General features: G+C 55.0%; 5 protein-coding genes and 1 long non-coding RNA gene across 25 annotated transcripts; 3 read left to right on the forward strand and 3 right to left on the reverse strand.

The window, feature by feature from the left end:
• Nucleotides 1–324: 324 nt before the first annotated feature.
• On the reverse strand, nt 325–53,383 carry PRPF6 (pre-mRNA processing factor 6). Of its 3 annotated transcripts, XR_002524584.2 has the most exons (22): nt 53,143–53,383; nt 51,242–51,410; nt 49,609–49,727; nt 39,355–39,433; nt 37,770–37,946; nt 37,075–37,230; nt 34,498–34,592; nt 33,884–34,040; nt 32,480–32,642; nt 23,819–23,937; nt 21,669–21,887; nt 17,203–17,325; nt 11,607–11,728; nt 9,122–9,260; nt 7,717–7,836; nt 6,570–6,746; nt 6,012–6,145; nt 5,233–5,324; nt 4,084–4,198; nt 3,630–3,730; nt 1,384–1,510; nt 325–598 (listed from the first exon to the last, which is right to left on the reverse strand). XR_002524584.2 is itself a non-coding variant. In XM_003904465.3 (21 exons), exons 1-21 carry the CDS (start codon nt 53,211–53,213, stop codon nt 446–448), a joined length of 2,826 nt encoding a protein of 941 aa, XP_003904514.1. In that variant the 5' UTR covers nt 53,214–53,383; the 3' UTR covers nt 325–445. The 3 variants fall into 3 exon arrangements, 2 of the variants coding, with proteins under 2 accessions (XP_003904514.1, XP_021799888.1); XM_003904465.3 differs by lacking the exon at nt 3,630–3,730; XM_021944196.2 differs by lacking the exons at nt 325–598; nt 1,384–1,510 and adding an exon at nt 1,962–3,515.
• A 1,753-nt stretch (nt 53,384–55,136) lies between these two features.
• SAMD10 (sterile alpha motif domain containing 10) lies at nt 55,137–60,836 on the forward strand. The gene is made up of 5 exons (XM_003904468.4): nt 55,137–55,664; nt 57,611–57,792; nt 57,875–58,046; nt 59,105–59,245; nt 59,407–60,836. Exons 1-5 carry the CDS (start codon nt 55,574–55,576, stop codon nt 59,427–59,429), a joined length of 609 nt encoding a protein of 202 aa, XP_003904517.1. The 5' UTR covers nt 55,137–55,573; the 3' UTR covers nt 59,430–60,836.
• A 5,102-nt stretch (nt 60,837–65,938) lies between these two features.
• On the forward strand, nt 65,939–76,418 carry ZNF512B (zinc finger protein 512B). 3 transcript variants are annotated; one of them, XM_021921753.2, is made up of 17 exons: nt 65,940–66,347; nt 67,327–67,449; nt 67,758–67,900; nt 68,262–68,390; nt 68,484–69,142; nt 69,246–69,472; nt 69,569–69,640; nt 69,743–69,886; nt 70,044–70,168; nt 70,247–70,339; nt 70,517–70,615; nt 70,691–70,861; nt 71,189–71,383; nt 71,594–71,695; nt 71,963–72,025; nt 72,558–72,656; nt 73,020–76,418. In XM_021921753.2, exons 2-17 carry the CDS (start codon nt 67,329–67,331, stop codon nt 73,269–73,271), a joined length of 2,694 nt encoding a protein of 897 aa, XP_021777445.1. In that variant the 5' UTR covers nt 65,940–66,347; nt 67,327–67,328; the 3' UTR covers nt 73,272–76,418. The 3 variants fall into 3 exon arrangements, with proteins under 3 accessions (XP_021777449.1, XP_021777445.1, XP_021777448.1); XM_021921756.2 differs by having other exon boundaries at nt 65,940–66,200; XM_021921757.2 differs by lacking the exon at nt 70,691–70,861 and having other exon boundaries at nt 65,939–67,449; nt 73,020–74,762.
• LOC103887862 lies at nt 76,382–79,047 on the reverse strand. Its single transcript, XR_004179147.1, has 2 exons — nt 79,010–79,047; nt 76,382–78,738 (listed from the first exon to the last, which is right to left on the reverse strand). It is a non-coding gene; the product is annotated as an uncharacterized LOC103887862 (long non-coding RNA).
• UCKL1 (uridine-cytidine kinase 1 like 1) lies at nt 76,590–93,260 on the forward strand. Of its 15 annotated transcripts, XM_021921763.2 has the most exons (16): nt 76,618–76,774; nt 85,084–85,170; nt 86,829–87,016; nt 87,206–87,312; nt 87,500–87,670; nt 87,796–87,867; nt 88,693–88,882; nt 88,967–89,028; nt 89,766–89,782; nt 91,918–92,016; nt 92,096–92,189; nt 92,264–92,326; nt 92,404–92,526; nt 92,610–92,717; nt 92,788–92,944; nt 93,033–93,260. In XM_021921763.2, the coding sequence occupies exons 1-16, from the start codon at nt 76,662–76,664 to the stop codon at nt 93,110–93,112; spliced, it is 1,731 nt and encodes a 576-aa protein (XP_021777455.1). In that variant the 5' UTR covers nt 76,618–76,661; the 3' UTR covers nt 93,113–93,260. The 15 variants fall into 15 exon arrangements, with proteins under 15 accessions (XP_021777460.1, XP_031512790.1, XP_031512794.1 ...); XM_031656934.1 differs by lacking the exon at nt 85,084–85,170 and having other exon boundaries at nt 76,615–76,774; nt 87,487–87,670; XM_021921760.2 differs by having other exon boundaries at nt 76,617–76,774; nt 92,788–93,260.
• A 3,876-nt stretch (nt 93,261–97,136) lies between these two features.
• Nucleotides 97,137–103,581, reverse strand: DNAJC5 (DnaJ heat shock protein family (Hsp40) member C5). Of its 2 annotated transcripts, XR_004179148.1 has the most exons (4): nt 103,254–103,581; nt 102,020–102,191; nt 101,850–101,923; nt 97,137–101,566 (listed from the first exon to the last, which is right to left on the reverse strand). XR_004179148.1 is itself a non-coding variant. In XM_031656935.1 (3 exons), the coding sequence occupies exons 1-3, from the start codon at nt 103,482–103,484 to the stop codon at nt 101,463–101,465; spliced, it is 507 nt and encodes a 168-aa protein (XP_031512795.1). In that variant the 5' UTR covers nt 103,485–103,572; the 3' UTR covers nt 97,137–101,462. The 2 variants fall into 2 exon arrangements, 1 of the variants encoding a protein (XP_031512795.1); XM_031656935.1 differs by lacking the exon at nt 101,850–101,923 and having other exon boundaries at nt 103,254–103,572.
• Between the last annotated feature and the right edge of the window lie 18,533 nt (nt 103,582–122,114).

A 122,114-nucleotide genomic window follows, 5' to 3' on the forward strand; every position in this document is an offset into this window, starting at 1 on the left:
AAGACCCTTGCAGGCGGCTGCCAGGCTCCTGCGAGCACCTTGGTCCTGCAGGCAGCTCGGTCCCCACTATCTCCAGCTGTCCCCACACAGGGCTTTCGGCCAGAACATCTGCACTCCCACCACCTTCTCTACAGTCTGGGGGAACCCGGGCACCTCCACAGTGCCTCCTCTGTGAGACACTGGCTATCTGCAAGAGGCTTCTGCCCAGGCAAGGGTGATCACAGCCACGCCAGGACAGTGTGGGATAGGCCAGGACAGGCCAGACTGGGGCGGCAGAAGCAGGAGCCAGGGAAGGGCCCCAGAGAAAACCAGCAGGCTGCCTGCTCTGACACGAGACATAAAAACTTTTAATGAAGGAGGACACGGCTCAGGGCCCTTCCACAGGCCCTCCCACGTGCGGCCCAGCCCTGCCCCACGGAGACCGGCCACAGCGAGCGACCGTCGGTCAGAAGGCGTTCCTGATGCGGCCGGCCACCAGCCTAAGGATGTCGCCGATCTTCTTCTGCCAGTTGGCGATGTCCTTGGACACGGCGCACCACAGCTCCCCGTGCCGCGGCTCTGCGCTCTCGCAGCGCTTCCGCACCTCCTCCTGCTGCTCCTGGGGGACCACAGGGCACTTCAGGCAGGGGTCCTTCCACGCTACTCCCCAGACCTCGCCTGCTTCTCGCCTGCCCCCATGCAGACCTGGCTCTGGCAGGACCAACCCCAACTGGCGGGCGAGGGGCGCAGGCCCTGCACCAGAAGGCAAGGTCTTTCAGGCGTGTTCCTCAAAGGAGCCTGAGGAGCACGGACCCCCCGGCCTCAGCGCACAGATGAGGAGCTGAGCCAGGCTCCCCATGTCTGTGCCTCACACAAGTGCTCACATCTGCCTTCTCCAAACAAGGAGTTAGGGTTCCTGTGGGCTGGCAACACTTTCCAGGGAAGACCAGGACAGCCTGACCGCCTCCAGCACAGCTCTGACAACGCTTGGCTCTGGGGGGCAGGTGGGAGCAGAGGGGCTGCTGTCCAGGCTCTCCTAGAAAGCCATACCCAGGCTCAGGCCCAAGAAAAAGGCCAACTCCATTCCCATTCCTCAAGTGAGCCCAGGCCCCAGCCAGCAAGTAACTCATTAAAATACGCCAGCAGACAGGCCACTCTGAGGGACAGGGCACCTCAATTCCAGGGTGTGGAGCTGTGAGGCTATAAGCAGAAAACGGATGTGGAGGCAGAGACTGCCTTGTGGGGGGGGCGTCGAGGATGCTGTGCCCCACCCACCCGGTCCATCCTCCCAACACTGGAGAGAGTCATGTGGGCCGTGGCCACCTCCTAGAGCCCCCGGGGCTGGCGGAACTCCCCACCACAGTCCCGGAAGGCACTGAGTGGCGGTCTGCTGAGGGGCCTCACCTCAGTGCCATGCTGCAGCTCAAACTTGTAGAAGAAGGCCCAGGCATCCCCCAGGTCCGAGTCAATCTTCACAGTGCGGTGGAACCACTCCCTGGCCTTGGTGATCTTCCGCTGACTCCAAAACAGCCTGTTCCGGAAGAAGGACGGGAACCAGAGTGAGTGGCTGCAGGACAGTGTTCTGGGGCAGGGGAAGGGCTCCAGGGCCATCAGCTTCATCCCTGACCCGCAGCCCTGGAGCTCCCCGCAAGAAGGCCCAAGGAGCAGGGCCTGGGCTGATCTGGAAATTACCCCAGATCATTAACTTGAAGTCGTCCTTCACAGGTCTAACCAAATCGTTTTTTTTTTTTTTGAGACGCAGTCTTGCTCTGTCGCCCAGGCTAGCGTGCAGTGGTGCGCTCTCTGCTCACCGCAACCTCTGCCTCCTGGGTTCAAGTGATTCTCCTGCCTCAGCCTCCTGAGTAGCTGGGATTACAGGTGTGCGCCACCATGCCCGGCTAATTTTTGTATTTTTAGTAGAGATGGGGTTTCACTGTGTTGGTCAGGCTGGTCTCAAACTCCTGACCTCGTGATCCACCTGCCTCAGCCTCCCAGTGCTGGGATTATAGGCGTGAGCCACCGTGCCTGGCCCAAATTGTTTCTTTAAAAATTCACACGCAGGGAAAGACCTTCCAACTCCATAAAATTAGGGTCAAATACAAGGAGATGAAACTAAACCTGACACAAAATTAAACTACAACTTTGATGAGGAAAAGTTACACAGTTTCAGCTCCTCACTGAGACACCTGATCGCAGCAACCCCAGTGAACACTGAGAAGATGGACTTCGGGCAGCACCAGGGCCTGGGCCTGCGGCCCACAGCCCTCAGGCCACAGGATTGATACCACCGTGCCTGCCAGACACATGGACACCTGAAACCAGGTCTGAAGAGGTCCACGCTGGACTATCAGAGGCCAGGTTGGGGGTGTGCATGGCACCCCCCCAAACTGCTGGAGAAAGGATGGCGGGCACTGCTGCTGGGCACGCCGGCAGGCCTGGGACTCTGCGTTGCTGCCACCCTTCCCACCCTCTCCTCGGGGTCACCTCCCCCTAGAGCCAGAGGCACTGCAGTCAAGAGACACCACGAGGAACCCCTCCACTCCAGGCAGCTGTTTGGGTTCGTCTCAGTTGCCAAACGGAATAATTTCACACTCTGATAACCTGATTGTTTTTTAAGCCTTGTGGTATTCTTAATTGCCCAGTGTTAGATAAACTGTGATTTAAGGAGCACAAACCCAGATAGCAGGCACACAAAACACTGGCTTGGGAATAGCAAGGAGTGACTTATTTACTTTAGCAAAGCCTTTTATAAGGTTTTATGGCTGCACTATCAGAGTGTCACCCAGAAGTCACTCTGGGAGGTGGACGCACAGGGCAGGACCAAGGGAGCACCAGGCAGACACAAGCCTCCCTGTGAGGAGCCTCTCTCATCGGTCGGGGGCCCACGGGCAGGGGAGAGGAGGTGCCCCTACAGGCAGGCCTACGAGGGCAGCACCCAGACCTCTGGAGACCAAGCACCACTGCCACCCAGTGCTGGGGAGAAGGGATGGAGAGAATCAAGAGCCGGCACTAGGAAGGCTGTTGTCTCTGCATGACCCATGGCAGGGCAGGTGGAGGGGAAGCCGGGCACGTAAGGTGAGGCCCCTCGCCGCTGGGGTCAGACACACCACCTCCGCCAGGTGAGCCCATGTCCTGAGCTGCAGCCTCAGGAGTCCAGGGTTCTTCTAAGAACTCCCTTCACCCCTACATGGTCACTTCCCAGCCTCCTGATGCACACTCAGGCCCAGCTCCTTCTCAGACTGTCATCCTCTTTCTAGAAGGAAACAGAGACCCTGTGGGTTGGAGATGGCCCCGAGCTCCCTGCTGTGCCCCACACGTGGCAGGCCTTTGCCCACATGTGCCTAGAATCTGCACGCTCTGCCCCACGGCTCCAAGCAGCTGCCTGCGAGGTTCCAGAGTCATGTCCCCAGCGCGTCTCTGACCCAGCGGCCAGCACACCCGAGTGTGAATCACATGGTGTGAGGTCACTCACGGATCTCTGCCTCCCCTTCACACCACGTCTTCTGAGACAGCCTCCAGCAGTCATCGTGGCACCCCTGGGCACACAAATTAGGCTCCAGTCTCCAGCTCTGGATTATTTACAGGCCACAGAGCTGCAAGTGATTTCTTGCCCCAACATAAAGCCTCTTGTCCAAAGGGGCTTCGCTTACCACTTAAAATTCTGTGTGAACCAACATCAGCAAATCTATCCTGTAACCCAGGCCTGTGTAGGTGTAAACTAAAAAATTGCAGAGACGAAGAGAGCAGCCTCCTAGAAGAAGCCGGAACAGAGGAAGGGCTGAACCACACCCAGGGGATCCCTGGGGAGGGAGGGAGGGAGAGAGAAACAGAAAAAAGAGAGAGAGAGAGAGAGAGAGAGACTGGCTGTCCCTCCCCAGGGCTTTGGGACAGAAGCCCAGGTGATGCTGCAGCACCCTCAGGTTTGTCTCTGCCGGGAGAGGCGCCTGCCCCAGACCACAGCAGGAGTGACAGCAGCCAAGGATCGGGGGAGCCCACCCTGCCGCCAGGCATCTTTACAATGACCAGGGAGAGGCAGACAGACTCTGGAAAAAGAGCCCATGAGGACCCCGAGGGTCAGCAATCCTGTGGGGACGCCTCACTCACTTGGCCACGGCCAGGAGCACATGAGGGTCATGCTCACACTTCTTCAGGGCATCCACGCTCTTGGTCCTCCTCTGGGGCCTCGCCTCGAGGAAGATGGCCTCAGACCACAGGATACCTGCAATTCAGAAACAAAGAACGAAGATCTGCACTCCAGCCTCTGGTTCCGGAAAGGTGCCCACAGAGATTCTAACCCAGGACGTCCTCAGATGGTGACGGGGCCTCCCACACACTGCTTGCAGAACTTGTGCAAGAACCACGAAGGATGAGTGCTCTGGCCCACCCAAAACCATGGCAGCCCCGAGGGCACAGACAGGACACTCTGCAGAGTTTCACTCTGTCGTTCAGGCTGGAGTGCAATGGCGCGATCTTGGCTCACTGCAACCTCCCACTCCCAGGCTCAAGCAATTCTCCTGCCTCAGTCTCCCAAGTAGCTGGAATTACAGGCGTGCGCCACCACGCCCAGCTCATTTGTGTATTGTAGTAGAGACGGGGTTTCACCATGTTGGCCAGGCTGGTCTCAAACTCCTGACCTCAGGTGATCCACCCGCCTCGGCCTCCCAAAGTGCTGGGATGACAGGCGTGAGCCACCGCTCCTGACGGATTTATTTGTTTTTTGAGACAGGGTTTCACTCCTGTGGTCCAGGCTGGAGGGCAGTGGTGTGATCTCGGCTCACTGCACCCTCTGTTTCCCAGGTTCAAGTGATTCTCGTGCCTCAGTCTCCCAAGTAGCTGGGATCACAGGCACGTGCCACTGTGCCTGGCTACTTTCTGTATTTTTTAAAGAGACGGGGTTTCACTATGTCACCCAGGCTGGTCTCAAGCGACGGACTCCTGGACTCAAGCGATCCTCCGGCCTCAGCCTCCCAAAATGCTGAGATAACAGGCGTGAGCCACCACACCTGGCCAATTTCTTTTAAATTTTAAAAGAAAAAGAAATGATAACACTTCAGAACATGAAATCAAATTCTCCCATTTTGAGGCCAGGAATTTCATTAAAATGTCTTAATGGCCAAGTATAGCTGAAACTTTTGACTGAAATGATTCACACAAACAAAACATTTTAATAAAGTCTGTCGGAAGCCTAAGTCCCCACTCCCTGAGGAAGCACCAGCCCTGTTGAGTCTGGGAAGCCAGAAAGCACCCCCTTACCAGAGTTAGGGCACTCCTGCAGCGCCTTGGCCATGAGCGTATTTGCGATGTTCTTCAGCCCTGCACGGTACTCCAGCCGCACCGACTCCAGCCTGAGGAGACAGGCCCCGGGAGGTCCCACAGCCATCTACCAACGGCGCATGTTCTGGTAGCTTCCGGGAAGCCTTGTCTGAAAAGGCTCCCCACCCAGTCACAGCAGCAAGAACTCCATTCCCTGCACGGCACAGCTCACCCACCACAGAAGCAAGGCGCTGCCGCCCACATCCCTGCCAGCCCCACTGGCAACCGCCCCAAGGGCGACACCTCAGAAACTGACGCTGCCCAGACGCAGGTGAAGGCACCAGCCAGACCAGCCTGGGAGAGCCAGGGCCGCACAAGGCCCCCAGGAGCTGCCTGTCCGTCACCCTGAGCTGGATGCAGCGCCTCCATGAACAGCCTGCACCTCGCAGACTCCTACGCCACCTCCTCTGTGGAGTCAGCTCTCCGGGGTCCATCCCTCCCTCGTCCCAGCCATCGTTAACCCCTCCCTCTCCCAGGCACCCTCCATCAGAACACAAACTAAACTGCATCAAACCATCTGCAGGCCTGTCCCAGTACCTAAGCCGAACCCTCCCAAGGCAGGGACCGTGATTTTTCATGGCCAGCACCTACTGCCTCGCAAGCCCCCGAGCCTGGAAACACTGCACAAATCACTCCACACAAGCAGCTGGGTGAGGACGGCCCACCTGATGGGTAAGCTGTGCCAAGAGCCCAGGCTGCCCCCACTCATCAGGACTCACCACAGCCCAGGGTTCTTTGGGTTCTTCAGACGAGACTTTTCCAAAATGGCCCGGGCTCGAGTTAGCTGCCCAACCTTCTCCTCCAGCCGAGAGAGCAAAAGCCACAGGGGTGTGGAGTGGGGACACTTCTTCAACTGCAGCCGACAAGTGAGAGAGCAGCTCAGGTGGTGTCTATGAAGAACTGGGACACAGCCATGCCAGCTGCTCACTGCAGTGGGCGAGCCAGCACCTCAGGGCTGCCTGTGTCCCACTCTGCATTTGTGGGTTTACGAATGTGCGGTGGTGCTGTGGACCTGTGCACACAGGTCTGTACATACCAGCCTTTACTTCAGGTGTGCCACACTCTGCACTTCTGAGAGCAGCGTGTGCAGCTTCATACAAGGCAAAGCACAGAACTCAGTGAGGGGACCGGGGTGTGGGTCCTGAGCCCACAGCTCCCTCGCTGTAACCCCCAGCCCTCCACATCTCCTCAGAGGTGAAGGGCAATGGCCCTGCACCAGGGGGCTCAGTTCTGTGAATGCCGGGCCAGCTGCAGCCCGAGGGTGCAGGCAGACATACCCCCTGGTTATAGGCTTCCCGCGCGTTCTCCATCATCTCCTTCTGTTCCTCGATCTGCCCCTTCATCATCCACAGCTTGGGGAAGTCCTCATAGTGCCGCAGGGCCTCCTCGCACAGATCCTGGGCTGCCCTGATGTTGTCTTGCACCCACTCCAGCTTCACAGACTTCATGAACACCTGTGGGGCAGACATGCACCGTCAGCAGGGCATCAGCTCCAGGGCACGTGCTTCGTGTTACGCTCGTCCTCGACACTGTTACCTGCAGCACTGTGGGTACTTTTGTAAGCTTTTCATAGCCTGTTTGTGTACACAAAAGGTGGGGATAAATATATGAGTATGTTTTTGTTTTGTTTTTTTGAGATAGAGTCTTGCTCTGTCACCCAGGCTGGAGTGCAGTGGCGCGATCTCGGCTCACTGCAAGCTCTGCCTCCCAGGTTCAAGTAATTCTCCTGCCTCAGCCTCCCCGAGTAGCTGGGACTACAGGCACACGCTACCACACCTGGCTAATTTTGTATTTTTAGTAGAGACGGGGTTTCACCATGTTGGTCAGGCTGGTGTTGAACTCCTGACCTCGTGATCTACCCTCCTCGGCCTCCCAAAGTGCTGGGATTGCAGGTGTGAGCCACCGCGCCCGGCCGCATGCAGGTTTTTTTGTTGTTGTTGTTGTTGAGTTTCCCTCTTGCTGCCCAGGCTGGAGTGTAGTGGCGTAATCTCAGCTCATGGCAACCTCCGCCCCCAGGTTCAAGCAATTCTCCTGCCTCAGCCTCCTGAGTAGCTGAGATTATAGGCATGTGCCACCATGTCCAGCTAATTTGTATTTTTAGTAGAGACAGGGTTTCTCCATGTTGGTCAGGCTGGTCTCAAACTCCCACCCTCAGGTAATCCATCCGCCCTGGCCTCCCAAAGAGATGGGATTACAGATGTGAGAGCCACCACGCCCGGCCACACGGATGTTTTAAAGTCACATCACAAAGATGAGTGTGCTGTGTGCTGAGATTATAGACGTGAGCCACCATGCCCGGCCATATGAATGTGCTCTGGTCTCGTTTGCCTGCTGTCATCTCACATCACCACTCAAGCCAGGTGTGGGGTCCACGTGTGCACACCACGCACCCCGGATGGCCCAGCCCTGCCTGCCACTGCGTACCCGGGCGGTGGGGGCGCTGCTCCGCGCCTTGGCCAGCAGCCTCCGGGCCCGCTCGTACTCATCATTCTCGGACTCCAGCTTCACGGCCGCCAGCCAGATCTCCTCACTGTTGGGGTTGGCCTGGAGGGCAAGTACAGCAGCGTCAAGAGGGGTCAGAACACAGGGACCAGCGCCTGATCACACTTAATCAAAAGCAGGCAGGCAGGAACCGAGCCAGGCCTTGTTCTGCTGCAGGATTAGTCTGGCCCAAGCCCTTCCCAGGGAGGAGATGACAGAGCAGACTCCAGTGCAAGAATCCGGACTCACCTGGAAACACACAGGTCCATGTTCACTCTAGTACAGCGCGGACAGCGAGGAGGCTGCCAAAGCACTGAGCAATAATGGGGGTGGGAGCAGGGCCATCTTATCCAGGATCCATCCACACCCTCTCAAAGCCCCTGAATGGGTCACTCACACCCTATAGAGACCCACCACACCCAACCTCGCTCTCTGCCCTGAGCCTGATGAAAGGAAGCCAGCTGTTCTGTCCTCATGAGCCCACATGGGCAGGAGAGAGGACTCCCAGAGTGCCACTGACATGTGGAGAAGGCGTCCACAGGCCGAGGAGGCTCACACAGCCCAGAGCCCAGTGGACACGAAGGCTCTGCCCTCAGAGCCTCCCCAGGGCTGGTGCCCAGGGCTGTCTGAACGTGTCCTAATCAGCACAGCCGCTCACTGACCATGCAAGACGACCACATCACAGACCTGAAAAGCAGCCCAAAACGATGGGCAAGGAAAGCCGCCTGACGGGCAGCAGAGAGCGGGCAGGCGGAGGGGACGCTGCAGGCACCCACAGGAGTGATGCCATCTCAAACAGGCAGCTGAGAGCGGAAGGTAAAACCCAGGCCAGGCCCCTCTCATGATGTTTGCTCAAGGAAGGGCACGCTCTATGACATTAGCCTGCGCTGCAGTAACTGACATTTATACAGCATTCTACAGTTTATTAAAAAGTATGTCATGAAGTATTAGGATGCTATATGTGAAAATAAAGACAAGTACTTAAAAAAACACACACACACCTCATGACAACCAGGCACCCTCAGACAACCCGGCTCAGCGAGGCTGTCTGAATGCGTCCACTCACGTAAGGGCACCCTCAGCCCATGTCACCCCATGCTCTACACTCTGAAACATTTACCCGTGGTCACACGGCGTCGGGGGCCAAGAGGTACGTATCTGCCAGGTGGCTGCTTTCCTGCTCTCAGGCCCCTTCACGGCCCCTGCTCCCGAGGAGCAGCCCCTGGACTCCAGTGCACCCAGCCACAGCACGTGCCACGTTGTATGTGGGAGATGTTCAGGCCCCAGTCAGCACCCAGGTCAGCTCCTGTGTGCACAGGCCCCTCACCGCACAGGCGACCTCACCCACCTGGAAGGCCAGAGCCAGGATGCTCCTTGCTGCGGGCACATCCCCTGCCAGCCACTTGGACTTGGCGCCCATGAGCCAGAGCACCTCCGCTTTGGGGCAGTGGGCCACAGCCCTCTGTAGGAGGGCTTCCAGGGACTCCCTGCAAGATAGAGGCCACGGTCACCCGAGTCAGGGCCATCAACCAGACACACGTCACACTCAGCCACGGCGTGGGTGCGCCAGAAAGACAGTTGCTGCTCCAAAGTTCGATGCTGTAAATGATTGACCAGATTTTACGATGGGGAGAGTGTGGGGAAATCTTTCCTCTCCATAAAGGTTCTAAAACCAACTACTGAAGAGGGTTCTACAAAGCAATGCATTGTTTAAATAGCAGAGCTGGAGAGAGGACTTCACAAGAGAGCCTTTTACAGCCATGTGTCCTGGAGGTAGCAATAACTTCAGTCTGTGACAGGGGAGGCCTTTTCATCTTGAATCACAGAGGACAAGCGCACCCCGGACCCACTGATAAAGATTATGATCCCAGGCTGACTCTTCCGGCATCCAAAAGAATTATCTTATAGGAAGAAAGTGATTTTAGGTCACTATTGAGCAAAACTGCCAGCCTTGGGCATCAGGTCTGACGCCCCTGGACTCTCCTGTGGCCCACCACCCTCAGTCACATCATCTTGCACCAATGACCCCTTTGGGCCTCAGTAAGTGCAACAGCAAGACAAAGTGAGCACATGATCACACTGTGTGGGGCAAGGGCACGGCAAAGCAACTGTGCTCTCCAGAGGACCAGCTCCCCAGCACTACGGCCTCGCCTCATCCCTGCAAGCTCATCCCTGTGAGCGTGCACTGGGGAGAAGGCAGGGCAGCAGGAGGGCACTGCCCGCTGTGCCCAGGGGTCAAAGGCAGCAGTTCATATTCAGGTCACGGGCCGAGAGATCTCAGTCTACACCTGGCCCTGCCCTGTTCTTCACTCAGACTGCCCCAGGTGACCTTCTACAGGGGACACCATGAGAGCCATTTCAAAACATCACCAAAGGAGATCACTCCAAAACACCAGACCAGTGGGCGGACATGCGGAGCAGCCAGGGCTTCAGGAGGACACATGCAGAGACACCCTGAAGAGGCTGAGATTAAACCACACCAGAGAAGGAAAGACAATGGCTCAACATTCTCAGCTGTAGACCTAGTGAAACCAGCAGGGCCTGTCCTCACCTGGCACAGGGAGCGTCACCCGAGGACCTGGGAGAGGACGGACAGAGGGTGTGTGGGGACACGAGCCCAATGCCCTTGAGAACTACCCATTTAAAACAATAAACTGCAACGCCAAATATAACCAGCATTTACAGCCAATAGAGCAGACCTGAAAAATGTTTTCAATTAAAGAGTACAGTTAAAGAAAATTGTCAAGGACCTCCTCTGAGCACAAAAACCAGTCAAAACCCAAAGCCAGCTCCGCTTAAATGGAAAACATGCCTGCCTGAGCCCAGATGCTGCCCCACCCACCGCTGCAGCCAATGCTCAGCCATGGGCCATGCAGGCTCCAGCCTCAAGTCTACACCCAGGCCACTCCTCAGGCTACAGGCCCAGGCATATGTACGTGTGTAAGCACACACACTTCGCAGGATGGGCCCCCTGGGGTTCCTTAGTTTCTCAACTAGAAAACAGTAACAATCGGCCGGGCGCGGTGGCTCACGCCTGCAATCCCAGCACTTTGGGAGGCTGAGGCGGGCGGATCACGAGGTCAGGAGATCGAGACCATCCTGGCTAACACGGTGAAACCCTGTCTCTACTAAAAATACAAAAAATTAGCCGGGTGTGGTGGCGGGCACCTGTAGTCCCAGCTACTCGGGAGGCTGAGGCGGGAGAATGGCATGAACCCGGGAGGCGGAGCCTGCAGTGAGCCGAGACTGCGCCACTGCACTCTAGCCTGGGTGACAGAGCGAGACTCCATCTCCAAAAAAAAAAAAAAAAAGGAAACAGTAACAATCCTGTCCCAGAAGGGACTATAAAGATGGATCCAGCCGGGCGCAGTGGCTCACGCCTGTAATCCCAGTACTTTGGGAGGCTGAGGCGGGTGGATCACGAGGTCATGAGATCGAGACCATCCTGGCTAACAGGGTGAAACCCCATCTCTTCTTAAAAAATACAAAGAAATTAGCCAGGCGTGATGGCGGGCGCCTGCAGTCCCAGCTACTAGGGAGGCTGAGGCAAGGGAATGGCGTGAACCCGGGAGGCGGAGCTTGCAGTGAGCCAAGATCGCACCACTGCACTCCAGCCTGGGCGACAAAGTGAGACTCTGTCTCAAAAAAAAAAAAAAAGATGGATCCAGTTGCAAAGTCCCAAGTGCCATAAAATCCTTGATCACGACCAGAGGGCCAGACCTCAAATGGGCACAAGACTGGATGAGCAGAGATGAGAGGTTTACATTCAGGGCTACACAAATGGAACTGGAGGTTTCATTAGCACCCTGGGGCAGGCGGGTCCCACGACTTACCGAGTGCCATGGTTCTTCTCGAAGTACGCGGCACGCAGCCACACACTCTTCTTGCTGGGAAACACCTGCAGGGCGTAGGCGTAGATGGCTCGTGCACACTCCAGGGCATTGTGGGCTACACACTAGAGCAGAGAGACAAACATGAGAATGGGAAGCCCAGCGCTGGCCACAGAGCAAGTGGCCTGATGCCCTCCCCAGCCTCATACGATTCTCAATGATGACATCTGCTAGAAGGTGTACCATGGTGTTTTATCTAATTAGAACCACAATCCAGGCCAGGTGCCGTGGCTCACGCCTGTAATCCCAGCACTTTTGGAGGCCGAGGTAGGCGGATCATCTGAAGTCGGGAGTTCGAGATCAGTCTGATCTACATGGTGAAACCCCATCTCTACTAAAAATACAAAAATTAGCCGGACGTGGTGGCATGCACCTGTAATCCCAGCAATTCGGCAGTCTTGAGGCAGGAGATTCGCTTGAACCCGGAAGGCAAAGGTTGCAGTGAGCCGAGATCACACCACTGCACTCCAGCCTAGGTGAGAGTGACACTCTGTCCCACCACCAGAAAAAAAGTAGAACCACAATCCAGGACTGGGAAACCACACTTCTGGGCACAGAAAACACTGTAGTTCTTACTCCAGCATTACAAGCACTTTGAAAAACAGCTGTCTTACTCCAGTGTATGTGAAAGAGACAAACCTGAGGATGAGGACAAGAACACTGAAAAAGGAGCACATGGGTTTGCCTGCTGGTTTCTTGGCCAGCGAGAGGCGCATGATTAACTAGCTGCAGGTGATGGAGGTGTGCACACACACGCATACACAGGGCTGTGGCCGAGGCATATGTACGTGTGCACCCACACTCACGCATGGGACTGTGGCTGAGGCATATGCATGTGTGCACGCACACACACAGGGCTGTGGCCGAGGCATATATACATGTGCACCCACACACATGCACGGGGCTGTGGCCAAGGCATATGTACGTGTGCACGCACAGAGACGCGCACACACACACACACACACACACAGGGCTGTGGCCGAAGCATATGCATGCGTGCATGCACACACACGCACAGGACTGTGGCTGAGGCATATGCACATATGCCACGCATACACGCACACACGGGGCTGTGGCCCAGGCATATGTACGTGTGCACGCACAGAGACGCGCGCGCACACACACACACACAGGGCTGTGGCTGAAGCATATGCATGCGTGCACGCACACACACGCACAGGACTGTGGCTGAGGCATATGCACATATGCCACGCATACACGCACACACGGGGCTGTGGCCCAGGCATATGTACGTGTGTATGCACACACATGCACACACGGGGCTGTGGCCCAGGCATATGTACGTGTGCACGCACACACACGTGTTGTAACTGCAGATCGAACATATATATATATATATTTTAAATCAGGTGTAGTAGCCAGGCGCAGTGGCTCACGCCTGTAATCCCAGCACCCTAGGAGGCCAAGCCAGGTGGATCACCTGATGTCAGGAGTTCGAGATCAGCCTGACCAACATGGTGAAACCCTGTCTCTACTAAAAATACAAAAATTAGCTGGGCATGGTGGCGTGTGCCTGTAATCCCAGCTGCTTGGAAGGCTGAGGCATGAAAACTGCTTGAACCCGGGAGGCGGAGGTTGCCGTGTGCCAAGATTGTGTCATTGCACTCCAGCCTGGGTGACAGAGCGAGACCTTGTCTCAAAAAAAAAAAAATTAGGTATAGTATATATTTACCATGATAAAAAGTTACATTCATTAGAAACCTGTAAAAGACAAGTGAATACAAAGAGAAAAACCCATCCACTCCAACAGAACTACAGTAAACACAATTCTATTTTCTTCAGGCCTTTTTTCCCCTATACTCAAGAATGACTTTATCTCTTGGCATCAACAACAAAAGATAACAAAAGAGCCAGTCGCCATGTGCAGTGCTAAAGCATCTGGGGGTTCGTCTGACCGGCAGTCATGACACCTGGAGACTCACTGGGCCGGGTGCAGACACCCGTTCCTACTCAGCCTCACACGGGGACAAGTCACCGTCCTCTGCGCCCTGCAGATGCTAAAAGGATTTTTCTTTTTTAAGACAGTCTCGCTTTATCGCCCAGGCTGGAGGGCAGTGGCGTGATCTCGGCTCCCTGAAACCTCCACCTCCTGGGTTCAAGTGATTCTCCTGCCTCAGCCTCCCGAGTAGCTGGGACTACAGGCGCCGCCACCACACCCAGCTAATTTCTGTATTTTTAGTAGAGACGAGGTTTCACCATTTTGGCCAGGATGGTCTGGAACTCCTAATCTCAAGTGATCCACCCACCTCAGCCTCCAAAAGTGCTGGGATTCCAGGCATGAGCCACCGTGCCAGGCCGCAGAAAGGACTCTTGTACCAAGAACAAGTTTGTTGCTGAAGGTGAGTGAGAGGCCCCCAGAAAGCGGGTCAGGAACAAGGTTTTGCAACTGTGAACACGACAGTGGGGAAGATCTGGACGGGCAGCTCACGGCTGTCCAAGTCCCACACGGGGCACCCAAGACGCTTCCCCGAGGAACAGCTGTGTTCTAGAGGGAGGGACCGCCGGGAGCCTCCCAGTGCGAAGGACGCCCAGCATGAAAACGGGCAAGGAGAAAGAAAAGGAGTGGGATGTCACTGAGACTGCTTCACTCAGACCTGCTGCCTCCCAGGTCACATGGCTTCAGTCTGACTCAACCAGCACAGAAACCAGCAAGGGCCCTGCCTCGGGCACTGTGTCCTGACCAGGAGCATCTGAGGGGGTCAGGGAGGGTGCCAGTGAGGGTCAGGCCCTGGATAGAGCACTCTGGTCTATGCCCCTCTGTGATTTCTGATCCAAGTCCTGAGGGTTGGTGACAAAGCATTTCAGACTCTCCACTGCCTCCTCTGACCTTCACAAGCAATCCGAGAGTGGCCTGAACACCCACAGGGTCAAGTGATGCCATGCCCAGGGCCCTGGTGTCCGGGACGGAAGCAGCACTATAGCTCACTTCTGGGCACAGAAACACTGTCCGCCGTACCCCAGCACGACGAGCACTTTGAAAAACAACTGTGCTTACTCCAGTGTATGTGAAGGAGATGACAAAATGAGAAGAGAAAATCAGGCTGGGTGCAGTGGCTCACACCTGTAATCCCAGCACTTTGGGAGGCTGAGGCAAGTGGATGGTCTGAGGTCAGGAGTTCCAGACCAGCCTGGCCAACATGGCGAAACCTCGTCTCTATAAAAAATACAAAAATTAGCCGGCTGTGGTGGCAGACGCCTGTAGTTCCAGCTACTCAGGAGGCTGAGGCAAGAGAATTGCTTGAACCCCTGAACTGGGAGGTGGAGGTTGCAGTGAGCCAAGATTGCGCCATCGGACTCCAGCCTGGGCGACAGAGTGAAGACTCCATCTTAAAAAAAACAAAAACAACGACGACGACAACAAAAACCGTTACCGCTGCCCTGCGTCTTAACTCACCTAAGGACTGATGTGTGTATTTTAGCACACATGGGGCGGGAGGATGGCCCAGCCAGCACACAAGCTCTGGGTCGTGCCACACGGGGTGCAAAGGAACCATGTGCGTATCACACAGACAATGCCAGCAGTGGGGTCTGATCCCAAGGACCAAAGGAGGAGCCACTGGCCAATCCAGATGGAAGGAAGTGAACACACACGGATGAAGGAGAAAGTGAAGCTCTTCATTACTGTAGAATTCCAACTAATAAAATGTAGGAGAAACTGTTCACAAAATCATTATGCGGGTGTGGCCAGGCACAGTGACGTACCCGTCATCCTACACACTTTGGGAGGCTGAGGTGGGATCACTTGAAGCCAGGAGTTCAAAACCGGCCTGGATAACATAGTGAGACACTGTTTCCACAAAAAAAAAAATTTAATATAAAAAAGATTTTTTAAAAAATCACCATTTAGCAAACACCACAGAAACAACTGATTCAGGCCAAGAAGCATCATTCATGGATCCTCAAAATACTTATTAATAACAACAGAGAAACAGCAACCACACAGTGGAGACGCCTGCACCAGAGGGTCGGAGTCGGACAGGTGCACACCGCTCTGTAGGATGCACCAGGAGGACCCAACCCAACCCAGAGGGGACACCACAGAGGACCAGATCAAACAGGAGCCTACAGCGTCACTGGCCTGTGGTCCTCAAAAAACTCAGACTCATGAAAAACAAAGGCTGAGGCTCTCTTCCAGACTAGCCAGAGGATGACCCTGTATTCCTCACAGAACACAGTTGGTTTTTTCTTCTGCTAAAAGGACGCAGAGACAACGGGTGAGACTTCTTCTTCTTTTGAGATAGGGTCTTGTTGTCGCCCAGGCTGAAGTGTAGTGGTGTAATCACAGCTCACTGTGGCCTCCAACTCCTGAGCTCAAGTGATCCTCCCACCTCAGCCTCCTGAGAAGCTGGGACTACAGGCATGCACCACCATGCCTGGCTTTTGTTTCTGTAAAGATGGTGTTCTGCCATGTCGACCAGGCTGGTTTCAAACTCCTGAGCTCAAGTGATCTGCCCATCTTGGCCTCCCAAAGTGCTGGGATTACAGGTGTCAGCCCCCACGCCCAGCCTGCGGGTGAGATTTGAGTAAGGTCTGAAGTTACAGCACTGTCCCAACATTAATTTCCTGATTTTGATAACTGAGCTATGGTTGTGTAACAGAATGTCCTTTTTTAAAGAAATATACACCAAAGTATTTAAAGGTAAAGGGCATCACATCTGCAACTCCTTCATTGTCAAACAGTTCTAGAAAAAAAGTAAGAGGTAAGTGAACAGAATAAGAAAGCAAATGTGCAGCCGGGCGCGGCGGCTCACGCCTGTAATCCCAGCACTTTGGGAGGCCGAGGTGAGCAGATCAAGAGGTCAGGAGATCGAGACCATCCTGGCCAACATGGTGAAACTCCATCTCTACTAAAAATACAAAAAATTAGCCAGGCGTGGTGATGGGCGCCTGTAGTCCGAGCTACTCGGGAGGCTGAGGCAGGAGAATGGTGGAAACCCGGGAGGTGGAGCTTGCAATGAGCTGAGATGGCACCACTGCACTCCAGCCTGGGCAACAGAGTGAGACCCCGTCTTCAAAAAAAAAAAAAAAAAAAAAAAAAAACCCACAAAAAAAAACTTAGGTTAACAGAAAGCAAGCTGTATTCCTTATGAGTGCAACCACGTGCAAAACAATTTAAAGAGTTTTAAAGGGCCAGGCACCGTGGCTCACACCTGTAACCCGAGCACTTTGGAAGGCCGAGGCGGGTGGATCACGAGGTCAGGAGATCGAGACCATCCTGGCTAACACAGTGAAACCCCGTCTCTACTAAAACCACAAAAAAATTAGCCGGGCGTGGTGGCGGGCGCCTGTAGTCCCAGCGACTCGGGAGGCTGAGGCAGGAGAATGGCGTGGACCCAGGAGGTGGAGGTTGCAATTAGCCGAGGTTGCGCCACTGCACTCCAGCCTGGGCGACAGAGCGAGACTCTGCCTCAGAAAAAAAAAAGAAAAGGTTTTAAAATTGCCTGGTAGTTACAAAGTGCCTGCTGTCCCCACAAGCAGAGGCTCCGCGTTGCGGACAAGGCTCCCGCTGCCGACTCACACTGTCGGCGTCCTCCATCCAGGTGTGCTTCCGGTCTTCCTCCTCAATCCCGATCCCAATCACCGCGCGCACGGCGGCCTGGCAGGTGGCCACACTCCCGGCCCTGTCGCATTCCTCGGCGTCCTGAAAGAGGGACACAAAAGTTACTTTTGATTTTGGAAATCAGAGTTGCAGATTCCCAACAGGAAGCACGGCATTCCTGATGGTTAAAACTGACAGACATCAGCACGAGGTGCTGACGCTGCCTACCAGGGATCTGAGGAAGTGAGTCCATCGCACACCAATCAGAGAAAACAACAGAGAAACGTCACAGAGGACACAGGCACACTGTTCACTAGAAAATAAAAATACAAACAACTTTTAAACATGTGAAAAGAAATGTAAAGCCTTATTATTATTATTTTTTAAGAGACAAGGTCTCAGCCGGGTGCGGTGGCTCACACCTGTAATCCCAGCACTTTGGGAGGCCAAGGAGGGTGGATTACGAGATCAGGAGTTCGAGACCCGCCTGGCCAACCTGGTGAAACCCTGTCTCTACTAAAAAGAAAAATACAAAAATTAGTCAGGCATGGTGGTGGGCGCCCATAATCCCAGCTTACTCGGGAGGCTGAGGCAGGAGAATCACTTGAACCCGGGAGGCAGAGGTTGCAGTAAGCCAAGATCGCGCCACTGCACTCCAGCCTCGGCAACGGAGCAACACTACGTCTTGGGAAAAAAAAAAAGAGAGAAAGAGTCAAGGTCTCCCCCTGTGACTCAGGCTGAAATGCTGTGATACAATCATAGCTCACTGCAGCTTCAAACTCCCAGGCAAAAGGGATCCTCCCACCTCAGCCTCCGAGGAGCACAGTCGTGCAGCACCATGCCCCACGCCCACGGTTACATTGTTTTTTGTAGATACAGGGTTTCCTTATGTTGCCCAGGCTGGTCTTAAACTCCTGGTCTCAAGTAATCCTCCAGCGTTAGCCTCCCAAAGTGCTGGGATTAATGCATAAACCACCACACCCAGTCCCCATTCTTATTTTCAAGATGCTAATTAAACTATTCTAAGTACCATTTTGCACGTATCAGACGACCAACACTGAAACATTTGCTGACGGGCTCACTTGGCAAAGGTGGACCTAAATCTCACACTACAAAGCAGCACCTGTCTCTACGGAGGGCAATTTCTCATTCTCTATCAAAATAAAACAGGCACATACTGGACCCAGCAGGTCGACTTCAAGGCATTCATGTGACCAATATATTCCCATGTGTGCAAGACAATGTGTCTACCAACAAGAGACCGATAAGCCAGCTAGAGCAACAGGGTGCAGGAGCACAGGCACCACTGTGGCACGCCAACCCGGGGGACCACGACATGAGCGAGCGAGCGAAGTGCGACAGGAACCACACGCCTCCAGACCCCCCCGAGCCCCGCCAGCACCAGAAAACCATCCCAGACGGAAAGCAGAGCCAAGAGCAAGGATCTGAGGCAGGGACGCTGGCAAGAAGGTCAGAGCTGAGAAGAACACATGAGGCAAGGACCCAGCACCCAGACCCCCAGGGCCTGCAGCAAAGGTGCTGGCTCTTCCTCCATGTACAGTTTCTAGTGAATGCAAACTGCTTCTGAACCACTGTAAAGTCAAACCATGGGAAGTCAGGGACCATCTGTATTTGCAAATCGTGTATCCGATAAGTGACTATATCCAGAATATATAAAAACATCTCTTACAACTCAATAATAAAACAACAGACAAAAACAATACATAGACAATAATAAAGACACAATCCAATTTAAAAGTAGGCAAAGGATTTCAATACCTCCATGCTACAACATGGATGAATCCTGAAAACACACTAAGTTAAGGCCAGTCACAAAAGACCACATGTCGTGTGATTCCACTCACAGGTGCCCCAGTGTGGGACGATGTAAAAGCCACACACATTCAGTAGAAGCAATACTTAGCCTCAAACCACCACCGTTTTTCACTTTCATCGCAGCATTCAATAAATTACATGAGTTATTCAACACTTTATGTTCAATGACTTTGCCCAACTGTAGGCTAAGGTAGGTGTTCTGAGTATGTTTAACCCAGTAGATAGGCTGAGCCACAAAGTATAGCAGGTTAGGTGTATCACACACATTTTTATTTTATTTTATTTTATTTTATTTATTTTTTGAGACAGTCTCGCTCTGTCGCCTAGGCTGGAGTACAGTGTTACGATCTTGGCTTACTGCAACCTCTGCGTCCGCCAAGTTCAAGCGATTCTCCTGCCTCAGCCTCCCGAGTAGCTGGGATTACAGGTGCCCACCACCATGCCTGGCTAATTTTTTTGTATTTTTAGTAGCGACAGGGTTTCACCATGTTGGCCAGGCTGGTCTCAAACTCTTGACCTCAAATGATCCGCCTGCCTCAGCCCTGCAATGTGCTAAGATTATAGGTGTGAGCCACAGCACCCAGCCTCAAACGCATTTTAGACTTACGATATTTTCAACTTACAATGGGTTTATCAGGATATAAGCCCATAAGTTGAACATCTGTATATAAAATGTCCAGAAAAAAAATGTATAGACAAAGAAAGTAAAAAAGCAAGGTTAGACAGGCACAGTGGCTCACACTTGTAATCCCAGCACTTTGGGAGGCCGAGGCAGGTGGATCATCTGAGCTCAGGAGTTTGAGACCAGCCCGAACAACATGGCGAAACCACGTCTCTACAAAAGACAGAAAAAAATTAGCCAGGTGTGGTGGCGCACACCTGTAGTCCCAGCTACTCAGGAGGCTGAGGCAGAACTGCTTGAGCCCAGGAAGCAAATGTGGCAGAGAGCCAAGACTGATTGTCCCACACACTCCAGCCTGGGAGACAGACAGACCCTGTCTCAGAAAACAAACAAACAAACAAACAAAAGGCTACAGAGGTGAGTAAACGGGGAGCAACAACTCACGGACACAGGACTTCTTTCTGGGGTGATGAGAACGTTCTAAGATTGTGGTGACAGATGGACAGCTCTGTGAATATACTAAACACCACTGAATTGTAAACTTTCAATGGGTGGATTCTATAGAACGCTAATCATAGCTTAATAAACTGTCACAGGCTGGGCATGGCAGCTGATGCCCGTAATCTCAACACTTTAGGAGGCTGAAGTGGTAGGATCCCTGAAGGCCAGGAGTTTAAGACCAGCCTGGGCAGCATAACAAGACAAAAAATAAAAATTAAAAAATTGGCCAAGCATGGTGGCACATGCCTGTAGTTCCAGCCACTTGAGAGGTTAAGGCAGGAAGATCGCTTGAGCCCAGGAGATCAAGGATGCAGTGAGCCATGAATGCACCACTGCACTCCGGCCTGAGAAACACGGCAAGACCCTGTCTCCTAAAAAAAAAAAAAAGAAGGAAAGGAATGAAGGAAGGAAGGAAGGGAGGGAGGAAGGAAGGACTGTCATAAAATAAAACAGAAATAATAATTTCATTATTTATTTTTCTGGAGAGAAACATAACTCAGAGGGTGACTCCTAAAAAGAAGGTAATAAAGGGAACCCAAGTCTTACTTCCTGAGTTAGATGACCTTTGGAGACTTTTCTATGGCCTTAAGTCTAGAGATACAGTTAAAAGACAGGGAAAACCAAGGCGGGCAGATTGCTTGAGGTCAGGAGTTCGAGACAAACCTGGCCAACATGGTGAAACCTTGTCTCTACTAAAAATACAAAAATTAGCTGGGCATGGTGGCAGGTGCCTATAATCCCAGCTACTCAGGTGGCTGAGGTAGGAGAATTGAACCCAGGAGGTGGAGGTTGCAGTGAGCCAAGAACACGCCACTGCACTCTAGCCTGGGTGACAGAGCGAGACTCCCTCAAAAAAAAAAAAAAAAAAGGGTGTTGGCCCGGTGCGGTGGCTCAGGCCTGTAATCCCAGCACTCTGGGAGGCCAAGGTGGGCGGATCACGAGGTCAGGAGATCAAGACCATCCTGGCTAACACGGTGAAACCCCATCTCTACTGAAAATACAAAAAATTAGCCAGGCATGGTGGCGGACACCTGTAGTCCCAGCTACTCGGGAGGCTGAGGCAGGAGAATGGTGTGAACCTGGGAGGCAGAGCTTGCAGTGAGCCAAGGTGGCACCACTGCACTCCAGCCTGGGTGACGAGCGAGACTCGATCTCAAAAAAAAAGGGTGTGGGGGAGAGGGAAAGAGTGGAAGAAGCCATGAGACTCTTAGGTGTATCATTTCTACTAGCAAAGAAATGCAGTCAGGTGTGCACACACTGAAAGGGCTTCCGAAGCATTCACCCCAAGACGAACTCAAGGCCTGAATCCATCAAGAGTGACAGTGGCCTTGCCCAGGTCGCTCAGGGCCCAGCCACACCTGTGCCTGCTTCCGGTTCGGCGCAGGACTCCCTAGCACCATTCAGCAGCCCCCAGTCCTGCGTGGGACTCCCACGTGCGGCACGTACACTGTTAAAGCCGACACCACGACACCCGCCTGTGGCCCACCTGGATCCACTGCTCGCGGTTGATCTCCACACCGTTGGCCCGCAGCGAGGTGATGGCTCGGTCAATGATCTTCTCCACCATCTGTGTGTTCCCATTGGCTTCCTCCAGCTTAGCGGCTGTGATCCAGATGTGCCGGTCTGTAGGAATGTTCTCTCGCGCTTTGTTCAAGACCTTGCGGGCATTTTCATAGGTCTCCAGCCTCGCCAGAGCAAGCCAGAGCTACGCGGAGAGGACACCAGAAAAAGGAGAGGACACTGTGCTGAGGGGACAGATGCAGGCCAGACAGCGACCCACCCTGCAGCACGGCCACAACGCTCTTTCTTAGCTCTCGAGAGCCATTTGAACACGGCCTGAGAAGCGTCCACAGCAGCACTTCTCACCTGACCAACTGCTCACTGATGCTTCTGACTGACTTAGTGACTCTGGTGAGCAGGAAAAGATTCTCAGTGGAATGTTCACAAACAAACAAACAAACAAACATGTCTCCACAAACAAACATATCTCCACAAACATGCCTCCACAAACATGCCTCCACAAACACTGCCTCCACAAACATCGCCTCCACAAACACGCCCACAATAAACAAACACGCCTCCACAAACAAACACGCCTCCACAAACAAACACTGGTCTCCACAAACAAACACTGCCTCCACAAACACGCCTCCACAAACACTGCCCCCACAAACACGCCCACAAACACGCCCACAAACACGCCTCCCACAAACACGCCTCCACAAACAAACACTGCCTCCACAAACACGCCTCCACAAACAAACATGCCTCCACAAACACTGCCTCCACAAACATGCCTCCACAAACATGCGCCTCCACAAACACTGCCTCCACAAATGCCCACAAACAAACACTGCCTCCACAAACACGCCTCCACAAACAAACATGCCTCCACAAACACTGCCTCCACAAACATGCCTCCACAAACATGCCTCCACAAACACTGCCTCCACAAACACGCCTCCACAAACATGCCTCCACAAACACGCCTCCACAAACACTGCCTCCACAAATGCACGCCTCCACAAACACGCCCACAAACATGCTTCCACAAACACTGCCTCCATAAACACTGCCTCCACAAACATGCCTCCACAAACATGCCTCCACAAACACTGCCTCCACAAACATGCCTCCACAAACACTGCCTCCACAAACAAACACTGCCTCCACAAACATGCCTCCACAAACAAACACTGCCTCCACAAACACGCCTCCACAAACACGCCTCCACAAACATGCCTCCACAAACAAACATGCCTCCACAAACACTGCCTCCACAAACACTTCCACAAACACTGCCTCCACAAACATGCCTCCACAAACACGCCTCCACAAACACTGCCTCCACAAACACGCCTCCACAAACACTGCCTCCACAAACACGCCTCCACAAACACTGCCTCCACAAACATCGCCTCCACAAACACTGCCTCCAGGCACACAGAGCGCCAGACCTGATACCAGGGGCTGGCACAGATGGGCAGGATGAGGCTACTGCCCTCATGGGCTAAACACACGGAAGGGTGTTCAGCCTCCTGGAGTTCCCAGACTCTTGGCTCTGCAGCACTCCATCCCTAAGATGTGTATGGGCTTTATTCATTTTTATGTAAATAAAACAAGATTAATGTTGTTTGGAGAATTTCACAATACCCCTTAGGATAATTGAAGACATGCTAGGTATCATAAAACCAAGACTAAAAATCACTGCACAGAATGCTGTGAACTGGAATGCCTAAAACCAAAGAAATCCCGCTTAGCTTGGAGGCAAAGAGCAGTCACGCGGGGCTGGCAGAAAGCAGTGTTTTCTATCACCCTCCCACCTTCGGCTCCCATGACAAACTCTGGGCTGAATGAGAGAAAATGGCGCCTGAGAGAACTTTCTGCAGTGGTCAGATACGAGCTAAGATTCTCTCTGCACTTCCATTAACAGCAAAACTAGCTGAAGCCTCTCACCACCCTGCCTAGCAGCTGTGTACAGAACGGTATCCTGGGGCTCCGTACGGCCTTCTGCTCCCAGAAAGCGCAGCCTGAGTGAGCTCAATGCTCCACTTACATCATCACTTCCAGACACAGAACCTGGGCTCGGGCCTTGGCCACTCTGGGCTCTGGTGGCCCTGAGTCCGCCAGACTCACCTCCACACTGGTGGGGCAGCACTCCACAGCCCGACTCAGCATGATTCTGGCATCTTCAGGCTCTTCCAGCTCAACAGCTGCTTTCCACAAGCGAACCGAGTTTGGAACATGCTCGAGGGCTAGGAAAGGTCAAAGGAGAAACCATGTTACAGAAAAGGAGACAAAAGCAGGAGGCTCATGTGGTGAGCATGCTGCTGGTCAGGGTGAGATGGACTTCCCCAGTGACAGTCAGGGACCACACACCTGCCCTTTAAGTGGCTTCCTTCAGTTCTGGGGCAGACACAAACAAGGACAAACAGAGCATCTTGTGGTAGCAGAAAGCAAGGAAGTGACTGAAGACTGCCGAGGTCACATCAACAGGACTCAGGAAACCAGCAACGATGGGAATGAACCTCAAAAACATGCTGAACAACAAAAGAAACCAGTCCCAAAAGAGTTTAGACTGTACGACTCCCTTTATGTGACGTTTGAAAACAGGCAAAACTCATCTTGGTAAAATAAGTCAGAAGCATGACTGCCAACGAATGGGGACAGTGCACTGACTGAGAGGCACCAGGGGACTTTCTTGGAGGATGGAAATGTTTTTGTTTTTGTTTTGAGACACAGTCTCATTCTATTGCCCAGGCTGGAGTGCAATGGCACGATCTCAGCTCACTGCAACCTCTGCTTCCTGGGTTCAAGTGATTCTCCTGTCTCAGCCTCCCAAATAGCTGGGACTATAGGTGTGCACCACCACGGCCGGCTAATTTTTGTATATTTAGTGGAGATGGGGTTTCACCATATTGGCCAGGCTGGTCTCAAACTCCTGATGTCAAGTGATCCACCTGCTTCAGCCTCCCAAAGTGCTGGGATTACGGATGGGGCCACGGCGCCCACCCTAGAAATGCTCTATGCCTTGGCCGAGTGTGGGTTATATGGGTGTATGCACTTGTGAAGACATCAAACTGCACACTTAAGATCTACGTAATTCACTTCAGATATTTAGGGGAAAAAAATGCCAGTGTCTGAAATATCTCTTTTTTTTTTTCTGAGACAGAGTCTCGCTCTGTCACCAGGCTGGAGTGCAGTGGCATGATCTCGGCTCACTGCAACCTCTGTCACCCAGGTTCAAGTGATTCTCCTGCCTCAGCCTCCCAAGTAGCTGGGAGTATAGGCATGTGGCCACCACGCCCAGCTAATTTTTGAAATTTTAGTAGAGACGGGGTTTCACCATGTCAGCCAGGATGGTTTCAATCTCTTGACCTCGTGATCCACCCGCCTCGGCCTCCCAAAGTGCTGGGATTACAGGCATGAGCCACCACGCCCAACCTGAAATACCTCATTATTATATGTTTTGCCTTAAATAAAAATACTTAAAACTTAAAAAAAATTCAAGATCAAACTAGAAGAGACTCTCACTGGACAATGATCAGAGAGTCTGAAGGTCAATAATAATATTAAGAATATTACCTGCAATGTATTCGAATCCATGAAATACAACAGCATTCAAAGTTCATAACAAAGCTCAAAGAGACCATTAGTCACCTTTGGAGAATGCTAGAGAACGAAATCATCATCCCGAAAGTTGAAAGGAGAGCAAATCAAGTATCTATTCTGTCTTTTCCAAATAAACACAGAATAACCAAATCATGGATATAGGAAAGTTCTTCTCTTTAGAATAATTCTGGCAATAAAAACAAAAAGGGTGACCTAATTGTAATGTCACCGTTTTGCACACCCTAACGAAGTCACAGATGCGGGCACAGGTCACCAGCCACTGCCAAAGGCAGGAGCTGAAAGGCTGTGGAGAACCCCATGAAGGACACTGGGGCCACTGAGCCGTGACAGCCTCTGCAGCTCCTGACGCTGCTTGCATTGCCACGAATGCTTCCTTGGTTAAAAAAAAAAAAAAAAGGAAAAAAAAACAAAAGCAAAAACAAAGCTTACTCTTACAAGTCTCCAAATCTACCTTCCAATTTACAAGAGGATACAGGAAACAGAGGATACAGGAAACGAGGCCACAGGAAACAGTCTCATGGCTGCAGTGAGCAAACCCCAACGTGAGGACTCTCAAGGAAAAACCCAATTCCATCAACAAACCCAGAAAAGACATCAACCAAACTCAATGTTTACACTGTGCTTAGATGCTGACTCAAACCAACCGTGCGTGCATGTGGTTATGTGCGCGTGTGTCTGTGGCAGGTACTGACATGACAGCTGGAAAAATATGAATGCTGTAGACATTTAACGATGTTAAGAAATTAGGCCAGGCTGAGTGCGGCCTGTAGCTCATGCCTGTACTCCCAGCATTTTGGGAGGCCAAGGCGGGCAAATCACCTGAGGTCAGGAGTTCGAGACCAGCCTGATCAACATAGTGAAACACTGTCTCTACTAAAAATATAAAAATTAGGAAGGTGGCCGGGCGCGGTGGCTCAAGCCTGTAATCCCAGCACTTTGGGAGGCCGAGATGGGCGGATCACGAGGTCAGGAGATCGAGACCATCCTGGCTAACACGGCGACGCCCTAAAAAAAAAAAAAAAAAAAAAAATTAGGAAGGTATGGTGGCATGCACCTGTAATCCCAGCTATTGGGGAGGCTGAGGCAGGAGAATTGCTTGAACCCAGGAGAACTGCAGTGAGCTGAGACTGCCACTGCACTCTAGCCTAGGTGACAGAGAGAGACTGCAACTCAAAAAAAAAAAAAAGAAAAAGAAGAAAAGAAATTAGGCCAGGCAGCTGACTGTGGTGGCTCACACCTGTAATCCCAGCATTTTGGGAGGCTGAGGTGGGAGGACCACTTGAGCCCAGGAGTTCGAGACTAGCCTGGACAACATGGCAAAACCTTGTCTCTACAAAAATACAGCTGGGCGTGGTGGCATGTACTTGCGGTCCCAGCTAGCTGGGTGGCAGAGATGGGAGGACTGCTTGAGCCCAGGAGGTGGAGGTTGCAGTGAGCCAAAACTGTACCACTGAACTCCAGCTCCAGCCTAGGCGAAAGAGGGAGACCCGGTCTCAGAAAAAAAAGGAGGAAAAGGGCAGGGCAGGGGAGTGGAGGGGAGGAGGGAAGAGGAGGAGGGGAGGGAAGGGGGCAAGCGAGCGAGCTACGCGGTCCTGTAGGTACCTGCTCTCCTGCTGAGAAACAGCCCCAGGCTGGCTGTGAGGCCCTGGCAGGGAATGAACACTCAGCTCAGGGACACAGAAACGACTGAGCAACCTGCTGCCCGCTCCGGGTGTTACTGACAGACCAAGCCACAAGGTTGGGCAGATGCAGCAGTGGCCTCATAAGGTAGAAATGGCACCCGGGAGATGGGGTGGAAGGAGGCAGGTGCAGCACAGCTGCCTAAGCCACGGGGCAGACGCCCCCTCCACTGGTGGCTGCTCAACTGCTTTCCTCCCTCAGCCCACACTTACAACCTCTGAGGAGTTCCTTAGGATCAAGGGACTGAGAAGGCAAAAGTCTGTTGTGGTTTACACATGGTTCTGCACAGCACACTGGCACTGACACCCCTGGCCTTATTATCTGGACGTCCGCTTGACCACCTGACGGATGGCCAGAAGACAAAGCTGTGTGAATTCACTGACTCAGGCAGAACAGTCTTACCATGTGCCCATCACTCAGAGCCATGGCCTGGCAGCCCAGCAGGATGCCACAGATGCTGTGAATAGACCCCAATCCCAGCTGGATCTCACAGCCAAAACACATGGGTCTAGGAATAAGCAGTGATGTCTGAACGGCTCTGAGGCCACAAGTCCTGTCTCTGCCTCTTTGGACCCTCCTGTCAAGAGAGCTAGTCCAAAGGCCGAGCACGGTGGCTCACACTTGTAATCCCAGCACTTTGGGAGGCTGAGGCAGGTGGATCATGAGGTCAGGAGTTCGAGACCAGCCTGGCCAACACAAACCCCGTCTCTACTAAAAATACAAAAAGTAGTTGGGTGTGGTGGCAGGCACCTGTAATCCCAGCTACTTGGGAGGCAGGAGAATTCCTTGAACCCAGAAGGTGGAGGTTGCAGTGAGCCGAGATCACGCCGCTGCACTCTAGCCTGGGCAACAGAATGAGACTCAGTCTCAAAAAAAAAAAAAAAAAAAAAGAGAGCGAGCAAGCGAGCGAGCTAGTCCAAAGGGAGTATGTGCCAACCAGGGTGCAGGTCACAGCTCCCTCTGGCCTCCTCATGTACCAGCCCGGGCTGGAGAGGCTAACCCTGACTCCCAAAGCGAGACTGAGTTGCTGCCACCCACTGGGGGAGACTATCTAGAGGCCGGTCCTGAGTACAGTTTAGTATTTCTGCTTCTACCAGTAAAAGTTAATGGGAACTACAGTCGCCAAAAAAGCAAAACTACCAACAAGTCAGACCCTTTGGGGATAAAGATTTGGGTCCTGGCTGGGCACAGGGGCCCACATCTGCAGTGCCAGCATTTTGGGAGACTGAATGGGAGGATCACCTGAGTCCAGGAGTTTAAAACCAGCCTGGACAATATAGGGAGACCTCGTCTCTACGAAAAATTAAAAACTTAGCCAGGCATAGTGGTGTGTCCCTGAAGTCCCAGCTACTCAGGAGGCTGAGACTGGAGGATAGTTTGAGTCTGGGAGGTTGAGGCTCCAGTGACCCTATGATCATGCCACTGCACTCCAGCCCGGGCAACAGAGCGAGAGCCTGTCTCAAAATAAAAATTATCTGGGCATGGTGGTATGCGCCTGTGGTCCCAGCTACTCAAGAGCCGGAAGCAGGAGGATCACTAGAGCCCAGGAGGTTGAGGCTGCAGTGAGCTGATTGCAACACAGCTCTCCAGCCTGGGCAATAGGAGGAGGCTCTGCCTAAAAACAAAAAGATTCGGGTTACTCATCCAGGTCAAGAACCCTGACTGAGTAGGGTGATGGCAGAGGGCACAGCAGTAAATAAAGAAAGCCCCATCCTCCAGCCAGGCGACGAGGCACAGACAGAAGACACGAGCGACACAGCTGCTTTTCCTGTGTGCGCTCGCCTCTCCTGCATGGGAGACACAGCTGCTTTTCCTGTGTGCACTCGCCTCTCCTGCATGGCAGACGAGTGCTTCATTTGTCCAAATATGAACTACTTCCCTCAGAACTTTGTACATGGGTGGAGATGAACTTCGTGTCTCTAAAGAACAGTATATTCATGTGGGACTCAATGTATGGAGTCATTAACTTACGACTCCCAGGACTCTGTGTCTTTAGGTTTTGGGAGAGAGCTGGCATATCTCCAACGGCATCTCATCAGCAGCCCACAGGCATGGCACCAAAGCCAACAAGGCCACCTTCCCCAGGAGCTTTCGGAAGCCACACAGCACACCACGTTACAATGGCCTCCAGGGAGTGTGACTTTATGAGCAGAAGGGGAGGAAGCACCACAGCCAGCCAACGTATGTGAAGGAAGCACACACCCCTGAAGTTGGCCTAGAACAGGAAAAGAGTATTCTGAAGGCTAGACAAAGCCGTGAAGATGTGACTGTGCAGAGGCCAACATGCTCTCCGGGGGCCACGTGACCGCAGGGAAGCCCCCCCCGACCTGAACTGTGCCGTTCCTGTGCCCCCAGAAGGACACGCTGGTGATGGCTGCTGAAGGATGCCACGCTTCACAGGCCAGAGCGTACGGCTTCGTGTAAAATGACTCCACTTCCACACATCTGCATTAACTAGCGGAGTACACGGCACGTGAGCTGCGTTATCGTAGGGGAGCCGCCAGCCGGGTCTCCCCAAGGGACTCTGCACATGGGACACCCTACCCTGGCCAGTAAGCTCACAGGCTGCACTCTCCCCAATCCTGAAAGCCCTCTTCCCTTTTACAGAGGAAGACATGGAAGCTCAGGGGCCAAGCACCATGCCTAAGGTTACTCAGCCTCCTCAGGTCTCAAGACCAGCACCCGAAACGCCTGGTCTCCCAACAAAGGACTAAGGTGACAGCTCAGCCCAACAGCGACCCAGAGCTCACGGAGACGATGCACTGCCAGGCTCCCTAGCTGGCAGGCATCCTAAGTCACCGGTGGAGGTAGCTGTCATCTTAATTTCAAAAACCAGACCCTTCAAGCAACGTTTAAGTGTTCGCTGACAACCAAATGAAGCAGTGCTGGGCTTTACCCCAGGAAAAGAACCCAGTTTTTAGAAATATTCTTGGGAAAGGGCAGGCCAAGACCAGTATTAGGGGCAGCAGCAAAGGCCATCCTAGAGATCCTGGGTTCATTCTACCTTAGCACAGCTTCTCTGCCTGAGAGAGCAGAGCCAGGAGGCCACTCCCTGAGAAGATGGCCGTGGAAACACAGTCCCTCAATACTCCCCGAAGGCCCCCACCTCCAAGAGCATACGCATACTCCCGTCTCCAAATCCAAACCCACTGGAAACGAACCCAGAACTCCCGTCTCCAAATCCAAACCTACTGGAAACAAACCCGGACAATCTGGTGGTGAGCAGGGAGTGGCCACAAAGACATTCATGATCATTCATCAAACTGTGGCAGGAAGAATTCAATAGAGCTTTTCTAAATAAACAAATTAATTACCCAGACTTTCATGGGCTCTTCATCAAAGAACTATTTCTTCCTAGCTGAAAAAAGATAAACTGATTTCTACAAACCAAGACAGGTGCTAACTTTCTGTTCCTGGCCTCATTATAAGAGGCTGTCTCTGGCCAGGAGCGGTGGCTCACGCCTGTAATCCCAGCACTCTCGGAGGCCGTGGCGGTGGATCATGAGGTCGGGAGACCAAGACCATCCTGGCTAACACAGTGAAACCCCGTCTCTACTAAAAATACAAAAAAACTAGCCGGGCCTGATTACCCAGGCGTGGTGGCGGCGCCTGTAGTCCCAGCTGCTCGGGAGGCTGAGGCAGGAGAATGGCATGAACCCGGGAGGCAGAGCTTGCAGTGAGCTGAGATGGCGCCACTGCACTCCAGCCTGGGTGACAGAGCGAGATGCTGTCTCAAAAAAAAAAAAAAAAAAAAAAAATTGGGCCAGGCGCAGTGGCTCACATCTGTAATCCCAGCACTTTGGGAGGCCGAGGTGGGTGGATCACTTGAGGTGAGGTGTTCAAGATCAGCCTGCCCAACATAGAGAAACCCCGTCTCTACTAAAAACACAAAAATTAACCAGGCGTGGTGGCACATGCCTGTAGTCCCAGCTACTCAGAAGGCTGAGGCAAGAGGATCGCTTGAACCCGGGAGGCAGAGGTTGCAGTGAGCCAAGATGGTGCCATTGCACTTCAGACTGGGTGACAAAGTGGGACTTCATCTCAAAAACAAAAAAAGGCTGGGCACAGGGGCTCACGCCTGTAATCCCAGCACTTTGGGAGGCCGAGGCGGGAGGATCACCTGTGGTCAGGAGTTTGAGACCAGCCCAGCCAACATGGGGAAACCCCATCTCTACTAAAAATACAAAAATTGGCTGGGCGTGGAGGCACACACCCGGTATTCCCGGCTACACAGGAGGCTGAGGCAGGAGAATCACTTGAACCCAGGAGGCAGAGGTTGCAGTGAGCCAAGATTGCGCCCCTGTACTCCAGTCTGGGTGACAGAGCAAGACTCTATCTCAAAAAAAAAAAAAAAAAAAAAAAATTTGTACAGAAGCCACCTGCATAGGCCAGGAGCAGTGGCTCACGCCTGTAATCCCAGCACTTCAGGAGGCGGAGGTGGGTGGATCACAAGGTCAGGAGATGGAGACCATCCTGGCTAACTCGGTGAAACCCCACTTCTACTAAAAATACAAAAAGAAATTAGCCGGGTGTGGTGGCGGCACCTGTAGTCCCAGCTACTGGGGAGGCTGAGGCAGGAGAATGGCGTGAACCTGGGAGGCGGAGCTTGCAGTGAGCTGAGATCACGCCACTGCACTCCAGCCTCGGCGACAGAGCGAGACTCCATCTCAAAGACAACAACCACAACCACGAAAAACAAAACAAAAAAAAAGAAGCCACCTGCAGATTGGCTTCAGAACAGCCCCCGACCAGCACTTGTTCTGGGCCCAGTTCAACAGCAGCATCTACCGCACGCTTCCAGTGACCAGAGAAACCACAGAAAGAAAAATCAACAAACTGCCCACAAAAGCTCTATCCTGGCAGGAATCCCTGGATGGAGCCAGGTTCCCCGGCAGGGACGCCGCCCGCCATCATCCGGCCTGAGCTGACGGCACACGCTGTCTCGGGGGCAGGAGACGCAGCCTCGTCAGCAGCAGGGAAGAGTCCAATCAACGCGGGGCTCCGGTGCCTTCTCAGGAGAGAAAGCGAGTAACACCCACAAAAGGTGTGCACATGCCAGCTGCCGGCTCCGCTCTTCACAGAGACCATCTCCGGAGCCCCAGGACACAGGCTTTGAGCTACTGTGGTTCTCACCCTGCAGATGAGGGAAGCCTGGACCACAGAGTGACTGCCCAATGCATCCAAAATCACACACTGGAAAACGGCAGGAGTGAGGGCTCAACCCCAACATCCCTTCTGGGATGGGAACTCGCCCACCACAGTGTCCCTCCCCCATGGGGGTCCAAGGGCAGAGGCAACCCAACCTGAGAAAAGGTCTGAAAAATGTCCCTGGTTCCTTATCCACTCTCACCAAAAGCCTGAGCCAGGAGCAGGAAAGCTGCTGAGAGGAGGCGCCCCAAGGAGGGAGAAAGCAGCACCTCCGAGGGAGGGGCCAGAGACCCCAGGAGCCCCTGCTGGTGGCAGGCACCTCCGAGGGAGGCTCACCTTTCCGAAGAACCCGCTTCTTTGCGCGAATGTCTGTTTCCAGCTCTGCTGCTCTGATGTAAATCCTGACAGACTGTGGGAGATGACGGACAGCTTGGGCCACCACGGCCTTGGCTGTGTCCCCAGGCTGCAACCTGGCTGCTTCCAGCCAGACATCTTCACTCTGCGAGGCAAGAGATAAGATCAATAAAGCTCAGGGCAGGCTGGAAGCCACAGGGCAGCAGGCACAGATCTCTAGAGCAGATCCTCGGGCCCCAGATTTTACAAAAGCCAATCAGCTCAGCCTCTAACACACCTGCACCAGGAGTCACCCCCTTATAACACTCGCGGACATGGCTACCATATGTCTGAATGAAGAACACATAATGGCTGGGTGCAGTGGCTCACGCCTGTAATCCCAGGACTTTGGGAGGCCAAGGCAGGTGGATCATGAGGTCAGGAGTTTGAGACCAGCCTGGCCAACAAGGCAAAACCCTGTCTCTACTAAAAATACAAAAATTAGCCAGGTGTGGTGGCACGTGCCTGCAATCCCAGGTACTCAGGTGGCTGAGGCAGGAGAATCGCTTTAACCTGGGAGGCAGAGGCTACAGTGAGCCAAGATCATGCCATTGCACTCCAGCCTGGGCAACAGAGCGAGACTTAAAAAAAAAAAAAGAACACATAAAACACCACTTGGTGAAAAGAGCACGATTTGCCTGCAGGATAACTCCACGGACAAAGCGGAGACTGTGCAACTGCTTGGGTAGTTCTTTTTTGCTGTTGTTTTTTGAGACGATGTCTCACCCTGTCCCCCAGGCTGGAGTGCAGTGGCATAATCTCAGCTCACTGCAACCTCCACCTCCACCTCCCGATTAGTTTTGCCATGTTGGCCAGGCTGGTCTCGAACTCCTGACCTCAGGTGATCCACCCGCCTCAGCCTCCCAAAGTGCTGAGATTACAGGCGTGAGCCACCATGCTTAGCGGCCATTAGGTGGGTGAAGAGCTGACCAACTGAGCTCTTTATAATGAAGCTTAGCCTGCCATTAAACCGTGGTGGATTCAGGCGCGGTGGCGGGTGCCTGTGGTCCCAGCTACTCTGGAGGCTGAGACAGGACAATGGCATGAACCCAGGAGGTGGAGCCTGCAGTGAGCCAAGATCGTGCCACTGCACTCCAGCCTGGGTGACAGAGCGTGACTCTGTCTCAAAAAAAAAAACAAAAAAAACAAAAAACAGTGGTGGATTAGCCTTCACTCCACGTGAAAACAAGCAGGAAAAAAACCCTTGGCCGCTTTTCACATGTACCACCAGCCTGTCCCACTGTCTGTAGTTTCAATACCAAAAGAAAGAGATTTGTTCTAAGTTTACTCCCGTAGGGGGCCCACAATCACGCAGCCTCCCAGGAAATGCCTCACAGCGCAGCTCACCTTGGGGCACATCTCTGTCCCCTTCATGATAAGGTTCCGAGCTACTTGTAGCTTCCCAGTGACTTCTTCCAGGCGGGCTGACGCAATCCAGGCTGGCGGGTGATGAGGGTTCGTCTCCCGAACGGACTTGAGGAGCAGTCGTGCCTTCTTGATATCACTACAAGAGGGAGAGTGCACACAGCATCAGGCCATGCTGTCAGGGGTGCACCCGAGACCTAGAACGAAGGCACCCACTTCCCAGTCGCAATGTAAGAACCATCAGTCCTGATGTCCCGAGTTATACAAAACAACTCAGAACGTCAGTGTGCGCTCCTCCAAGCCTGTTCAGCCTCCCTGAGACAAACGCTGAGAACCGAGGTCCAGATGGGGCACGTGGGACACAGCCGGCTGCTTTCCTGCTCAGCACAGGCAGCGACTTGCGGTATCACATGTAACACGTTCAGTGTATGCAATGACTGGATACAGACACATTTCAAATGGAAAAACCAAACTACTCCACTTTATATTTCTTAGAACAACGTCACATTTTGACTGCATATTGCCCATATAAAATCCAAAATATCCTAGGCAACTGGAGTCTCCATCCCAGCCCAGCGGTTCTGCGAAGCACTCACTTGATGTCCCCTCCGTGTGTCGGGATCATGGAATTTAAATCCGTCAGGTAGCCTTTGGGGTCAACGACGGTCTGTCCACTCACGGAGTCAGACACCTGTGAGACAGGCCAGGCTGAGTCAGCTGGATGTGACCAGGTGCAAAACGAAGATCTCAGAGGGTCCCTGGAGCCCCTCCCACAATCCTCGGTGAGTAGTCAGAAGAAAGAAAACAACCTTCATCGCACTCAGACAACACCTTGTGATAATAACAAATTTCTTCTGTATGGAAAAAGATCTATATTTTTATTTATTTTTTTGCGACAAGGTCTCACTCTGTCACCCCTACAAGTAGGAGTGCAGTGGCAATCATAGCTCACTACAGCCTCCAGTTCCAGGGCTCAAGGAATCCCCCTGCCTCAGCCTCCAAAGACTCTGTCTCTACAAAAAAACATAATTTTTGGCCAGGTGTGGTGGCTCACACCTGTAATCTCAGCACTTTGGGAGGCCGAGGCGGGTGGATCACAAGGTCAGGAGTTTGAGACCAGCCTGGCCAGGATGGTGAAACCCCGTCTCTACTAAAAATACAAAAATTAGCCAGACGTGGTGGCACACGCCTATAGTTCCAGCTACTTGGGAAGCTGAGGCAGGAGAATCATTTGAACCCGGGAGGTGGAGGTTGCAGTGAGCCAAGACCGTGACATTGAACTCCAGCCTGGGGACAGAGTGAGACTGTGTCTCAAAAACAAAAACAAAAACATGCTGACACACGCTGCACCAAGGATGAACCTTAAGGACATGAGCTAAGTGAAATAAGCCCGTCACAATAAGGTAAATACTGTAAGACTGCAGTCATATGAGGTCCAGAGAGTAGCGAAATTTACAGAAACAGAAAGAATGGTGGATGCCAGGGGCCAGGGAGAAAGGGCACGGGGACTTAGTGTTTAACGGGTACAGAGTTTCAATCTGGGAAGATGAAACAGTTCTGGAGATGAACGGTGATGAGGCTGTATAACAACATGAACATAATTATGTCAATGAAGGTATGTACAGTTAAGAAAGATTAAAATGGGGCCAGGCGCGGTGGCTCAAGCCTGTAATCCCAGCACTTTGGGAGGCCGAGGCGGGTGGATCACGAGGTCAGGAGATCGAGACTATCCTGGCTAACACGGTGAAACCCCGTCTCTACTAAAAATACAAAAAATTAGCCGGGCGTGGTAGCGGGCGCCTGTAGTCCCAGCTACTTGGGAGGCTGAGGCGGGAGAATGGCGTGAACCCAGGGGGCGGAGCTTGCAGTGAGCCGAGATCGCGCCACTGCACTCCAGCCTGGGAGACACAGCGAGACTCCGTCTCAAAAAAAAAAAAAAAAAAAAAAAAAGAAAGATTAAAATGGTAAATTCAGTGTTACATATATTTTACCACAAAAAAATTACTGTGACGGTTTTATTTATTTTGAGAGTCTCACTCCGTAATCCAGGTTGGTGTGCAGTGGCACGATCATAGCCCACTGCAGCCTCAAACTCCCTGGCTCAAGCAATCCTCCCACCTCAGCCTCCGAATAGCTGGGACTACAGGCACGCACCACCAGTCCCAGCTATTTCTTTTAGTTTTTGTAGAGACGGAGTCTCACCATCACCATGTTGCTCAGGCTGGTCTTGAACTCCTGAGTTCAAGCAATCCTCCTGCCTCGGTCTCTCAAAGTGCTAGGTGGAAGGATCGCCTTAGCCCAGGGAGGTCGAGGCTGTATGTAGTGAGTCGTGATTGCACCCCCCTTTTTATTTTTATTTTTTTTGAGACAGTCTCACTCTGTTGCCCAGGCTGGAGTGCACTGGTGCAATCTCAGCTCACTGCAACTTCCAACATCTGGGTTCAAGCAATTCTCCTGCCTTAGCCTCCCGAGTAACTGGGATTACAGGCACCCGCCACCACACTTGGCCAATTTCTGTATTTTTAGTAGAGACAGGGTTTCACCATGTTGGCCAGGCCAAAAGTAGTATGTATGTTCCTTCACGGTTTCTGATGTGCATATCAGAAAGATATGTACTTCACTGGTGTCTAGAGCACCCAATCTCCAGATCAAAGTACACGTTCCATGCAGGGCCACAAGACAATTTACTGAGGGGCAGGAAGAAAACACATTTCTAAAAAAATCATTATTTTATATTTTTAAAAAAGCCCAGGTGCACTGGCTCACGCCTGTAATCCCAGCATTCTGGGAGGCCGAGGCAGACAGATTACCTGAGGTCAGGAGTTTGAGAACAACCTGGCCAACATGGTGAAACCCTGTCTCTACAAAAAATACAAAAATTAGCCGGGTATGGTGGTGTGCACCTGTAATCCCAGCTACTCAGGAGGCTGAGGTAGGAGAATCGCTTGAACCCGGGAGGTGGAGGTTGCAGCGAGCTAAGATCATGCCATTGCACTCCAGCCTCTGGGTGACAGAGCAAGACTGTCTCAAAATTTAAAAAATTTTTAAAATCTGCAGAATTATTCAGGCAAAAATCAAGCCAAAAAAAAAAGGAGGAGGAGGAGAAGAAGAAAACAAAACAAAATGAAAATATCTAAACCTGTCTACAGGAAAATGCTGCGTGACGAACTCACCTGGCTCAGCCTCATGTCCATCAGAGTGTTCCTGGCTTGGCCAATCTTCCTCATGTCCAGCTCACCGGTGCCAGGTGTCATCAATCCTGGTGTCATTCCACCTGGGTATGGAGTGTTTAGTCCACCTGGATAGGGTGTGTTAAGACCTCCAAATTGCTGGAGGAGAAGAGAGGAAAGGGAAGAATAAAACAACAGTTTGCATTTTATTTTTTTTGAGGCGGAGTCTCGCTCTGTCGCCCAGGCTGGAGTGCAGTGGCGCGATCTCGGCTCACTGCAAGCTCCGCCTCCTGGGTTCACGCCATTCTCCTGCCTCAGCCTCCGGAGTAGCGGGACTACAGGCGTCGCCACCACACCCGGCTAGTTTTTTGTATTTTTTAGTAGAGACGGGGTTTCACCGTGTTAGCCAGGATGGTCTCGATCTCCTGACCTCGTGATCCGCCCGCCTCGGCCTCCCAAAGTGCTGGGATCACAGGCGTGAGCCACCGCGCCCGGCCAACAGTTTGCATTTCATGCCAAAGAAATTTATTCTCTGAAATACTTCCCCAGTGGCCTGACATACGCACAGCTGTGTGGACAGACTCGGCCACAGCATAGCCATGACCTGCAGAAGCACCGAATCCAACACAACCCACCACTCCTGCCACTGATCTAACAAGATGAAACGGGCCGCACACGCCCTTTTTCTGCAGGCTCACAGTCTGTCGGGGATCCACTGAGGTATGGTTCTCTCCGGTCTGTAAATGTTTGGCAAAGAAGCTGTCAGGAACCGGGGTCAGCTTCTCATAGCGTGGGTTCCGCTGGCGCTTGTTTCTGGCATCGCCAACCTCAGGGATGCTCAGCCACTCTTCTTCCGTGACTTCCGCCAACTTCCTCTGGAAATGTACAGCCCCCAAAACATTAATTCTCTGACAGAATTTCATGTGCCCAGGTAGGACCATGCTCTCCCTCACCTCTAGCCTCCAGATCATCATGCTTTAGAAAAGATTCGGATGCAGCAATTGCTTTTAGTTTGTTTTGAGATGAGTCTTACTCTGTTGCCCAGGCTGGACTCAGTGGCACAATCACAACTCATGGTAGCCTCAACCTCCCAGGCTCAAGTGATCCTCCCACTTCAGCTCCTCAAGGTGCTGGGACCACAAGCACAGGCCACCATGCCTGGCTACGTTTTTTTTTTTTTTTCCCGACGGAGTCTCGCTCTGTCGCCCAGGCTGGAGTGCAATGGCGTGATCTTGGCTCACTGCAAGCTCCGCCTCCCAGGTTCATGCCATTCTCCTGCCTCAGCCTCCTGAGTAGCTGGGACTACAGGCGCCCGCCACCATGCCCGGCTAATTTTTTGTATTTTTTTTTTTTGTAAAGACTGGGTTTCACCATGTTAGCCAGGATGGTCTCGATCTCCTGACCTCGTGATCCACCCACCTCAGCCTTCCAAAGTGCTGGGATTACAGGCGTCAGCCACCACGCCCAGCATGCCTGGCTAAGTTTTTATTTTTTGTAAAGACAGGTTCTCCCCAAGGCTGGTCTCCTGGACTCAAGTGATCCTCCCACCTCAGCCTCCCAAAGTGCTGAGATTACAGGTGTGAGTCACTGTACCCAGCCCCAAAAATAGTTTTCTACTTCACTTAGAAAAATCAATTTATTGGATCTGTTCAACTTCTCTAAAATGTAAATTATTCTCTCAAAGCCCAGGGGACTCAGTGTAGAAAACCTTACACATAAATGGGGCCAGACGTGTGACTCATGCCTGTAATCCCACACTTTGGGAGGCCGAGGTGGGCAGATCACTAGACGTCAGGAGTTCGAGACCAGCCTGGCACAAATGGCAAAACCCTATCTCTACTAAAAATACAAAAATTAGCTGGGTAGGGTGGTAGGAGCCTGTAATCCCAGCTACTTGGGAAGTTGAGGCACGAGAATTGCTTGAACCCGGGAGGTGAATGTTGCAGTGAGCCGAGACCACGCCACTGCACTCCAGCCAGGGCAACAGAGCCAGACTGCCTCAACTAAAAAAAAAAAAAAAAAAAAGAAAGAAAATCTTACAAATGGAGTTAAAGTTACAAAGAAAATAAGTTCATTTGTCCTACCTTTTGTGGTAGGGGAAGGGTTTTTTTTAACACATATATAATTAAACATACTGAAACAAGGACTTTCTTCTAAGCAATGACCCTCTAAACTGAAAAAGAGCAAGTGAGTAAAGTCTCATCAATTCCACGTAAGAGCAGTCTGAGTCTCTGCGGGTTAGGTTAAGTGCGTTAGAAACTGCACACCATTTCATCGGCTTACTTTGAGATCTGAGAACTGCTGTTGGATTTTGGGGCGCTCCATACGATATTTCTCTATTTCTTCTTTCTCCCTTTGCTCCCTAGGAAAGGAAACATGTACACATCAGAAACACTGCATGCCTGTTCTGAAGCAAAGCTGCTTATTACACATCTCAATTAAACCACCAAAAAGAACAATTCCATACTCTCAGCAATTAAATCAAACACATACATACACATATATAGATATATGTGTGTGTACATATATATATATTTTTTGAGGTGGAGTCTTGCTCTGTCGCCCAGGCTAGAGTGCAGCGGAGTAATCTTGGCTCACTGCAACCTCTGCCTCCTGGGTTTAAGCGATTCTCCTGCCTCAGCCTCCCAAGTAGCTGGGATTACAGGCACCTGCCAGCGCTCCCGACTAATTTTTGTATTTTTAGTAGAGATGAGGTTTCACCATCCTGGCCAGGCTGGTCTCGAACTTCTGACCTTGTGATCCACTCGCCTCGGCCTCCCAAAGTGCTGGGATTACAGATGTGAGCCAACGCGCCCGGCCCAAATCAAATATATTTTAAGGTAATTATGAATACATTCTTAGCTGGGCATGGTAACACACACCTGTAATCACAGCTACTCAGGAGGCTGAGGCACAAGAATCATTTGAACCCAGGAGGCAGAGGGTGCAGTGAGCCGAGATCGCACCACTGCACTCCAGCCTGGGTGACAGAGAGACTCTGTCCTAAATAAATAAATAAATAAATAAATAAAAATACATTCGCAAGTCTAATAATTCGATTATCCACAAAATAAAAACATGCAGAAATTCATTAAAACAAAAAATATCTTACTTTGATCTAAATAACTCCATTTGAACATGAGTATATTTACTGCTTGAAAATTCACAAAATCCCAAAGGTAGGACCATCCTATAAACACCTAAGAAGTCCAGGCGCAGTGGCTCATGCGTGTAATCCCAACGCTCCGGGAGGCCGAGGCAGGCAGATCACCTGAGGTCAGGAGTTCAAGCCTGGCCAATGTGGTAAAACCCCGTCTATACTAAAAATATGAAAATTAGCCAGGTGTGGTGGCACGTGCCTGTAATCCCAGCTACTCAGGAGGCTGAGGTAGGAGAACTGTTTGAATCCAGCAGGCGGAAGTTGCAGTGAGCCAAGATCATGCCATTGCACCCCAGCCTGGGTGACAAGAGTGAAACTTCATCTCAAAAAAATAAAAATAAAAATTAGCTGGGCATGGTGGCGGGCACCTGTAATCCCCAGCTACCTGGGAGGTTGAGGCAAGAGAATCATTTGAATCCAGGAGGTGGAGGTTGCAATGAGCCGATCTAGCCTGGGCAACAGAGTGAGACCCTGTCGCGCAAAAAAAAAAAAAAAAAAAAAAAAAAAACCACCTAAAGGAAAAACAATAACTATCCTAGTTACTACCAAACACTCTACTGAACTCATCCTTCCTTTCCCTCCTTGCTTCCTTCTCTTCCAAGTAAACAGTTCACCTCTAACAACCAACTCAGCTCAGCTCCCCAGCTCTGTGTGCTAGAACAGTTTGCATCATCCATGTAACTGTACTTCAGCATTGAGACGACGTGTGAGGAGATGGTATTCACACTACTGTCCTTCCTGTTTGTATTACGACAGTTTTCAGAATAAAAAGTTTTAATAAGTACACTACTTTTTTTTTTTGAGATGGAGTCTCACTCTGTCACCATGCTGGAGTGTAATGGCACGATCTCGGCTCATTGCAACCTCCGCCTCCCAGGTTCAAGTGATTCTCGTGCCCCAGACTCCCGAGTAGCTGGGACTACAGGCATGCACCACCACACCTGGCTAATTTTTGTATCGTTAGTAGAGATGTGGTTTCACCGTGTTGGCCAGGATGGTCTCGATCTCCTGACCTCAAGATCTGCCCACCTCAGCCTCCCAAAGTGCTGGGATTACAGGTGTGAGCCACCGTGCCTAGCCAAGGACACTACTTTTTAAAAACGTATGGCCAGGTGCAGTGGCTCACGTCTGTAATCCCAGCACTTTGGGAGGCGGAGGCAGGTGGATCACGAGGTCAGGAGATCGAGACCACCCTGCCAACACGGTGAAACCCCATCTCTACTACAAATACAAAAAAATTAGCCAGGCGTGGTGGCGGGCGCCTGTGGTCCCAGCTCCTTGGGAGGCTGAGGCAGGAGAATGGCGTGAACCCAGGAGACGGGGCTTGCAGTGAGCTGAGATCACGCCACTGTACTCCAGCCTGGGCGAGAGTGCAAGACTCTGTCTCAAAAAATAATAAATAGGCCGGACGCGGTGGCTCACGCCTGTAATCCCAGCACTTTGGGAGGCCGAGACGGGCGGATCACAAGGTCAGGAGATCGAGACCACGGTGAAACCTCGTCTCTACTAAAAATACAAAAAATTAGCCGGGCGCGGTTGTGGGCGCCTGTAGTCCCAGCTACTCGGGAGGCTGAGGCAGGAGAATGGCGGGAACCCGGGAGGCGGAGCTTGCAGTGAGCTGAGATCCGGCCACTGCACTCCAGCCTGGGCGACAGAGCGAGACTCCGTCTCAAAAAAAAAAAAAAAAAAAAAAAGAAAAAATAATAAATAAATACAAAAATAAAAACATTTAATTTAATGACTTTCTACATGGGTCCATGTCACCTATTTTTTGTTTTGTTTTTGTTTTAGAGACAGGGTCTTGCTCTTGCCCCGGCTGGAGTGCAGTGGTATAATCATAGCTCACTGTAGCCTCAAACTCCTAGGCTCAAGCAATCCTCCTGCCTCAGCCTTGGGAATGTAGTTGGAACTACAGACATGTGCCACTGACTAATTTTTATTTTCTTTTTGTAGAGACAGGGTTTCACTATATTGCCCAGGCTGGTCTCGAACTCCTAGACTCAAGTGATCCTCCCGCCTTGGCCTCCCAAGGTACTAGGATTACACATGTAAGCCACTGCACCCAGCCTGATGTTTTTTAAAATGCATTAACCCTGGAGGTTCCAATCAATCTTTAAAATGTAGGGCTGGCCAGGCACGGTGGCTCATGCCTGTAATTCCGGCACTTTGGGGAGGCCAAGGCAAGCAGATCACGAGGTAGGGAGATACAGACCATCCTGGTAACAGGGTGAAACCCCATCTCTACTAAAAATACGAAAAATTAGCCGGGCATGGTGGCGGGCGCCTGTAGTCCCAGCTACTCCGGAGGCTGAGGCAGGAGAATGGCATGAACCCAGGAGGCGGAGCTTACAGTGAGCCAAGATCACATGACTGCACTCCAGCCTGGGCAACAGAGCGAGACTCCATCTCAAACAAACAAACAAAAAAAGTAGGGCTGCGTGTAGTGACTCATGCCTGTAATCCTAGCACTTTGGGAGGCCAAAATTAGGGGAGGCAGGTGGATCACTTGAAGCCAGGAGTTCAAAACCAGCCTGGGTAGCATTGACAAAAATTAGCTGGGTGTGAGCCAAACCCGGTGGCTCACGCCTGTAATCCCAGCACTTTGGGAGGGCAAGGCAGGCAGACCACGAGGTCAGGAATTCGAGACCAGCCTGGCTAACACCGGTGAAACCTCGTCTCTACTAAAAATACCCGTCTCTACAAAAATTAGCCGGGCGTGGTGGTGTGCGCCTGTAATCCCAGGTACTTGGGATTCAAGAATCCCTTGAACCCTGGAGGCAGAGGCTGCAGTGAGCCGAGATCGTGCCATTGCACTCCAGCCTGGGCAATAGAGTGAGACTCCATCCCAAAAATAGCTGGGTGTGGTAGCAGGTGCTTGTAATCCTAGCTACCTGTGAGGCTGAAGCAGGAGAATAGCTTGAGCCAGGAATTAAAGGTTGCAGAGAGCTATAATCAAGCCACTGTACTCCACCCTGGGTGACAGAGTAAGATCCTGTATCCAAAAAAAAAAAAAAATTAAAATGCAATGCCATTCACACTTAATTACTCTAGGTATAAATTTATGCACAATGATTTAATAACGAGCTTCTAAAAAGATTTCCAGGCCAGGCACATTGGCTCATGTCTCTAATCCCAGTACTCTGGGAGGCCAAATGATACGGTTTGCATCTGTGTCCCCATCAAATCTCATGCTCAATTACAATTCCCAGTGTTTGAGGTGGGGCCTGGCGGAGGTCACTGAGTCATGAGGGCAGATCCCTGGTGGCCTGGTGCTGTCCTCGAGACAGCAAGTTTACACCACGCAAGATCTGGTTGTTTAAAGTGTGTGGCAAGACTGGGCACGGTGGCTCACGCCTGTGATTCCAACACTTTGGGAGGCTGAGGCGGTCGGATCACTTGGGGTCAGGAGTTCCAGACCAGCCTGGCCAACATGGTAAAACCCTGTCTCTACTAAAAACACAAAAATTAGCCAGGTGTGGTGGCATGTGCCTATAATCAAGCTAGTCGGGAGGCTGAGGCAGGAGAATCACTTGAGCCTGGAAGGCTCAAAAAAATAAAAAATAAATAAAATTCCAGAAGAACTATATTTTACTATTCTAAAATTATCTTCAAAAAATAAAACATTCCACATACATCCCAGGAAGTTATAATTACAAGTATAAAAAGCAACAGAGCTGGGCACAGTGGCTCACATCTGTAATCTCAGTACTTTGGGAGGCTGAGGTGGGTGGAGCACAAGGCCAGGAGTTTGAGACCATTCTGCCCAACATGGTGAAACCCTGTCTCTACTAAAAATACAAAAACTAGCCAGGTATGGAGGTGGGCACCTGTAATCCCAGTTACTTGGGAGGAGTTCTCCTGAGGCAGGAGAACCGCTTGAACCCAGGAGGCAGAGGTTGCAGTAAGACCACACCACTGCACTCCAGCCTGGGGCGAGACTCCGTCTCAAGAAAAATAAATAAATAAATAAATGAGATCACTGTAGATGTATCTATTTAATTCTGGGTCCATCCTGTTCCATTGGTCTATGTGTCTGTTTTTCTGCCAGTACCATGCTGTTTTTGTTACTATAGCTCTGTAGTATAATTTGAAGTCAAGTATTCCTCCAGTTTTGTTCCTTTTGCTCAGGATAGCTTTGGCTATTCTGGGTCTTTTGGGCTCTATATACATTTTAGAATTATTTTTTCTTTTTTTGAGGAGCTTCACTCTGTTGCCCAGGCTGGAGTGCAATGGCACGATCTCAGCTCACTGCAACTTCCCAGGTTCAAGTGATTCTCCTGCCTCAGCCTTCTAAGTAGCTGGGATTACAGGCCCCTACCACCATGCCCAACTAATTTTTGTATTTCTAGTAGAGATGGGGTTTCACCATGTTGGCCAGGCTGGTCTCGAACTGCTGACCTCAAGTGATCCACCTACCTTGGCCTCCCACAGTGTTGGGATTACAGGCATGAGCCACTGCACCTGGCTATTTTTTCAGTTTCTGTTAATAATGTCCCTAGTATTTTGACAAGGATTGCATTGAATCTGTAAATCACTTTGGGTAGTATGGATATTTTATTTTATTTTAAGATGGAGTCTCACTCTGTCACCCAGGCTGGAGTGCAGTGGTGCTATCTTAACTAAATGCAACCTCGACCTCCTGGGTTCAAGCGATTCTCCTGCCTTAGCCTCCCGACTAGCTGGGACTACAGGCATGTGCCACCACGCCCAGCTACTTTTTGTTTTTTGATTTTTTTTTTTTTTTGAGACAGAGTCTTGCCCTGTTGCTCAGGCTGGAGTGCAGTGATACAATCTCGGCTCACTGCAACCTTTGCCTCCAGGTTTAAGCAATTCTCTTGCCTCAGCCTCCTGAGTAGCTGGGATTACAGACGTGTGCCACTACACTCAGCTAATTTTTGTATTTTTAGTAGAGACAGGGTTTCACCATGTTGGTCAGCCTGGTCTCTAACTCCTGACCTCAAGTGATCCACCCGCCTCAGCCTCCCAAGGTGCTGGGATTCCAGGCGTGAGTCACAGCGCCAGGCAATTTTTGTATTTTTTTAGTAGGGATGGAGTTTCACCACGTTGGCCAGGCTGGTCTCCAATTCCTGACCTTCAGTCATCCACCTGCCTCGGTCTCCCAAAATGCTGGGATTACAGGCATGAGCCACCACACCAGACCAGGTCGTATGGATATTTTAAACACTGATTCTTCCAATCTATGGACACAGAATCTCTGTCCAATTTCTTGCATCAATGTTTTATAGTTTTCACTGTAGAGATCTTTCACTTCTTTGGTTAAATTTATTCCTAAGTATTTTATTTGTAGCTACTGTAAATATAATTACTTTCTTCATTTTTCAGATGGTCCACTGTTGACGACAGAAATGCTACGGACTTTTGTTTGTGGATTCTGTATCCTGCAATTTTTTTTTTTTTTGAGACGGAGCCTCACTCTGTCACCCAGGCTAGAGTACAGTGGCACCATCTCGTCTCACTGCAACCTCTGCCTCCCAAATTCAAGCGATTCTCGTGCCTCAGCCTCCCGAGTAGCTGGGATTACACGCACCCGCCACCACGCCCGGCTAATTTTTGTATTCTTAATAGTAACGGGGTGTCTCCATGTTGGCCACGCTGGTCTCAAACTCCTGACCTCAGGTGACCCACCCACCCTCGGTCTCCCAAAGTGCTGGGATTACAGGTGTGAGCCACCGCACCTGGCAACATAGCCTGCAACTTTAATGATTCTGTCAGCTCCAACAGCGTTTTGGTAGAGTCTTTAGGGTTTTCCAAATATAAGATCATACCATCTGCAAACAAGGATAATTTAACTTTTTCTTTTCCAATCTGGATGACTGCTCCAGCTAGGACTTCCAGTACGATGTTGAATAACTGGTGAAAGTGGGCACCTTGTTCTGTTCCACATCCCAGAGAGAAAGTTTTCAGTTTTTGCCCATTCAGTATGATACTAGGTGTAGGCCCATCGTATATGGCCTTTTTTTTTTGCGACAGTCTTGTTGTGTTGCCCAGGCTGGAGTGCAGTGTCGTGATCCCGACTCCCTGCAACCTCCACCTCCCAAGTGGCTGAAATTATAGGCCCGAGCCACCACACTCAGCTAACTTTTGGATTTTTAGCAGAGACAGGCTTTTACCATGTTGGCAAGATGGTCTCAAACTCCTGACCTCAAATGATCTGCCTGCCTGGGCCTCCCAAAGGGCTGTGATTACAGGCGTGAACCACCGCATGCAGCTGTATATAGCTTTTATTGTGTTGAGATATGTTCCCTTTTTTTTGAGACAGGGTCTCACTCTGTTGCCCAGGCTGAAGTGTGGTGGTGTGATCTCCGTTCACTATAACCTCCGCCTCCTGGGCTCAAGCAATCCTCCCATCTCAGCCTCCTGAGTAGCTAGGACTACAGGTGTGTGCCACAAAGCCTGGCTAATTTTTGTATTTTTTGGAAAGAAAGGGTATTTTTTTTTTTTTTTTTTTTTTTTGAGACGGAGTCTCGCTCTGTCGCCGAGGCTGGAGTGCAGTGGCCGGATCTCGGCTCACTGCAAGCTCCGCCTCCCGGGTTCACACCATTCTCCTGCCTCAGCCTCCCAAGTAGCTGGGACTACAGGTGCCCGCCACCTCACCCAGCTAGTTTTTTGTATTTTTTAGTAGAGACAGGGTTTCACCGGGTTAGCCAGGATGGTCTCGATCTTCTGACCTCGTGATCCGCCCGTCTCGGCCTCCTAAAGTGCTGGGATTACAGGCTTGAGCCACCGCGCCCGGCCAGAAAGGGTATTAACCCTCTTGCCTAGGCTGGTCTCACACTCCTGAGATCAAGTAGTCCTCCCGCCTCAGCCTCCCAAAGTGCTGGGATTACAGATGTGAGCCACCATAAACCACCACGCCCAGCCTGAGGTATATTCCTTCTACACCCAGTTTTCTTAGAGTTTTTATCATAAAGGAATGTTGAATTTTATCAAATGCATTTTCAGAATCAATTAAAATGATCAGGCCGGGCGCGGTGGCTCATGCCTGTAATCCCAGCACTTTGGGAGACCGAGGCAGGCGGATCACGAGGTCAGGAAATCAAGACCATCCTGGCTAACACGGTGAAACCCCATCTCTACTTAAAATACAAAAAATTAGCCGGGCGTGGTGGCGGGCGCCTGTAGTCTTAGTTACTCTGAAGCTGAGGCAGGAGAATCACCTGAACCCGGGAGGCAGAGGTTGCAGTGAGCTGAGATTGTGCCACTGCACTCCAGTCTGGGCAACAGAGCAAGACTCCGTCTCGGAAAAAAAAAAAAATTGTATGGTTTTTCTCCTTCATTCTGTTGATAAAACGTATAACACTGATTCATCCGCATATGTTGAACCACCCTTGCACTTGTACCCCTGGGCAAAATGCCACTTGGTCACGATGAACAATCTTTTTTTTTTTGAGATGGAGTCTTGCTCTTGTCTCCTAGGCTAGAGTGCAATGTCGTGATCTCAGCTCACTGCAACCTCCACCTCCCAGGTTCAAGCGATTCTCTTGCCTCAGCCTCCCAAGTAGCTGGGATTACAGGCATGCGCTACCATGCCCGGCTAATTTTTATACTTTTAGTAGAGACGGGGTTTCACGAGGTTGGTCAGACTGGTCTTGAACTCCTGACCTCAGATGACCCAAGATCCACCCACCTCAGCCTCCCAAAGTGCTAGAATTACGGGCATGAGCCACTGCACCCAGCCAACAAACCATCTTTCCAATGTCTTGTTGAATATGGTTTGCTAGTATTCTGCTGAGCATTTCTGCATCAGTGTTCATCAGAGATACTGACCTAACGTTTTCTTTTTTCAGTGTGTCTTTGTCTGGTTTTGGCATCAGGGTACTACTGGCTTTGTAGAATAAGTTTGGACGTATTCCCTCCTCTATTTTTCAGAATAGTTTGAGTAGAATTAATACTAGTTCTTCTTAAAATACTTGGTAAAATTCAGCGATGACGCAATCAGATTCTGGGATTTTCTCTGCTAGGACTCTTTCTATTACAGCTCTGATCTCACTACTTATTCGTCTGTTCAGGTCTGGGATTTCTTCATGGTTCAATCTTGGTAGCTTGTATGTGTCATCTGACATCTTTAATTCATTTGCAAATTATTTAACATATAAAAGATTAATCGGCCGGGCGCGGTGGCTCAAGCCTGTAATCCCAGCACTTTGGGAGGCCGAGACGGGCGGATCACGAGGTCAGGAGATCGAGACCATCCTGGCGAACACGGTGAAACCCCGTCTCTACTAAAAAAATACAAAAAACTAGCCGGGCGAGGCGGCGGGCGCCTGTAGTCCCAGCTACTCGGGAGGCTGAGGCAGGAGAATGGCGGGAACCCGGGAGGCGGAGCTTGCAGTGAGCTGAGATCTGGCCACTGCACTCCAGCCCGGGTGACAGAGCCAGACTCCGTCTCAAAAAAAAAAAAAAAAAAAAAAAAAGATTAATCAACAGTCAGTGAGCCCTTTTCAAAGATGGTAACCCTGATGTATCATAAAAGTAATCCACAAAATTCTACTGATTTCTGGAAAATCTTAAGAGTTCTTAAGCTCTCTACTGCAGCCCCCAGCCCCTAAGGCTGTTCCGTAACAGCCCAGGGCTTATCCTGGGCTACGACACACCAAGACCCTCAGGTGGCCTAAAAGCTGAGCAGACACACATATACTATTGCAACGTTTCTCTGAGTATAAAACAATTCAAAACAGCCGTCAAAACAGCCGTCAAGACAACCGGGCGCAGAGGTTCACGCCTGTAATCCCAGCACTTTGGGAGGTCGAGGCGGGCAGATCATGAGGTCGAGATCGAGACCACCCTGGCTAACACGGTGAAACTACGTCTCTACTAAAAATACAAAAATTAGCCGGGCGTGGTGGCGGCGCCTGTAGTCCCAGCTACTCAGGAGGCTGAGGCAGGAGAATGGCGTGAACCCAGGAAGCGGAGCTTGCAGTGAGCCGAGATCGCACCACTGTACTCCAGCCTGGGCAACAGAGCGAGACTCCATCTCTAATTAAAAAAAAAAAAATTCAAAACTTTTTTTTTTTTTTTTTTTTTGGAGACAGGGTCTCACTATGTCAACCAGGCTGGAATGCACTGACATGATCATGGCTCACTGCAGTTTCTACCTCCTGGGCTTAAACAGTCCTTCCACCTCAGCCACCTAAGTAGCTGGGACTACAGGTGTGCACCATTTGACTAATTTTTAAATTATTTGTAGAGATGAGGTCTCGCTATGTTGCCCACACTGGTCTCAAACCCCTGGGCTCTAGCTATCGTCCTACCTTGGCCTCCCAAAGTGATAGGATTACACACGTGAGCCACTGCGCCTGGCCTCAAAACTTTTTTAAAGTTGGATAAATATCATGAAAGGCAACAATTTCTTTTACCGTCTTTCTTTTCTTCTTTCATCCATCCTTTTATCCAGGGCTGCATAAATAGCATCCGCTTCCTCATCATCTTTCTCATAGGGCCCACTTGAGAAGAGGCTCCCAGCATAGCCATTAAACTGAGAAGCAAACAACATGTGCAGAGAGGTCAGCTTTTCCTCCATCACCATCCCCACCAGCAGAAACAGAGAAGATCTCTACTTGTGAAATACTTGCTAAATTATTTTCTCCAGCCAACGAAGACAAATTGAGGGACAGTCTACAATATAACTGGTGACTACTCTTCAAGTGTCAAGGGCATGAAAGACAGAGGAGCCGCTCCAACTGGAAGGTACCAAGGAGACATGACAAAATGCAACGGGGGTTCCTGGACTGAGCCTAAGTCAGAAAACGGACATTCGTGGAAACACATGAAATGCAAATACGACTGACAGATTAGTTAACAGTACTGTGTCGATGTTAACTCTTTCGTTTCAATAACTGCACTGAGGTCATGTAAGATGGGGAGAAGCTTGGTGAAAGATATGCAGAAACTTTTTTTTTTTTTGGCACTATTTTTGCAAGTTCCTGCAAATTTAAAATTATTTCAAAACTAAATTTTTTGTTTGTTTGTTTGTTTTTGAGACGGAGTCTTACTCTGTTGCCCAGGCTGGAGTGCAGTGGCACGATCTCAGCTCACTGCAAGCTCCGCCTCCCAGGTTCACACCATTCTCCTGCCTCAGCCTCCCAAGCAGCTGGGACCACAGGCGCCTGCCACCACGCCCGGCTAATTTTTGTGTATTTTTAGTAGAGACAGGATTTCACCGTGTTAGCCAGGATGGTCTCGATCTCCTGACCTGGTGATCTGCCTGCCTCGGCCTCCCAAAGTGCTGGGATTATAGGTGTGGGCCACCATGCCTGGCCTCAAAACTAAAATTATTTTTTTAAATATTCCTCAGAGGAAAGGCGTCACATGTTAGAAGACAGTTAATCGGTATTCAGTCAGCTGAGGTTTTTCTGTAGATGTCTTTTTAGAGGGCAAGCACTAAAGCCAAAAAAAGCAAACACTGTCACCAATTCCACTTTAAGTTTTTATCATTAAAGACTGGCAGCCAGGCGCGGTGGCTCAGACCTGTAATCCCAACACTATGGGAGGCCGAGGTGGGCAGATCACCTGAAGTCAGGAGTTCGAGACCAGCCTGACCAACATGGAGAAACCCTGTATCTACTAAAAATACAAAATTAGCCGGCCATGGTGGCACATGCCTGTAATCCCAGCTACTCAGGAGGCTGAGGCAAGAGAAATCGCTTGAACCCGGGAGGCGGAGGTCACGATGAGCTGAGATCGCACAACTGCACTCCAGCCTGGCCAACAAGAGCGAAACTCCGTCTCAAAAAAAAAAAGACTGGCCAACACGAAATGCCAAGGCAGCGGTCCCAACATCTGCAAGAACACCTCCTCTGACAAGAGCGAAACTTCGTCTCATATTTTTCCTCCTCCCTCTCACTCTCTGTAAAGATGTCCCATGAATAGCTGAAATTTTAAATGCATGAGCCACTCCAAGCCATTCATTACAGACACCAGCACACACTGGTGAGGTCAGCTGCTCCCAGAGACTGGCTGGAGGAGCCACGAAAGCTGGACACATCTCACCTCGTCGTAATTGGTGTCATTTAGATCCTCATCGTCATCGTCAGCAGCCTGGTTTTTCTTCATCTGGTCCCCAACGGTTCTCTTGCCTGGGGGCGCGTGGCGATCATCCACGGGATCATTTGCATCACGGGCGGGCCCGATGTCTGACCGTGTGGTGAAGCCAGTGGCGCTGCGGGAGACCCCCAGGACACCCGGTATCTGAACAACTCTGTTCCTGTGCTCTTCTCCACCCCTGGTCATCACTTACTAACACCTCTTTTTCTAACACCTCTGGGAAACCTCCAAAGATCCTGGTGACAATGAACTGCAGTCTCAAACACTACCGATCTTCTCTGCTTACCTGAAGGTTTTAGCCTATCCTGACGATGTTACCAAGGCAATCTCTCTCCACCCTAAGGTTTCCATCATCTCCCACTCCACATCCAACTAGGCCCTTAAACCCAAGTTGGCCCAAACTGAGGTCCTCTTCTGTGCACACCTTATAGCTGCTCTGGGGTGTTTCAGCTGATAACAGCACTGCTGTCCCAGATGACATAATCTTTGCCTCCCTCTCCCACTTTCCCCATCCTGTCTGTCCCCAAGTACTAATGAATCCACCTTCAAAATCCCTCCTTCCCAGACTATGACTCGCATCACAGCTGGAAACCAAGGTAGCTCTCCCTGCCTTTAGCCTTCTTCTACTTCAACCCATGCTCTGCCAAATGATTCTTTCCAAAACACCGCTCTGACTAAAAAATTCTGGGCCGGGCGCAGGGGCTCATGCCTGTAATTCCAACACTTTGGGAGACTGAGGCAGGTGGATCACGAGGTCAGGAGTTCAAGACCCCCCTGGCCAACATGGTGAAACCCTGTCTCTACTGAAAATATAAAAATTAGCCAGGCGTGGTGGTGGGCGCCTATAATCCCAGCTACTCAGGAGGCTGAGGCAGAGAACTGCTTGAACCGGGGAGGCAGAGGTTGCAGTGAGCTGAGATCACGCCATCGCACTCCATACAGAGCAAGACTCTGTCTCAAAAAATAATAATAATTCTGAAGGGTCATGGTCTTTCTAATACATCCAGGAGCTGCAGCCTGACGCTCAAAGCCTCTCCAACTTCCTGAGCTCTTTTCTATTGGTTGCACATTCCACTCACACTGGACTCCCTCCTGTTCTCTGGGCTTCCTCCTTACCTCACTTTTTTCCGAACTCCTGCACACAGAATGTCAGTTTCTCTTTTATCGCTACCACGTTTCTGCAGCCCTAAGTCCAGCTCTCCTACTAAACTTGACTCCAATGCTACTCTCCATTAAGCATTGGGTTCTAAATCTGGTCTTCTTTACGTGCTTATTTATGCTAATACCAAACCCTCCTTAGTGAGCTTCTGGTCCTCTGAAGATGCTGTCACTATCGGAGCTTTGTGTGTGCCCCACAGATTCTAATATAATACCACCACCAAGAGAAACCCAGTAGTTTTCCTCATCAAATGAATAGCCAAATAGGGTAATAACGACTGCTCACTTATCCAGCAACGTATGGTGGTCATCTGTGTTGCAGGCAAGGAGGACCCAGGCACGCTTGGGGCGGGGCGGGGCGGGGCGGGGGGTGTGTCAGCCTGACCTGGGGAAGGTGGTCGCGTGTTTCCACTACACATCAGATTCCTCTACACCTCACTGCAGACTGCATACATCATTCCCCATCTTACAGACCAAAACACTGGGCTGAGAGCCAACATGTCCCAGCTGGGGGCCGGCAGGGTGCACACACTTATGTCCTGACCCCAAAGCCCGTTGCTTCCTGCAGGGATTAAGCCGATCCACCAAGCGTCTTTTAGACAGCGCGGCCACAGACCCCCGCCCCCAAACACGCGCACTGCGCTCCGCTAGCCCGGTCCCCGCCCCTGGCGCGCCGCTCCAGGCCTCACCCCCGGCCCAGCCCCGGCACGTAGCCGAGCGGAGCGGGCATCCCCAGGAACGGCTTCTTCTTCTTGTTCATAGCGGCGGCGACGACCAAGGCTAGGAAGCAACGGAAGGAGGCAGCAGAAGAGGGGAAGCAGCAGAGACTCCAGGCTTCGACGTCCGAGGCGCTCCGTAGGAAAGTGTCGCGGACGTCGCGTCACCCGCGCCCCGGAAGCAGAGCCCTCAGTCCGCACACGCCCCGCCCACTTTTTTACTCCCCGGGCGGAAGCCCCGACGTGCCGGTTCGACGACTTCCGGCCGCGGCTAAGGGGCGGGGACGTGGCAGGCGCGTGCGCGGGAGCGCCTCCTCGTGGCGAGGCGGGGAGAGCCAGGCCGAGCCTGCACTGGGACCCTAACAGGCCCCGGGGGGCCAAAAATAGCCTGAGGCATCGCTCCTTCCCGAGTGCTCTCATGCATTCCCGAGGAGACCTGTCTGTGCCAATAGGACCCGTGGTCCCCTCCCTCTGAACCAGCCCAGCTGCCCGCCCTCGCCCCGGGTGGGCCGTGATCACTTCCAAGCAGAGCTGTACCCTGTCCAGTTGTGCAGAGCTTGTGTGTTCTGGTTATGGGCACACCTGTCTGTGTGCGTCCTGGGCGCACACTGCTGCCCTAAGCTTTCAGCACTCATATTCTTTTTTGTTGTTGTTGTTGTTGTTGAGACGGTGTCTCGCTCTGTCGCCCAGGCTGGAGTGCAGTGGCGCAATCTCGGCTCACTGCAAGCTCCGCCTCCCGGGTTCACGCCATTCTCCCGCCTCAGCCTCTGGAGTAGCTGGGACTACAGGCGCCCGTCACCACGCCCGGCTAATTTTTTGTGTTTTTAGTAGAGACGGGGTTTCACCATTCACAGGATGATCTCGATCTCCTGACCTCGTGATCCGCCTGCCTCGACCTCCCAAAGTGCTGGGATTACAGGCCTGAGCCACCGCGCCTGGCCTAGCACTTATATTCTTGAACCTCCATTCATGCATCTGTCCCTCCAGTGGGACTAGAGACCCCACCCACGCCCACCAACATGCCTTGGACATTCTGGTGAGAGCCACATCCTCAGCTCCTGGAGAGCTAATTGAAATAACCGTAGTTGACCTGTAGGGAACACGTCAGCACATGAACATGGCTGTCAAGCATGTGAGTGAATTCTATGTGTGCGATTAGTGGTGTATGATTAGTGGTGTATGATTAGTGTGTGTGATTAGTGTGTGCGATTAGTGTGTGTATGATTAGTGTGTGTGATTAGTGTGTGTGATTAGTGTGTGTGATTAGTGGTGTGTGATTAGTGTGTGTGATTAGTGGTGTATGATTAGTGTGTGTGATTAGTGTGTATGATTAGTGGTGTATGATTAGTGTATGCGATTAGTGTGTGTGACTAGTGTGTGTGACTAGTGTGTGCGATTAGTGTGTGCGATTAGTGTGTATGATTAGTGTCTGTGATTAGTGGGGTGTGTGCACACCGAGGTCACGTGTGCTCGTGTTCTGGGTGCACGTGCATGACTGTACTCTGTGCATGCATTTCTACATGTCTGTGCGCATCTCTGCTCCTTCTGCTGTAAGTCATCTCCCAGAGCCCCTACATACACCCAGGGAGAGCACCCAGGCTCCTGGGCAGAGCAAGCCGAATAGCTGGTTGCAAGCCTGGCCTGCCACTGCACCAGGCAACCACAGTTCCCCAGCCCAGCCCCATCCCAGCACTTCTCACTGGAGTCCTGGAGTCCTGGAGCCAACACACCGCTCCGGCCTGTTACAACCTCCTTGGAGTTCCTCTCTGCCCCATCTCCAGGCAAGCCCCTTTCAGTTACAGAGCACTGTACCGCCCCCTCTCCCCCGGGCACTGAGCCAGGTTCTGCGGCTGCAGGGGGAAGGGAGAACCACCCTGATGTTCACAGTGGGGTGGGCGGTAAGCAAGAGTCAAGCTGGTTTCTCCGGGCAAGCGGGTGCCCATTTGAGAGAGAGTAAAGAGGTAGGAGACCAAGGGAAGTGTGTGGGAGGGGTTGATCTGCCCCTTGTCCTGGCTCTGGTGGGTAGAAGGCCCCCGTAAGACGCTCCTCAGCCCACCCCCACGCACAGAGGGGCCCGACCTCAGAGGACCCCCGGCAGGTGCACGGGGACTCTTCTCCGCGGAGTCGTGCCCAGGGGCGCACGGACGCCCCTCGCCCTGGCGGACAGCCTTGGCGCACGCAGGCCCGCGCGCCGCCGACACACCTCGGAGCTCCCGGAGCGCGCCCGGCACACAGGGCTCGGCGGCAGGTGCCTCGCCGCGCACACTCGCGGGCCGCGGGGACCGGCTCGGGCGCGGGGCCGGCTGGGGCGGGGCGGGGCGGCGGCGCGCGTTCCCCGCCGGCCACACCGGCCGCCCTGCACTCGGCGAGGGGCGTGTGCGCGGGCCTGGCACCCGCGGGCCCCATGTTCACCGAGCTGAGGTCCAAGCTGAGCCCCCCGCGTGGCCGCGCCGGGGCCGTGCGCGCGGGCTTCGGGGAGCGCCGGGATGTGGACGGTGAGCGGGGCTGGACCCGGGCGCGGGGATTTCGCGGGCGGGGGTCTCAGGGACCCAGAGGCACGGTGGGGGGGCGGGACCCGGCGGGTGTCGAGCGGCGGCGGCGGCGGCTGGGGGTATTCGGCGGATGTCTCGGCTTAACGGGGTTCCGTGGCCTTTGTCCTGCTTTCGGGGGCAGCCAGCCTCAGGCCTTGGGGGTCAGGGCGCCCTTGGCTTGGGGTGAGGGGGTGACAAGCCGGGGCGCCTGTGTTCAGGTTGGCACTACGCTCGGGTCACCTTTTCCTGCGCGCGGAGAAAACCCTCCGCAGCCTTTGCAGTGGGGCCGAGGTCACATCCCGCCTCGGTGCCCCCGCCCCATTTCCTTCTGGAATCCTGACGTTGAGGCGGGAGGGACCGGACCGACAGACCGCGGGAAGGACGGAACTCCCTCCGGGAGTGCGGGCAGGAAATGGGCGGAGCCTGCTCGGCCTGGGCAGGTGCAGTGTGAGCGGAGGAGTCCGACGGGTTCCCCCGGCTGCCGCGCGCTTCTGCACCAGCCCCGCCGCTGCAGGCCCTGCAAAGCCCGGAGACCACGGTGCCTGTCCGCTGGAAGGCGCAGCCTTAGAATAAATCTTTTCCCACAGCAGTAGGGGCTACCTCGGGGCGGTGGCCCACTGACCACACCCTCTGCTGACCCTAGACCTCAAATCTGGAGTCACCAGGGGTCCTGTTCCTGAAAGTTGCAAGAATGGGGGAGGAAGGTGTTAAGTCTCTTAAGTCTTACAGGGGTGGGAGGACCAGGGAGTACGATGTGGTTTTCCCCCAATAATCAGACCTCCTAGACACATCCTCAACCCCTGCCCTGGGTGTGGAGTGGGTGGCTGGGTCTAGAGCCGGGAGGGTCTGTCACTCTAGGGTGGATGGGGTGAGGGCCCTAGCATGGGAACCTCACCTGCCCTGCTGAAGTCCTGCGTGCTGTAAAGACAGGGGCAGGCCTTCTGTCTCCCCACAGGCTCTGTTCACTTGCAGACACCATACAGAGCCTTCATTCATTCATTCATTCACAATGAACGTGGGGTGCCCCTGTGTAACAGACGTGGATCAAGACACCTGCCTCCCCAGACTCAGGTCAGCAGTGCCCCCAGAGATGATGATAAAGCTCAGATGAGATGCTTTAATGCAGTTACTGCAGGAAGAGGGAGCACAGAGCATCACCGTGGGTCCCCAAGCAATGGCTGCACCCCACATACCTGTGCTGACCTGCCCATATCCAGTGGGTACCCACCACGCATACGGCCGGTGTTTTCCCGGGCCTGCAGGCCCTGTGGGAGGCAGCACAGCTGGAGAGCCTAGCGCGTGTTTGCGGAGTGAGGCCTGCTTGTGGGTTGGCCCAGAGTTCAGGCTGTCAATGAGTCATAACCAGTAAGTCGGGCCCCAACGCCAGATAGGGCTGTGTGAACTGGGTTTCTTCAATGGCGACGGGCAAGCAGCATCCTCAGCCCGGTTTCCCCAGCACAGACGACCTCCCCAGACTCGGGACCTGCCTTTCCTCACAGCAGGCTGTGTGTGCACTTCCTGGTCTGGTGTGGTGTGTGCAAGGCTTGTGGGCCAGCCCAAGGCAAGGGTGAGGTCAGGGCTGTCCCAGGACAGCTCCTCCTGCCATATCTGAGGTCCCTTCCCTTGTGGGCACATCCTCTGATCTAAGCAGAATCCATTCTGCTCCCCAGAGTGAGGGCTGTAGACTTGCAAGAGGAAACGTGTTCCCAGTTCTTCTCTTTTCGTGCTGGGTGAGGTCCTCAAAACGGGTCCTGCACACTTCCTTCTGCCTTTGGAGGCCTGGGAACCCCTCACTGGCGAAGTGATTTCCCACGCTAGTGTAGAGGAGATGGGGCAGGGAGCTAGCTCTCAAGTAGAGGAAGCCTCTGGTTCTGCCCTTGACTGCCCTGACCAGGCACCCACACACACAGCCACTGCCCACTTCAGCTTCTGCCAGACCCTCCTGGAGCACACGGTGTCAGCTGAGAGCATCCCCTGCCACTTGCCTGGGACACCTGGCACCAGTCTCACATGGCATGACTCCCGCAGCCAGAGGGCGGCCAGCAGCAGGCCAATCAAGCTCCTGCAGCAGCCCGGCACAGAGACCCCCCAGGTACCCACCCCCTCCACCCACCTCCATCCCTGCCCTCCCTCTCCACCACTCTCATTTTGCCTGCCACGCCCCTCCCCTGCAGGGCCGGCTGTACTCTGATCACTATGGCATGTACCACACAAGCCCCTCGCTGGGCGGCCTGACCCGGCCCGTGGTCCTGTGGAGTCAGCAGGATGTCTGCAAGTGGCTCAAGAAGCACTGTCCCCACAACTACCTCGTCTACGTGGAGGCCTTCTCCCAGCATGCCATCACCGGTACAGTGGGGCTGAGGGTGCTGTGGGAGTGGGGCTACCTGCCTCAGAGCATCTCCTCCCCACACTCAGCCTGCCTTTCTCTTGCTATTGTTTTCGTCTGTCTAGTTTCTTCTGAGAATCCACCTTCCCTCTGGTCTTCATCTCTGCAGAATCTGTCTTTTTTCTCTCTTTGCCTTTCTTTCTGTGTCTCTTCCCATCTCTGTGTGCTGTCTTCATCTGGCTTTTCTCTGTTCCCTCCCTGCCTTTTGCTCTTCATCCTTTCCCTCTGCCTCTCTCCAAGTTTCTTTTTTTTTTTTTTTTTTTTTTTTTGAGACGGAGTCTCGCTCTGTCGCCCAGGCTGTAGTGCAGTGGCCGGATCTCAGCTCATTGCAAGCTCCTCCTCCTGGGTTTACGCCATTCCCCTGCCTCAGCCTCCCGAGTAGCTGGGACTACAGGCGCCAGCCACCACGCCCGGCTAGTTTTTTGTATTTTTAGTAGAGACGGGGTTTCACCGTGTCAGCCAGGATGGTCTCGATCTCCTGACCTCGTGATCCGCCCGTCTCGGCCTCCCAAAGTGCTGGGATTACAGGCTTGAGCCACCGCGCCCGGCCCCTCTCCAAGTTTCTTTATCTGTTTCACTGATTCTCTTTCTCCCTCTGAGTCTCGTTGTACCCTGCTTCCTCTCTCTCTCCTCCCTCTTTCTCTTTCAGTCCCTGCCTGTGCCTTCACTCAGTTTGTTGTTTGTTTGTTTCTGAGAAGGAGTCTCGCTCTGTTGTCCAGGCTGAAGTGCAATGGCACAATCTCGGCTGACTGCAGCCTCTGCCTCCCAGGTTCAAGTGATCCTCCTGCCTCAGCCTCCTGAGTAGCTGGGACTACAGGCGCACACCACCAAGCCCAGCTAATTTTTATATTTTTAGTAGAAACGGGGTTTCACCGTGTTGTCCAGGCTGGTCTTGAACTCCTGACCCTCCTCAGCCTCCCAAAGTGCTGGGATTACAGGCGTGAGCCACGGCACCAGCCTTGCCTTGGCTGTTGATGCCTCTGTTGGCCTCAGCTCAGCCCCTCTTCCCTCTCCCCAGGCCGGGCACTGCTGCGGCTGAATGCGGAGAAGCTGCAGCGGATGGGGCTGGCCCAGGAGGCCCAGAGGCAGGAGGTGCTGCAGCAGGTGCTCCGCCTGCAGGTGCGTGAGGAGGGGCGGAGCCTGCAGCTGCTCAGCCAAGGTCAGTGTGAGGTGCCAGAGAGGCCTGGGGGCTGATGGAGAAGCCCCTCTGAGTGCGGGGTGGGATGACCTCAGGAGGGTGGCTGTGAGCCCCAATAAGGGCCCTAATGCAGATGATGCCGAAGACCCCCCCCCCCATCCTCACCCTCTTCCACCCCACAGCTTCCTTTGGGAAAATGTCCTAGCTGCTGCTGAGGCTTGAACCCAGACCCCAGCACTGTGACGGGAGTCCACGGCTAGGGAGGAGGCAGAACTGGCCCCGCAGCCCCTCTTGGACCCTGCAGGATGCCGGGGCGGTCAGGCTGGCCCAACGGACAGACAGGACCAGGATCACCACCTCCCGGCGCCTCTGGTTGGACATTCCAGGTCATGCCCTGGGGCTGGGTGGGTAGGAGCTGCTTGAGTGTGGCCCCACCTCCTGGGACCTGAGCCCAAGCCCTCCCCTGGTGCTGCTGGCAGCATGTGGGGCAGCTGCCTGGAGCCAGAGCCGGTTTGGATGTCCCCCCAGACTCCCAGGGAGTCTGTTTATTTACATTCCCCTCTCCACGTGATGTCCATCCCCCATCGCCTGCTGACTCACCTGTCTGTCCACCCACCCAGCCCAGTTCTAGGCAGTTCCCCAGCACCTCCAGGTTGGCCCACACAGGTGCCATAAGTTGCCTTGGCTCCCTGTGGCTTGTGCCCATGCCCCTGCCAGAGCCCAGCAGGCCCACCCATCATCTAGAGCAGTGGCCATCAGCACCTGCCCAGCGGCACCATGTCAGGCACTTTCATCATTATTTATACATCCTCACCACACCCCCTCTATTCATGAGAAGAAAGCTGAGAAAGGCCCAGATTGACCAAGCACCAGAGACAAAATGTGGCACAACAAGGACCTCAGCCCTGTCCAGGTGGCTCTGTGCCCAGGGCCCAGGCTCAGCAGTGCTCCCTGCCCTATCTTTGGGAAAATCTTGCTTTTACGGTAGTCCCCACTCCCGCCCTCAAGAACAAGGGCCTTGTGCGTGGGCTTTCCCATTGCCGCTTTCCCAATAAGGCCTGTGAGGATTCAGGGGAGAGGCCTCTCCAGGGCCGCTTCCCCTACACCCGCCCAGAGACCCGAGCAACCCCTCTCTGGGTGGTTCAGGGCTGGTGCTGCCTGGCGGAAGGAGAGTGAGGGCAGCCCTGGCCAGCCCCGCCCTCTTGTGCCTCTGCCCTCTCCCGATCCCCTCGGGGCTTCTGAAAATCTCAGGGACAGATGAGGCTGAGCCCCCAGTCCCCTCTGTGTGCTTTGAGCCTCCAGACTCAAGGCTGGTCACTGCGGGTCCCAGGTAGAATTTGGACAACTGGCCTGGCCGCTCCCCTCCCGTAAGCCCCCAACAAGGGGAGACCCTCATCCCTGCCCCTGTGTGGCTGCCCAAGTATTCTGCCTGCCTCCCACCATCAGCCCTCGCCCGGGATGCCCTTCTGCCTCTGTTCCCCTCCCTCCTCCTCTGTCTTGCCCTGGTTCACGCACGCCTGTCTCGTCTTCCTTGTTTTGTGCTCACTTTTTTATACTCTGACAAAAAAATAATAATAATAATCAGAAATAAAGCTGGTTCCCAAGTGCTGGCCATGCTGCGTCTGCGAGAGGGCGTCCGGGCAGCCGCGGCCACGAGGGGGCAGTGGCGTCGCGCCCTGGAGAGGCATCCGGGCAACCCCAGCGCAGAGGCTGGAAACAGGGCTCAAGCCACGCCCGCGCGCCGCCCCCAGTGCTGGACACGACGCCTGGCACGCTGGAAGGGACAGCCCAGACAGCACGTGAGGGTCCTGCGGCTGCCATGACAGAGGACCACCAAGGGGTGCTGAGAACAGCAGACATTCATTCTCTCACAGTTCTGGAGGCCGCAGTCCAAAATCCAGCTCTCCCGGGGCCTCCTGGGGAGACTCCTCGCCTCTCCAGCTTCCAGTAGCTGCCGGGAGAACTCGGGCTCATGGGCATTACCCGTCTCCACCTCTGTAATCAGATCACCTCCTCTTCTGTCTCTCAAATCTACCTCTGTCTCCCTCTTATAAGGATGCTTGGACTTAGGGCCACCTGGGTAGTACAGGATAATCTCCTCATCGCAAGATCTTTAATCACATCTGCAAATACCCTTTCCCAATAAGATTCCATTCACACGTTCAGGGATAACACACGAACATCTGGCCAGGCGCGGTGGCCCATGCCTGCAATCCCAGCACTGTGGGAGACCAAGGCAGGAGTGTCGCTGGAGGCCAGGAGTTCAAGACCAGCCTGTGCGGCATAGCAAGACCCCATCTCTACAAAAAACTTTGGAAACTAGCCAGGCATGGTGGCGCACACCTGTAGTCCCAGCTACTTGGTAGGCTGAGGCCCAGGAGTTCAAGGCACAATGAGCTCTGACCACACAACTGTACTCCAACCTGGGCAACAGAGCAAGACCCTGTCTCAAACACACACAGATCACAGCACACACCCTGACACACACACACACAGCAATCAGACACATAAGAACTCAGAGGTTGGCCAGGCGCGGTAGCTCACGCCTGTAATCCCAGCACTTTGGGAGGCCAAGGCAGGCGGATCATGAGGTCAGCAGATCGAGACCATCCTGGCTAACAGGGTGAAACCCTGTCTCTACTAAAAATACAAAAAATTAGCCGGGCGTGGTGGTGGGCACCTGTAGTCTCAGCTACTCGGGAGGCTGAGGCAGGAGAATGGCGTGAACTTGGGAGGCGGAGCTTGCAGTGAGCCGAGATCATGCCACTGCACTCCAGCCTGGGCAACAGAGCGAGACTCTGTCTCAAAAAAAAAAAAAAAAAAGAAAGAAAACTCAGAGGCCACCACACACAGACACTCATACACAGAGATGCAATGACACTGACACCAGCAAACACCAACAAACACAAACACGTGCATGGAGTTGGCCAGACACACAGACACAAAGGTGTACAACAGCGGCCCCCATACAAAGATGTCATTACACAAATACACAAATACTAGCATGCAGACACACAATGACCTCCTAACACGTAGAAACACATGGGACACAGCACATCCCCGGCGCACACAAACGCAGTGTATTACACAACACCCTGGCATGTTGATGCTCACAGAAAACAGCCGTCCCTCACCAGCACCCTGACACTGAGACATGCCACAGCCTGGACACATGGATGCTGAAATCCAGACACATTGTCCCCAGGCACCCTGATGTCTAATCACCCAGATGCTAAAATACAGTCAGGCATTGCCCTCACCTAGCACAGGACACTGTCATATCCTGACACGGCAATGTCCAAACAGGTCGCATGTATGGACACCCAGACTTACACAGGGAGAGCTGACGGCCTTGGATGCACCTAAGGGGACACACACTGACCCCTCAGGAAATCCTGCTGGTCCTGTCCCCAGGGTGGGAAAGGTCAACAAGGGAAGAACATGATGCTAGCCTTGCAGGGAATGCCCTCCCCTTCCTCCTCGGTTCACACAGGCTGGTGTGCACTGGCCTCTCTCTGGCTCAGATTCCCGAGGGAAGGATGGACTGACTGCCTCTTCCGCAAGAGGCAATCTTGCTGTGAGTGCTCTGTGCCAGCCTTGAGTGAAGCAGATCCCAGGCCCCTTTGAGGAAAGACAAAAATCTCACTGCCCAACCCCCCCAGCAGTGCCTCTGAGCTTGCCCCACAGGGGACAGGGAAAGGTACCCACTGGGCCGGAAGGGCCCCAGTGAAGGAGGCACACCTGGTAGCTCCATTTCCTGACCAGCAACTTCCAGCCCACATCAATTTTAAGGAGTCCTGAATGTTTGTAGTATGCAAAAAGGGGCCTTACGAAACCTTTAAAAGTCTGTTTTAATTGTAAAAATAGTATGTGCACATGGTTTTAAAAAAAATGCTGGCCGGGTGTGGTGACACACGCCTGTAATCCCAGCACTTTGGGAGGCCGAGGTGGGTGGATCATGAGGTCAGGAGTTCGAGATCAGCCTGGCCAGGTTAGTGAAACCCCATCGCTACTAAAAATACAAAAAATCAGCTGGGCATGGTGGCACGTGCCTGTAATCCCAGCTACTCGGGAGGCTGAGGCAGAATTGCTTGAACCCGGGAGGCAGAGGTTGCAGTGAGTGGAGATGAATCCACTGCACTCCAGCCTGGGTGACAGAGCAAGACTCCATCTCAAAAAAAAAAAAACAAAACTGCTCTGTGGGCACAAGATGAAAACCCAGAGTCTCCTTGACTCTTCCCTCCTGAGGTCTGAGGCCTTCCCTGGGAGATGGGTGCTGTGAACAGGTAAGAATGGCCCTCCTAAGGCCGGGTGCGGTGGCTCACACCTGTAATCCCAGCACTTTGGGAGGCCAAGGAGGGCAGATCATGAGGTCAGGAGATAGAGACCATCCTGGCTAACATGGTGAAACCCCGTCTCTACTAAAAATACAAAAAAAAATTAGTCAGGCGTGGAGGCAGGCGCCTGTAGTCCCAGCTACTCAGGAGGCTGAGGCAGGAGAATGGCGTGAACCTGGGAGGCGGAGCTTGCAGTGAGCCGAGATCACACCACTGCACTCCAGCCTGGGCTACAGAGCGAGACTCTTAAAAAAAAAAAAAAAAAAAAAAAAAAAAGGCCCTCCTAGCCAGAGGCGGTGGGTCACACCTGTAATGCCCACACTGTGGGAGGCTGAGGCAGGAAGACGGCTTGAGCCCAGGAGTTCAAGACCAGACTGGTCGATAGAGAAAGACCTCGTCTCTATGAGTACTTTAAAACTTAGCCAGGTGAGGTGGCACACACCTGTAGTTCCAGCTACTTGGGAGGCTGAGGTGGGAGGATTGCTTGAGCCCAGGTGGTAGAGGCTGCAGTGTGCCAAGATCACACCACTGCATTCCAGCCTGAATGACAGAGCAAGACCCTATCTCAAGAAGAAAAAAAGAAAGGAGAAGAAAGGAGAGAAAGGAGAGGAGGGGAAGGGAGGGGAGGGGGAGAGAGGGGAGGGGAGAAGAGAAAGAAAGAAAGAGAGAGAGGAAGGAGAAAGGGAAGGGAGGGAAGGAAGGAAGGGAAGGAAGGGAGGAAGAAGAAAGGAAGGGAGGGAGGGAAGAGAAGGAAGGGAAGGAAGGAAGGAGAAAAGGCAGGAAGGGAAGGAAAGCAAGAGAAGGAAGGAAGGGAGGAAGGGAGGGAGGGAACAGAAGAGAAGGAAGGAAGGAAAGAAGAAGGAAGGGAGGGAGGGAGGGAAGGAAAGAAGAAGGGAGGGAGGGAAGAGAAGGGAGGGAAGGAAAAAGGAAGGAAGGAGAAAAGGAAGGAAGAGAGGGAAGGGAAGGAAGAGAACGAAGGAAGGAAAGAAAGAAAGAAAAAGAAAGAAGAAAGAAAAAGAAAGAGAAAGAAAGAAAGAAAAGAGAGAGAAAGAAAAAAAGAAAGAAAGAAAGACAGACAGACAGACAGAAAGACAGGACAGGACAGGACAAGACAAGACAAGACAAGACAAGACAAGACAAGACTCTCCTGGGGGAGATTCTTGCGGGTCCTCTGCTAGTCCCGTGTGGGGCCTCCTCCGTCCTCTTTAGGAGAGCTACACTTTTCTCTGCCTCATTCAATTCTCAAGTCCGGTGCTGTCAGTGCCCCGTCGCCTCCAGACCACTCAGCCCACACCGGACCCCAGTGCCCCCTGCAGAAGCCCAGGCTATGGGGCAGGGAAGGCCCTGGCACTGGTTCAGAACCACTGCCCCCAGAGCTGGGAAAGGTTGACCCAATGGTCAGTGACCCCAGTAAAGCTCCATGGCCTCAAGCCACCAGGCACCGCCAGGGGCCAGTCGCAAAAGTGGTCTCAGGGCCGGCTGGAAAGAGGCTGAATCCTGCTTTGCCGGTGCACGGCCCCCAGGGCCAGAGGTCAGGGTCTCGAGCCCAGAGACCACCCTCGCCGCGCGGGCCAGGACGCGGCGGAATCAGGTCGCCTCAATCCGTGCGCGCCGGACTCCGGGCAGTGCCCAGCGCCCCTATCGGGCCTCAGTTTACCCCACTGTCCAAAAAACGCCCCCCGCCCCAGGACGGCAGAACCGGCTACTCCGGACTGCGGGCCCGGCCGACGGGGGCGGAACCGCAGAGGGAGACCACGAGGCCAGCGCCGGGCCCTGCCGCCCCTCCCGCCCCTCCCCGCCGCGGGGCGCAGGAGCAACGCGAGTTCGCCCCCTCCCCGCGGTAAAGAGCTGTGTCAAGGTGGGGAGGGGCGGGAGCGCGCATGTGCGCAGCGCGGCGCGCAGCCTGCGCCGCCGGACCCACCGCCCGCGCCCGCGCCCCCACCCGGCCCGGCCCGGCCCGGCCTGGCCCACCCCCCCAGGCGCCGCAGGTAAGCGCCCGGCCGCGCCCGGCCCCGATCTGGCCGCAGCCCCGGCGCCCACCGCGCCCCGGATCTCGACCCCGCGCGCAGGCCGAGGAGGGGGCCGGGCTGAGCCCCCGCCCCCGCCGCGCCCAGGCCCCGCGCCCCGCACCGGCGCCGTCTTCCTGCCTCCTCCTTCTCAGAAAAAGTCGCCATTTTGGTTCACTGCCTTCGCCCCCCCACCCCGCGCCCGCGATCGGCCCTGCCCGGCCAGGCCGAGGCCCGCGCCCAGCGCCCGCGCCCGCTCCCGGCCCCAGGTGACAGGTGGGTGGCGAGGCTGGCCCCAGGTGCGCGTCCCTGGCCGCGCTCACCCGCTCGCCAGGCCTGGGCCGGGGTCCCGGGCCGAACGGCCTACGCGGCGGACCCGCTGCTGGCGTCTCCTGCGCGCAGCGCGGCGGAGCCCCCTCTCCCCGCCAGGGCTCGGTGTGCCCGCTGGGCTCGGGAGGGCCGAAGCCCCTTCTCGTCCGGGGCGCCAGTCGCGTCTCTACCTCCCAGGCCGGCCCTGGCTCCAGGTCCCACTACTCTGAATTCTCCTCCCAGGCTTCAGAAAAATTGGGGCCACCGGGGTCGTCAGGTGCTGGGATGACTCATGCGGACCCTGTCTCCTTTCAAAGTTGCAAAGTGAGGACTTCCAGAGAACTTTGTGCCCGGACACTGGCCACCCCCTTGGCAATGGGCAGTGACTGTCCTGACCTCTGACCTCAGCTCTCTGGCCCTCCTGGACACAGCAGCCCCTTCCCATCCCCTCTGATCTAAGTTAATTAGAAGGTATCAGGAGGGGGCCACCTGCCCACCCAACCCTCACCCTGCTTCCTGTCCCACCTCTTTCAGTGGCTTTTCCACAGGGCTGAGCCCAGAGTCTCCTCTGCTCCCCAGCTCTCAGGATGGGGTTCCCAGCAGCACAGGACCTCGGGGGGGCCCAGCGTTGGGCAGCAGGGCATTCTCTCTGGCCAGCAGCCTGGACCTTCACTGCTAGTGCTTCCACTACTTGTTTGGCTGAGGTGGTGGTGATGGGTCTGTGGGCAGGGGACTGAGAGGTTCCAGAGAGAGATTGGGGGCGGGTCAGCCTGCCAGGCCCCAGACAAGTCTGTGAAGAGGGTCAGGTGGGATAGCTCAGCCAGCACAGAGACAGGAGCCTGGTGCAGGGCTGGAGTGGGCTGGGGGTCCTCAGTGCCCACCTTGGCTGTTTTCCATCTGTGTCTGGAGAGAAGATTCCAAGGGTACCTGCCTGGGTAGGTTGGCATTGCATCAGGTCTGCGTGGGAAGGTACCAGGGCCCCAGTGAGAAGCTGTGCCCCCACTGCTGGGCCCGGGCAGCTTGTGAGCCAGCAGCCATCATCGGAGACATAATTGTCCCGTGGAGGAATGTTGCCAGCCTCCTTCCTCCTGCACAAGGCACCTCTCCCGGGGGCACACCCCTCCCAGCATCACCTCCAGCATCATCTCCGCAGCTATGGGGCTGTGTGTTGGGAAGGGGATCTGGAAGCTGGTGAGGGTCTCAGGACAGGACTAGATCCTTCCAAACTGATGATGCCTCCTGGGTTATCTGGGGAGACCTTGGCTGGCAGCCCCTCCCCTAAGTCAGAACCCCCCATCACTTGCTTTTCCCACGTGAACAAAACCACAGGAGGGCAGGCCCCTCTTCCCTGACCAGCGAGGACCTGCCAAGGGCGAGGCTCCAGGGCAGCCTCACCACGTGTTCTGAGTGGGGCCCGTCAGGCCTCACAGATTGTCTACTTGCTCTGCAGAGATGACGGACCCTTTCTGCGTTGGAGGCCGTCGGCCCCCGGGGTCCAGCAAGAGTGGTCCCGGGAAGGATGGCAGTCGAAAGGAGGTCCGACTTCCAATGCTGCATGATCCACCGAAGATGGGTAAGAGGAGTCAGGGCCAAAGTCAATTCTGGGCATGGTTCTGGGTAGCAAGGGGTAGGAGTGGGCCACGTCCCCGGGCATCCTGTCTCCAGGTACCCAGCTAGGCCCCTTGAGTTCCCAAGGACCTTACCAGGGGAAGGGTTGCCTTGGACATCGCCCAGGGCCCTGGGTTCTTGTCCTCAGCTGGCCACAGCCCCTGCCCCCGGTGCCCTGGTGTTGGGACAGTGGCGCTCACTGTGGGCCTGTGCAGCCCCCAGTGGTAGACAGTGCTACACAGCTTCCGAGCCTTGCTGTGTTATGTGCTGCAGGGATGCCGGTGGTCCGTGGTGGACAGACAGTGCCTGGCCAAGCCCCTCTCTGCTTTGACCCAGGAAGTCCTGCCAGTGACAAGACAGAAGGGAAGAAAAAGGGGCGGCCAAAAGCCGAGAACCAGGCCCTCCGAGACATTCCTGTGAGCTCCCTCAGGGCCATGGTGGGGCTCATGCTGGGGTCTCCCTGTCTAGCCACTGCCCTGCCCTGATTTGTCCTCTGCACATCTGGTACCAACTCTGTGCCTCAAGATGTGGGCACTGGCCTGGCAGGCTTCATGTGGTCTGGCTTTATATCTGGTGTGCCGGGAGATTCTGGGCTCCTAGAGCAGGTCTTGTGCATGGCCCCTGCCGGGTGGCTTGAATTCCCACTGCAGTCCGATGTTGAGGGGCTCATGTGGTGTGTGCACCCTGCAGGCCCAGGGAGGGCTCTGAGTCTGGGGCTCGGGCTGGCAGTGGCCCGGGTGGCTGCGGGTCAGCAGCACCACCTTTCCCCACACCTAGCTCTCCCTGATGAACGACTGGAAGGATGAGTTCAAGGCACACTCGAGGGTGAAGTGTCCAAACTCGGGGTGCTGGCTGGAGTTCCCCAGCATCTACGGGCTCAAGTACCATTACCAGCGGTGCCAAGGGGTAAGGGACTGTGGGTCAGGGAAGAGGAGGCCTTGGGGTATGTCTGGGCAGAGGCCCTTGGGGCCCTGTCCCACACCCGCCCTCCCTGCCCAGGGTGCCATCTCAGATCGGCTCGCCTTCCCCTGCCCCTTCTGCGAGGCTGCATTCACCTCTAAGACCCAGCTGGAGAAACACCGGATTTGGAACCACATGGACCGACCTCTGCCTGCCTCCAAGCCTGGGCCCATCAGCAGGCCGGTCACCATCAGCCGGCCCGTTGGGGTCAGCAAGCCCATTGGAGTGAGCAAACCTGTCACTATTGGCAAACCCGTGGGTGTCAGCAAACCCATTGGCATCAGCAAGCCAGTCTCTGTTGGCAGACCCATGCCAGTCACCAAGGCCATGCCAGTCACTAGGCCCGTGCCAGTCACCAAACCTGTCACAGTCAGCAGGCCCATGCCAGTCACCAAGGCCATGCCGGTCACTAGGCCTGTGCCAGTCACCAAACCCATCACAGTCACCAAGTCTGTGCCAGTCACCAAACCTGTACCTGTCACCAAACCCATTACGGTCACAAAACTTGTGACAGTTACGAAACCCGTGCCGGTCACCAAGCCAGTGACAGTCAGCAGGCCCATTGTGGTCAGCAAGCCGGTGACAGTCAGCAGGCCCATTGCCATCAGCAGACACACACCACCCTGCAAAATGGTGCTGCTGACCAAGTCGGAAAACAAAGCACCTCGTGCCACAGGGAGGAACAGTGGTAAGAAAAGGTATGGGGCTCGTTCCAGGCCGGGGTGCTCCTCGGCCATGGCCTGGGGGTAATGGGGCCCAAAGTTAGGCCCTCCTGGCCCTCACCTCACCTGCTCCCTGCAGGGCTGCGGACGGCCTGGACACCTGCCCAATTCCACCCAAGCAGGCCAGGCCAGAGAATGGGGAGTACGGCCCCTCCACCGTGGGCCAGAGCTCGGCCTTCCAGCTGAGTGCAGACGCCAGCAGTGGCTCCTTGTCGCCAGGCAGCAGGCCGTCGGGGGGCGTGGAGGCACTGAGGGCTGCAGGCCCTGCGTCCCCACCTGAGGAGGACCCCGAACGCACGAAGCACAGTAAGATGAGAGCCCCGGGGTGGCGGCCGGCGCAGGCTCGGCTCCTGACGGTTATTTGACCAGAATCTTGGCCCCCGTTTTCTCTCCCCGAGTCAGGAAGGAAACAGAAAACACCCAAGAAGTTTACAGGGGAGCAGCCATCCATCTCAGGGACCTTTGGGCTCAAAGGTAAGACCCCAGCCCGGTGTGCACTTCCAGGGCTGGGGCTGTCCACTGAGCGGCAGCCCCTGAGCCCACCCCTGCCTCTCTCCACCCCATGTGTGCACACAGGCCTGGTCAAAGCTGAGGACAAGGCCCGAGTTCACCGCTCCAAGAAGCAGGAGGGGCCAGGCCCTGAGGATGCCCGGAAGAAGGTGCCAGCCCCCATCACTGTCAGCAAGGAGGCACCAGCCCCCATGGCCCACCCAGCTCCAGGTAGGGGCTGCCTGGCAGGGGCTCAGGGCAGCTCTAGACTGCGGGTAGATCCCACAGCACAGGGATGGGGGCTGAGTGTGGAGGCTGGATTCTGTGCCTGGTGTCCAGGCCACCCAGGGGTCCCCACAAGCCTTCGAGGCCCCTGCCTCCCCCACAGGTGGCCCTGAAGAGCAGTGGCAGAGGGCCATCCACGAGCGCGGGGAAGCCGTCTGCCCCACCTGCAACGTGGTCACCCGGAAGACGCTCGTGGGGCTCAAGAAGCACATGGAGGTGTGTCAGAAGGTAAGGCAGCTCCCGGAAGGCGCTGGGAGGGAGATGCCCCGGCCCCAGGCAGGCTTCTCACATGTGCGCCATCTGCAGCTTCAGGATGCACTCAAGTGCCAGCACTGCCGGAAGCAGTTCAAGTCCAAAGCTGGCCTCAACTACCACACCATGGCCGAGCACAGTGCCAAGGTACCGTCGGGTCCCCAGCGCCTGTCCAGCGTGACCTCTGACCTCACACCCCACCTTCACCACAGCTCCCCCAGTTTCTAGCCTCGGATGACGGTGGCCCAACACCTGGGTGGGGCAGGGCCAGGGCAGGGACCTGTGGTGGTGGTGGTGGGTCACTGACGTTCACCCTGTCCCCAGCCCTCTGATGCCGAGGCCTCTGAGGGGGGTGAGCAGGAGGAGCGCGAGCGGCTGCGCAAGGTGCTGAAGCAGATGGGACGGCTACGCTGCCCCCAGGAGGTCAGTGGGGGCCACGGCAGTGTGGGGTGGGGGGGCCCTGCTGGCCACTCACCCACCCTCTGGCCTGACCCCCAGGGTTGCGGGGCTGCCTTCTCCAGCCTCATGGGCTACCAGTACCACCAGCGGCGCTGTGGGAAGCCGCCCTGCGAGGTGGACAGCCCCTCCTTCCCCTGCACCCACTGTGGCAAGACATACCGATCCAAGGCCGGCCACGACTACCACGTGCGCTCGGAGCACACGGCCCCTGTGAGTGGCTCTCCGTCCTGTGGCATCCGTTCCGTGGCACCATGCTTGCTCCTGTTTGCCGTGTGTGTTCCGTGTGCCTCGGGTACCAACCGTATTTGTCCATGTGCCGCCTAACGCGTGTGTTTCCCACCTCTCTTTGTGAGAGGCGCGTGTCCTGGTGGGCAGGAGGGTGAAACCTCCCTGTTCCCTCGGGTTGCCTGCGTCAGCCGTGTCCCCAGCACACTACAAGGCCTGTGGGTCCACCGGCCTTGGGGTGGCCTCACTGTGCGCTGACCTGCCTCTTGCTCCTGCGGCTCACTCTAGCCTCCATGCCTTCCTGCCCTTCAGCCCCCTGAGGAGCCCACAGACAAGTCCCCCGAGGCTGAGGACCTGCTGGGTGTGGAGCGGACCCCAAGCGGGCGTGTCCGCCGCACGTCGGCCCAGGTGGCGGTGTTCCACCTGCAGGAGATAGCAGAGGACGAGCTGGCCCGCGACTGGACCAAGCGGCGCATGAAGGATGACCTCGTGCCCGAGACTGCACGGGTGAGCTGCCCACCCAGTATTGAGGACAGCGCTGTGGCCTCTGGGCGGGACATGCCTTGGCCTGAGCCTTGGGACAGCCGCCCCGTGACCTGGGCCACCCGTTGCCCCTGCCATCTGTGGCGAGTGTTGCCTGCTGCCAAGGCGAGTGTTCTTAGAGCAACTGGGGTGTCTCCTGGCCTCGGGCTCACCCTGGTGCTGTCGAATTCACAGCTCAACTACACTCGGCCAGGGCTCCCCACACTGAACCCCCAGCTGCTAGAGGCATGGAAGAATGAAGTGAAGGAGAAAGGCCACGTCAACTGTCCCAATGATGTGAGCAGAGGCCGCCGGGTGGGGGCGTGGGGACCCACACAGGGACAGAGCCCAGGTGTGGCCCTCAGAGCAGGAGTGGAGGCTGAGAGCTTTCAGGAGGTGCCCAGCCCACCCCAGGCCTTGCATGCCCAGCCTGCCTGATTCCCAGGACTCACACCCCCTCACTTGCCCCAAAGAGGCCTCAGAGATCCCCTGGGGTAGGGCAGGGGTGTATCTTGGTGTGGGGTGCCCACCAGAGGCCCTCGCCCACGGCTGCCTCCCCTGCAGTGCTGTGAAGCCATCTACTCCAGTGTGTCCGGACTCAAGGCTCATCTTGCCAGCTGCAGCAAGGTCAGTTCTGGGGCCTGCCCCATGGCCAAGTGCTGCACTCAGAGATCCCAGCTCACCCCACCTGGGCCTCCCACAAAATAGTGTGGGACCCTGCCCTGCCGCCCACTTTTTCTATGTGGCCTCCTCTTCCACGAACCCAGAGACTGGCTGGTGGCTGATGGCCAGCCTAGGACACCTCCCTCACCCCTAACCCCAGCCACAAGCCAATGAGTCCTAGTCCTGTCCTCGGAGTTCTGTGTCCATGTAGGCATGAGTGGGCACCCCGACCCAGGCAGATGGCACACTGGCTTAGAATAAGGGATGCTTAGCAAAGGTCTGCAACTCTTCCCCTGGGCACATGCCTCTCCCTACCCTTCCTCTCCCCACCACCCCTGCAGCCCCGGCAACCCAGTCACCCCCAGCACTGTCCAGCACAGATAGCCACAGCTTTCCTTTGGCCACCCCTGACTTTGACCCTTTAGCCATGAGTAAGGGCTTAGGACAGATCTGGGTCCTCCAAGGGCTGAGGCACTGGCCTGCCTGTGCATTGCAGGGAGCCCACCTGGCGGGGAAGTACCACTGCCTGCTGTGTCCAAAGGAGTTCAGCTCTGAGAGTGGCGTCAAATACCACATCCTCAAGACCCACGCAGAGGTGCAAGGGCCATCACTAGGGCCTGTGGCTGGGGGCTAGCCCAGGAGGGGACGGGGCTGGGGTTGGGCACCCCTTATGGGTGGAGAGATCAGTGGCCCATGGAGTGTGCCTGGGAGGGCAGCCAGTGTGGAGAAATCTGGTAGTTTCTCCTCAAAGTCGGGTCTGGCTTCCCTGGGAGAACTGGGAGGCTTGCACCCTGAGCTGGAGCTGCCCTGAGAGTGTCCGCCTGTCCAGCCCCCAGCAGCCTTGCCGTGGGTGCTTGCCTAGTCCTGGAGGCAGACAGGTCTTCAGCTCTCAGGCTACACCTGGCTCAGGTGCTCAGCATCCAGTCCTAGGTCTTCATCAGCGCTTTTCTCTCCCCAGAACTGGTTCCGAACATCAGCAGACCCACCTCCCAAACACAGGAGCCAGGACTCATTGGTGCCCAAGAAGGAAAAGAAAAAAAATCTGGCAGGTGGGAAGAAGCGGGGCCGAAAGCCCAAGGAGCGGCCCCCAGAGGAGCCTGTGGCCAAGCTGCCCCCACGCCGGGACGACTGGCCTCTAGGATGCAAAGACAAGGGGGCCCGGGGCTCCACTGGCCGGAAGGTGGGAGCCAGCAAGGCGCCTGAAAAGTGAGCTTGGTGGGTGGGGCCTGGCCCCCATGCAGCTGCCACACCGCCCTCTGTTCAAGGCAGGGCTAGCTCCGGGACTTCTGTCCTCCAGTTCTCCATCCCCCACCCCCACCTCTTCATCTGTCCAGTGGGGGCAGTCAGCCACGCTCCCTTCCCTGAAGGTGGCCCTTCCCCTGTTAAGGCTGCCACAGGGCACACCTGGGTTGGGGCTCCCCAAGGTGTGTCCAGCAGAAGTGCAATAGCCGGGAGGGTTGCCCCTCCCCATGGGAATGTGTCTGGGGTCTTGGTGCCACAGGGGCTGCAGTGCAGGGCAGGCAGATGGCCTTTGGCCTCCGGGCTCTGCTTCCTCAGGCCCTGCCGGGTCCCCACCCTGGCTCCCTCAAGGCTCAGGCATCCCTGGTGACCTGTGGTTCTGGGCTGGTGAGGGCACCTGAGCGACTGGCAGCCGGCAGCCACCATCCTGGCCTCACCTCCACCCAACACTGGAACTCCAGCACCCCCAGCTACCTCCCAGGACAGACCCCCGTCTGACCACTGCCATGCTGACCCGACAGGCTCCTGCCTGCCCTTGGCCACCCACTTGGTCCCCCTGCTTCTGTTTTCTACCTCTCCAGGGCTGCCCCCTACCCCACCCCTGCCGCTCCTGTGTCAGTGTGATCCCTGCTGTGCTCAGGCCCTGCTCTGTGCTCCCAGCTTGGGGTAAGGGAGGGTTTTGCTTCTTGCACCTACAGGGCAGCAGGAGCTTGATGCCCTTCAACACAGCTGCCAGCCCTGGGGGTGTGGGACCCCTGGAGTATGCTCTCCCTCCAGTGTTCAGCCTTCTGGCACTGCAGGCCTAGGTTGGAGCAGCCTCATGGAGTAGGGATGGACTAGTTTGGGCTCTGGGGTCTTCCTGGGGCCCACGGGCATGTGGGGCAGGAAGCTGGGCAGAGCTGGCCTGGCTCTGAGTGGCCACTGGGGGAAAGGCAGCCTTCTGTCTGCCAATCTGGGTAGGCCCAGTGGCCGAGCTCTCATGGGAGCCCCCTCCCCACTTTTTTTTAACCGGCCCCCATTGTTTCTGGTCGTGTGGACTGATATGGGAACTGAAGGCCAGCCAGGGGAGGGGTCGGCCAAAGTCACGCAGGCTGATGGCAGCTCCAGAGCTGTCTTTGCCCCCTTTGTGCCCCGGGGGACGGCTGGGTCTACAGGCTGGGCAGGGGTCAGGCAGGGAGTCCAGGGTGCCTGGAAGAGGGGGCCACAGTCTGTGGCTGCCTCCCTGGGGTCCTGCCTTCCAACCACGGCGTTGCAGGGAGGACGAGGCTCCGAGGGGGCAGCTTTGGAGGGAGGCCGTTTTCCAGGGTGGGTGGGAGTGGGCTGAGGGCTCATCCCCACTGACCCTGGACGATGTGAATTTTGATGTTTGCCCGTGTGCGTGTGTCTCCTGGGTGTAGTGGATGCCAGTCTTGTTGCTGTGACAAGTAACAACCTTTTTTTTAAATTGTTTTTTATACAAAAACTCACAATCTGACATTTGGTGCTAAGGGTTTCCTGGTGCAGACGGTGGGCCTGGGGGTTGGGCTGGGCCAGGGCGTGGGTCTCTGGGGTTTGGGTCCCTTGCTGCTCAGGGAGGCAGTACTGACTGGGCACTGCCTCTGCCCCCAGCACCCACCCTCACCCATCCCCCAGGGAGAAGGGTCCCCACTGGGCTCGGCCTGCAGTAGTAGGGAGACAAGTTGCAGGAGCGCTTTGGGGACTGGGGTTGCAGTACACTTCCTGTCTCTGGCTTTATCCTTGGGCCAGAAGGCTCTGACCCTCAGCAGCCCTTGCCAGATGTGCTAGGGAGGGGGTGTGGAGACCTGGACTCCCCCACCCATGCACACCTCGGCCTGATGAGAGGATGGAGGCTTGGGCAGAGATGGGCGTGACCCAGCGTCAGAGGGCCCGGGGAGGCTCTCCTTCCTGTGTCCCAGAGCTTCACTGGTGCAGCCGGTGGGGCTGGAGGTGGAGGGTGGGGTCTGACAGCTTCTGCCGGGGCAGCCTCGGGAGGGGAGGGGAGCAGGCACTGGGCAGGGGCCTAGGTGCACTTTGTCCTTGCCACCAATGGCGGGAGGAGGGTGGACCTGAACACCTCTGCAGGGTGTCGTGCGCCTGCCCCAGCCTCTCAGGTACTTGGCCCTTGGGGAGGAGAGAAGAGGGTCTGGTTTTTGCTGGGGGTGAGTTTCTGGGACACTCCCAAAGCCCACAGATAATCCCTGGTGTGGGAAGAGGAGTCCTGGATACCTTGATGCTTAGCACTTTAACCCCCTTTGTCTTTAAGGTAGGCGTGGGGGCTACTGTCAGAAGTGGCTGTTGGGTCTGACCCCTCCTTTCTTCCCTCCCTCTCCCACATGCTGGTCTGCAGAGCACTCCTCCCAGGGGGTAGGGCCCTGGGTGGAGCTCAGCAGGGTCTGCCCACTCCCTACGCTGGCCCACATAGGCCTCCAGGAGCCCTCAGTGAGAGGGACCAGCATAGCAGACCCCCAGAGTGTGGTGGGCGCCGGCCCTGCCCGGGACCCAGTCGGGGCCCTTTCTGCAGCTCTACCTCTGGCTCAGCGCACGCCCCCTGCCCTGAGAACAGGAAAGGGCCCGGAAAGGCTGACTCACCGGGCCGACGCTCACGAAAATGGGATGCACTTTATTTGCTGGTGCAAAGGCAGGTGAGGGTGCCTCCTGTGTGACCGTTGACCCTCCTGCCTGGTGGCCCTGAAGGGAAGGAGCCAGTGAGCCTGACCCCGGGAGGGGCCGCCCCCGCGTGCCCTGTTTGGCGGGCCCCAGGCGGCTCCCCCAGGCCGGGGTCTGGGGCCCCAGGCTCTCCCCTGCCTCGCGGCCGCGCGTCCTGTGCTTTGGGTTTCTTGGTTTGGGTTTTTTAATGCCAGTTCTCAGTACATAAGTGCATTTTGAAAGAGGTTCCAGCTATCACTTGTAACCATATATATATACATATATATTCTATCTACAAAGTGTTTATTTGCGAGATGTTTCGACGGTGAGTTCGGGCCCCGCCCGCCTTGTGACCATCTGTCCCCGGTCCTCGTCCCCGCCCCGCGCCCTGGTCCCGAGTGGCGTGCGGACGGGCCATCACTGTATGTATTAAAATGACTGTATCAAATAAATGTTTATTGATTTTTTTCCAGGGTTTTTGTGCGACTGAGTTTGTGGTGAAACGCAGGGGGCGGGGCCCTCCGGGCACGTGGTGGCGGCGGTAGAACTACGGGTCCCGCGTGCCCCCCGCGCGGCCTTGTGGGGCTCGTAGTGCGCGACGCGCGGCCTTGTGGGGCTCGTAGTCCGCGGTGGGCGGGAGAGGGAACCACCAGCTCCCGGCGGCCCACGCGCGCCGCCCGGCCCAGCCCGGCCCGCGGAGAGGCCTCCGAGCGCAATGGCTGCGCCCCCGGCCCGCGCGGACGCCGACCCCTCGCCCACGTCGCCACCTACGGCCCGAGACCCGCCAGGCCGGCAGGCTGAGAAAAGCGAGACCGCGTGCGAGGACCGGTAGGCGTGGGCGCCGCCTCCACTTCGCTGGCGAGCAGGAAACGGGCCGCAGCCCTGGCCGAGGTGGGAGGGTGCTCAGTGCTCGCCGCGAGCCCAACTCCCCCACTCCCGGAGGCCAGGCGGCGGCGCCCCGTTCTCCCACGTGCCGGGCGGAACCCTGCGGGCTTGAAGCGGCCGGGAGGACGGACCTGACCCAAGACAGCAGGCTTCTCGGGGCCCGGGGGAGGAGCCCGGGTGCGCGCCCCCAGCGTTGACCTTGGTCTCTGCCGCCAGTGGGTGGGGCCCTCGGCCTTGAGCACCCAGCGGGCCGTGTGCCTGCTCGACTGTGCGAGTTGCTCAGTGTTGTCGGCTCGGGGTGTGGCCGGCCCAACCCGCGAGGCCAGGAGTCGGGATTTGGGGGTGCGGCGGCGCACGGTGCCTTCTGATTGCTCCTCACGCGCGGGGCACCTTGGAGGCTCTGCTGGGGCTTTGCAAGAGCATGAGGTGGGGAAGTTGCGGGGGTGCAGCGGGAGGAGCCACCCCACCCGAGCCCTGCGCGGCGCCTTTGCGGCCGTGGCCGTCAGGGGGCGGTGGCCACGCAGTGCCCGGGGCTGCAGGAGGGCGCTCTGGGCGCTGCCCCTCCCTTCACGTCTGAAGTGTCCCTTGGGGAGCCGAGGGGTCCCCATGGAAGGGATTGTTCCTACTCAGGCGCCTCTTGCCTGGGTTCAGGCTGTGACTCTGGTCAGAAACGCTGTGAGCCAGGACTTCCTCAGAGATGGGCTGCGCGGGGGGCCGCCGGGGGAAGGGTGTCCCGGCACAGGGTCGCTCTTCTCCAGGAGCTGCTGGGCGGAAAGAGCTTTCCCGTGGTCCTGTGTCCTTTCAGTCCACACCCTCCCAGTGGGCAGTGACTGGGAGCTTTGCATGGCTGGAGTCTGGTAGGACCTGAGTCTGTCGTCTGTTGATTCCAGAGAGGCTGTGTTTTGTTTGTTTGTTTTGTTTTGAGACGGAGTCTCACTCTGTCACCCAGGCTGGAGTGCAGGGGCTGGATCTCGGCTTCCTGCAACCCCCGCTCCCGGTTCAAGCAATTCTCCTGCCTCAGCCTCCCAAGTAGCTGGAATTACAGGTGTGCGCCACCACGCCCGGCTAATTTTTTTGTATTTTTAGTAGACAGGTATTTTGTCATGTTGTCCAGGCTGGTCTCGAACTCCTGACTTCAAGTGATCTGCCTGCCTCGGCCTCCGTGGGATTACAGGCGTGAACCACCGTGCCCGGCCACCAAAGAGGCTTTGATTTAACCCAAGGTGGGGCAGGCCAACGCTAGACAAGCACTGAGGGCTCTTGATAAAGGCACTCCCAGATAACACAGGTTGGTGGCAGCAGCCATCTGGGCCTGCCCTGTGCACAGACAGTGGGCTGGGCACAGTGGCCCTTGCGGTGTCTGAGGAGGCAGAGACTGCTGTTATCTTTGTTTGCTGTGGTTACCAAGGGACAGGAGGGAAGCTGCAGGCAGTGAGGATAGATTGCGGCACCCTTCTCCAGGGGCCCCGGTCTGCCCTGGAACTGCCTCTTGTCTTAGGCAAATTTCTTGCACTTTGTGTCTTGATGCTTGTACCATTGCGGACTTCCTCTGCCCCAGCCTAGGGCTTTTCTCACTGTTCCCCGAGTGTGTCCCCCAGCGTTCCTGCGTCTGCCCCTCTTCAACCTCTGGTGCTGCCCTTGGTGTTCCATAGCAGGCTCCAGCTTGGAGGTCTGTGCACAGGTGGAGGTCTGTCCCCAGGGCTGGGTCTCCTCCAGCACCATTCCAGTTCCTCCTGCCACGTCATCCCAGCAGTCAGTCTGTCCGTCTCGCCCGTTGTTTACTGTCTGCTTGTCACTCGTGACTCTGTCCCGGGCACCTGCCCCAGAGCTGGCCCATGCTGGTGCAGGAACAGGTCCTTTGTGGTGTTAGCAGTGACTCCTGGCTGCGGTTGAGATGGAGTCTGGAGCTGTGGAAGTGGGGAGCAGAGGGAGGCTGCCCATGACCTGTGCAGAGCAGGTCCTGCTGAGGGAAGGTTTCCAGAGTGGTGGCGTGGGCCAGTGCAAGTCCCCAACCCCCCAGTGCCCCTCCCGCCTGAGAAAGCTGCCCTAATGACTCTCCTAGAGTCAGTCCGGCACAGGGGGTCAGGCCAGCGTTGGCTCCTGTGGGCTAGCTCCTCCCTGCTCCCTCCTCCCTCCAGCCTCTTTTTAGTTATCCCGCAAACTTCCCTTAAACCTGACCTGTCGGCCGGGCGCGGTGGCTCAAGCCTGTAATCCCAGCACTTTGGGAGGCCGAGACGGGCGGATCACGAGGTCAGGAGATCGAGACCATCCTGGCTAACACGGTGAAACCCCGTCTCTACTAAAAACAATACAAAAAACTAGCCGGGCGAGGTGGCGGGTGCCTATAGTCGCAGCTACTCGGGAGGCTGAGGCAGGAGAATGGCGTGAACCCGGGAGGTGGAGCTTGCAGTGAGCTGAGATCCGGTCACTGCACTCCAGCCTGGGTGACAGAGCGAGACTCCGTCTCAAAAAACAAAAAACAAACAAAAAAAAACCTGACCTGTCAGGAGGCGCCGTGCTTCAGGCACCCAACAGGAAGGTCCGTGGGCAATGGTGACCCCAGGGGTGGTAGAACAGGCCTGAACCACAGCAAGGGAGTACCTGAGCCTTTCTTTCTCCCTCTGTGCTCTCTCCTGCGGCTGTTTCCTCGGTGTTGGTTTCCATGCCCCGCGCTCCCTGCTGCTGGATGTTTGCTTCTAGTTTCCTTCACATTGTGGATAGTTGGTGAGGGGCAGCCCTGCCTCCAGTCTCCACACATGCCTGGGCTTCTTTCTTTCTTTCTTTCCTTTCTTTTTTGGAGACGGAGTCCCAGGCTGGAGTGCAGTGTTGCCATCTCAGCTCACTGCAACCTCCACCTCCCGGGTTCAAGCAACTCTCCTGCCTCAGCTTCCTGAGTAGCTGGGACTACAGGCGCCCGCCACCACGACCGGCTAACTTTTTGTATTTTTAGTAGAGACGGGGTTTCACCATGTTAGCCAGGATGGTCTCGATCTCCTGACCTCATGATCGGCCAGCCTCGGCCTCCCAAAGTGCTGGGACTACAGGTGTGAGCCACTGCACCTGGCCCATTTTTTGTATTTTTAGTAGAGATGGGGTTTCACCATGTTGGCCAGGCTGGTCTTGAACTCCTGACCTCAGGTGATCTGCCCACCTCAGCCTCTCAAAGTGCTGGGATTACAGGCTGGAACTACCTGCGGCCTCGGCTGCTCGGCAAGCGACATTTCTTTTTTTTTTTTTTTTTTTGAGAGGAGTTTTGTTTCGCTGTCCAGGCTGGAGTGTGCAAGTGGCTAATCTTTGGCTCACAGCAACCTCTGCCTCCCCGGGTTCAAGTGGATTCTGCCTCAGCCTCCTGAGTAGCTGGGATTACAGGTGAGTGCCCGCCCAGCTAATTTTGTATTTTTAGTAGAGACCGGGTTTCTCCATGTTGGTCTGGCTGGTCTTGAACTCCCACCTCATCCACCCGCCTTGGCCTCCCAAAGTGCTGGGATTCCAGGCGTGAGCCCCGCTACCGGTCACTGCTTGTTTCACGATGACGACACTATGGGGTCTCTTTACTCACTGATGAGGCTGGCCTGCCTTATCTCATGTAGCTGGTGCTGGGATTCCAGGCGTGAGCCCTGCGCCCGGCCGCCTGTGCTTGTTTCTTTACGATGACGACACTTACGGTGCCCTTATCACCAATGAGGCGTCTGCCTTGGTCTTTGTGAGCTGGCCCACCTGTAATGCACCTGCTGTTGTCCTTGGGGAGGAAACTGGAGGTGCTCATGGTCTGCGGGAGGGGTCTGAGCCACACTCGACTGTGCTGTGGCCCAGAGTAGGATGGCTGAAGGTGAGGGAGGGGCAAGAGGTGCCCAGAAGTGGCTAAGGCAGCCTCCAGCACCACTGGCCTCAGCCTCACCTGCAAGGAGGAAACCTTAGGCAGAAGGTACCCTGGGCAGTGCTTACCCCAACTCGGTGTCAGCACCTGTGGGTGGCGTGGGGAATGGAAGCTCGACCGCCCAGCTCAGCAAGTCAGAACCTGGGAGGAACACCAGTGAATGGGACCAGGGCAGGGCACCCCTCCCCGCTGGGAGCGGCTCCTTCCTGCCGTGGGCTGCTGTGGCCGAGAGCAGCCTCCTGGAGGGGCATGTTGGGGACCACGTGGTCTGCAGCGAGGCAGCGTGATTCCAGGGTGGGGCCTGGTGGTTCCATTCACAGCTGCATACCTGGGCTCGTGCGTCCCCGGCCTGGCCAGCATAGTGTTGGCTTCCACGGGTCTCTTGGCCAGCTGGGGCAACCAGAGCATGCCCATGCCAGGTAGATCAGCCTGAGTCCACTCTGCTGTTCAGACAGCCCAGCCAGTGACACGGCTCCCAGGAGCCCAGGCTCCGCGCCCCTGCTCAGGACAGCCTCTGCCTCCCCGACCCTGGGCTGTCTCCTGCCCACTTCCCAGATGAGGGGTGTAGCTGCCTCCGGGGAGCAGAATGAGGAGAGGAAGCACCTGTGGACACAGACAGATGGGCCAGTCCTGCCTCTGAGGCAGCTCCCAGGAGTGGCCCACTTTTCAGGAGTGTGACGGACACAGACAGATGGGCCAGTCCTGCCTCTGAGGCAGCTCCCAGGAGTGGCCCCACTTTTCAGGAGTGTGACCTCCATGTGGAGTCTTCCCTTTTCCCCGAGCTCCTGGCAGCCCCTGCCTCAGTACTGGAAGCTCCAAGAGAAACTCATGGTAGGAGGAAGCTGACTGACTCCCATGGTGGCCTGTCCGCCCCGGGAGAGCTTAGGGCTGCCAGGACCTCTCTGTGCACATCCTTGACAAACTGCTGAGGGTGGGGCGGAACCCCCGTTTCTGTGGGCTCTCGGAGAGGTGACTGTGTCCGCTGTGCTCTGCTGAGCCCTGGGTGGTGAGCCCTGGGTGGTTGCAGGTCCCTGCAGGATCCCCCGTGAGTGGGGGCAGGGCAGGGCAGTTATTTTCAGATGGTGCCAGGGGGTGGAGTTTCAGATTTGTTTATGCCTGTCGGAAGCACTTTGGGGCTAGGGATGGGGTGCCCAGCTCAGCACTGACGTTCGGGACATCTGGCCAAGAGGCGCCTCAGATTTCCCTGTCCTGCTGTGGGGGGTTCACTCTGTAGCCCAGGCAGGCCAGGGGACTGTAGCTTTTTCCAGGGGATCCAGGAGGGGTGCAGGCACATGGCGCAGGGTGGTCCTCCGCAAGCCTGCGGCCCTAGGCTGGCCGAATGTGCCAGCGCACGCACAGGAGGGGGCAGTTCACACCAAGGGCTGGCCTGAGGATTGTCAGGGCCACACCAGGCAAAGCCAGCGCTATTAATATCAGGCACACACAAGCCCCCAGCTGGGTGATCCTCTTATGCCTGTGGCCTTGGCCTCTGAGGACGGCAGTGAGTGCTGTGCCCTCAGTACGGTAGGGGCTCCAAGGGCCTCCTAGCTGAGTCTCTGCTGACACTTGGCAGGCAGCTTCTACCAGCCAAGGGTCTCACCCCCAGCCCCCGGCTCTGCACCCACTGTGCTGCCCATAGGAGTAGTCCTGCCCATGGACGGGCAGTTCAGGTGGCCGGAGCTCCTGAGCTGCCTTAGGGGACTACTGTGGATCTGAGGTGGTGATGCCCCCGACGGCTGCCTGCGCCTGAGCCCCCACGCATCCACCCCTGGGGCCACTCGCTGTTCAGGAGCACCCACCCGTGTCCTCGACCATGAGCAGCCCCCCATCTTACCCTGGCATCAGGATCTCAGGGTGCCGGGCCCTTGGAGCAGAAGGCGGGTGAGTCTCGGCTGGAGGTCGCTGCTGCGAGGGGCGCCCACTTGTGCTGTGGTCCTGGCCACTCAGGCCTGTGTTTGGTGCACGTCTGTGGGTATCAGGAATCAAACAGGCTGGCAGGTGCTCTCGGGCACCGGGCAGAGCCCAGGGTCGAAGGCGCAGTTCTGCTCGGGGCCGTTGGTCTGGGCACGTCTCTTCTTGTGTTGGTTACGGCTCGGAACCCTCTGGGCTGGAATTAACCTTTGTTGTTGTGGCCAGAAGCACTCTTGTCCATCTGTTCACGGGAAATGAGGTTTGTTGTGTAACTTTCTCCTCTCTTTTTGTTTATTTTTAATATTCTGAAGTTTTCTTTGTGGAGACGGGGGTCTCACCATGTTGCCCAGGCTGGTCGTGAACTGCTGGCCTCAAGCAGCCCCCCTCCTGCAGTCTCCAAAGGGCTGTTCCAGGCACGAGCCACCACACCCGGCCAACTTTCCTCTGTCAAGGGGTGCTGCTTATGAAAAGTGGGGGGAGGCTTTGTCCTTGACTCTCAGAGACAGACCAGCTTTGGAGAAGGTAGTGGGGCTGGGCTTGGTGCAGACTCAGCCTGACACCGTCACAGGCCTGCGGTGAGGCGGGTTCCTGGCTCATCATCCTGGCCTGCTTCTGACTGTTCCACTGCATGGCACGGCTCCCAGCAGAAGGGCCAGCGCGTGCCTCGGGAGGGATCTGCGGTTACTTCAGCAGGATGAGGAGGAGCCACAAATGGGGGGTTGGGAGGCTCCTGCTGGAGAGGCCTGAGCACCAGGAGACTTCCAGTGGGGAGCTGACACGGTGCCAGCCCAGCCTCCGCCGTCTGGTGTCTGCCCCTCAAGTTCGTCCCAGCTCTGTGCATTAGTGGGCTCACCCTCGGCGTGCAGGGTATGCGGAGGAAGTGCAGGCAGCCGCACGCGCAGTGCTGGGAGCTTTGCTGGGGAGCCTCTGCAAGTCAGATTGTGTCAGAGCTTCCTCTCTGAGGTTGAAGACCGTGGGTGATTCCCGCGGATGCTGGGGTTAGGCGTAGAGGGGAGGGGCCGCCTGGGTTTCTTCTCTGCCCACCACGGCGTCCATGGCCATCAGAGCGTTTCTATATGCCGGGCCTAAGCTGGTCTGCCGCACTGTCCCCAGCTGTGGGCATCCGTCACCACCTGCTGGGGGGGTGGCCCCGGGGGTGAGCCTTGCAGGCCCTTGTGTTTACTGCTGGTGCGTTGGCAGTGTCCGTCCAGGGCCCTGGCGGTCGTGGCTTCTGTTTGCTGGGTCCCATCTTCCTCCTTGACTGACAGCCCTTCAGGCAGGTGGGGTGCAGGTCCCATTCCAGCCACGGCCCCCACACACAGTCTCGGGGCGGTGCCGTGGTACCTGCTCCCCTTTCAGGGCACCGTGCAGTGGCGCTGTCCCCGGGCCCCCTCGCCTGGTTCTCTTGGCGCCTGGCTGTGTTGTTTGTGCTCAGCCCTGCTGCTGACGTCAGCGCTCAGCTCCAGAGCGATCTCCGAGGCCACGGAGGTGAGGCCGATTATTCCCAGCGCTCACTCCCTGACGGCGGCACAGAAACAGGCAGGCTGGCTGTCTCCGAGGAGGGGCGCAGCGCACTTTCCACGTCAGGCAGACAGCGAGTCTTCTCGCTGCTGTCAATGTTGCCACACGTGCCCGTGAGAGCTGCTGAGGTGGCCTGTCACCTGTTGGGCTAGGCTCTCTCCTCCCACTGCCCCCTGTGTGTGTCCACGGACACCGTCCCCCGGCTGTGGGTGTCACGGGTGCACGGGGAGGAGTGTGCCGCCGGGAACATGAGTGTTCCCACGAGACGCTCAGGTCACCCCAGAGGCAGGAAGGGCCTTGTCCTGGCCGCGTCCTCAGCCATCCACCAGCCTCCAGCACCTGCCTGCGCCAGGCCCTGGCGCAGCGGGACGGCTCCCACAGACCACGGCGTGGCCTGCCAAAAAACATTCCTGCCCACCCAGTGACTGCCAGCTGCAACACCACTGTCTCCCTCCTTCTCACACCACACCTCCCTCCCTCACACACACCACACCTCCTCCTCACACACACCCTCCTCCCTCACACACACACCTCCCTCCCTCACACACACACACACCCTCCCTCCCTCACACCACACACCCTCCCTCCCCCACACCCCCCCCCTCACACACACCTATCTTGATCTTTATGATTCTTGATTCTTTTTATTCTTTATTCTTGATTCCCTTTGATTTTTCTGACTGATCTTTTTGAAAAAAAGACTTTTTTTCCTTTATGATCTTTTTCCTTTTGTGATCTTTGACTGAAAAAAAAAAGATCGATCGATCGCAAGATCGACTTTATGATTTTGATCAAAAAAAAGATCGACTGATTTCCCGCGCCTTTATTCTTTTTTCTTCTTTTTCTTTCGAGATTGTTTATCGAGACTGTTGACGCCGAGTGTTTCGATTGATAGGCTGAAGGCCTTTCCCTCTCTGCACCTGTGTTTCTGTGTCATTTTCAGGCGTAACTTGCGTTTGTGGAGTGTTCCATCTCCCGCGAACTCCAGAGCGCAGGGACAGACTGTGCCGCTGCAGGAAGCTACAAAGAGGTGGCTCTGCTGTTTGCAGGACTCTCCCTCTTGCCCCCGGGGCTCTGCCCTGCGCAGGCAGTGACTGTGGTTCTGAGTTGCTCCCCATGTGGGTGGGCCATGACCTGCAGGGCCAAGGTGCTGACCCCTGAGAGCTTCCCAGGCAGGCCTGAAACATGATGCTGAGGCCACCATGGCCAGCGTGCTCTCTTCTGCCGGACCTGTGTCTTGTCTCCTGGCATCTTCACACCAGGCTCTGCATCCGAGCCTCTCAGAACAGATTGAGCAGGTGCCACGTTGTCCCCCACCCCGGCAGGGCACTGGGCCACACTGAGCCTCCCCAGAGGCTGCCTCTCCCAGGGCTCCATGGCCAGTCACGGCCCCTGCCCGTCCGAAGATGTCAACTGACAAGTTGGCAGGCGCCTGAGTGTTGGTCTGGCATGTGCAGTGCATGTAGATGCCACCCAGCATAGGTCTGTGTCTTCCTCCTGTTGATTTCCCCCTTGCAGCCTTTAGGGGCTCCCCGTTCCCCTGGGCAGGCTCATGCTCACCTCCCAGGCAGCCTGCAGCATGTCCTCTCTAGTGTTCGCCAGATACCGGAGGTTTCTATCTTGGGAACCCAGGAGGGGCCACAGCAAGAATGAATGGGGTTCCCATAAGGCTCCCAGCCCAGGGTCCCCCATCTGGCACTCCGACAGCCAGAGAGGCCAGGCCGTGGCACCACCCTGTGCAGGGCTGCTGTCACTGCAGGAGGATCAGGCCCTGGCTGAGCCCTCTGGCCTCTCTCCCTGAGCCCTTCAGCCTGGTCATGTCTGGGGACCTCACCCTGGCTGTGTGCGCACAACCTGGTCTGGCCTCACCTCCACCAACGTGCTGCCCTCACATCTCCTTGGGCACCCAGCCTTCAGCGTGGCAGCGATTTGGCTGCCCAGAGAGTGTGCTGGGTTGGAAGGGAATATGGTCCACTTTGGGGTCTTGCCTGCCTTTCACATGCCCACCTTGAGTCCCCTTGGGGACAGGGCCTGGCCCAGCCAGTGCCTGTCCACACAGCAGGATGAGCATGGCCCCAAGCTAGTGTCTCTTCTCCTTCCCTTGTCCTTGTTTGCTGTCCCTCTGTCCTTGCTGTGTGGACAGTGATGGTCTGCCCTGTGCCAGGCTAAGCACTTGGGTCTGTGTGTCCTGTGGCCCAGCTGCAAGCAGGCTTCTTTTTTTTTTTTTTTTGAAGTGGAGTCTTGCTCTGTCATCCAGACTGGAGTGCAGTGCAGTGGCATGATCTCAGCTCTTTGCAACCTCTGCCTCCCGGGTTCAGGCAATTCTCCTGCTTCAGCCTCCCTAGTAGCTGGGATTACAGGTGCCTGCCACCGCACCCAAGTAATTTTTTTTTTTTTTTTTTTTTTAAATTTTTAGAAGAGACGGGGTTTCACCATGTTGGCCAGGCTGGTCTCAAACTCCTGACCTCAAATGATCCACCTGCCTCGGCCTCCCAAAGTGCTGGGATTACAGGCGTGAGCCACCACGCCCAGCCCAGGCAGAGTTCTTATGTACCCCCAATGAGCCTGCCCACCTCAGCCATACCTGTTGAGGGGGTGGGGAGATGCCCTGTGGGCCAGCCATGCCAGCGGGTACCTGGGAGGTGGGCAGCCCTGGGCCAAATCCGAGCACGCCCCTGTCTGCAGCAGCAATGCAGAGTCCCTGGACAGGCTCCTGCCACCCGTGGGCACCGGGCACTCTCCCCGGAAGCGGACCACCAGCCAGTGCAAGTCAGAGCCTCCCCTGCTGCGCACCAGCAAGCGCACCATCTACACCGCAGGGCGGCCGCCCTGGTACAACGAGCACGGCACGCAGTCCAAGGAGGCCTTCGCCATCGGTGAGAGCCGCGGGAGCGTGGGGCCTGCTGCCAGACGCCTGCCTCCGGCTCCCCTCCAGTGCTTTCCACTGGAGCAGGAGAAGGAAGCCGGGCAACTGCAGGCAGTGGCAGTGGGGTGGGTACCTCTGGGACTGATCTGCGTGGGCAGCCCTTCTGTTCCTCATAGAGGGTCTCCGCTCCCCCCGGCAGGCCTGGGAGGTGGCAGTGCCTCTGGGAAGACCACTGTTGCCAGAATGATCATTGAAGCCCTGGACGTGCCCTGGGTGGTCTTGCTGTCCATGGACTCCTTCTACAAGGTGGGCCCCCGCCCAGCTCCCCCAAGGACCCCCTTGTCCTCTCCCTGACCCTGGAACCCCTGCACATGCAAGTCTCTGGTATCTGAGCCCCAGCGTGGCTACTCCTGGGAGGCCTAGAGCCCCTGCCCACTGGCATTGGGTGAGGGCCCTGCTGTGCCTGCAACTGCTCCACAGCGTCCCCCACCAGGTGCTGACTGAGCAGCAGCAGGAACAGGCCGCACACAACAACTTCAACTTCGACCACCCGGACGCCTTTGACTTCGACCTCATCATTTCCACCCTCAAGAAACTGAAGCAGGGGAAGAGTGTCAAGGTGCCCGTCTATGACTTCACCACGCACAGCCGGAAGAGGGACTGGGTAGGCCGGGGGCCTGCAGAGGGGGCCAGAGGGGGCCTTGGGGGGTAGGCCAGGGCCCTGCAGAGGGGCCTCGGGGGGCCGCAGGCACATGAGCCGGGCTCCACAACTCCTGGGTCTCTTCACAGAAAACACTGTATGGTGCAAACGTCATCATCTTTGAGGGCATCATGGCCTTTGCTGACAAGACACTGCTGGAGGTTAGCACTCACCGGGAATACCCACCCCACTGGTGTCTCAGCCCTGGCCACCCTGTCCATGACGTGTGTGTCCTCCTGCCCCATCCCCAAGGCGTCCACACCCTATAGGCCTAGGCCAGCCACTCCCTACCCCAACCCCAACCCCAGGCAGGCTACGGCTGGGTCCATCTGCTGGCCCTGCAAGGCAGAGCTGGGGCAGTGGTTCCTTCTCCACCGCCTGAGGCCTGTGCTCATACCTGGCATGTTCTTGGCGTTCTCGTCCCTTGCTGTGGTCCTGACGGACAGGTGAGGACCTGGGGCTGGTGTGTTTGAGAGACTGTGCTGTAGGTCACAGGAGCCTTCAGGACAGAGCTGAGTGTGACTCAGGTTGGCCTGATCCCAGGGCCCAGGTCCTGCCCCTGGCACAGGCCCAGAGGACCCCACTGTCCAGCACATAGCCACCCCCAGCCTCCACAAGGCCTCTTCAGGGGTCAACTGTGGTGTGCTGAGCATGTGGATAGACCCTAAACTCGCCATGCCCCCCGTTCCCCAGTGTGTTGGTGCGAGTTTCCTCAAGCAAAGTAAAGGAGATCACGTATGCCCAGCCCCATTCCTGCCTGAGTCCTTCGCCAGCCACCATGCCACGCCTCTTCACCTAAGCCCCTGATGGGCAGCACCCCACCCCAGACACCCCCACCTCCACACTCCTCCCACCTGCCATGGTGCCCTGGGGAAGTGGCTCTGGCCAGGCCCACAGACCAGGCGGCTTCACTGCAGGGGCTGGTCCCAGTGTCTCCATGCCGGCTGCTGGCATCCAGCCGCTCACTGGCCCACTGTCTCCACCAGCTCCTGGACATGAAGATCTTTGTGGACACAGACTCTGACATCCGCCTGGTACGGCGGCTGCGCCGGGACATCAGTGAGCGCGGCCGGGACATCGAGGGTGTCATCAAGCAGTACAACAAGTTTGTCAAGCCCTCCTTCGACCAGTACATCCAGCCCACCATGCGCCTGGCAGACATCGTGGTGCCCAGAGGTGAGCCTGCTGGGCTGCCTGTTGGGTGGATGTCAGGCAGGCTAATGGCCCCGCCCCCAGTCACCCTCCCCCATCCCGCCCCAGGGAGCGGCAACACGGTGGCCATCGACCTGATCGTGCAGCACGTGCACAGCCAGCTGGAGGAGGTGAGTGGCCCTCAGCCCAGCAGGGTCCTGTGTCCCCACGGCCTAGCCCAGCCCCACTACCCACTTCTCCACTGCCACCACCCCCAGTGGCCTGCTCCCCTCATCCCCCTGTGCTCACTGTCCCTTGCCAGATGCCAGCCCTGAGTGTCCTGAGCCTGCTTGGTCAGTCGGATCGTCCAGCCCAGACCCCATCCCGTTGTGCCGTGCAGGGCCTGGGTTCCCTGAGGAAGCTGGGGTGGGGGTACAGGTGCTCAGGACCCAGCCGAGGGTGCAGCCTGCTCAGCACACCCAGCCTGAGCTTTTGGGAATGACAGGCATGACCTGCTGGCCCAGGACTGGGGGGTTTCACTGCTGAGTGCCACGCCAGGCCAGGCTCCTCTCTTTCTCAGGGGGTCACCCCAGGAGCGACACCCCTATCAGAGGTCCCGTGCTCCCTGAGGCATTCTATGGCTGGGCCCTGGAGCCTGGGCTGGCTCTGAACACACTCCGTAACAGGATGTTGAAGGCCTGAGGCCTGCAGAACAGCGCCCAGGGTCCTGGCTCTTGCCCCAACCCAGAACTGCAGGTCTGGCCCAGGTGGTCCCCAGGTTAGAAGCATTAGAAGCTGCCACCCCCATGACTGGCTGTGTCCCTGCGGGTCTGCAGCATGTCCATTCCTGGGTGGGGGTGGCCTGGCCGCCTGCCCTGGTCACTGACGCGCCACCGTTCCCTTGTGTCTTCCTGTGTTGCTGCCACAGCGTGAACTCAGCGTCAGGTAAGACTTGCACAGCTGTCTGCACAGATGGAGGCATTTCCAACACTCCCAAGGAGCTCTCGGTCTGGGCTGTGATCCAGCCAGGCAGGCAGCCGGCTCTTCCCAGTCACAGAAGGGGAGGTGTGGAGTGGTCCCAGCCCTGCTTCTGCCTCCCCTTGCTGGCAGATGAGGACACTGAGGCACAGAGACGTGACGTAGCTTGCCCAGGGTCATGGGGTCCTGACCCTGTCCTGGCCAGACTTTGCTGGAGGCTCCCCTGACCCCTGAGTCTGTCTATGGGATTTGACCCCAGAGAGCACAGCTGTCCTCCTGAGGCAGCACTGCCAGGCCCCTGGGGCAGTGACTACAGACATGTCCCAGCAGCCAGGGAGCCTGCTGTGCCTCCTATGCCCAGCCTCACGGACCAGTCAGCTTTCCCTGGTTGCAGGTGGGAGGGCCTCGCCCCTGTCCTCCCACCCACCTAGGTCCTGCTTGCCCCAGCTCTGTCCTCGCAGCCCACACAGCTCTGCCAGCAGGAACTGGGCAACTGCAGCAAGAAGCTTGGGCTGGGCCGGGGCCGTATCCCACTGCCCCTCCCCAAGGGCAGGCGTGTGGGGGGACAGCCACGAGGGACCTGCCCTTCTCCCCGCCTTCTGTGGGTTGGGAGGCTCCTGACTGAACCACCTGGTGGGAGAGCCCTTGTGTTCAGAGCACTCCAAAGAGTTTGCCAAATGCTGGAAATGCCTCCAGGGCCCGTCCACCAGCCGTCCACCTCCTGTGCCTGCATGAGTCTCTGCTTGGCCCTCTCCATGGCCAGGGAACCCGCAGGTCTTGTCCCATCAGGTTCCTCCTGAAGCTTTTGTTCTGAGAAAAAAAAAAATTTCCAGGGTTTCAAACTTGAAAAAACACCTGAACACAGCCAGACACATTTTCCATCGTCTGGTCAGCTGAGAAAGTGTTGGCCTGTGGCTCCACTCACTTCCATCAGCCCCAGAAAGCCTTGGTGGGGGGCAGGAGGGAGGGCTAGGCAGGGCTGGGGACCTGGCCGCCCACACTCCTCCTCAGGCCTGCGGGGAACGCCCTGCTCCCCAACTAAGCAGCCTTTGATTTCGAACCTTGCGCTTTTGTTCTTCCTTTATGTTTACCCAGGTGTTCCTGGTTTTCCTGGCCTTCATCCTTTGTTTCCTTTGTTCTGTTCTTTCCTTTGTTGTCGATATGTGCCGAGCCCGAGCGACCTCGATTCTTTGTTCGGTTTTCCTTTGTTTAATATTGCCTTTGAGACTCGACTTTTGGTTCGTTTTCCTTTGTCTTGAAACATACCTCTCGTCGAGCTTCCTTTGAAAGACTCGACTTTGGTTCCGGATTTTCCCCTTTGTTCATTACGCGACTTTGTTGATGATCTTCGCCGACTTTATTCGAGCCCCTGTCTGGTTATGCCTCTTCTGTTCCCCTGCTATACCTTCTCCCTTTAATCTCCACCTTTCCCATTTCTCACCTGCCCACGCCCACCCCAGCTCCCCCCACCCGCCTTCCTGTTCCCCTGCCCCATTCCCTGCCCTTGCCCCGCCCCTTTTCCGCTCTGCCCCCTCCCTGTCCCACCTCTTTCTTGCCTCCGTCCCGCCCTTTTCCTGCCTGCTCCTACACCTGCTCCTGCCTCTGCCCTCCCCAGGCTTGGGCAGCGGGGCAGGGCAGCCAAGCGGCACTGAGCCAGCTTTGCCCCTCACCCCCATCTCTTGAGGGGCCACGCACCACTTCGGGGAGGAGCCAGGGCGGGGCCTGACCCCACAGAGCTTTAGTTGTTCCCCCAGGGAGAGGCTGGGGACAACCCACCTATTGTGGGGTCTGAGACCTGTGAGCCTGCCCTGTGCCTGGCCCACTTCTGCTTCCTCTTAGCCCAGGAGGGGTCCCGCGCTGGGAGGGGCCCTCACACCCTACCCCCCAGCTTTCTGCCTGATGGTGAGCTTGCCCCGCTGTTCGCCACCATCTTTCGCCTTTGCCTGGCAGCTCAGCCCCAGGCAGAAGTCAGGCCCGCTCCACCTCCCGCTGTGCCTGGCCCATGTGTTCCCCCCACAGTGATGTGCACGGCCGTCCTGTGGGGAGGGAGAGCTCTGGGAGAAGACCCCCTTCTTGAGTGTTCCCCATCGGTTTGTCCCCAGGGCTGCGCTGGCCTCGGCACACCAGTGCCACCCGCTGCCCCAGACGCTGAGCGTTCTGAAGAGCACGCCGCAGGTGCGAGGCATGCACACCATCATCAGGTAGGACCCACCTGGGGACGGAGGCCCCCACGCGCGCTCCCGCTCCGCGCGCGCTCCCGCTCAACTTTCCGCCCCGCAGGGACAAGGAGACCAGTCGCGACGAGTTCATCTTCTACTCCAAGAGACTGATGCGGCTGCTCATCGAGCACGCGCTCTCCTTCCTACCCTTTCAGGTTTGTAGCCCGCGAGGTGGAGGGTGCGTCCCGGACTCCCTGCGCTCACCGAGTCCTCACCTTTCACCCCACAGGACTGCGTTGTGCGGACCCCGCAGGGGCAGGACTACGCGGGCAAGTGCTATGCGGGGAAGCAGGTACCTGCCTGGGCGCACTTGGGCGCGGGATGGGCTGCTGGGGCGCGATGTGGGTGCTTAGTCTCCCCTCCCCGCAGATCACAGGTGTGTCCATCCTGCGTGCCGGTGAAACCATGGAGCCCGCCCTGCGCGCTGTGTGCAAAGACGTGCGCATCGGCACCATCCTCATCCAGACCAACCAGCTTACCGGGGAGCCCGAGGTGCGTGGGGGCAGCTGGGGCGATGAGCCCGGGGCTGGGGGCAGAGGGAGCCGCACCTGCAGCCTGACCCGTGCCGCCCGCAGCTGCACTACCTGAGGCTGCCCAAGGACATCAGCGATGACCACGTGATCCTCATGGACTGCACCGTGTCCACGGGCGCCGCGGCCATGATGGCGGTGCGCGTGCTCCTGGTGAGTGGGCCCTGGGTAGGCGGGGCAGGTTCAGGCAGAGGTGGGATTTACCTGCCCATACACTTTGTAGGACCACGACGTGCCTGAGGACAAGATCTTTCTGCTGTCACTGCTCATGGCAGAGATGGGCGTGCACTCAGTGGCCTATGCGTTTCCACGAGTGAGAATCATCACCACGGCGGTGGACAAGCGGGTCAATGACCTTTTCCGCATCATCCCAGGCATTGGTGAGGCTGCCCAGGCCCTTCAGCCGTGCATGAGGGCAAGGTGGGTGGCCCTGGGAGGCCCCACCACACACTGGCCCGCTTTCTCCAGGGAACTTTGGCGACCGCTACTTTGGGACAGACGCGGTCCCCGATGGCAGTGACGAGGAGGAAGTGGCCTACACGGGTTAGCTGCCCAGTGAGCCATCCCCGTCCCCGCCACCCTCCTTCTGCCTCCTGACCCAGGATTGCCGAATACAAAGATGTTAATTTTTAAAATGTTACCAGTATAATTTATTTTATGCATTTTATAAAATAAATAAAGCTTTAGAAAAATGAAGGTGTGATTGGTTAGTTACAGCACAGGAGTGGCGTCCTGGCTGACGCTTGCGTTTGTGGAGACTCCCGTGGGGAGGGAGGGAGGGAGCTGAGGGCCCTGCCTTCTCCCATGGAGGACGAGGCATTCCCAGTCTTGCACTTGTGCCAGATCAAGGAAGGGGTAGAACTGGGCCCTGCAGCTCCCAGCTCTGCTAGATGGAGGCCCTAGAACCCATGGCTTGGTGGCCACCTGGCCTGGACCTAGAGAGGGGACAGGGCCCCCTGGTGCTCTGGGTCTCAAGAGGCAGCCTCTGTGGCTTTTCCCCCGGGGGCCAATGAGCCTGGAGCCGCTGCTGCTAAGGGCCCGCCCCGGGCACCCCTCCAGACCTGGAGGCCCACTCGCCTCTCGTGGTCTCTGCCGTGCCCACACCCGCGAGCCCGGGTTCCCTTAGGTCCTGCCTACCCTGCTCTCCGCACACGTCCCCCTCGTGCTTCCCGGGGGGAGTCTCCGCCGCAGTTTACTGAGGAAGAGGAGGTGCACGCGCAGCGCCCACACGACGGGCCCCGGAGTGTGGGGAGAAGCCCGGATAACTCCCATCAGCCTCCCGGGGCTCAGCCGTGTAGCTCAGGACTGATGCTGGGGGCTCAGCCGTGGGCCGGACGCATCTTGACACAGGACGCGGTCCTCCGGTGACTCTTCGCAGCGGCCACGTCCTCTCAAGCACCAGCGTCTTCCTGCGTGGAAGTCCACGGCCAAGAGCGCGGCGTCCTCGGAGCCTGGGGCCTCGATTATGCCGGATGCCGGATCCTGGACAGCGGTCTGCTGACCAAGGGAGGGACACCGCGAGGCCTTGCACTGCAGTGGGGTCTCCCACTGCCCATGCGACCAGGCCAGGTGGGCGGTGGTCCCCACGTGGGCGGCCCATCTGCGGGTGCAGCACTCCCGCCACTCGCCCCGCCCCACCGGCCCCGAGTGGCCACGCCCCTGCCCAGTCCCCGCCCCGCCCCCCACCCTGACCCCGCGCGGCCCGGCTGGCGCTGGGACGTGGTCCCGTGGTCCTTTCGTCGGGCTCCTTGGTCGCTCCTCGGTCTCGGTCGCAAGGAGCGGAGCGCAAGGAAGGCATAGCCGCGGGGAGGGTGGTCCGACCCCGTCTCCAAGACGGGGTCCTGTTTACCAGGAGAAACAAGGGCGATGACCCTCACTGGCAGGGGTCTCGCTGCCCACCACCCAGTGTCCAGCGTTCGTCTTGCTGTTACTTAACATTGCTCTGTAAGAATCCCATATCGAAAATACTGAACATAGGCCGGGCGCACTGCCTCACACCTGTAATCCCAGCACTTTGGGAGGCCTACACGGGTTCGAGACCAGCCTGGCCAACATGGTGAAACCCTGTCTCTACTAAAAAAAAAATTAGCTGGGCATGGTGGCGTTTGCCCTTAGTCCCAGCTACTCAGGAGGCTGAGGTACAAGAATCGCTTGAACCCGGGAGGCGGAGGTTGTAGTGAACCGAAATCGCACCATTGCACACTAGCCTGGATGACAGAGCAAGACTCTGTCTCAAAAAAAAAAAAAAAAAAAGTAATAAACGTGGATTCTACCTAATTAAGAAAATTCAAAGACCAAACCAGAAAAAAAGTCTGACAACGCTAAGGCTGGAAGGGGCAGCGAGAAGACGGGGATCCTCTTCGCAAGGCAGTGTGGGGCCCCCAGTCAAGAGAAGGCTTCCAGATCCCGCTCCCAGCGATAACTCAGCAGCGACATTCAGGCAGCTTTGTTTCCACAGTGAGAAACTAGAACCCTGGGGTCAGTTAGCCCAGGACGGGTCGTGATTAACTCGTGACTGTTCTGTACAGAAGCTAAAATGAACTAGACCTAATATAACCACACGGCTTGTTTTTTAAATACTCCTGTATCGAACGAGAAACAGGCTGGGCGCCGTGGCTCACGCCTGTAATCCCAGCACTCTCGGAGGCCGAGGTGGGCAGATTACCTGAGGTCCGGAGTTCAAGACCAGCCTGGCCAACATGGTGAAACCCCCTCTACCAAAAACAAAAACCGGGCATGGTGGCACGTGCCTGTAATCCCTGCTACTCAGGAGGCTGAGGCACAAGAATGGCTTCAACCCGGGAGTCGGAGGTTGCAGTGAGCCGAGATCGTGCCACTGCACTCCAGCCTGGGCTATAAAGACTCTGTCTCAAAAACAAAAACAGGCCGGGCGCGGTGGCTCACGTCTGTAATCCCAGCACTTTGGGAGGCCGAGGCGGGCAGATCACGAGGTCAGGAGATCGAGACCATCCTGGCTAACACGGTGAAACCCCCGCTCTCTACTAAAAAATACAAAAAAACTAGCAGGGCGAGGTGGCGGCACCTGTGTAGTCCCAGCTACCGGGAGGCTGAGGCAGGAGAATGGCGGAACCTGGGAGGCAGAGCTGCAGTGAGCCAAGATCGCGACCACTGCACTCCAGCTGGGGCAACAGAGCGAGACCCCGACTCAAAAACAAAAAAACAAAAACAAAAAACAAACTCATAAGGGCAGGTGCAATTAACAGCACTGTACACCCATGTAAAACGACATAAACCAATGGTGTGACATGAACTGCAGACAGTGAGACACAGTGTAAAAGCTACATACACGGGCCGGGCGCCGGTGGCTCAAGCCTGTAATCCCAGCACTTTAGAGGCTGAGACGGCGGATCACGAGGTCAGGAGATCGAGACCATCTGGTTCACACGGAAACCCCGCCTCTACTAAAAGAAAAAAATTAATGGGTAAGGCAGGGATGAATCCTGGAAGCCACCAGGAGGAAGGAGGTAGGAGAATATGGAACTGAGGCGGAGCTTGCAGTGAGCTGAGATCCGGTCACTGCACCCCAGCCTGGGCGACAGAGCAACACTGTCTCAAAAAAAATATAAAAAAAAATAAAATAAATAAAGCTACATACGGGAGGAGAGGATGGAAATGGGGAGAGAGACACAAAACGGTCTTGGATGCTGTCTTTTTTTAAAAAAATAGAAAATCGGACTCAGATTACTTTTTTTTTTTTTTTGAGACAGTCTCTCGCTCTCCCACCCAGGCTAGAGAGCAGTGGCGTGATCTCAGCTCACTGCAACCTCCGCCTCCTGGGTTCAAGCGATTCTCCTGTCTCAGCCTCCTGAGTAGCTGCAATTACAGGCACACGTACCACCATGCCCGGCTAATGTTTTTTGTATTTTCAATAGAGACAGGGATCCACCATGTTGGCCAGGATGGTCTCAATCTCCTGACCTTGTGATCCACCCGCCTCGGCCTCCCAAAGTGCTGGGCAATACAGGTGTGAGCCACCATGCCCGGCCCTTACTTCATTTTTCTGAAGGTTGAATAGAGGATTTCAAGATGTTACATTCTTCCGAGTTTTTGCTTGTTAGTTTGTTGAGACAGGGTCTCCCTCTGTCACCCAGGCTGGAGTCTGGGGTGGGACCACAGCTCACCGTAGCCTGGACTTCCTGGGCTCAAGTGATCATCCCTCCTGGGGAGCTGGGGCCTCAGGCACAGCGACGCCAATAATTTCAAACTCTTTAAAGTCTTTTTTGTACAGACACAATCTCGCTGTTGTTGCCCAGGTTAGTCTTGAACTCCTGGGCTCAAGCAATCCTCCCACTTTGGCCTCCCAAAGTGCTGGGATTATAGGCATGAGTCACCACGCCCGGCCTCTTTGCTCCAGTCTTGATACTTAGAAAATAGAGGTGAAAACAGAATCAAGAAGAGGGGGCATTTGTCCACATGTGGACCAGGCAGGAGGCAAGTTCCAGGCACAAGGGGTGTGGGGGCTCCTAAGATCGGCTGCTGCTTCTCCAGAACCGGGGATCTGCTCTCGAAAACCAGGGATCTGCGGGACCAGGGAATAAGACACACGTGGGGTCTGCAGTGAAAACATTTATTTTACAACAGTAATCTTTATTTTAGGTCAACATTCAGACATACAAGACGGAGATCACCATGCGGAACCAGCCTGGCCCTCAGATGTGTGTGCTCGAGCCAGGATCAGCCAGAGTCTGACAGCGCCTGCACCCCAACACGGTCGGACTCCAGGACGCCAGTGAAAAAACCAGTGCATGGACAAGCAGCTTCCATGCGTTTGCGTTTGATTTTTAAAAACAAGACATATTTCAGTGTTAACTTCCCCACCTCACCTGGTTTGAAACATTTTCCCCATTTTCCAGAGAAACAATATCTACCAAAAGGTGCCGCCTGCAGGACCCGGCCCAGCCCCTTCTGGAGGTGCTGCTGTGTATCCTCCTCTGGGGCGGACCTGGGGCCAGGACGGGGCCCCTCCCCAGGCTGCCCTTCAGATGCAGCTTTGCCACTGATTGTATGTGTTGCTTAGAAAATCGGCTTTAATGTTTCACGGGAGGGAAGGGTTTCCAGTCACCTCCTAGATTTCACACCGGGACACACACCTGGGTCAGGTGGGCGTGACATGGAGCCCCCAGGACGGGCACCCAACCCTGCAGAGCAGAGGCCAACACCGGTGGGGGCCGTGGCAGTGCCCTGGGCACATCCTCTGCACACAGTGGGCTCAGCGCTTCCTTCTGTGCACCTTCCAGGAAACCCTCTTGCAGGTCCCTGCCCGACTCCCAGGAAACGAAAGGCCGTTTCAGAGCCACCTTAAATTGTACTTGTGGCTTCACCACGGGACAGCAGCACAAATGACACGCCTGCTGTGTGATATATACATATACACATATGTACACACACGGACACACCACAGCCCACACTCACAGCATGTGACGACGCGAACCGTTGCTGGTAAGGACAGTAAATACGTAGCTTTTGCCATTTCCACAGGAGGATGATTTACAACCAAAATAACAGACACAGGCCAGTCCTGCGCCACACGGGTTCACAGCTCCGAATACTGGGAAAGGGTGAGGTCAGTCACTTCGTGTCCCCCACGAGATGTCCCCACAGTAGGATGCACTGAGCCAGAGCTAAGGGAGGGTAGACAAGCCCCACGTCGAACTCTGCCCGCAGCACCCGGACCCTCCAGAGGCAGCCTGCGTGCTGGTGCCCCCACAGCACAAGGCCCACCCCGAACAGACGCCCTGGGCTCGGCAGGCGACGGGGGCCACTGGCGACACGCAGCACCTGGGAGCAGCCTCGACGGCAGGAGGCTCCAGGGCCTTTCCCGGACGGCAGCGCCGACCTGAAGATGAAGCTTTTCCTGCTGGGCACATGCGCACACCAGGTCCTTTTTCTAACAGGTCCCCACTGGGTGCTGCTGCACGAACTGAACACAGAGAGCTAGGAAAGTTCACAAACACTGAGCAGTAATATCTAAAGCAGTTTAAAAATAAAGCCAAAAGGAAGACAAAAAAATCCCACGTCACTGAGTGGAGACAATCTACACAGCAGCTGCCGTGAAGGGCCCTCGGGCTGCACCCATGCCTCCTGCAGGTCAGAAGCAGTCGGTGCTGCCTGGACCCCCTTGTGAACTGGACAGGCCTCGAAGCGCAACCCCAGCAGGCCCCCGGCAGCACCCAGCAGCGGCGTCCAACAGGGCATTCTGTGCTCACGGCCACACACGCTCACAGCCCCGTCTGCAGCCTCAGAGTGAGCGGTCGGGGATCCCGTCACTGCCACCGGAAGGCAGGGATGCTGGGGGCGTCCTGATCTGTTAGCATGTGGACAGGGAGATGCGTAAGCTGTCCCTGGGGACTCACCACCTCTTTTAACGGGGAACAGTCCACTCAATAAAAAGAAATAAAACCTGGAAGGCTCTTCTTCCTTGAGTTAAGACAAGGCCTTAAAACCAACAGGGCAGAGCTGCTGACAAGGGTCCTGCTTCCAGGTCAGGCAGTGGGAGGAGCTCCAGGCCCCGAGTGTCTGGGCTTCCTGGGGGTCTTAGAATCACAGTCACCACCGTGAGAATGGCCACGGCCACGAGTTACTTAGGTTTTACAAATTCTGCAGGGGACCAGGTTCCACAAACCTCCAGACCTGCTGCTCCTTCCCCGCCTACCCCACCTTCTGCAGGGAGCTGCACGGTTCTAAAAAATGGTCCACTGGACTCTGTAACTGAAAAGCCATCGGGCAAGGGGCCCACTCTGATGAGTATCCAAGGACCTTGGAGTGTTCCAGCCACAGAGCTGTGTGCAGGCCCAACAGAGAGCCTGGCAGGGCTGAGCCAGGGCCCCCAGTGGGTGGCTCTCTACCTCAGGTCCAAGCTTAGAACCTGGCTCTTGGCCAGTCTGCAGAAAAATCACTCATGTCCTAAGCTACATCTACAAAAATCGCAAAGGCTGAGTGTCGCCGGCATCTCAGGCTGAACTTGCTGCTGTGCTGAGTGGCACAGAGGCACCCTACTGTCTCGCCGCCTCACGTTTCAGGACGGGCCAATGAATTCTTACTCTTTTAGGAGAGGTCTGATTTTGACAAATTATTTCTGATTTAACATCACAGTGCGTCTCTCTCCTCTCATCAAAGGTCTTCATGATCATTTTAGTGAGAAAAACAAAGAAAGGTGGGACGGACACAACTGCCCCAGGATCTGGTGCTCACGGCAGTCGGCTCACGGTCCATGTGGACCTAGAGGAGGGGTCAGCTGGGGGCCTCACCAGCACCCCGTTCCTAAGCACGTCCAGATGTGTCCTCACAACCATGTCCCTTCTGGCCACCTCCTGGTCCACCTGAACCTACCCCTTTACACAGCCTTGGGTGGCTGCTGAGGGCAATGAGCGAGCTGGGGCCACGGGTCAGCAGGCAGGCGGGGAAAGGGGGCAGCAGGAGGCTCGTCGGCTTGGTCCGAGCCAGAGCCACCAGGGACGTTCTGCAGAAACCAGGCCCACTGGAGTCTGCAGCATGGGGCCAAAGGCAGGCCCAGCACAGGCCATGAGCCATGGAGCGGGGGCAGCTCTGAGCCCTCGGCCAGCACAGGCACATCAGAACAGTTTCCCCTCGCTCCCCTACCCAGGGCACCACCACCAAGGTCTAGGACACACAAGAGACTGACTTCCAATGGTCCGCACGTGGATTCCGACATGTGGATACTGGTGGTCTGGCCTCCCAGGGACCCACAATGGTCCACAGGTGGATTCCGTGGTCTGGCCTCCCACAGACCCAACCCTTCTGAGCCAGAGGGTCCCTCTGGTCCAGTCAGTCCTTCCTCCAGGGACCTAATGAATCTGGCTCTGCCCGAATCATCGATGACGGGGCAAAGGTGAGTGGGGCAGACGGGAGCTCTGGCAAACACACGAGGAGGGGTCTTGGGAGAGCCCCGTACCCAGCAACCGGGTGCTCACATATATCTACTCTCTGAGGCTCATCGGGCTGGTCCTACTCTCTGTGGTTCTAAAGGTCCAAAAAGGGCTACGGAAAGGACAGGTGGTCTGGAAGGAATGTGGAGAATGACCCCAAGACGGGAGGGGGGAGACTGGCCCCATCAATCCAGCTCAGAGCCCGGGAAAAGTGCAGGAACACAGACAAACAACCCCAACACAGGCGAAAGACACACCTCCGAGGACCAGAACCGCAGCGTCCACACGACAAGGAGACCAGGCCAGAAACACTGTGCGGAGGACACGGGGTCGACCTCGGAAGGAGCCTCCTATGCTTTCCACACCAAATTCTCCCACAGGAGAAACCCTGCCACGAGGCCCCGGAAACCACAGAGCCCCAAGCCAACTGTGCCCAGCACAGACACCAAGGAATGACGGTGACGCCGGTGACGCGGCCTCGCCCCTCTGCTGGCCGGTGAGATCAGTCCTACTGCAGCCTCAAGGCTGGGAGCACAGCAGGTGGACCAGACCCCGAGGCCAACGCGGTAACACAGCTCTGCCAGGAAGCACCTGCCTCCGGCCCCTCCAGCACAGGGAAGAAAGGGGCAGCCCCCCTTCTCCTCGCCCACCTGGCTGGCTGCAGTCACCCCTCACCGGACCGGCCCGACCGACAGCCCTGAGGCAGCTCCACTGTGCGGTCAACGCGGTCGTGCCGCGGAACGTCCACAACACAGACACGGAACACAACCCCGTACATGCTATTACAAAAGGAAAAGAACAGAAGACCGTAGCTACACTGCTTTCAATACTGCATGCTACGCGCTTCGTGGGTCAAGGGTTGGCGCTGGGTGGGCGTGGAGGCAGGAGGGGCCCGGCGAGGCCGCCTTCCCATCTGTGTGACTACAGTTCATGACTCTAAGGTGGGCGTGGCCGGCGCTGGCTCCTCCTCTGACCACAGCTTCTCCTGGACTTAGTTGAACCCGTCGGTGTGGTAGCTGGGGTGGGAGTCGGCTGTGAGCTGGGTGGTCTCGGTGGCAGATGCCGGCTGTATGACGATCGGCGTGTCTGTGGCCTCTGAAAAGCAAGCACACAGGGCACTGCACGGGGGCCGCAGCCTGGTGTGCGCCCACCAACGCTGGTCCTGTGGAGCGACTTTCGGGCACCTGGACAAACTCTCCACGGGGCGAGGCTACTTGCTGACCTCCACCCGCACGGCTTTCCTCCGTCGCCTTGGGTCACCACCAGCCCTCGGCCCTCAGCCCCGCCCCAACTGCCTGCCGCCCTGCCCCGCCTCGCAGTCGTGGGATCTACGGCTACCGCAGGTCACGGTGGGGACAGCTCTATGCGCCTGCTTTACCTCAGGGTCCACGTTCACACCTCAACAGTCCCAGCTGCCACCACAAACACTCGCGGCACAGTGTCAGTGCCCTCCTGTTTGACAAGACAGGTTGACACCATTCAGGGCCCGTTCTGGCTCTGCCCCACACACACACACACACACACAGAGGCCCTGGGGCGGGCACTCACCCCTCTCGTCAGACTGCAGCTGGGCCTCCAGATCCTCAGGGGACACGTAGAACTCCGTCTCCTCGCCCTCAGGAGCCTTGGGCTTACACTTCCCGCAGCAGCAGTTGAAGCAGCAGCACAGACAGCAGCAGCAGTAGCAGCACGTGAGGAGGCCACAGAAGACAAACAGGGCCTGGGGGGAGAAGGTGGCGTCACAAGGCCTCCGAGGCCCCTAGAGAAGGCGGGGCAGGGCTCCCAAATGCCCTCAGCAGAAGGCAGGGGGTCCGTTCCAGGTGGGGACACTGCCTTCCAGACAGGAAGCAGAAAGAAATAACTGACAAAGGGAGGGGGAGAGACAGAAAGAAACCCACTGCTTAAAGAAAAGCAGCCTCCAGGCTGGGCGCGGTGGCTCACGCCTGTAATCCCAGCACTTTGGGAGGCCGAGGCGGGCAGATCAGTAGGTCAGGAGATCAAGACCATGGTGAAACCCCATCTCTACGAAAAAATACAAAAAATTAGCCGAGCGTGGTGGTGGACACCTGTAGTCCCAGCTACTCGGGAGGCTGAGGCAGGAGAATGGCGTGAACCCGGGAGGCAGAGTTTGCAGTGAGCGGAGATCGTACCACTGCACTCCAGCCTGGGAGACAGAGCGAGACTCCCTCTCAAAAAACAAAAAAACAGCCTCCAGGTCGGGGACTGGAGGCGGTGGTTCACGCCTCCATGAATCCAGCAGTTCAAAGTTAAAGTAAGCTAGGATCTCACCACAGCACTCCAGTCTGGGTAACAGAGCGAGACTAACATTAACTAAAGTACTTTATAAGGATGCTAATGAGGAGGCCGACTAGTCAAAACCAAATACAGGCTTCTCACAAAGGCCACCTGGCGATTCAAACCCTCTGGCCTTATATGCGACGCTTGGAACAAACGGAGGGAAGGAAGAAACGTGAATCGAACACTGAGGCTCATTTCCTCCTCTACCTCGGGAAGGACTGGGAGCCATTTACAGAAAAAAACCTGGCGGCTCCGCAGGGCTCTTCCCTGGGACAATCCGGACGCTTTGGCTTGTTCCAGGCAGGACACCAAGCCAGGGACAGAGCTTCGCCCATCACACAGGTGAGGAGAAAGGCTCCATGTGCCCGGAAACCATGTCTCAAGAGTGCAGAGTTGCTGGCACCAACGCACCGGCTCTTCAATGCCGGGAACCCTGCAGGCATGGAGTGACCCAGGTGCCCGCACGGCGGCAGCTTGCCCTCACCTTGGCCCACCAGCTGGACAGCACGAAGTAGGTGTTCACGTTCTCTTCCCCAAACTGCTCAGCCACGTAGAGCCCCAGCGAGCCGTACTTGTCGTAGATGTTCCTTTTTGTGGCGTCCGTCAGGATGGCGTGCGCGTTGTTGATCTCCTTAAACTTGTCTGCAGCCTCCGGGTTGTCAGGGTTCTTGTCGGGGTGATATTTCAAGGCAAGTTTCCTGCAAACCAAAACCATGTGCTGGCTCTACCCTGGCCTTTGTCCCACCCGCAACACTGCTGGGTGCAGCGCAAGGCAGGTCCGCCCAGGCTGCCTCACTGTCCAGCTCTCCAGGGCGGCAGTGCAAGGCAGAACCGGCCTTGCGTCACTTCTCACTGTCCAGCTCTCCAGGGCGGCAGCAAGGCAGGTCCGCCCAGGCCGCCACTGTCCAGCTCTCCAGGGCGGCAGCGCAAGGCAGGTCCGCCCAGGCCGCCTCACTGTCCAGCTCTCCAGGGCGGCAGGGGCCAGGGACAAAGCAAGCTCTGCGATTGCTTCAGGTAAACCTCCTCATCCTGACCCAGCCTCAGAGAGAGTCCCAAGGGCAGTGAGTGCCAGGGCACATCTAAGTTCAGCAGCACCAAGGCCAGCCCCGGGGTCCCAGCCGCTAACTGCACACGTGCCAAGTGAATGGTAAGCATGGCGGGGCGTAATGACGGCATTTTAACATGTTTTATGAACCACACAACGCTAGCACACAAGAGGAGGACGATCTGAATTGTCTGGATTAGTGGTGGTGTCTCTTACAGGTTACTCAATGAGATTGTACCTAAGAGAGCAGTTCTTCAAGTTCAATCAGAAGAGGCCACAACACAGTGAGGGCTGTCATCACTGTGCTACAGCAAGGAGACCACGTGGGATCATCCTTAACGCTTCCAAGTGGCTCCTTCTGTGAGGCTCTCGGAACAGGAACCAGACCCCTGATTCCCAGGAACTGTGGACACTGTGTAAGCTTCTACTAAGTGCTATTTTTTGTGGGCAAGAGAACATGAATACAATAATTTTAAGCTATAAGGAGCACATTACACATACAAAAGTGTTATGTAGCTGTGACCAGTTCAACGCTGAGTCGGCCAGGATCAAGTATGTGCAATGGTTCTTGGTAAAATGCAGACTAAACCACACGGGGCACGTGTCTTCCTTGGGGGAGGTGGGGGCCCACCTGTCAATTTCAATGAAATAACGAAGGGCCAAATGGACGGAATAAATGACTCAGATAAAATGGAATGGAACAAATGGAATGGAATGGAAGAAAATGAAATAATGGAAATGGAAGGAATGAATTTATCTGAAGACCAAATGAATGGAACCCAAGGCCGCCTTGTGGAGTTTACAACGTGCACAGTCAGACGCCACGGCACGGAGACGTGGGAGAGCACAGTCCCCAGGGGGCACAAGGTTTCTACACTGCATGCAAAGTGCTGCAACACGGCTACCCCAAGAGATCCCTTCCGGCACTGGGGGCTACTGTACACCAAGAGATCCCGAAGACTGGGGCCATCCTGTGGCCACCCCAAGAGATTCCGAAGAATTGGGGCTATCCCTGTGGCCACCCTAAGAGATCCTCAAGAATTAGCTATCCTGTGGCCACCCCAAGAGATCCCAAAATTGAGGCTATCCGTGGCTACCCCAAGAGATCCCAAGAATCGGGCTATCCTGTGGCTACCCCAAGAGATCCCGAAGAATCGGGGCTATCCCAGGCTACTCCCAAGAGATCCCGAAGAATCGGGGGCTATCCTGTGGCCACCCCAAGAGATCCCGAAGAATTGGGGCTATACTGCGGCCACCCCAAGAGATCCCGAAGAATTGGGGGCTATACAGTGGGCTAGCGCAGCGGCTCACAGCTGTCATCCCAGCATTTTGGGAGGCTGAGGCGAGAGGACCACTTGAGCCCAGGAGTTTGAGGCTGCAGAGAGCTATGATCACACCCCTGCACTCCAGCCAATGGACAGAGTGAGACCCTGCTCCTTAAAAAATAAATTAATTAAATAAATTAATTAAAATAAACACGCATATTGTAATCCTTACAGCAACCTCTGCATAAAAAATCAAAGAGGTATCAGCTAAAAGATTAAAAGAAAAATGAAAAAGTAACTCAACACAGGAAACAAATAGAAAATTAGTTGGAAGATGTAAATCCAAACATACCAACAATTAGACTCAATGTTAGAAGACAAAAAACTCCAATTAAAGAAAGGGACTGCCTGAATGGATAAAAATGCAGAACCAACTCTAATTTTAATACTTTCTCAGAAATCAACACAACAGACAAAAAAAAGAATCAGGAAAAACATCGATGTTCTGAACAACACTATCAACCAGCATGACCTGATCCTCACAGAACGCCCCATGTCCAGAGAATATAGAGTTTCTTTTTTTTTTTTTGAGACAGTATTGCTCGTTGCCCAGGCTGGAATGCAATGCTGAGATCTCAGCTCACTGCAACCTCCACCTCCCCGGTTCAAGCAATCCTCCAGGCTCAGCCTCATGAGTAGCTGGGATTACAGGCACGCGCCACCACGCCCGGCTAATTTTTGTATTTTTAGTAGAAATGGGGTTTCTCCATGTTGGTCAGGCTGGTCTTGAACTCCCGACCTCAGGTGATCCGCCCGCCTTGGCCTCCCACAGTGCTGGGGTTACAGGCAGAAGCCACTGCGCCTGGCGAGAATACACAGTTTTTAACTAATCAACCACCATGACGTGACAGTCACAGAACACCCAACATCTAGAGCACACACTTTGTTTTTAACTGAACGCTGTATACTGACCAAGACAAGCCACATATTAGGGCTTCGAACTGGTTTCAATAAATGTAAATGGAATGAGGTCGTACACAGCACAACCCGACTTAACAGCTACAAACTGGAAACCCAGGAGAAAGATACATCATAAAACCTCAAGTACTCTTGATATTCAACAACACACCTCCAGCTAACATGTAGCTCAAAGAAATCACAGGAGAAATTAGCAAATATTTTGGATTGAATAATAAATACAATGCACGTGACAGTTCATTTTATGTCTCCTTGGCTGCATCGTGGGGTACCCAGATCAAACACCACTTCGGGGCGTGTCTGGGAGGGTGCTTCTGGGTAAGAGCAGCACCCGAGCTGGGGACTCAACGAAGCCAACTGCCCTGCCCCGTGCAGGTAGGTCTCGCCCCAGTCCACGGGGGTCCTGAGTAGAAAGGGGTGGAAGGAGGTGTTGGCCTGTGTTCCTTGTCGCCTGCCAGCCTGAGCTGGGCTATGGTCTCCTGTCCTCGGACTGTATTATCCCACGGCTTTCCTCCATCTTCAAATGGCAGAGCATGAGAATCATGTGGGCCAATTCCTCATATTAAATCTCCTTTAGAAAGAGACACAGATAACGGCAACGTCCCTCTGCAGAATGCTGACTAGCACAACAGGTTAACCAAGGCCTAAGGCTCCACCTCAGGAAACTACAAAGTAACAGGATAAACCCAACATAAATGGCAGGAAGGAAATCACTACAAAGTAACCGAATAAACCCAACCTAAATGGCAGGAAGGAAATCACTACAAAGTAACAGGATAAACCCTACATAAATGGCAGGAAGGAAATCACTACAAAGTAACAAAATAAACCCTACATAAATGGCAGGAAGGAAATCACTACAAAGTAACAAGATACACCCAACATAAATGGCAGGAAGGAAAATCATAAGGAACAGAGATCAAGGAAAACAAACAGATAATTTTCACAAGGCCAAGAGAGTTGGTTCTTTGAGCAACACGATGAAAGAAGGTTCATCACTACAGATCCTAGAGGCACGAAAAGGATAAAATTCAAACTTCATGCCAAGAAATTAGAAAAATTAGATGAAATGGACAAATACCTTGAAAACTACAATTAACAAGACTGATACGAAATGAAGTAGAAAATCTGAATAGCCCTGCATCTGTTAACAGCTAGATTTTGTAATAAAACTCCAGAGGCCAGGCACGTGGCTCAAGCCTGTAATCCCAGCACTCTGGGAGGCCGAGGCAGGATCACGAGGGTCAGGAGATCGAGACCATCCTGGCTAACATGGTGAAACCCCATCTCTACTAAAATACAAAAAAAATTATTGGCGCAGAAGGGCGCCTGTAGTCCCAGCTACTTGGGGAGGCCGGGAAGCAGGAGAATGGTGTGAACCTGAGGCAGAGCTTGCAGTGAGCCAAGATCGCCACTGCACTCCAGCCTGGCAATGAGCTGAGACCTCGCCTCCCAAAAAAAAAAAAAACCAGAAAATTCCAGACCCAGATTTTTTACCAAATTTAAGAAATGACATCAATGTGGGTCGGGCACGGGTGGCTCGGGCCTGTAATCCCAGCACTTTGGGAGGCCTAGACGGGATCACGAGGGTCAGGAGATCGAGACCATCCTGGCTAACATGGTGAAACCCCGCCTCTATTAAGAAAATACAAAACTAGTCATGAGGGTGGCTGTAAGGCCTGTAGTCCCAGCTACTCGAGGCTGGGAGGCCTGGGAGAATGGTGGGGAACCCGGGAGGCGGAGCTTGCAGTGAGCTGAGATCCCGCCACTGCACTCCAGCCCGGCGACAGGAGCTTGTGACCCGGCCTCAAAAAAAAAAAAAAAAAAAAAAAAAAAAAAAAAAAAAAAGAAAAGAAATGACATCAATGTGGGGTTTTTTGAGACAGTCTCGCAGTCTCGCCTTGTGGCCCAGGCTGTAGTGCAGTGGCGCGGTCTCGGGGACACTGGCAGGAAGCAGCTGAATGCCCAGGCAGATGGGGTAGGTCCCCAGTGAAACCCACCTCCAAGCCAAAGACAGTTTAAAGCCTGACAGCTGAGCCACCAGTGAAATTCTCAGACCAGATTAAGAACTTGCCTTCCTGTTTGCCACATTTTCCTCTGATTAAACTCCACTCTTCACCTATTTTTATACATACCTACCCTTTCCTAATTTTTTTCTTTTTTGAGGTGGAATCTCGCTCTGTTGCCCAGGCTGGAGCACAGAGGCGTGACCTCAGCTCACTGCAATCTCCGCCTCCCAGGTTCAAGCGATTCTTCTGCCTCAGCCTCCCGAGTCACTGCGACTACGGGCACGCGAACCACGCCCAGATAATTTTTGTATTTTTAGTAGAGATGGGGTGACCTTGTGATCCGTCCGCCTCGGCCTCCCAAAGTGCTGGGATTACAGGCGTGAGCCACTGTGCCTGGCCTCTAACTGGTTTTCTACACTGTCATGCCCACTTTGGAATGGTGTCTTTGCTTTAACCTTTTTGGCATACTCACAAAGCCATCAGCAAGCACTGCAAGCACTTTGCATCCTGAGTCCGTAAAAGGCCCCAGACCCAGCCACACAGGCGGATTTTCCTGCCTTCGGGTAGGGGAACAGCCCCTGCATCCCCTGGTCCAACGAAAGTTGTTTCACTGCTCAATAAACTTCTCCGCCCTCCTCATCCTTCAATGTCCAGTGTATCCTTGATCTTGGGTGTGGAACACGAGCTCGGGAACCACCGAACACAGGTGAGTTGGGGCACGCCAGCATGGCCAAGCAGGACCCAGGTGGGGCATCGCTACCCATGGGTCCCCAGTTTGCTAAGTGACTGAGAAGAAAAATCCTAAGTCATCAACTCACTGTAACCTCCGCCTCCCAGGTTCAAGTGATTCTCCTGCCTCAGCCTCCCGAGTATCTGGGATTACAGGCACACGCCACCACGCGTGGCAAATCTTGTATTTTTAGTAGAGATGGGGTTTCCCCACGTTGGTCAGGCTGATCTTGAACTCCTGACCTCAGGTGATCCACTCACCTCAGCCTCCCAAACTACTGGGATTACAGGGGTAAGCCACCGTGTCCGGCTAAAACCTGGATTTTTAGAAAGGAATGAAGACCACTGGAAATGGTAAATACCTAGGAAAAAGACCATTTTTTGCTTTTTTGTTTGTTTGGAGACAGGGTCTTGCTCTGTCACCCAGGCTGAACGCAGTGGTGTGATAAGAGATCACAGCAGCCTCAACCTCTCAGACTCAAGTGATCCGCCCGTCTCGGCCTCCCAAAGTGCTGGGATTACAGGCTTGAGCCACCGCGCCCGGCCTTCTGCAAAAAATTTCTAAAAGCTTAGCTGGCATGGTGGCTCACGCCTGTCGTCCCACCTATTCAGGAGGCTGGGTTTGCAGTGAGCTGGGCTCCGGCCACTGCACTCGGGGCTGGACGACAGAACGACGCCTCGTCTCAAAAAAAAAAAAAAAAAAAAAAAAGAAATTTTTTGCAGAGACGGGGTCTTACTACGTTGCTCAGGCTGATCTTGAATTCCTTGGCTCAAGCGATCCTCCGGCCTTGGGTCGTGGTCACCAAAATGCTGAGATCACAGAAGCCAATCCTTTCTGATGTCTATTTTCTTTTCTTTTTGTAGAGTCTCACTCTGTCAGCCAGGCTGGATGGAGTGCAACGTGGTGCAATCTTAGCTCAATGCACCCTCCGCCACCCAGGTTCAAGCGATTCTCCTGCCTCAACCTCTCGGGTAGCTGGGATCACAGGCGTGAACCACCACACCCGGCTAATTGTTTTGTATTTTTAGTACAGATGGGGTTTTCACCATGTTGGCCAAGATAGTCTTGAACTCCTGACCTCAGGTGATCTGCCCGCCTTGGTCTCTCGAAGTGCTGGGATTACAGGCATGAGCCGCCAAGCCTAGACTGTCAATTCTCTTGGGGCAATGAGTCTGGGAGTTTACCACCTGATGTTTGAAGTAGAACCTCACAACTCCATTCTTCCTAAACTTGTTTTAATCAAATTTCAAGGGATCCAGGAGTGGTGGTTGACGCCTGTGATACCAGCACTTTGGGAGGCTGAGGTGGTTGAATCACCTGAGGTCTGGAGTTGAAGACCAGCCTGGCCAATATGGTGAAACCTCATCTCTACTTAAAATATAAAAATTAGGCCAGGCGTGGTGGCTCACGCCTGTAATTCCAGCACTCTGGGAAGCCAAGGCGGGGGAATCACGAGGTCAGGAGATCGAGACCATCCTGGCTAACACAGTGAAACCCCGTCTCTACTCAAAATACAAAAAATTAGCTGGGCGTGGTGGCGGGTGCTTGTAGTCCCAGCTACTCAGGAGGTTGAGGAAGGAGAATGGCGTGAACCCGGGAGGCGGATCTTGCAGTGAGCCGAGACTGTGCCACTGCACTCCAGCCTGGGTGACAGAGAGAGACTACATCTCAAAACAAAAAAGGAAAAAAAAGAAAAAAAAAAAAAATTAGCCGGGTGTGGCGGCGCACACCTGCAATCCCAGCTAGCCAGGCGTGGTGGCGGCACCTGTAGTACCAGCTACTTGGGAGGCTGAGGCAGGAGGATGGCTTGATTCCGGGAGGAGGAGCTTGCAGTGAGCTGAAACTGCACCACTGGACATCAGCCTGGGTGAAAGAGTGAGACCCCGTCTCCAAAAATAAATTTCAAGGGGACCCCATGTCAACAGAAAGGTTGTAACACAGCTAGAGGAGACGCCTGGTGTGCAGCCGCAGCTACACGAACAGCACCTGCTGCAGGTGACAAGCTGCCATCAGCGTTCCTCAGCCTTCATTTCTGGAGGGCTAAGTTCCAACCTTTAGTCGGAATTCTTTTTTTATTTGAGACGGAGTCTCGCTCTGTCACCCAGGCTGGAGTGCAGTGGCCGGATCTCGGCTCACTGCAAGCTCCGCCTCCCGGGTTCACGCCATTCTCCTGCCTCAGCCTCCCAAGTAGCTGGGACCACAGGCGCCCGCCACCACACCCAGTTAATTTTTGCATTTTTAGTAGAGACGGGGTTTCACCATGTTGGCCAGGATGGTCTCAATCTCCTGACCTCATGGTCCACCCACCTCGGCCTCCCGAAGTGCTGGGATCACAGGTGTGGGTCACCGCGCCCGGCCCCAGTCAATCTCCTGACCTCATGATCCACCCACCTCGGCCTCCCAAAGTGCTGGGATCACAGGTGTGGGTCATCGCGCCCGGCCCCAGTCAGAACTCTTTTAGTGACATCATTATCTTTAAAAAGCAAACAAGGTGGCCGGGTAGAGTGGCTCACGCCTGTAATCCCAAAACTTTGGGAGGCCGAGGAGGGCGGATCGCCTGAGGTCAGGAATTTGAGGCCAGCTTGACCAGCATGGAGAAACCTCACCTCCACTGAAAATGCAAAATTAGCCAGGCATGGTGATGCATGCCTATAATCTCACCTACTCAAGAGGCTGAGGTAGAAGAATCACTTGAACCCAGGAGGTGGAGGTTGCAGTGAGGTGAGATCATGCCGTTGCACTCCAGTCTGGGCAACAAGAGCGAAACTCCGTCTCAAAACAAAACAAAACAAAACAAAAACAAACAAACAAGGCTTTGGGAGGCTGAGGCAGGTGGATTGCTTCTTGAGACCAAGAGTTCGAGACCAGTCTGACTGACATGGAGAAACCCGTTTCTACTAAAACTACAAAATTAGCCAAGTGTGGTGTCTCTACTAAAACTACAAAATTAGCCGGGTGTGGTGGCATGCGCCTGTAATCCCAGCTACTCAGGAGGCTGAGGCAGGAGAATCACTTGAACCCTAGAGGGGGAGGTTGCACTGAGCCAAGATCTCACCACTGCACTCCAGCCTAGGTGACAGAGTAAGACTCTGTCTAAGAAGGAAGGAAGGATGGAGGGAGGGAGGGAGGGAGGGAGGGAGGAAGGAAGGGGAGGAAGGGAGGGAAGGAAGGAGGGAGGGAGGGAGGGAGGGAGGGAGGAAGGAAGGAAGGAAGGAAGGAAGGAAGGAAGGAAGGAAGGAAGGGAGGGAGATGAAAAGCAAACAAAAAGGGTCACATTTTACAAATCTAGCATATCCCAGTCTGTTCTGCTGGCAGTAGCCCCAGGGCCTGCACACATGCCGAGGCAGACAAGAGCGCACACATGCAGGGACACTGAGCTTCTCAAACAGTGGGACCCGTGTCTTCCCTCCCTATGGCAGAGCAGCCGCTCTATGACCTCGGCTCCTTCATAGCCCTGGCTGTAGCCTGAGGCCCCCCCGCATGGTGGCCAGCCCCACCAGACACTGGTGGATGACAGCCCTGCTGACCCCAGCCCCTTCTCCCACCACACCCACCATCCTTCCTGGTCCGACGCAGGACGACTTGCTCCTGGGCAGAGACAGAGCGCTGAGTCGCACGTCAGCCCCTGACACAACCTGCCATCTCTTCCAACACCCTGCCCTGCTCCCTGCCACCTGGAGAGCTCTCACTCAGACCCCAGAACCCTGAACCTGCCCTTGGGAACCTCTCCTGCCACACAGCCGGGTGTGCCCTCTTCCGTGGCACTGTCCTGTGTGTCCTCTTCCGTGGCACTGTCTCTCCTCTTCCGTGGCGCTGTCTCTCCTCTTCTGTGGCACTGTCCTGTGTGTCCTCTTCCGTGGCACTGTCCTGTGTGTCCTCTTCCATGGCACTGTCTCTCCTCTTTCCGTGGCGCTGTCCTGTGTGTCCTCTTCCGTGGCGCTGTCTCTCCTCTTCTGTGGCGCTGTCCTGTGTGTCCTCTTCCGTGGCACTGTCTCTCCTCTTCCGTGGCGCTGTCCTGTGTGTCCTCTTCCGTGGCACTGTCCTGTGTGTCCTTTTCCATGGCGTTGTCCTGTGTGTCCTCTTCCGTGGCGCTGTCCTGTATGTCCTTTTCCGTGGCGCTGTCTCTCCTCTTCCGTGGCGCTGTCCTGGGCGCTGGGCACACATCCACACGGCAGGGTGCATCCTCTCCCTGGACACACGTCAGTGCCGTCACAGCTCAGCATTCATTTGTTCAACAGTGATGAAGCATCGATCACATGCCTTGCTCTGTTCTCAGAGCTGGGGACTCAGTGGTAACAAAATAAACCAAACAGGCAAAAACCTCTGCCCTCGCAGCTCGCAGTCCAGCAGGTCCAGCTCCTCAGAAGACTTAAAGATCTTCAGGGGTAAAAAAAATAAAATAAAATAAAATATGTGTGTTCTTATTTCTGTGCTTCCAGGTGCAATCTCAGTGTATGCAGCAAACGTTTTATAAAAGAGCTGCTGTGGAACCCAGACTACTGCTGGGGAAAAACTGGCCAACTTTGTAAGAACAGATTTGAAAACATCTTAAAAGGAAGCCTATTTTTGTTCTGTTTTAAATATTTTACTATGTATTATGTGAAATACAGAAAGAAATATATGGAACATATCGGCCGGGCGCAGTGGCTCACGCCTGTAATCCCAGCACTTTGGGAGGCTGAGGCAGGTGGATCATGAGGTTGGGAGATCGAGACCATCCTGGCTAACACAGTGAAACCCCATCTCTACGAAAAATACAAAAAATTAGCCAGGCGTGGTGGCGGGCACCTGTAGTCCCAGCTACTCGGGAGGCTGAGGCAGGAGAATGGCATGAACCCGGGAGGCAGAGCTTGCAATGAGCAGACATCGTGCCACTGCACTCCAGCCTGTGAGATAGAGTGAGACTCCATCTCAAAAAAAAAAAAAAGAAATATATGGAACATATAAATTATGATGCATAAACACCACGATCTTGTCTCTAATTTAAAAACTGGAAAATGATCAATAACCTGGAAGTTCCATTTTCCCCATATATACCTTAAATTCAATACTATTCTCCTGCTTCTAAAAAAATTACCTCATGTGGCCGGGCGCGGTGGCTCAAGCCTGTAATCCCAGCACTTTGGGAGGCCGAGATGGGCGGATCACGAGGTCAGGAGATCGAGACCATCCTGGCTAACACGGTGAAACCCCGTCTCTACTAAGAAATACAAAAAATAGCCGGGCGAGGTGGCGGGCGCCATCCCAGCTACTCGGGAGGCTGAGGCCGGAGAATGGCGTGAACCCGGGAGGCGGAGCTTGCAGTGAGCTGAGATCCGGCCACTGCACTCCAGCCTGGGCTACAGAGCGAGACTCCGTCTCAAAAAAAAAAAAAAAAAAATTACCTCATGTTTATCCCTAAAAGCTATTTAGTTTTAATTTTTTGAGCTTAAAAAAACAGCCTAGCACTGTGTTTACTTTTCTGTAATCTGTTTTTTTTTTTTTCCTTTAAGACAGGGTCTTGCTATGTTGCCCAGGCTAGCCTCCAATTCCCAGGCTGAAGTGATCTCCCACCTTCAGGCTCTGAGTAGCTGGGACTATAGGCACACAGCACTGTGCCTGGTTTGATCTAAGATTCGTCTACACTGCAGGTTGTAGCCACAATTCATTCATCTCCAGTGTGGTCACATTCTATTCTGTGAACAGACCACAACTGATCCATCCGCTCTTCCACCGAAGGACATCTGGGCTGTTCTCAGCTTCCGTTACCATCATCAAGTTGCTCGGAACATTCCTGAGCAGCAGGCACGGTGGGTGGCGAGGGGCAGACAGCGTGAGGCCGATGCAGCTCCAGCGAGCACAGATACTGGCAGCAGGAGTGGGCGACCGTCACAGCAACAAGCAACTGAGGTGTGAGAAGACAGGCAGCGTCCCCACTCCCTGGGAAATGCAAATTAAACCACAGAGTGCTACTACACACACACCTATCAAAACTGCTTAAAAAGTAGTTCCAGAACTTTGGGAGGCCAAGGTGGGTGGATGGCTTGAGGTCAGGAGTTCAAGACCAGCCTGGTCAACATGGTGAAACCCAGTCTCTGCTAAAAAATACAAAAATTACATGGGTGTGATGGCGCATGCTTGTAATCCCAGCTACTCAGGAGGCTGAGGCAGGAAAATCGCTTGAATCCAGGAGGCAGAGGTTGCAGTGAGCCGAGATCGCGCCACTGCACTCCAGCCTGGGAGACAAAGCAAGACCCTGTCTCAAAAAAAAAAAAAAAGGCTGGGCCAGGCACAGTGGCTCACATCTGTAATCTAGCCTTTCCAAAAGCCAAGGCAGGCCCGGATCCGAGGTCAGGAGATCAAGACCATCCCTGGCGAACCATGGGGTGAAACCCGTCTCTACTAAAATACAAAAACAGCGGGCATGGTGGCCTGTAGTCCCAGCTACTCAGGAGACAGAGGCAGGAGAATGAAAGCGTGAGACTGAGGGCCGGAGGAGATTGCACCAGTGCTTGAGATCACGTCACTGCACGCCTTCAGGCTGGAGCAACAGGAAGTAAGACTCCATCACAAAAAAAAAAACAAAAAGCTGACTGGCGAGGCCGTGGCTCCAGCCATCCCAGCACTTTGGGAGGAGGCCAAGGCCAGGCGGATCATGAGGTCAGGAGATCGAGACCATCCTGGCTAGCTGCAGCCAAAACCCGTCTCTACTAAAAATACAAAAACTAGCTGGGCGAGGTGGCAGGCGCCTGTAGTCCCAGCTACTGAGGCAGGAGAATGGTAAGCTTGGGATGAGACTTGCAGTGAGCCGAGATCTGTGGCCACTGCACCCTCCAGCCTACTGAAATGGGCAAGCCGAGACTCCATCTCAAAAAAGGCTGGATGCAGTGGCTCATGCCTATAATCCCAGAACTTTGAGAGGCCAAGGTGGGCATATCACTTGAGCCCAGGAGTTTGAGACCAGCCTGGACAACACGGCAAAACTCTATCTCTATAAAAAATACAAAAGTTTTGCATTTTTTTTGTATTACACCTGCAGTCCCAGCTACTCAGGAGGCTGAGGCAAGAGAATCACTTGAACCCGAGAGGCAGAGGTTGCAGTGAGCCAAGATTGCACCACTGCACTCCAGCCTGGGCGACAGAGCGAGACTCCATCTCAAAAAAAAGGAAAAAGTTAATTAAATTTTTTAAAAATAATAGAAGCCAGTTGTGGCGGGAAGTCAGGGACCCCACACGGAGGCACCGGCTGGAGCCGCGGCAGAAAAACATAAATTGTTAAGATTTCATGGACATTTACCAGTTCCCAAATAATACTTTCAGAATTTCTTACACCTGTCCTACTTTAATCTCTTAATCCTGTTATCTTTGTAAGCTGAGGATGTACGTCACCTCGGGGCCACTATGATAATTGTGTTAATTGTACAAATTGATTGCAAACCGTGTTTGAACAATATGAAATCAGTGCACCTTGAAAAAGAACAGAATAACAGCGATTTCCGGGGAACAAGAGAGGACAACCATAAGGTCTGCCTGCCCGTGGGGTCGGGCAAAATAGAACCACGTTTTTCTTCTCGCAGAGAGCCTATAAATGGACCTGCCAGCAGGGAAGATATCGCTAAATTCTCTTCCTAACTAGGATTAATACTCTGGGAAAGGAATGCCTTCCTGGAGGGAGGTCTATAAACGGCCGCTCTGGGAGGGTCTGTCTTATGCGGTTGAGATAAGGACTGAGCACCCTCTGTACTTATCCTGTAGTACCTTCAGGCTTACCAGGATTGGGAAACTCCACCCTGTCACATGTGAGGTCAGACCGCTTCTCTGCTCTCGAATCCTGTTTTCTGTTGTTTAAGATGTTTATCAGGACAGTACGTACACAGTCGAACACAGACCCTTATCAGTAATTTCACTTTTTTTTCTTTGAGACGGAGTCTCGCTTTATTGCCCAGGCTGGAGTGCAGTGGTGCGATCTCGGCTCACTGCAAGCTCCGCCTCCCGGGTTCCCGCCATTCTCCTGCCTCAGCCTCCCGAGTAGCTGGGACCACAGGTGCCCACCACCACACCCGGCTAATTTTTTGTATTTTTAGTAGAGCCGGGGTTTCACCATGTTAGCCAGGATGGTCTCGATCTCCTGACCTTGTGATCCGCCCACCTCAGCCTCCCAAAGGGCTGGGTTTACAGGCGTGAGCCACCGCGCCTGGCCAGTAATTCCACTTTTGCCCTTTGCCTTGTAATCTTTGCCTTTGCCCTTTGCCTTGTGATCTTTGTTCTCCTTTTTTCCCTTTGAAGCATGTGATCTTGTGACCTACTCCCTGTTCTTGTACCCCCTCCCCTTTTAAAATCCATAATAAAACTTGCTGGTTTTGTGGCTCAGGCAGGCATCACGGTCCTACCAATATGTGGTGTCACCCCGGAGGCCCAGCTGTAAAATTCCTTTCTTTGTACTCTTTCTCTTTATTTCTCAGCCGGCCGACACTTACGGAAAATAGAACCTACGTTGAAATATTGGGGGCAGGTTCCACCAACAGCCAGACGTCACAGCTCATGCCTGTAACCCTAGCACTTTGGGAGGCTGAGGAATGCCTGAGGCCAGGAGTTCAAGACCAGCCTGACCAACATGGCAAAACTCCATCTCTACTAAAAATACAAAAATTATCCAGGCATAATTAGCCAGGCATGGTGGCACACACCTGTAATCCCAGCTACTCAGAAGGCTGAGGCATGAAAATTGCGTGAACCCAGGAGGCAGAGGTTGCAGTGAGCAAAGGTCATGCCACTGCACTCCAGCCTGGGCGACAGAGCGAGACTCTGTCTCAAAAAAAAAAAAAAAGAAAAGAAAAAAGAATTAGCCGGGCGTGATGGCGCTTGCCTATGGTCCCGGCTACTCAGGAGGCTGAGGCAGGAGGATCACTGCAGCCCAGGAGGTTCAGGCTTCAGTGTGCCGCGATCATACCATTGCCCTCCAGTCAGAGTGACAAAAACAGACTGTGCCTCAAAATATTAATACTAATGACATGGGTTTGTATTTTATGTTGTGATTTCCTTTCTAGTTAGTCACTTTTGTTGTAGTTTACAAAAATATCATCAGTCTGTGACACTGGAAATTTTAAAAACTTACATCTGGTCCTTCAGCACAAACAGTTGAGGAAGAATTCTTCTGGTGTGTCCCTAAGAGTGGAACTTCTGGGTGCCCCGGAACAGGCAGGCTCAGCCCGACAAGGTGTGCTGACTGCTCTCCGAGGGCTGCACCAGGAGCCACTGGAGCTTGGGGCTCCCTGCGGCCTCAGCAAAGACAGGTATGGCCGGGCTCCCCGGCGCTTGCCTGGCCTGAGGAGGGTGAACGTCTCCAGCCCGTTTCAAGGCCGTTCTGTCTGTGGTGCCCGGTGGATACATCCGGACACCAACCCTTCACTGGTTAAGAATGTTACAAGTATCTTCTAGTTGACGGGTGTTTTACTTATTATGGTGTGTCTTTCGAGGAGAAAAAGCTTTTTCTTACCAATTGTAGTAAAAAACATAAAACATCAGATTCAGCATCTGAACCATTTAACCGCACAATGTTCACAACACGCGTGTCACTGAACAACAGCCCTCCTCCAAGTCACCTCTGCGGTCACGGAATATATCACAGCTTTCTGAATCTCTCAATCAGTTTTCCCCCTTTTTTGTTCAAGAAATCCCTCCTGATCCCAAGGGTCCTGTACTATCTCCTCACACTCGTCACCCACAGGAATTTGCTTCATCAGGTGCTGGCCTGGGCGTGGCAGGAGATACAGACCAGCTCCTACCTGTCTGAGGCCTGCTCGGTGCCCAGGTCCCAGGAGCAGCCGCAGAGCAGGCGGCCTTTCCCTGGGCCCACAGGTGCCTCCGGCGTACTGCAAACCCCCACACAGGAGGTCTATCAGGGGCTCTCCATTTTGCTCCATTTTTAGCATCCTTTATTTAAAAACCTCTGAAATTAACTGAGGCCATTTCCAAAATTTTCACAAAAGCTACATATTCTGGCCACGCGTGGCTCACACCAGTAATCCCAGCACTTTGGGAGGCCAAGGCGGGCGGATCACAAGGTCAGGAGATCGAGACCATCCTGTATAACATGGTGAAACCCTGTCTCTACTAAAAATACAAAAAAAATTTGCCGGGCGTGGTGGTGGGCGCCTGTAGTCCCAGCTACTTGGAAGGCTGAGGTGGGAGAATTGCGTGAACCTGGGAGGCAGAGCTTGCAATGAGCGGAGATTGTGCCACTGAACTCCAGCCTGGGCAACAGAGCGAGACTCCGTCTCAAAAAAAAAAAAAAAAAAAAACCAGCAAAATATTCTTTGGCATTTCTAACCACATCATACATATTAGTACTTAAAATAATATTTCAACATTAAGCATTCCGTTAGGAAGCCTCAAAGGGTTTTAACAGCAATTACAAGGTAAACCCTGTGGGTCACGGCACCTCCGCGGTTCCAAACAGCAATTACGAGGTAAACCCTGTGAGTCACGGCACCTCCGCGGTTCTGAGTTCCGGGCTGTAAGGACTGAAGTCTGGGTGCCGCTTTCACCAAGAGACAGACACCAGCGTCAGGGCTGCTCTAAGGTGCTCAGCCAAGGCTGAGCATCACGGGCTTCTCACTACTGCCTCGCTCTTCTCCCCAGCCTCCCGTGGGCACCCCAAGACAGTGGCTGGGCAGGTGGCCTTGAGAGACGCTGCCTGCTCAGGGGTGGGAGGATGAAGAGTGCTCAGAGAGAGACGTTCCAGGCCACAAAGATAACAAACCCTGCAGTGGATGGTCTGAATACACAATGCCAAGAAGAAGGCTGTTCGGGCCAGGCGCGGTGGCTCACGCCTGCAATCCCAGCGCTTTGGAAGAGGCCGAGGTGGGCGGATCACCTGAGGTCAGGAGTTCAAGACCAGCCTGGCCAACATGGTGAAACCCTATCCGTATTAAAATTCCAAAATCAGCCGGGTGTGGTTGTGCCTGTAATCCCTACTGTAAGCTGCTCGGGAGGCCGAGGCAGGAGAATCGCTTGAACCCGGGAGGTAGAGGTTGCAGTGAGCCAAGATGGCGCCACTGTACTCCAGCTTGGGCAACAAAGAGACTTTCTCTCAAAAATAAATAAAAATACAAAAACCCGGGTGTGGTAGCACACGCCTGTAGTCTCAGCTACTCAGGAGACTGAGGCATGAGAATCGCTTGAACCCAGGAGGCAGAGGCTACAGTGAGCTGAGACCGCACTACTGCACTCCAGCCTGGGCAACAGAGCAAGACTCCGTCTGACCAAAAGAAAAAAAAAAAAAAAAAAGAAGGCTGTTAGGAACCTTGGGACAAGGGGAACAATGCTAGAAAGAACAGATGCTGTCTGAGAAGGGGGAGGAAAGGGAAGGAGACAACAGGTGCTGGGGAGTGCTGGGGAGTGGGGAAAAGACAAGTCACACCTAAGGATACAAAGGAAACACGGAGGAACTACCAAGAGCGACAGACACACTGGGATGGGGAAGACACAGGAGGGGCTGTGTCAGCAATGGGCATGACACAGCACGGGGAGCTGCAAAGGAGGCACCAGCAAACACCTCTGGGAGAGATACTGCAGACGGGGAGATGGAGACCGGCCAGGGAGAGACGGTGCAGACGCAGAGATGGAGCAGGGGAGGCAGTGCAGACGGGGAGATGGAGACAGGGCAGGGAACTACCTCTTTGCTCTAGATGCCCTTGGCTCATTCTTTTTTTTTTTTTTTTTTTTTTGAGACGGAGTCTCGCTCTGTCGCCCAGGCTGGAGTGCAGTGGCCGGATCTCAGCTCACTGCAAGCTCCGCCGCCCAAGTTTACGCCATTCTCCTGCCTCAGCCTCCCGAGTAGCTGGGACTACAGGCGCCCGCCACCTCGCCCGGCTAGTTTTTTGTATTTTTTAGTAGAGACGGGGTTTCACCGTGTTAGCCAGGATGGTCTCGATCTCCTGACCTCATGATCCGCCCGTCTCGGCCTCCCAAAGTGCTGGGATTACAGGCTTGAGCCACCGCGCCCGGCCGCCCTTGGCTCATTCTATGCAAAAAAAAAAACTTTGTTAAAAATACAAATATGAAAAATAAAATACAACTGGCATTTCTTTTATCCTGCTGGGGAATCTTAATTTAAAATCTGTGATGAACCATATGAAAACTGACTGCTGGCCGGGCGTGGTGGCCAAACCTGTAATCCCAGCACTTTGGGAGGCCAAGGTGGGCAGATCACGAGGTCAGGAGATCGAGACCATCCTGGCCAACACGGTGAAACCTCATCTCTACTAAAAAAAAAAATACAAAAATTAGCTGGGTATGGTGGCACGCGCCTGTAGTCCCAGCTACTCAGGAGGCTGAGGCACAAGAAATGCTTGAACCCAGGAGGTGGAGGTTCCAGGGAGCTGAGATCGCGCCACTACTCCCCAGCCTGCAGCCTGGGCGACAGAGCAAGACTCGGTCTCAAAAAAAAAAAAAAAACCACCAACAACAACAAAAACCTGACTGCCAAAAGATACTCAGACAGGTAGGTCAGGCAGGGGAAGGGCTGACAGTCAGAGCACGCTAGGGACAGGGACTTGGAACCCAGTTAAAACGGTAGAAGCCCCACAGTCTGAATGTGTATTTCTGGATGTCTTATCTATTCCCAAAAAAAAAAACCAATTAACTCTGTAAATACATTTGAAGAAATTCTAAGCAAGAGTCAACACAGAAAGCTGGAGAGAAAATGCTGTGTGTCACCTCACAGGTCTCCTCGCCTTTACTGCTCTTTCCTTTTGAGACTGATTCTCACTTTGTCGCCCAGGCTGGAGTGCAATAGCGCACTTTTGGCTCACTGCAACCTCCTCCTCCTGGGTTCAAGCAGTTCTCCTGCCTCCGTTTCTCAAGTAGCTGGCATCACAGGCGTCTGTCACCATGCCCAGATAATTTTTGTATTCTTGGCAGAGATAAGGTTTTGCTATGTTGGCCAGGCTGGTCTTGAACTCCTGGCCTTAACTGATCCATCCGCCTCAGACTCCCAAAGTTCTGGGATTACAGACATGAGCCAGCGAGCTAGGCCTTTCCTCCTAACTTAAAATGAATTTCAAATGTAAAGACTTTTAAGCCAGCCATGGCAGCTCATGCCTGTAATCCCAACACTTCAGAAGGCTGAGGTGGGGAGACTGCTTGAGCCTAGAAGTTTGACCATTCTGGGCAACATGGTGAAACCCCATCTCAATTTGAAAAAAAATACAAGAATTCGCCAAGCATGATGGCGCACACCTGTGGTCCCAGTTCCTCAGGTGGCTGGGATGGGAGAATCACTTGAGCCCAGGAGGTCAAGGCTGCAGTGAGCCAGGATCGTGCCACTGCACTCCAG

Source organism: Papio anubis, chromosome 16 (genome assembly GCF_008728515.1).
Source record: "Papio anubis isolate 15944 chromosome 16, Panubis1.0, whole genome shotgun sequence".
In the NCBI taxonomy this organism is placed as follows: domain Eukaryota; kingdom Metazoa; phylum Chordata; class Mammalia; order Primates; family Cercopithecidae; genus Papio; species Papio anubis.

Bases quoted from the DNA above. Each gene is read 5' to 3' on its own strand.
- PRPF6 (XM_003904465.3), bottom strand. From the start codon at position 53,213: ATGAACAAGAAGAAGAAGCCGTTCCTGGGGATGCCCGCTCCGCTCGGC. The intron at 23,938-32,479 runs GTGAGCCTCCCT...GACCTTTCCTAG, and splicing joins GAAGCGGGTTCTTCGGAAAG to CCCTCGAGCATGTTCCAAAC. The intron at 1,511-4,083 runs GTGAGTGAGGCG...CTTCCGGAACAG, and splicing joins GTGCTCCTGGCCGTGGCCAA to GCTGTTTTGGAGTCAGCGGA.
- SAMD10 (XM_003904468.4), top strand. From the start codon at position 55,574: ATGTTCACCGAGCTGAGGTCCAAGCTGAGCCCCCCGCGTGGCCGCGCC. The intron at 55,665-57,610 runs GTGAGCGGGGCT...CCACACACACAG, and splicing joins GGAGCGCCGGGATGTGGACG to CCACTGCCCACTTCAGCTTC. The intron at 59,246-59,406 runs GTCAGTGTGAGG...TCCACCCCACAG, and splicing joins CCTGCAGCTGCTCAGCCAAG to CTTCCTTTGGGAAAATGTCC.
- ZNF512B (XM_021921753.2), top strand. From the start codon at position 67,329: ATGACGGACCCTTTCTGCGTTGGAGGCCGTCGGCCCCCGGGGTCCAGC. The intron at 69,473-69,568 runs GTAAGATGAGAG...TCCCCGAGTCAG, and splicing joins CCCCGAACGCACGAAGCACA to GAAGGAAACAGAAAACACCC. The intron at 71,696-71,962 runs GTGAGCAGAGGC...CCTCCCCTGCAG, and splicing joins ACGTCAACTGTCCCAATGAT to TGCTGTGAAGCCATCTACTC.
- UCKL1 (XM_021921760.2), top strand. From the start codon at position 76,662: ATGGCTGCGCCCCCGGCCCGCGCGGACGCCGACCCCTCGCCCACGTCG. The intron at 87,017-87,205 runs GTGAGAGCCGCG...TCCCCCCGGCAG, and splicing joins CAAGGAGGCCTTCGCCATCG to GCCTGGGAGGTGGCAGTGCC. The intron at 87,671-87,795 runs GTAGGCCGGGGG...GTCTCTTCACAG, and splicing joins ACAGCCGGAAGAGGGACTGG to AAAACACTGTATGGTGCAAA.
- DNAJC5 (XM_031656935.1), bottom strand. From the start codon at position 103,484: ATGGTTTTGGTTTGCAGGAAACTTGCCTTGAAATATCACCCCGACAAG. The intron at 102,192-103,253 runs GTGAGGGCAAGC...TTCTCCCCCCAG, and splicing joins TGTCCAGCTGGTGGGCCAAG to GCCCTGTTTGTCTTCTGTGG. The intron at 101,567-102,019 runs GTGAGTGCCCGC...CTTGCTTTTCAG, and splicing joins GCTGCAGTCTGACGAGAGGG to AGGCCACAGACACGCCGATC.